The 121,896-nt window shown below is 38.6% G+C and overlaps 3 protein-coding genes across 4 annotated transcripts in view; 2 read left to right on the top strand and 1 right to left on the bottom strand.

Moving 5' to 3' along the window:
• Positions 1-4,946: 4,946 nt before the first annotated feature.
• On the bottom strand, positions 4,947-9,623 carry LOC127644322 (cysteine-rich protein 1-like). The gene is made up of 4 exons (XM_052127451.1): positions 9,508-9,623; positions 6,977-7,071; positions 6,737-6,791; positions 4,947-6,463 (listed from the first exon to the last, which is right to left on the bottom strand). Exons 1-4 carry the CDS (start codon positions 9,548-9,550, stop codon positions 6,417-6,419), a joined length of 240 nt encoding a protein of 79 aa, XP_051983411.1. The 5' UTR covers positions 9,551-9,623; the 3' UTR covers positions 4,947-6,416.
• A 20,116-nt stretch (positions 9,624-29,739) lies between these two features.
• On the top strand, positions 29,740-90,500 carry LOC127644024 (E3 ubiquitin-protein ligase RNF38-like). 2 transcript variants are annotated; one of them, XM_052127021.1, is made up of 13 exons: positions 29,740-29,858; positions 30,948-31,551; positions 57,944-58,005; positions 74,587-74,780; positions 75,190-75,445; positions 76,108-76,287; positions 76,783-76,950; positions 78,306-78,467; positions 78,568-78,671; positions 79,461-79,548; positions 85,775-85,896; positions 86,306-86,405; positions 87,950-90,500. In XM_052127021.1, exons 2-13 carry the CDS (start codon positions 31,029-31,031, stop codon positions 88,010-88,012), a joined length of 2,022 nt encoding a protein of 673 aa, XP_051982981.1. In that variant the 5' UTR covers positions 29,740-29,858; positions 30,948-31,028; the 3' UTR covers positions 88,013-90,500. The 2 variants fall into 2 exon arrangements, with proteins under 2 accessions (XP_051982981.1, XP_051982982.1); XM_052127022.1 differs by lacking the exons at positions 29,740-29,858; positions 30,948-31,551; positions 57,944-58,005 and adding an exon at positions 72,028-74,407.
• A 27,814-nt stretch (positions 90,501-118,314) lies between these two features.
• Positions 118,315-121,896, top strand: part of LOC127643544 (LIM and calponin homology domains-containing protein 1-like) — a 69,615-nt gene continuing 66,033 nt past the window's right edge. The window contains exon 1 of the mRNA XM_052126335.1: positions 118,315-118,853. Within this exon, the coding sequence (XP_051982295.1) occupies positions 118,746-118,853 (108 nt within the window). The 5' untranslated portion in view covers positions 118,315-118,745. The remainder of the gene's footprint in view (positions 118,854-121,896) is intronic.

The raw sequence follows: 121,896 nt of genomic DNA, 5'->3' as shown, positions 1-121,896 counted from the left end.
CCATCCCGGAGCGGAAAGTAGCAATGGTCCAAAACCCGATCCCCTCGTGTGTTGTAACTGATGTTTTGGAATTATTTCAGTGCTATTGACTTGTGTCCCCGGTCACAATGAACGCAGCCTCGGGGTGCACGATTTCCTGCTCACTTATACTCCCATACAGTTCCTTGAGTGCCCGGTCTGTGTCGGATTGTGGCGGGATGTACACAGCTGTGATAATGACCGCTGTGAATTCCCTCGGTAGCCAGAGTGGTCGACACAGAAGCATGGAAAGCTCATGGAGAGATTCTCAGGAGAGCAGAATGACTTGATAGAATGTCCGCAGACATCCAAGTTTCTGTAAGGCAGAAAATGCAGCAGTCCTTTGTCTCTCGTTGGAAAGAGATCTGCGCTCTCAGCTCACATAGCTTGTTGTCTAGAGACTGAACATTTGCCAGTAGAATGATGGGTAGCGGGCGTCGATTTGCAAAACGTCTTAGTCTGATGAGAACACTGGCTCTCCTTCACCTTTTCCGGCTACGTATCCATGGCCGGGCTGCCCGGACAAAGGGCTCTGCTGTCATATTGTTAAATGGTTAGTTCACCCTAAAATGTATATTCTCTCATCATTTAATCACCCTCATGACATCCCAGGTGTATTACTCTCTTTCATCTGCTGAACACAAACAAAGATTTTTAGAAAAATATCTCCGCTCTGTTCCAGATTCGAACTCGTGACTCCAGGGGTGGGCAGCTGGTTTTTATTAAAACTGAGGAAATAATCCACTTTTCTCATAAACTATGTGCCTTTATTGAGTAATGATGTTTATATAATTTGTTTGTGTTTCTGCTGCCAGAAAGGCATCAGCACACTTACAGGACAAGGAGAGAATTTTACATTTCCCATGTCCATTACTTAACTGGGCCACCATTTTTTCAACTTCTGTCTGATCTTTTTACCAGTTTTTCTTTTTACACATGAACAGCGATGTGTGTATTGTGGTTTGAGCCTTATTGCCATCTTAACTAATTCAAATTTAACCATCAGCATCTCTGTTTTATTGATAATGTTTTGTGTGTGATGTGAAGTGTTGTTTAAATGTGTAGTTGCCAATATGGTCTTTCTGTAAATACAATCAGATATTTATAATTAATATTACTTTGAATGGATTTGTGGATATTTTATTTAATAAAAATGTCTTGAATAAAATTAAAGGCGAAATTGTCTTAATAAAATACAGCTAAAACAACTTGCCTGCTGATTATTCAGATTTTACACTGATTTTACATTTTAAGATGATGTATGTGATGCATCTCCATGCACTCCCAACCGATAAAAAAGCCCTCAAGTTTATGCAACTTGTAGAGCATACATTGGTGATGATACAGTATGCTTATTTTGCAGTTATAGGCTTAAAGAAGACAATTTTATATCTGTGGTCTGATCGGAAATTGTGCAACTGAGTTTGCTAATCATATGGATTTTTGTATTTATTTATTTTACTTCTTTTGACGGAGAGTGCACTTAAGCATATTATCCAACAGGGGGCCATATTAGCACGTCTGAAACAGCCCATAGACAATAGCCTTAAAGGTAAGTTATTTCTCAAAACAATGCTATTTCTATTACACACCTAGCGTCTTTGTAACTCGACTAACTGCCATTACTGCTAATTATTGATTCTCAAATCTGTCAGGAGAATTAATAGTTGTAAATAATGTAAATCCCTGTAGTGGGGTCAATAGCCTAATACTGCATTGACAATTTATGCGTAAACAAGTAGGTTATATACAGGGTTGTGAGAGTTACTTTTGAAATGTATTCCACTACATATTACAGAATGCATGCTGTAAAATGTCCTTTGTAGCATTCTAAATACTAAACATACCCACAAGCCTTTGTGTTTGATGATCCCACAATGCATTTTTATTAGCGCACAGTTCTCTCATGTACTGTGGTCTGCAGAGCTGCTCTGTAAAGATGAATGAACAGCTTCATTACTCTTTAATAGCATTAGCTATTAGCCCAGGCTTTGATTAGTACAATGACATTAGCCTCCTTCATCCACATTGTCACAGATACGAGTGGGTGCATGTCAAACCTCCACCAGAGAAGCGCAAGCCAAATGGTATGCATGAATCTTATGAACTGCCTCGGGGTGCTTATTAATATACATATTTGAAAGTAATAAAGTAAAAATTTGTAAGACAGTAATTAAGCACAATGATCTAATATATTAATACCAAACAAAAGCAATGCAGTATAGCATGTTCACAAATGAATAGCCAAAATTATGAATGTATGCATATTGTGAATGCATTTGCATTATTCGACCCCCAAAATGCAAATACTTTAAATGCATATGAAAGACAGAGACTGTATCCTTTGCATGCAATAACATGGTCTGTGCTGTTAATGGGATAGGTTTGGAAAACCATCATGTTGTTCAAACCAATATGACTTTCTTTCAATCTGTGGAACACAAAAGGAGATAAATAGGCAGAATGTTCAGTCTTTATTGTATGGAACAAATATGCAATGAAAGTAAATGGTGACTGAGGCTGTCAGTTCCTAACATTCTGCCTAACATCATCTTTTGTGTTCTGCAAAAGAAAGAAAATCAAACCGGTCTGGAACATCATGAGGTTGAACTATCCATTTAACTGTGTGTGTGAGATGGGCGATTCCTCCTTCCTTAGCATGTACATATCCAATGAGCCTTCAGAGGTTGTGGTGGTGGGCATCTAAGAGAGTGAGGAAGGGCAGCAGCACAACAGCTCTGCAGGCCCATAGGAATGAAGGAGTTCTCTCTTTCTTCATCAATCAGTTCTTCTAGTGTGTCAGCAGCCCCTTTTTTATATCTCCACCCCTTTTTCTCTTTCTCATTTTCTTTCCCTATTGATGGATCTGCGGTGTAGTTAAAACACATGCAAATGAGACAGCTGGCATCACACAAACCATGTGACCTGTCAAGGTGGGGGTGGATTCAAAGACATGCTGCAGCAGGGAACCCTCCACACACACATGCATCTAGACACATGCACACACCCTCCCTCACTGGCTTCCAGCAATAATCCCTTCACTCGTTTCATGCCACTCGTTTTTCTTCTATTGCTTTTATTAGAAAGAAATAATTGAGGCAACGATAACAAAACCCTATCCCTTTTTTCCAATACGTATGCCTATGCATGAAGCTAATCAACCATGCACACATTCGATGGAACGTGAATGTTCACACATGTGTATATGAATGCACAAATAGGCTCGGCTATTCTGGTGTATGTGTGTGTGCGTGCATCTGTGAGTATTTCAGAGTTTGATAGGACCAACACTGTGTTTCCAGGTCGGGTAGAGAAAAGCTGCCAGCTTACACACACACACGCATGCACACAGATACATTCCAGCAGACTGCCCTGGCCTTGGAATGAGAGCCTTTTGCCAGGGTTCTCTCTCTGTCTCTCTCGCTCTCTCTCTTATTGGCTCACTCTCTCTATTGCTCCAGATGATGTTATTCTGTAAATCAGGCTAGCCAAATCATATTTTGTGTCTTCTTAAGTGTGAAATGGTGTGAGTGTGCAAAAACTGTTAATGCACACAATGGGGGGATAGTTCACCCAAAAATAAAAATTCTCTCATCATTTACTCACCCTCAGGCCATCCCAGATGTGTGACTTTCTTTCTTCTGCAGAACACAAATTAAGATTTTTAGAAGAATATGTCAGCTCTGTAGGTCCATACAATGCAAATGAATGGATGCCAAAATCACATGAAGGCAGCATAAAAGTAATCCATAAGACTCCAGAGGTTAAATCCAAATCTTTAGAAGTGATATGATAGGTGTGGGTGAGAAACAGATCAATATTTAAGTCAATTTTTGCTAGAAATTCTTCTATATTCCCAGTTGGGAGCGTGTGGGTTAGGGTTAGAGTGGAGATTGACTGATCAGGGAGGAGAATTTATAGTAAAAATGCATTAAAATATTGATCTGTTTCTCAGCCACACATATCAAATCATTTCTGAAGACATTGATTTAACCACTGGAGTCTTATGGATTACTTTTATGCTGACCTATGTGATTTTTTTGAGCTTCCAAAATTTGGCACCCATTCACTTGCATTATATTGACCAATAGAGCTGATTATTTCTTCTTAAAATCTTCATTTGTGTTCTGCTGAGGAAAGAGAATCACATACATCCGGGATGGCATAAGGGTGAGTAAATGACAACATCATTTTTGGTTGAACTATTCCTTTAAGAAGCTATTTCTACTTGATCTAACCCTTAAAGGAATATTTCGAGTTCAATACAAGTTAAGCTCAATCAACAGCACTGACACTATTGATTACCACAAAAAAAAAAATTCAACCTGTCCTCTTTTCAACCTCCTTTTCTTAAAAAAAAAAAAAAGGAAAAAAGTTACAGAGAGGCACTTAAAATGGAAGTGAATGGATTTAATTCATAAACATTAAAATAATCACTGTTTAAAAAAAGTATAGCCAAAAGACTTAAACAATATTAGTGTTATGATTTTAGTGTGATAAAATCACTTAATAAACTTTTCTGTGTAAAGATATAGCCAATTCTACAACTTCATTGCCATGACCATGTAATGTCAACAAAACCTAAACCCCTAAAATGACTATAAAAATGATACTTCAAAGAACTTTATAGCTCAAATAATACATGGATGAATTGAATGTAAGTGATTTTATAAAATTATAAGCTACACATTTCTGCATTTATACCTTCCAAAAATTGGCCCCATTGACTTCGATTGTAAGTGCCTCACTGTAACCTCGATTTGAGCCACAAATTCTGTTGATTAACCTTAACTTATTTTGAACACAGAATATTCCTTTCAATTTAAATGTAGGTTTATTTGTATTTTTTTACTGTACAGGTTGATTCACTGTACAGGGGGTCAATAAAAAGCACATTAATTATAAAGTGCATTTTAATTTTACTACTTTTTTATGGACTTAAGGATAAAAGACTGTTTTGATTCAGTGATTTGACAGTATGATAGCTGGCAGCTCTAAATTAAATGAGTGAAGCTTTTCAATGAACTAATGGAAAAATAAAACAAATAAAATCTTAAAATTAAATAAACATTATTCCTGAATGTACAAAAATAATACAGCCATCACTTATGCAGCGAGTGGTTTGGGAAGCAAGCCTCTGCTCCTAATTAAAAAGACACAATGATTCATTATTGTCATTTTTGCTTTGTAGATACGTTTGCTTCCTTGTGAAAATAACCCTTTGTTGTACAGTGTCTGATCCTCAAAATCCCAATGAACAATGATAGCGCACAAAATTACATTGTGTTTCAAGTAAATCAATTCATTTATGTATACATATTCTTGATGTTATTTTTCTAAATCAAAAATATATAATGGTATCTAAGAACCACCTGCCTACACATTCATACCAAAATTCATTTTATTCTATGGTCTGACATTTTCACATCCCCATTCTTAACACCTAGAAAAAGATACAACCGGGAAGATACAATTTGATTCAACAACAATAACATACATTAACTATTTAAGTGCTACAACTTTTTTGTTTGTTTGTTTGTTTTTTCCCCTCCCCTTTGCTCCCCAATTTGGAATGCCCAATTCCCAATGCGCTCTAAAGTCCTTGTGGTGGCGTAGTGACTCGCTTCACTCCAGCTGACGGAGGATGAATCTCAGTTGCCTCTGTGTCTGAGACTGCCAATCCGCACATCTTATCACATGACTTGTTGAACGCGTTATCGCGTAGACATAGCGCGTGAGGATGCTTCATGCTATTCTCCACGGCATCCACACACAACTCACCACACGCCTCAATGAGAGCGAGAACCACACATTATAGCGACCATGAGGAGGTTACCCCATGTGACTCTACCCTCCCTAGTGACTGGGACAATTTGGTTGCTTTGGAGTCCTGGCTGGAGTCACTCAGCACACCCTGTATTCAAACTTGCGACTCCAGGGGTGGTTGTCAACGTCTTTACTCGCTGAGCTACCCAGGCACCCAAATTTCTACAACTTTAAATTAATCACAAGAGAAGAATAGAGGAGACCAAAAGAGGGAGACCAAATGTAAAAAAATAAGTCAATCAAAAAACATATAAATCGACTATTATTCTGAATATTTGGAGGGATGTTTCCCTAATGTCTATGGTGGTTTCAGCTCTGGAATCATCTCATAAAATAAGCTCAGTTCCCTAAGAGATTGCCACTTCGGATGACTTTGGGAGTTTCTGAATATGTAAAAATTAGGGTGGCGAGTTCAAACTGTGGCTAGATTAAATAGGCAATATATAATTATTTTGCCTTGTGTGGCAATGAAAAATAGATGCTGCAGGTGTGTTGTTGGTAAATCTGGATGGTCTAGCCATGTTGTTGATTGTAGATGGTCTGGTGTGTTTTTCAAGATGGCAGAGCATCTCTTATTCAGCAGGTGTGTTAAACGTCCGAGCAACAGGTTTTCGGTTACCTGCACACAGAGAGAGAGATGGTTAGCACACCACTTGTTAGTACAAGTCAACATACATTTCAAAGACCTAGTGTAAATCAAATCACTCCAATCAAGTTTAATAGCGTTTGTTACAAAACTATGAACAAAATGTGCATTTTATATGCAAAAAATCACATACATATCAAAAATAAAAACATATATTTAAAATTAAATATAATGTGCATTAGTTTATATATAAATCTATATTTTTAAATATATTATTTAATAAAGTGTATTGGGATTTGCTTTCACCTCTGGGTCCAAAATCTCTCATGTAGCAGTTAGAGCAGTATGGCTTCTCATCATGCTGCTCAAAAATATTAGAGTCAATGAGAATAACAATCTATGTTTACTGCATTATGCATATTAGTAGAATAATGCTCCAATGCATTTAGGCCATTATCAGTTTATAGTGCAAATTATTTGTGTATAAAAAGAAAACCTTCATAGATACAATATGATGACATTGCATATGTGTATATATATTTGTACCTCTGCATGCTGGCCAGCTGTTAGCTGTCTTTTACATTTGTGGCATTTCAAACACAATGGATGATAATCCCGTCCCAATGACCTTTTCTTCTCGCCTGCATGGATCAAAGGTCAAAAGTTAATCATTAAGCCAGGCCTGTTGGCTGATGCTGGTCTTAGCTCAGTAACCATACAGTTCCACTGGCACATTGTGAGCGAACGTACGAGCGTTTTTAATTCATTCCAATGGAAGTCGAGCGCCATGCTCTCGAGGTGGATTGTGGGATTGACAGTGGTGCAGAGCAAGCTTTGAGGATGGTCAAGAGTGTCAAAAAAAATTAAATTCATCTTCTTTATGCAAATGAGGAATGAAAACTGCTGAAAGCAGTGACATCTCTCATATCCCTTTTTACTGCAGTTTCTGCAGGATTTGGTGCTTTAATCACAAGCAGACTTCAAATGATGATTGCACGCATTTATTGTGGCAATACTGTGAATGGGTAAGCAAAAATGAGACTCAAAACAGACTTCACAAATGAAGACTGAATGCATTTATTGTGAAAATACAGTGAACATAGTTTTTATCCTTTGTACTTTCAGAAATACATTTTTCCTCATTCTGACAATACTCACACATATTTATGATGATTATATTGACCGTGAACTGAAAACAATTTCACAACAATTTTTGTTGAAACACACCCCAAAGCAGCAGCTCTCTAGCATGGTGAGTAGCGTTTTTCCACTCCAGTGGAAATGTATGGTTAGGAATGAGACTAGTCAAATAAATCCCTTACAGAAATCGAGACTTCATGGTATATTTTCAGTTCACATGTAAATTTGGCTTGTGGCAAAATTGCAGCAAACTGTCCATTGTTCCCAAGGGTTTGCTGCAGGTTCACCACTACTGGTGAAGCGCTGCGAACTTCTGGCATACAATTGCAGTGAATCACAAGGTCATTTGCATGTGTAAATAATGAGTGGTAAATTTGCAGCAAATTTGTGGCACGTTGTGGCTAGTTTAGAATCACAGTTTAAAATATGTGTGCTAGTGTTTGTTTGATTTAGTATGCAAAAACAAAGCATTCTTCAGTTTTTAAGGATGGTTATGCTTTCAAAACAGTGTGAGGTTTAAACATTTATTTTCAGTGCTGTAGACTTTCCCCATAGACATCCATTGTCAATGCGTTACAATAAAAATATTTTTCCTTGTTTTCACAAAATTATTTTCTGTGGTAATCGACAACATGTCCCACAAACGTTCCTGTAGCTCATGGCCTAGCAATACCAAGATCAGGGGTTTGATTCCTTTTATCATACAAACTGATAAAACATGTATCTTGAATGCACTGTCAGTCACTTTGGATAAAAGCATCAACCAAATACATGATTGTTAATGGTAGATGCTTTAGACAGGGCTATTTTAACTGGAATGTTACTGTAATTTGACCCTAAATCTCTCTATTAATCAAGAGGAGGAGACTTAGAGAGTGAATTTGATCTTAAATTACAAAATGTTTCTCTTTGATTAAATCATCCATCTGGATCAGTTCTCAGTTCTATGTACATATTACCCTTTCATGTTAGCCTAGCACAAGCTCTCCCACACCTCTGGAGATGAAAACACAAGATCAAACTAGGATCAGAGTGAAACTGACCCTCCAACCAATGCCTTAAATTCTCCATCTTGGATCAAATTTTCCCTCCTTGGCTGAATCAACAGCTGCCTACAGTTCAGCTTAATATTGAGTTCAATAAGTGTTACACAGATTTTTTTGCTCTCCCTTCAAGCTAAAATCTGACTGGCAGCTAAAGAGCTTTTCTAGCAGGGTTTGGCTTCATGTACTGCTCTTTCTTCGAGTGCCCATAGTTTTTTGCATTGCCGTCTGCAGATTTAAACAGTCAAATGTCTCTCTCTCTCTCTCTCTCTCTCTCTGTCTGTATCTCTCTCTCTATATATCTTTCTCTTTCTGGCCTATTCCACTTCCTGCCACAGGCAGGCACTTCCTGTGCTCGTGTGACTCATGTTATAAGGTGCTGATGGTATTAGGAGTGTGCAGACTGACTAACTCTACACAAGCACATACATACACCTACCTCAGACAATGGCCTACACACACTTACATAATTACACAACCATTGCCTAAATGGCTCTGGGTTTCATACTTTGTTGAAATTGGCACACCAGCAGACCCTAATGTAGGCTTTATGTGCTTGCTCTGCAATATTCTTTCTATAATTCAGTTCTTAGTTCTTAACATATTAAAAATGATCACAATAATATGCAACATACTACAGGCTAATATGATCAATATAATGAATATATCACAAAAGCAAGCCTAAAAAGGAAGAAAAAAGAAGATTAACTTTAAGTAAAACAGACTGGTCTGAAAATTACACTCCTCTCAGCTGATAAACAGAGCATGCAGCAGCACAACGCTAGATAGAGAGCTTTTCACATGCTTCTCAATGTTGAGCTCTACATAAATCTAAATATCATCTTTAGCAGTATGTTTTAAAGATGGATCTATCGTACCCTAGATGTCACTCACCAAAATAAACAGGCTTCCCACAGATAGGACAGAAGCTCACCATGGCTGAAGCGGATCGCTTATAGTTTTTGATGTGTGAGATGTAGAGATGCAGGAAATGTGAGTGTCTCAAAAGTGACAACCTCTCAGTATAGCAAAGGATGTGGCAAGAGATGATCAGTGACAGGAAGCAAGAACTGATTTCAAACGTAAATACTCTCAACAATTCAAACGGTTGCAAGAAATATGGGAGGAAAATGTTTGGTCAAATGTCTGTGTGGGTGATGTGATATGATGAGCACATCATGGCCGGGTTGTAGTAGGGTTGGACTTAACTAAGTCTTGCTGTTTTGAAAGGATTTCACACTTCTACTGTGGTCAGTCATTGCGGTTAAAATCAAAAAATGGTGTTGAGGGATTTATGGAGTCATCAGATCTGTCTGTTATAATAAGAAAACTTGTGGGTTGTTTGCTGGAAGAGAGTCAAAGAAACAACAGAGAGAGACTTTGAGAGGGACAGAGAGAGAGAGAGAGAGAAACAGATGTCAGCTGCTCAGATGTCATGGGTTGTCATGGTGAGTGACTGTCCACTCACCCCTTTTCATCCTCTTTCTCTCTATGGAAGAAACTCTAGTGTGGGAGAGCAAGAGTTTAGGAGAAACCCAAAACTGCTGCCACACACACACAAGCAGAGCGATGATATCACTGAAAGCTGCTTGATTGGATGAGCAAAGAAAGCCGTGAGAAGAAGAATCTTTATGAAGCTGAGACTGAGAGTTGTTTGTATGTGTATTCAAATGTAAAAGACCAGTAAGAGTCTGTCTCTAGTAGCTATAATTGAGCAATATCACATGCAGGGATGGATTACCGACCGGGCCAATGGGGCCAGTGCCCAGGGGCCCTTGACTACCCAGTTTGGCAAACCCCTGAGGGCCCCAGGGCCTTTGCAAGTCATAATCCGTCCCTGATCACATGAACAAGCGTGCTGTAGATTTTTGGTCTGAATATCTCACAGCTGTGCTGATAATCAGAACAACAGTACTATTGCGAGTGTGATATTGCTTTTATACAACATATTTTGAAATACTTATAATTTACATAAAAATTGGCCACTTCACTAATTTCTTCTTCACCAGCAGACATACCTCTAAATAATATCTCTCGCCAAGCACAACTCCATTTTCTCCATTGCTCTGATATTCTACTTTTTAACTTGTGGTGTTTTGTTCATGAATAAATCAGTGGGTGCTTCTCATTTCTTTAATTTTCCATACAGGAGCCTGTGACCCGGAAACTGATCAAAGTCCACCATCATGATGGACGGATCAATTCTCTAAATGCACTCCGAGGAGGCAAGGACCGAAGATGGAGGAAGCTTTTTGACAAGGCTTGAGCGAGGAAGCACGGCAGCGTCCTATGTGGAAGACTACTTTGTCGAGACATCTGACGCACGCATAAAATCTCCTTCCCCTTCACATCTTGTTACGATGTGGACGAAGACAGAGGCAGACGAGGAGGTGGGATCCACGTGCGGTTCTTTATTTAAATCAAAGTGAAGACAAAATACACAGGAACAAAATAAAACATCCACGGGGGGACAAAACTGAAACTAAAACAAGAACACATCGAGGGTACACGGAACTTGATGAGCAAGGTGGGATAACAATGGCGAAACATGAAGAGCAACCATAACATAAACATTCAACAACATTCACAAACAACAACCGACAGAGACTGAACAAACAACCAGGGTTTAAATACAGAAAGGAACAAACAAGGGAATGAGGGACACCTGGGGAAACAATAGGGGAGGAGGAACAATCAGGGGAAAACCAATCATAAAAAGAAACTACAAAGGACTACAAAAACCAAACAGGAAACAGGAACTAAACTAAACTTCAACATAAAAGCACAAAAACAAAAAACAACAGTGAACATGACAGAATGCCCCCTAAAAGGATCGGATTCCAGACGATCCTAAAACAAAAATGACAAAAAAAAAAACACAAAAAAAACAAAATGAGTGCACCAGGGGCAAACAGACAGTCCAAGGGGGCACAAGGGGCAAGAGGGCAGTCCAAGGGGGCACAAGGGGCAAGAAGGCAGTCCAAGGGGGCACAGAGGGCAAGAAGGCAGTCCAAGGGGCAGGGACAGGTTCAGGAGGCCTGGGAGGCAGCAACAAGACAGGGATAGGTTTAGGAGGCCTAGGAGGTGGCCACAGGACAGGGACAGGTTCAGGAGGCGGAGGTGAGGGAGGCTCATGAGGCGGAGCCGAGGAAGACTCAGGAGGCGGAGCTGAGGGAGGCTCGGGAGGCTCAGGGGCCTCAGGAGGCAAAGCTGTGAGAGGCACAGGAGGCAGAGCAGAGGGAGGCTCAGGAGGCAGAGCCGAGGAAGGCTCGGAAGGCTCAGGAGGTGGAGCCGAGGGAGGCGGGACCATAGAAAGCTCAGGAGGCGGAGCCAAGAGAGGCAGAACCATGGAAAGCTCTGGAGGCTCAGGGGGCGGAGCCGTGGGAGGCTCAGGAGGTTGAGCAGAGGGAGGTGGCGCCGTAGGATGCTCTGGAGGCGGAGCCCTAGAAGGCTCGGGAGGCGGAGCCCTGGAAGGCTCGGGAGGCGGAGCCCTGGAACGCACTGGAGGTTCTGGAGGCAGAGCCATAGGAGGCTCGGGAGGCGGAGCCGTGGGAGGCTCAGGCGGCGGAGTCGAGGGAGGCCCAGGAGGCGGAGTCGAGGGAGACTCAGGAGGCGGAGCCAAGGGAGGCGGAACCATGGAAAACCCTGGGGCCTCAGGAGGCGGAGCCGTGGGAGGCTCAGGGGAGCCGTAGGAGGCTCTGGAGTCTCTGGGAGAAGACGCGTAGGAGGTTCAGGAGGCGGAGCATAGGAGGCTCGGGAGGCGGAGCCGTAGGAGGCTCGGGAGGCTCAGGATGCTCGGGAGGCGGAGCCCTAGGAGGCTCGGGAGGCGGAGCCCTCGGAGGCTCGGGAAGCTCAGGATGCTCGGGAGGCGGAGCCCTAGGAGGCTCGGGAGGCGGAGCCCTGGGAGGCTCAGGCGGCGGAGTCGAGGGAGGCCCAGGAGGCGGAGTCGAGGGAGACTCAGGAGGCGGAGCCAAGGGAGGCAGAACCATGGAAAACCCTGGGTCCTCAGGAGGCGGAGCCGTGGGAGGCTCAGGGGAGCCGTAGGAGGCTCTGGAGTCTCTGGGAGAAGAGGCGTAGGAGGTTCAGGAGGCGGAGCATAGGAGGCTCGGGAGGCGGAGCCGTAGGAGGCTCGGGAGGCTCAGGATGCTCGGGAGGCGGAGCCCTAGGAGGCTCGGGAGGCGGAGCCCTAGGAGGCTCAGGAAGCTCAGGATGCTCGGGAGGCGGAGCCCTAGGAGGCTCGGGAGGCGGAGCCCTAGGAGACTCGGGAGGCAGAGCAGAGGGAGGCTCGTGGGGCGGAGCCCTGGAAGGCTCGAGAGACTTGAGAGGCGGAGCCCTGGGAGGCTCGAGAGGAGGAGCCCTGGAAGACTCGAGAGGCGGCGCCCTGGAAGACTTGAGAGGCGGAGCCCTGGGAGGCTCGAGAGGCGCTGGCTCTGGGACGGTCATGGCTACTGGCGCTGGCTCTTGGACGGTCGAGGCTACAGGCGCTGGCTCAGGGACGGTCGAGGCTACAGGCGCTGGCTCAGGGACGGTCAAGGCTACAGGCGCTGGCTCAGGGACGGTCCAGGCTACAGGCGCTGGCTCAGGGACGGTCGAGGCTACAGGCTCTGGCTGGTTGACCGTGGGTGATGCGGGCTCTGGCTCGCTGACCGGGGCTGACGAGGGCTCAGGCTCGCTGACCGTGGCTGACGAGGGCTCAGGCTCGCTGACCGTGGCTGATGTGGCTTCCTTGCCTCAGGTTCAGGAGGCGGCAGCTTGCCTGAAGAACCCCTGGATCCATTGCGGTCGGTCGTTCTGTTACGATGTGGACGAAGACAGAGGCAGACGAGGAGGTGGGATCCACGTGCGGTTCTTTATTTAAATCAAAGTGAAGACAACATACACAGGAACAAAATAAAACATCCACGGGGGGACAAAACTGAAACTAAAACAAGAACACATCGAGGGTACACGGAACTTGATGAGCAAGGTGGGATAACAACGGCGAAACACGAAGAGCAACCATAACATAAACATTCAACAACATTCACAAACAACAACCGACAGAGACTGAACAAACAACCAGGGTTTAACTCTTTCCCCGCCAAACACAGAATTTTCCGTGTTTTATGAAAAAACGCTTCCCCGCCAAACACGGAATTTTCCGGGTTTCCGTGTTTTAGGTGTTATACGGTAAGGAAGACCCCTCCGCATGTTTTGAAAGAGTACACAACTCTTTGATCAAAGAAACAGACTGCGATCGTCTCAAACATGAAGAAGTGGAGTATTGAGAAGTTCAAAATATCAGACATAAACATGCCTTTTTATCAGCTTTTTGTCTGAAATGTTGTTTTTGACAAAACCGACCTCTGTTCAAGTCGCAATAAAAAAGAACAAATGAAGATAAAATAAAATCGTTTTTTTTGCCTAAAAGCAGAGGCTCGATCTTTATTGTGATATATAGCATCTTCATATATTCATGGAAGAAAATATTCTGCGGGTCATTAAAGTTTAGCGAAAATCGTCAAAAACCCTGGCGGTGGCTGGCAACTTTTTTTTAAAAACGCTGGCAGGGAAAGAGTTAAATACAGAAAGGAACAAACAAGGGAATGAGGGACACCTGGGGAAACAATCAGGGAAGGAGGAACAATCAGGGGAAAACCAATCATAAAAAGAAACTACAAAGGACTACAAAAACCAAACAGGAAACAGGAACTAAACTAAACTTCAACATAAAAGCACAAAAAACAAAAGACAACAGTGAACATGACACATCTAGCGCAAACGTTTTAATGCATGTTTCACCTTTGTACTTTAAATAAACAATAATTGTCACATACTTCAACAGTGCATCTTGAATTCTAAGTATTTATTATTAATTTTTGAAAAGTTTTAATAGCACAAAAGCAAGTGCTTTGAGATAATTCAGCTGCACAGGAATGGCACTCTGAAGTGACGCTTGAGTGAGGAAGGTGAGCTTCATTTTACAAAAAGTGAGCTTCATTTTACAAAAACTTTGATTCCTTCATCCTCGTTTATTTCCCTTGGATAATTTCCTCGTTTCCTAAGAGGGTAGAGCTAGGAAGAAAGGAAAGAAAATGTGGATACTCCCAGTGTTTTTAAATTAATGAGAAGCACCCAGTGTTTTTAAATTAATCTTTTAAGTATACGTATCATTCACGTTCATTTCGTCCAATGAGTCGGGGCAGATTCACTAAGAATGGCTAACTGTGCTCATTTAGTGCCTGATTCACTAAAGGAATTATGCAGATCAGGCAAAGGTGCAAACGTGCCCACAAAATCGCTGCTGATCGCATTTTGCACATGCAATTTTGATCTTGGACTTCTGGATCATCTCTTAAAGGGCACCTATTATTCCCCTTTCCACAAGATGCAAGTTAAAGCTTTGGTGTCCCCAGAATGTGTTTGTGAAGTTTCAGCTCAAAATATCCAACAGATAATTTATTATACCATGTTGAAAATGCCAATTTTTGGGTGGGAATAAAAACGAGCTAGTTTTGTGTGTGTGTTTTTAAATGCAAATACGCTGGTGCTCCCCGCCCATATGTAGAATAGGGCAGAGTTTTGACATCTCTGCTTCAGATATTCTAGACATCATAAGCAATATGACTAACAGCGAAAATAGTGGTGTTCAGCCCTGTATGTTTGAACCAGAGTCAGACGCTGATGAGGGAGAGACTCCATCAGAAGTAACAACTTTGAGAATGAACCAGGAAGTTTCCGAATGTTATTTGATAAATTTATTTATTTGTTGTAGAGATAAGGGCGGCACCATCCAAAAGACATGCAGGCTAGGTTAATTGGTGTCTCCAAAAAAAATTGCCCTAGGTGTGGATGTGGATGTGGATGTGGATGTGGATGTGGATGTGAGTGTGAGTGTATGTCTGTCTATGTGTGGCCCTGCGATGGACTGGCGACCTGTCCAGGGTGTCCCCCGCCTTTCGCCCAATGTTAGCTGGGATAGGCTCCAGCCCCCCGTGACCCTGTACACAGGATAAGCGGTTGACGATGGATGGATGGATGTTGTAGAGATTTTTCAGCAGTTTTGCAATGATGGATGAGCAACACACACAGAAATACTGTTACAATGTTCACTATGCGCTATAACGAAACAAAACACACAAACAAACATGTCCGTCCACAGTGTCCATCAACAGTCGTGGGCAGGGCCTGTAAAAAGTGACATCACTTTGTACAGAATCTGCAAACGGCTTGTTCTGAGACAGTGCTTATGATTAATGGGGATTAGAAAAAAAGGACTGGGTGCATTTTTATCATTATAGGGTGGTTGTGTACACACTGCCAACAAACATTTATGTTCAAACACACCATGTAAAAGTGAATTGTGCGCTTGACGAGACCATACATCTGGATATACTGTATGCCAGGTAATAACGCTCTTCAACATCATTTGATGAAATTTATTTAATTACTGCTGAAATGATCTGTTGAAAATGTTAACAAATATCTCTTTTTTTTTAAATAAAAGCAGTTTACAGCCTACTTTAATTAGCACGATGTAAATTGTGCATGGAGCTTTGTGAATGAAACACAATATTTAATGAGCCTAATTTACATAGATAGGAGGCATGTTTGCATGGAAAGAAATGACAATGACTTCATTTAAATACTGAGAACACTAAACGTGATTGCTGGTTGTTAGTGAATAAGACGCAGTTATATGTGCTGAAATACCACACGCAAAAGTGGCACAACTGTTTAGTGTATCTGCTCCTCTGTGTTTTGTATCAAATTAGTTGAGTCAATAAAATGACCCACTCATAACAAAAAGACACTCTTTAGTCACCACCTACTGGTGTAAAGATGTAATCTGCAGAAATGGTCAGTGAATAAATCCTTAAAATTTCACAATAACTTTTTATTTGTTAACATGAGAATTCTTTAGATATTAAAATCTAACAATGAAAAGTATATTTTTACAGCATTTATTGATCTTGTTAATGTTAATTGTGACATTACAATTGTTCATTTTTAGTTTATGCTTGTTCATAATGCATTAACTAACTTTAAGTTATAAAACTATTAGTATGTAAAATTAACATCAACCAAGCTTAATTATTGTTGTAAAATATTGTTCATTGTTAGTTCATGTTAACTCATTTTAATAATGAATGCAACCTTGTTTTAAAGTGTTATCAATGAATCTCTTTGGTGAACAGATTCAAAAATCTAAATCCCCACCTCTATTTGGAAAGCTGCGAACACAGGCAAGTGGAGTGATACAAATAGAGAAGAGTCCCAGTGATGTTATACTAAATATCACCACTCTTGGAATGCTGCTTGGCCAATCAAATTCAAGGACAGGAACTAACTGTTGCATTAGTAAGGAATAATTGATGATGGTCAATTGAATTATTGAAAAATAATGCACACTCTGTGGTGGTAATGTGGCCACAAAACTAAGTGGAGCAGCAATTGCACCTCGGGTGTGCATTATTTTTCAATAATTCAACTGGCAGGAGTCGATTATTTGCTTATATCACGATTACCACACCTCAAGAAATGTTTCTGTTTTTTTTTTTTTAAGACATTTTCAGGTTTTGTCCCCAAAAACTCTTATGAGTAGAACTACTTTCTTACGCCACAGATTCAGCATCTTATTGGAGTAGTGTGCATGATATGTGTGTCCGATTATGTGTGTGTTTGTGTGTGTGTAAGTGAGAGAAAGTGCACTTGTGCATGTGTGAGATTACCTGTGTCTGCTGTGGCTCTCTTCAGCTGTGTTCGTTCGCAAAGCTGTTAATTTAACTACACTTCTCAGTAACAGGGTGGCAAGTGTTGCCATTCTTTTGTGTGTGTGTGTGTGTGTGTGTGTGTGTGTGTGTGTGTGTGTGTGTGTGTGTGTGTGTGTGCGTGCATACGTGTGTGACAGGTGAGAGCGAATGAGAGCGAGAGGAAGAGAAGGAGAGAGAGAGAGAGAGAGAGAGAGAGAGAGAGAGAGGGAGTATAAGGGTACTTTCAACAGATGTTAAAATACGTTTCGGATGTTATAGAAATTGTTTGTCATTCTGTCTGGTTTACTTAGCAAGCCTCTATGTTTATTTGGTCATTTTGCCTTGCATATACTGAAAGATAATTGGACACCTTAGAACATCCATCGACCAATTAGAATTAAGCATTCAACAGCCCTATGGTATAATGCACTATATCCCCCAGTTCAACATGAATCCTTTGTACAGACTTACACTACAATTTGTGCATGTGATTTCTAAATAATAAATGATGAATATTTTTCTTGGTGTTCAGCTGTATTCACCGTTATTTGTAAAACTAGATTACATTTTCAGAAGAAAATGTGAGTAGCGCTTGCCCATGCAAAACTGGATGCCATGATGTTAGAGTGTTGCTATGCAGTTGCTAAGGTGTTCTGTGTAGTTGGTTGGTGATTGCATACTGGCCCGAGTCAAAAGAATCCACCCTCAAGTTTCTATCTTATTCTGGTCCCTATATGACTTAGGTCCCTCCTTCAATGTAAGTCTACTGGACATTTTCACCCAGACAGATGAAAGTCTGATCACTTAGAAAAGAAATAGCACACCTCTCCCCAACAAGCCACATAATTTGAGGTATCATTCATGTCTACAACATCAATGGTGTGAGACAGGTCATGTGCCCAAGCTTAATACTTAGGGCTAGGTGTTTGTGAGAAATAGTAAAAGTGGTGCTTGCATTAGCAAACACCTCTAAAAAATAATGTTCTGTATTTAATAATCACTGTCTGTGAATGGATTACTAAAGAGTGTTTCACGAGGTTGAAAAATCTAAATGATTACATTAGTGTGCTATATTTAATCTAGCATTTTAATTGATTCATACCCCCAAAATGTTTGGGCCTTTTCAACAGCTATTATACCTTTGTCGCTCACCCGACACAACAGTTGGGCAAGTAAGTGTTCCACACATGAGAGAGTTTGTAGGATTTTATCCAATATGTCAATGGACCAAATGAAACACCATCTTCATTCACACAGGAATAATACTAATAAAAAAAAATCCCATCAAGCTTTACTGGGAACCTCACCAAACAGCAGAGTCACAGCCCTGTCCACACAGACTGCACACAAACACACACACACACACATACACACACATACACACACACACACACACACACACACACACACACACACACACACACACACACAATCGTCTACTGCCAAATTACACAGAGAAGAGCAAAACAAGGTTAGAGGAAGGGAGGGCTTCTCTTTCTGTCCATTTTTAATGCTGGATTGGTTTGGCTCTTAAAAACAAGCCTAAATCCTCCTCTTCCTGGCTGAAGAGATGGTTGAGAGGAGAAAGAAGAAGAGTGAGTATTACTTATACATCTTTTTTTTCTTCAGTTTTTTTCTTTCTGATTGAAGCAATGTCTATGTCATAGAGTTCATGACAATACAGGATTGGATTTTGCAGAGATTCGGGTGATCAATAAAAACAGTGATGTACATTGGTAACATTCAAAGGCTTTAGCAACAGCATAGTTTATGTACAGTACTGTATGTGTCATGTTAAGTTGCAGTGTTGGAGGACTGGTACAGGATGGCACATATGCACTCTTAAAAAAAGGTTTCAATAGACCTTATTCACATCGCCATCTTTGATTTCTGATGGGATTGAAAACTAGGCTGTAAGGGATAGACTTACCATCTATTCAGTAATATGCACTGTATGTATAAAGCTCTAAAATAGTTGCCAGATCACATCTCATTTTCACAACTCATGTTGTGTGAAGTTTTTTGTCTACTGAAATTTCTTGGAAAGATATTTTTTCAAATTATCGTCAGCGTAACGATCCAAAGACACTTTAACAACTGAAGAGACTGTGGGCCCTATTTTAAGAGTGCTAGTGCTAAGTGCACCACTACGCCATTATTCATGCACACAAAGTCAATGGGCATGGCCATGAGGTTTTGGTACTTTTGTGCAAACATGCACTAAGTCTAAGTGGGTTTGGCAAAATTGTGCATGCAAACCGTCAAAGGGCACAATCATATCCTATTATATAGTCCATCCCCTGTCAAGCACCAGCGATTTAAACAAAGACAGCACGTTAAAAAAAAGTTGGTGGTGGTGTAGTGGGCTAAAGCACTAAACTGTTAAGCAGAAGGTTGACGGTTTGATCCCCACAGCCACCACCATTGTGTTCTTATGCAAGGTGCTTAACTCCAGGTTGCTCCAGGGAGATTGTCCCTGTAAGAAGGGCTCTGTAAGTTACTTTGGATAAAAGCGTCTGCCAAATGCATAAATGTGAATTAGAAGAATAGAAGAATATATTGACTTACGTTCTTTTATGCATTAACTGCGTCCTTGTTGAATGTGGTTCGCATCAGGATTTGTATTTAATCTACATGAAATTATAGAGAATGTAAGTATTATTAATAATTTTCATCTACTGACACAAAAATCGTGGCTATTAACAGAGATTTTATCAGAACGCACTTCATTTCTACCTGTCGATTTTGATTTTGAAAAATTTAATTTATTGAAACACTAAAAATGTCTAAATTCAAATTACACTTCAAACAAAACAATCTATAATCAAACTAACGAATTTGTCAAAAAAATCATACCAAATCCAAACATTTTACTCTGTCCAACTGGCTCCTTTTGCAGTGACATAAAAATCACTCAACGACAACAGGTGGAAAAATATGAATACAAATTAGATCATAAATACAGTTGTAAATATAAACATAATAATAATAATTTAAAAATAAACCATGACCTAAAGATAGTTTAACACAAATCTCATAAATATTTGTTTCATAAAACGGCTTTCAATTTATGTAAGGGACATAATTTGATGTTCCACTAGGGATGGGCGGATCGATACTAAAGTATCGATACTTCCGATACTGATGTGGTATCAAGAATATTGATCCTCACATAAAAATAAAAAAAAGGTTTTTTCATTATTATTTATATAACATGAATATTAATGCATCTCATCAGCTTCAAAGTGGAAAAGAATAATTATATAAGCGAATAGTTGCATGGCACTGGAACTATTTTTCTTCCGCTCATCTTGACGCACAGAAAAGCTCAAATACACCAGCAGACAGATAGTGCTCGTTCAAAGAGAGAGCAGAGCTTTTCTGAGTTAATCACAGAAAAACAGCATCTAGAGTTATTCACACAAAGTAATGACAAACCTAGATGTGACATGTATTATATTGGGCTTGTGTGACCATTTTTATAGGCTTATTTAAATTCAGAGGTGTTAAAACATTGATAATGATCTTTAATCCTCATTAATAAATCATACCCTTATGAAAACTTACCATGGCTTTACTGTAGAAATATTGTATTAACCATGACTGCAGTAACCATAAATGTAGTAACCATGTTTTGTTTTGGCAGTAACCAAGGTTTTGATACAATTAACCATGGTTTTACTACAGCGTTAATGTAGTATCCATACTGTAACTTGGTTTTAGTAATAGTAACTATCCATCCATCCATCCATCGTCAACCGCTTATCCTGTGTACAGGGTCGCGGGGGGCTGGAGCCTATCCCAGCTAACATTGGGCGAAAGGCGGGGGACACCCTGGACAGGTCGCCAGTCCATCGCAATAGTAACTATATAAATTATTATTAATTGATATTAATCTATGGTTAATTTTGAGGTTTTATTTGTGGCTTATACTAACTAATTTTTAAAAGCTAAACAAAGCAGCCAAATAATCTGCTTAGGCCTATAAATAAATAAAAAACATATTAATAATTTCAGTTACTCATTTTGTCCAAAGAATTCGTAAAAATTCAACTTATTAGAGGTATCGGGATGGATGGATCTGCTGGATGGCAGAGGCAGGCTAAATACATACAAATTGTGCCATTGTGATTTAATGTGCTGTGTAACATCATTTTTACCACCATGTACGATATTGAAATCAGTGCGACACACTATGCAAAAGATGTGGGAATTGTCATTATGGCTTCAAGATATGAAATCAAATTCTTCTGTCCAGCTGTTGTTTAATTTACATGCATATTTTATATTTTTTGCCAGAGCACCACCCGAGTCTTCTCCTCCCACCTACCAGTGATGCTTGTTTCAACTTCCCGCATCTACTACCTGCGCAGATATCAACAGCACAACTGGTTGTAGGTTGCCAGGTTGAGGTCACAAATGGGTTGAAATTTGTATGATGTGTTGATTGTGTGAGTAGGATATGTTTCATGTAAGATCTGGTAACTGGACAACCTTGGAATAATATAATGATGTGATTATTCATTCATTTTGGGCCATACAAATTACGTGAGTTTCCCGGGAGAAATAACAAAACGGGAGGGGCATTAGATGGGTGTGAAATACGGGAGACACCCGGGAAAAACGGGAGTGTTGACAGATGAGGTTAGACTTTGATTAACATGCAAAACACCCAGTTTGCGTGCCTACACCCACAGATAGCACAAACACTCCCACCCACACACACTTGCGCTTTGCACAAGCATGGAAATGTTGCTTAGAATTAGCACTCTAATGAAAATTGTATATGAAGAAGCGCACGAGAGTAGTGCATAGTGCTACAGTTTGTCTGTCCTGTATGTCTGTCCCTCACAGCCTTGTTGTCAGTCCCATCAAAAATCAAAGATGGCACTGCTGTGAATAAAGTCTGATGTCATGAGAACACTTTTAAGGCCCCGATATACTTCATACAAAATTGAAGAACAAATGAGTGCGACATCATTTAGAACAAAATCTGTCCAAAAAGAAGGTGTTTTTGCATTCGTTTCAGTGGTTCGTAACAGCTCGCTTGAGCAAATTTTTTGGAAAAATTCTTACCGGCTGCTGAACACCTTACTGCCATTGGTCCACATCATTGGTATGTGTGACCTGGAGCTCCACCAACCTTGAAGACAACAGCTAATTTTGTGTATATTGTTCAGTCAGTCAAGATCAGTCAGATCGTTCGCTTAGAGACATTTTCAAGACCATGTCATGCAACAGTTTTTGGTTGTTGTTGTTGTTTTATTAGTCTACAAAAATAATCAAATCTACTTAAATCCTCTCAATTGTCCATTCACTCATGTGCCATCTGCAGCTAAAGCCATTCACACATCTGCCCAAAGTAAGATATGCATATCGTCATTCTTTTGTCTTTATTCTGGACATTACCACTTTTATACACTCGTCTTTGCAAGAATCAGTGTCATCATAAATTACAATAACAAAGTGTAACCGCCGCATATTACGGCCGCATAGTGTATAGCAGCTTAACGCATTAGCGTCATGAATTCATTATCTAATCGAGACAAATGTAACATTTTCTACTGCATATATATTACTTAAATTGATCACTGAGTGGTTCAAACCACTTATTTTACTGACCTCATGTGAATTCTACTCTGAATGTTTAAAAACAGTATACTGTTGCTTAGCTATTTAGAGCTTCTTTTTACCCCTGAACAAAGACCAAAGAAGAATTTCTCCAGAAATATATTGGGGCCTTTATGCTCCTCAAATAACTTTTTACTCTGTAGTTTGTTAGAAAACATCCATGAACTGGTGCTTTAAAGAACCAAGAAGAACCCAGATCTAAAGAACCTACTGTATGTCCAAAGAACCCTCTATCCAACTCAAAAAACATACAATGAAAAAATGGTTTAGAAAAACTTCTAAAGTATCAGTCAAACGTTTGGGCTCAACTGGGTGAAATTGTTTCTCGTGATACATTTTGATCTAAAGTCAGATTATATGCTTAAAATGAGTTTTGTAGACAACATGCAGTATATTGTGCCTACATTTACATTATTAATTAAAAAAATAACACATTTTAAATGAATGTGTTGGACTGGATAGTAATGGAAAAGCAGAATAAAAAGTGCCCAACATACATGGAAACTCCTATACTGGATATTCATAAAGCATCCCTGGATGAACCTCATGAAGTTGCTTGAGAAAATGCCCAGAGTGTGCAGAGGCAAAGTGTGGATATTTTGAAAAAGCTCATATGTGATATTTTTGGTCTGTGTACAATTCTCATACTTCCATTACATTACTGTTATTCTAAAATGTGGAAAATTGTAATAATAAAGAATGAGTAGGTGTATCCAGAATTTTGTCTGGTTGAGTATGCATGACTGTGTATGTGTTATAATGTTTATAAGTCTCAGTACGCCTTGGCATGACATCCATGGGCCAAGAGATATGAAAACAGACAGCATATCCATGCCTGATGCATTAGAAACTTGGCAAACACTTTCAATCTCTGATGTTAACAGGGAAGGTGCTGCTGAACGGGATGCTCCGGCTGTTACTGCTTTGGTTTATAAGACATCACACAGATCCCAAATCTGAAAACTCATCTGTCCCAGCCAACTGGCAATGTCTAACTAGCCAAAGACATCACAGCTGCTTTACCAGTTTGAAGATTTTTGAAGAACAATAAAAACTTCCTTTATGGTTTAGTAGACATAACTTTACAGTCTATTACTATTTAGTGCTGACTAGCAACACCTACATCAGTCTTGTCCTAATAAAAAAACGTCTTTCAACTTACAGTGTGAAAGTGTGGTAATTTATATTGCGTTCAGAAGAGGGCAAAAGAGAAAGATAGAGAGAGAGACAGCCAACAGAATGAAAGACTCCAAATGTGTTGATTCTTGCCTTTGCATTCTTGCCATTTCTTTTCAATCTTTTTCTGTCTTATAGTTTTTTCCTCTTGGTTCTCAAGCTATGCGGTCAATTCCAATTCCTTTAGATTTGGTTTGGCTTAAACAGAAGGAGGCCGACTCTCTCCTCCCTTCTCCCTCTCTCATTTCCTGTGGGTTTTCTTTTTTTTTTACTTCTTTCTCTCGCTCATTCTCACCAGTCTTCTCTTGTTCTCTTTTTTAGACTAGTCACACTGGTTTAAGAGGATTCCAGTATTTCCTTTGTCCTTTAAATAAATAATGGAAAGCACAGCTTCCTCAAGCTTATTTCACTGCATTACAAACATCTATTGATGGATACAATCTGCCTGCACAAGGTTAAGGAAGAGAGATCTGGAAAAGGTTGCTGGATAAAACACCATCAGGTCCTGATGGAAAAAAAAACCTGTAACATATCAATAAACTATTAATAAAAGTCTTCTACACTTTAAATAGAAAAATCTATTTCAACCTTTTTGTGTTTAATATTGTCACAGAATAGGATCAGATCTCATGTTAATTTTTAATTTGAGCATATCAGCAGTTTAAATCATCTGCTCTGCCTGAATTTGAATTATCCCTGAATATTAGTGTGGATGAAACAAACGTTATATGCCCCTTCTTCTCCATCTCTCCCTTTGTTTCTCCTCTCTCTCTCTCTTCATACAGCTGGTGTGTGCTGGGTGCCCCTCCCCCACCATTTGAACAAACCAATAAGAATGCATATCAGCAGAGCCACCCCCCCACCCAAACTCTCACACACACCTCCCTACCCCCATCCTCGCTCTCCCCATCCCCCTATGCCTCTCTCTCTCTCACTCCCCCATATTTTCTTTCATAGCAGCCCCTCTTGCTGCCATCTCTCGCACAATCTTTAAACTATCACTACTAAAGACGCCTGCTATATAAGTTTATCTTTCTATTCATGTAACAAGGAAAGACCGTACTTTGGGATGCAAGCTTACAAATTAAGAGATAACAGAGAATGAGTAAACAGCATATCATAAACATATTCTGTGGAACATATGATGTGCATGTTTTGTGTATGCAATTTCAAAGAAAAATTAGATAAAAACAGTGTGTCAAGGTGGGATTATCAGATGGGACTCACACACCCACACACACTCAGCATCATCACAGCTCCTATGTGACTCATATGAAATGCAATAGAACCTCTGAAACCTCAGATCACTTTTGACTCATTACACATTTTACTATATATATATATATATATATATATATATATATATATATATATATATATATATATATATATATATATATATATATATATATATATAAAACAAAATAGCAAGCATCAACACAAAGTTATATAGCTATTTTCCCATATTCACAGTGTATCAGGTCAGAACAAAATGTAACTACAAAATAATCACTGATCCAGAAATTTGGCACAAACTAAAAAAAGAAAGAAAGCAAGATTAAGGGAATCAAAAGGAAACAAACAACATACACTTGACAATTCACTCTAAACTATTAAATCTAGTCCACACTATTGCTACTGGTCAGCTAGATGTGTGTTAATGTTTAAATGTACAACAAGCCATAGGGAATGGCCAATGCTAACAATCTGAATCATCAAAACAAATCAAATATCTGCATTTGCAAAACAGTAGTGCTGATATTTAAGTGAATGGAGGCCGTTTACACATATAGTTGGGATAAATTGGAGAAGCTTCTAACGTTTGTAAATTATTCACGCGTTTCCCCTTCAGCAGGGCAACTCGCTAGTTTGCATTCCCTTCACTGCTCCAACTAGACCAGAGCAATTGAAACAAGATCGATTCATCACGATATAAAACCATAAACTTGAAGTGAAGAGGATTATTTAATAATTGCAATAGTAACTTTATCTTACACAAAAACTTAAATTGTGGTTTCTTAAAGTGGTTTAATAGAAAAATACTTACACAAAATGAATATGAAGAAAACGACATGCAGGAGAATAGCTAAGTGAAAGCTCTTCTAAAGATAGATTATCAGTCTGAATTTGAATGTCCTTTAAAGTTGCACTCAGTAATTTTTTGTTTATGTTTATGTTATGCTGGTCAATATGGCAGCCATCTTGGGCTTATGCTGCCTTCATGTGCTATTGGATTTATCCTACTTCCCACATTTTAAATGGTAATTACGTGTATGTCGTGCTCAAGTGCTTTGTTGTCGGAAAGAACAGGAAGCATGGACGACGCCAGGCTTAGTCACACGTATTTCTTGGGAAACTTTTATTTTGACACCATAATACATATTACTCGGTCAGCTTGCTGACGATAATGGCATTTTGGTCAAATAAAAGCTATTGTCACGGTGTATAAATGTACAACATGCATCAAATGGTTAATACATAAATTAATGTGACTGAAAATGGCAAGCACTAACATTTAGCTTTATTTAGAAAAATGAATAAAACCTGTCATTCAATACAGAAACAATACTTTCCTCCACCATGTTGAAAGTTTACGACTCCCATCTCACAAACTCAGGCATTAAATTTATGTCAGAGTTTCCCAGTGGTAATTACGACATGGGAGGTCATTCATGTGCATCTTCAGAGTGAATAACTCGTATTTACGACTGGCCATGTGATCCTAAAATGGCAGCCCCCATGAGGGGACCCTCTCTATGTAGAATAAAAAAGCTTTTATAAGGTCACTGACAAGGTTATGCGCGGGAGGTGGCTACAAGTGCTGAGGTGCCCCTCAGGGTGAGATAAATACAGTGTTCAGTTTTAAAGAATGATGTAAAGTTATCTAGTAAAGAGCAGTGAATACTTTTCTTTTAAGTACCGTAATTTACGGACTATTGAGCGCACCCGAATATAAGCCTCTCCCACTGATTTTTAAATAAAATATTATTTTGAACATAAATAAGCCGCACCTGTCTATAAGCCGCAGGTGCCTACCGGTACATTGAAACAAATGAACTTTACTAAGGCTTTAACGAAACACGGCTTGTAACAAAAATAAATAGGCGTGGTCAAGCGCCCGTCCGGGAGAGAAAAGCGGTAAGGGCGCTTACACCTGAGCTAAATTATGTCTAACACCGGTGTCTAATTTCAGTAAGCATGGGGAGAGCGGCATAAAAAGGCAGCAGCCACAGAGCTGAGAGAGTGACACACGTCAGTCTAGTGTTGGCGCATAGAAGAATTGAGAAACTTTATAAAATTGATTGTAAACATTGCTGTGGCCATTAAAAGCCTTACCTGGAACGTCAAGTGCCCTGCTGAAAACTGTCACACTGGTGCCCGTGTGACAGTTTTCCCAAGAAGGACATGTGAAGCAGGGCACTTGAAATTAGACACCGGTGTTAGACATAATTTAGCGCAGGTGTAAGCGCCCTTACAGCTGGGCGCTTGACCACGCCCCCGCTGCCACACACGGCTTGTAATAAAACATTTGCAGTAAATAGTAGCCTACCAAGAAAGTCATTGGTCACTATCTTCTTCGTCCTGTGCACTGAAACCACTGAAGTCATCTCCTTCGGTGTCGGAGTTGAATAGCCTCAGATTTAGTTGTCTTTTTGCACTGAGTCAATTCCTCACGCTGCTGTTTCCAACGTCTTATCATCGACTCATTAAGACCAAGCTCCCGTGCAACAGCCAGATCAATCTCCTTCAACTTGAAAGCAGCATCATATGCGTTTCTCCATGTCTTTGCCATGGTGAGGGTGACAAAATTACTACCGTAATCAGAATGATGGGAAGTTTGAGTGCGCTCGATTTAATCTAAACAGTAAACAAAAAAAGTTGTTTTGACCTTAACCCGTTCGGCAATTTCATTGGTCTAATGAAAGCTTCACGCCGCCAAAAAACTGAGCACGTCACAGAATGTTTTTATATATATACATATATATATATATATATATATATATATATATATATATATATATAACATTTGAAAGCGGGAAAAATCCATATATTAGCCGCGTCATTGTATAAGCCGCGAGGTTCAAAGCGTGGGAAAAAAGTTGCGGCTTATAGTCCGGAAATTACGGTATTGTAATTCCCTACAATTCCATATGTAGTCCATGTATGCAATCTAAAGGACTTTGGTTAGTTATATAATATTTAGTATATTGGTAAATATACATCCTCTCTTTGTTTTACCCTGATATTATAAAAGCAGCATGAAGTGAATCTAAACTTTATATGTGCTGAAATATCACGTGTTGTGCATGTGCTCTGCATGAATACAGGGTTAATCCAATGGTCTTCATCTCATGTGATTTTATACATTGGCATATAGGCCTTGCGAGACCCTATTTAGGAGGGCTTTATCTGCCCTACAATTTATATCAGACACCTTAAAAATCTGTTGCTTAGCAAGCAAATTTTTAAACAGCTGCAGCACTGCACTAGTTTTAAGCTATAGACTGCTATAGCATGAAACAATAGCATTGCAGTGCAAGCTATGAAGGAACGTATCATTGGCTTGAACCACTGAACAAAAAAGCCCCATTTGCCCATTTGATTCGTGAAAATCGATGATTAGTGTCTGTTGACCGACTGAAGGAGAGGAGTATGTTGTTTTTTTATGAATATTAGCTTGCTATCTTGAATGCTGTAAACACAGTTTTAAAAAAAAACACCTCAATCTGTTCAACAGAGTGTTATACATTAAATGTGCATATCTTATGGTTTCATTGGGAGCTGAGCCCCAATACAATTAAAATCCTAGAATCGCCCCTGCATGGGCCTATGTTTCAAATTTACCATGGACCTTTTTCACAGACTGTGATGATGCTTTTCTGCCTGATCTAGCAGCATAAATCTAGCAAACATTTTTATATGATAATTATTTTTAATTATTTAAAAAATAAAAATAAAAAATGTATTACCACAGCTGTGAGGGGGTTTCTATTACAGCTGCTGAGAGAGTGACAGTACATTTGGCATCTTCTCCCATCTGACTGTCTTAATCCACTGCTCTCTAATTATTATTATTCATGAAAGTCATTCAAATGAAATAGTGGACTTTTTCTTTTACTCTTGGAGCAAATGGGTAAGTGAAAATAATATTTGCTTTGGTCTCCCATTCACCGCTATCGAAGTTTACACTGTAAACGTTTACTTCCGCATTCCAAAACACTGAGTGTGAAAAAGGTCTATTCATGTCATTGGGATTAAAACTTTTTTAATGAGAATAAAAATACCATGTGGACCTATAACTAAGAAAAGAACTGAGGCTGAATGTGATGGATGCTAATGAAGGTAAAATGTATGTAGGCCTATATATTAGATTACAGTTTGTCTCTGTGTATATTATTAATGTGAACATTGTGTCCTCCTGGAGTGTGAAGATATCCATAATTAATTAACAATTGGGTTATGAGTGCAACAAGATAGCTATTCTGTTTCCATTTCATTTTTGGGGCAGTAGAAGTACACAGACCCATTTTGATCGAAGCGAAGAGTCGCTCTGTGCTCGGCTGATCTGTTCTGCTGTGCTGGAGCTGTGAAATCGCGCTGATGGTCTGTCACATTATTTCTCACTGACACCGTCTGAGCGCAGGAGCACCACGCCAAAATATCAGCTCAAAACACTTAATAGCACACAGCTTCGCTCGGCTCTGGGTGAGTTCCGATTTTGTTTCATAGCTTATGTGTATTAATATTTGTTTGAGTTGTGGGAGTGGAAAAGGAAGCTTTATTTGGCCGTTTTTCCACTGATGTAAATATAATTAGGTACTTTAGAAAGCTTCAGCTCTTCCCTGCCAGCGCTCATCAATAACCAAAAAAGAAAAACACAGTTTATAAATATAAATATTGTAACATAGGCAGATTAATCAGCGATGAGCGGCCTATTCGGGGCATTTGGCCCTGAGGTTTTAAAGCACGACCAGGGCTTTATTTTTGGTAGTTTTGTAAGACCAAAGGCAGATGGTGGACTAAAGCCAGCGCGACATTCACTGCTAACACAAGCTAATTCGTCTACATTATTTCACTCTAAATGTGGTTTAAATCAGCAAAACACAGTGTGACTGAATAAAGTGAGTTGTGATAGGGTATGTATGTTTATTAGGTGTATTAGAGGAGCTTTAGAGGGATAATAATATTATTTGTGTTTTTGTGTAGCTCTGAGCTAACGCTAGCGCTTCACGGAAGTGTCTGATCACCAGCTGCTCCCTCTTCTTTATTTATTTACTTTATTTATTTACTTTGTATTCATCTTTTACATCACACACGTGCGTTCTGTGTTGTGTAGCGCGTCGCGACTAGCTTTCGTGTTGCTTTTATTTCGTATTTCATATTGCATTCATATTGTATTTCATCATGCATTGGGAAAATAAAGTTTTCGTTTGAGATGAAATATTTTAAAAGTTTTAAAATGTCACGTTTGTTGTTTATTTGTATGCAGTAACTGCGATCCGCGTAAAATGAACGAAGCTCCAAACACGAAACAAAAAGTATTTTCATCAGTAGATTATTATTATAAATATCAAGTTCTTCTATTTAATGACGCAAATCTGTGTTTTAAAGTTTTTTTTTTGTCAGTGTTTTAAATGGTGTAAAGTGTGTTTTAATATGTATTTGTTTTAATATGTGAGTGTTTTTAGTTGGTAAGTTGATCATTATCTGAGAAGAGTTTGTCGTCTTAAAGCCTTTTAATTACTTAATTTAATGAACTCATTTAATGAGCATTTTCTAATTGTTTTCTAACAGTGTCTTGATCTGCAAGTGTTTTCTGGCGTGGAATCGGAGAGAAGGACGTGAGAGTGGCGGAATAATATAAGCCGAAAGGAAATGCCAATCGCCGCTTCTGGGCATTCAGCGACTCGAGAGCCCCGTGTATGTTCCCAGGATCCCGTTCCCAAGCGCGCTGATTTATGCGAGGACGCAGGGGCCCGGGCAGCTGAATACGGGGGTCTGGAGGGGGGTCACAGCCTGGGCGGCGCTAGAATCTCCGGAGCGTTTGAGAGCTCTTCCGCGGCGTCTTATTCGCCTCCCGCGTCCCCTTTCCACCACTATCATCACCATCACCCCCATCCGGTGACTATGGAGCCCCCCAGGACTCGGTCGCGCTCACGGTCTGGATTTTACCACGGTGGATTATCTAATGCGAACGGTAGCGGTGGTGGTGCTCTGAGTCCAGCTGGAGGAATAAGCCACCAACAACACCACCACCAGCAGCAGCTGCAGCATCATCAACAGCATCAGCCAGGAGCTGCTCACGGACACACGGAAAACCTGCGGCCGCCCGGGAGCGTGCTCCCCCCGGGTAGCTACAGACACGCAGGGCCAGGAACGCACAGAAACTCCGGAGCAGGTAAGACGGTCCTCTATTAAAAGATCGGGTGTAGTTCAGGGGCGTATATGTCATTGCAGCCTAGGGGTGGACACTCATTTCTTACTATATTGATATAGTCATAATTTCATGTTGTCCCATATTTGGGTGGGACTTGTTTTCCCCATCCCCAACCGAGTGTAGTTATATTTGACCACATCTCACAGGATAGGGGGTGAAGTCAGCTATGAGCTCCCTCCACCCATGTGTTGTGGTTTTTACGAATTCTGTTGGGCTGTTTGAACACAATATTTAACAGCACATTTACAGATAAACCAAAAATATAGCTGCACATATCAGCTTTTTTGTCAAGCACCTACCCAGTGGCGACTCCAGGGGGTGGGGGTCTGGCTAAAGAAACACTGGCCACCCCACTGACCATAATAATAATTTATATTTAATGCAGAATAATATTCTATTTTATAATAAATATATACTGTATATATAATATTCTTTATATATTCAAAACACTTTATATGAATATTATCAGACATTCAATATTTAACAAATTCAACAGCACCATTAGGATTTGTGTATTTAGAATTTCCACCCCCACTGTCTCACGTATGCGCGTTATAGTGCGCATTGATTCATCAGCAGTGCTCGTAAGAGGAGTATTGATGGGTCGTTCATGAACGATTCATTAATTTTGAACAAATCTTTTATGTGACTCAGAAGAACGAGTAATCTCAGAGAGTGATTTGTCCATTTAGTGTACTGTCATAAGGGAACGTCTCTGTTACGTACGTAACCTTAGCTCCCGAGACGAAGGCAACGAGACATTGTGAACGCTAGCCACACTACAAGACTCAGAGTTCTTGAGGCACGAGCGATGTGTTCCTTGTTCTCAGTCAGAAGTTGAGGAAATTGTGTCTGGGCACATGTTTTTATAGCGGACCGTTTCGCGCCAATACAGGCGGGGCTCAAACACCATAGCCAATATTAGAATATTGCCGTTATTGTAGAGGTTTTAACTAGGTTGTGTGTGAAGGCACTCCCCATAAGTATAGCTACGCAATGTCAGCCTTATATGTTATGCATTGTTCACACAAGAAACAGAAATGACTAGTTCACTTCTCGAGTCTTCTGGGGCCGGTTGTACCAGCTATACGTACGTTACAACTTAGCCTAGATGTGGTGTAAATGGGCACTAAGTCACAATTTACGCACTAAATATTTGAACATTGCACCATTAAATTTTGGTAGAATGTAACCCTACGTACAAACGAAATATTTACTTGTTTTAATACGTGTCTTATTTTAATGGGGATATCATTTATTACAGCTGACTGTTGCCTTCGAATGCGACCTTCTTTCACAGGAATTCGGATGATGCATGAGGTGTATCCTTCGTGGGCACTCGCAACCCACAATTCTTCATCTGAAAAGTCTAAAAAGAATAATGCCAGTTTGCCCGTAAATATGATGTTCAAACGCAAGGAATGGGTGCAGAGTATATAATATGTATAATTATATTAATATATAATTAAAATAAAGTATTTGACTAAAAGTACACCTGTAAAATCTATTTTATTTTCTCTTTATATCATTATAACTCACTTAAAATGTACCTCATACATTCCCTTCTAGAGGGACTTTGTTCCCTTCTCTTTCAAAGCGCTCGCACATGTTAGAGTGACATGCTGTCAAAGCAACCATGTTACGTTCTGTTTCCGTTCATTCTGCGAAGGCCATCTCATTTAAACGAGACTTGTTTAAAGGAGGACGCTCCGTATACTGCAGCCTTCAAAGGACCCTTCTTACCTAGCACGCAGCCTTCGAAACGAGACACAGCCTATGCATTGCTCACACAGGAAACAGAAATGACTAGTTCACCTCGAGTCATCTGGTCTGAGTCATTCGTTCTTTTGTCACGCGACAGTCGTATACACTGCGTTGCTCACACAGGAAACAGAAATGATTAGTTCACCTCTCGAGTCGTCAGAGGTGGTCTAATCATTTCTATTTGTCATGATTTGTCTTTGGCTGCATTATACATTTTTCCATATTGGGACTATAATCAAAGTTTGCGTAAGTAGACGTGTTGGGGGGGATTTGGATATTGAAAATGTAACATTTTAATTTAATTCTGCTTAAATGAACGAAATGACTAGAATAAAGATGCGTTCATTTTGCTGAATGAGACTCAAATATTCAAGTCAGTAAAATTATCCGATCTTCCCATCACTAAAGAGGAGTGCTGTGAACTTGACAGTGAAAAAACCAGCACTTGGACAAAACAACAAAGGGTTTATACAACATTTAAATTTATATATTTTTTCCCAGGTAAACTGAAAGTCAATGTAACCGTAATAAGAAATTGGATGTGAAATATATTTGTCTTCCATAAACAGGCCTTGTTTCATTTCCCATTCACCCAAGACTGGGTCCATGTGACGTGGAAGGTGTATAGCTTTTTTTTTATCATAATTTTGTATAATAAAAAAACTGCATTTCTCGACGCAAAAAAAAACGTGCATCTGAAATTGAATATGGTTTACAATTAAAATGTGTGTTTAACAAACCATTTAATGCACAGATGTTGTATAAATTTATTTAATGGCAGGAAACAATGAATCAGTTCATTTGCGGCTTGTTGATTCTCCTGTACAGTGGATTGAAGATGCGCGTTGTTGTGCGCTCATGATAACGGCATCATGTGAAGATGCATTTACAGTCAGCTACTTTTGTTTTCCCAGTCACATATGTTACATACTTGTGTTCACATTGACTGGTTGCCGGACAATTATTGTTAACACATGTAAAAGGAGACTCTATGTCAATCTAATAGTATGCTATTGCCTCTGTATGAATAGAGTTTACATTAGGGTTAGGCGATTTGCAAAAATAATTTTATCGATAATCTCCTTAAAAAACATTGTGATATCTGATTACATTGTCAACCCCCCCTTCCGAGAGTTGGTGAATGTTGGTAAATGTAATTAATTTTTTGAAACATGAAAACATAAACATTTCTAAATTCAAATTGCACTTTAAACTAAATGAAAAAAGCAATAAAATAATGAAGTGATCAAAATGTTTTGTTAGGACCACAAATCCAAACATTTACTGTCTCCAATGGCTCCATTTGCCATCACGCAAGCATCCGTCAACGACACCAGGTGGAAAATTACTAATAGCCTACTGATTAAGAGCTAAAGACAATCAAAATGTAAATATAATAATAATAATAATAATAATAATAATAATAATAATAATAAAGCCTAATAAATTCCCTTGTGTTCCCAAAAATAATGGTGCCAAATGTGTGTTCTTATCAAATTTGTGTTTGTATTGCGTTTTGGTTATACAGTTAATGCTGCCTAAAGAAAAGAAAACTCAATTTTAGGTTTAAGGTAAACGTGTCTTGTATAATTTTATGATTTAATCACATTCGCCTTTTGTTTCTTTAATACAAAGACTTATATTATTGAACAAGCAGAGTAAACTCACAGCACCTCTCGAGATGATCGGAAATAATTTGCAAACAGTTTTCAGATGAACGAAACGGAGAAAAAAAAAAGAAGAGTGAAAACTCTTTACATGCACTTGTTCTAGAAGACAGGCACAAGCTGCAAGCCAACATGCTGTGTTCCATATGACAGGTTCGTGCTGCATGCCTCTGAACAAACAGCAAATCAGACACAAGCATTGACAGCTTTTCTTTTGTCTATTTTTTTAAATATAATAGTTTGTTTCTTCAAGTCAAAACCACTTGACTTGACTTGAAGCTAGTGTCTTTGTGACTAACAGCATTTCTTGTCATGTGTCACTCCGAGACATCTAGCCTGCCTGTTGCAGGTAGATGAGCAAAATTACCCACGCACGAATTGCATTTGGACGAGGAACTTGCGGACTGTATTCAGTCTTGTTGCATTTTACGGGTGGCGGGTGCTATTTTCACACCCTGGCCACTGTTTAATGAATTTAGCGACTTCCCAGATCCATGGTTTTGCCATTTCCCAATATTGTGGATCATCGTCTGTTCGCAATTGGCTTCAGGATCTTTGTAAGACATCATATACCCAATTACATCATCCTATCGCCTAGCCCTAGTTTACATCATCATTATGACCATTACCCTTTTATTATTATTCTAGGAAGTTTTCCTTGTCACATACTTCACCTTTGGCTTGCTCACTTGGGTTTTGTAAGACACCATTATTTTATTCTCTCTAAAGCTGCTCTGGAACAATTTGTTTGTGATAAGTACTAAACCAATTAATTATTGAAAAAAAAACTAAAATTGTTGAAGTATAAACATATCGACTGCTAACTCAAGTGGACTATAAGTTATGGTTTTGGACTGTACTGGGTAGAACATTTTGAAAACAATGTTAATTGACCTATTTTAACTTGTTTAATTTAACCCTAATGTTGTCTTTCGGTCATTTTGACCAGAGGAGGATTTTCTTTAGCATGAAAATGCTAGATAATGTAATTCTAGTAGACTTAAATAGTCTGACTTTGTTCACACAATGTATACATTTTTCACTTTATTACACTTTCGCTATTATTCAAAATTGCTTATAAATCTCTCATTATGGCATATCATTACCAAAAATTTAGATCTTTTTGTCAACTTCTATCACACTAGTGTACTTTATTGTTTAACCTGGAAGTTTGTTTTGAAATGTTTTTATTTAGTCAATAATTGCACAAATTTACACCTGTGGTGTTCCTGGTCACAAATGACCAGCCATTGATAATGAATGGGGGAGAACAAACATAAGAGAACAGTTTAGTGTTCAGGAGCATGTTCATCAAATGGATGAAGCACATATGTGCTTGTAAACATAGAGGCCTTGAACCTGTGCGCACACACATTCGTGTGCACGCACACACGAACACGCACGTTCAATACTCTAAAGTATTACATGTTTTCTTTTTCACAGAGGATTTTTATCCCACCCTGAACTTTATCCAACATCCATTTATTCATCCAACATTATCATAGAAAGACACACACACCAATAGAATCTTTCTTTCACAATCTTTCATCACACCTTTCAGACAAAATAATATGCCAGTGTGTTTAGGAATTTTAATTCTCTCACAAAGATGCAGATCAATAGGCTTTTTCCAGTATCGGGCCAGTGCAAGCCAGAGCTATCAACTGGCCAGCCGGGGCCAATAGCTGGTGCCAATGCCACACACCTTGCCCATTTCACTAGCAAAAGCGGAGGTCAAGCTGAGGTATCATGCTATGTAGTTATCTTGAATATCGGTTTATATTGAATGTAAACATTATCTAGCTAGTAAGATAAATTAGTGATAACTCATCAACTGTATCTGCCATGGTGTCCCGAGTGATCTCTCCACTAACAGCGGGACGATGTCCCAGCACAGCGTCTATGAAAGTTCACCGAACCATGGACCACATGGTTCACTAGACCATTTGCCCTGGTTCATTTCAAAATATAAGTCTTGTTTTTGTGATCTTCCCCATTCATTTTCAATAGCCAGTCATTTTTGATCAGGAACACCACAATTGTGACTTTCTGCCATTTTTATTTAAATTATTTGTTGTTATTATTATTATTATGATTCTTTTTTTTTTTTTTTAACAAAATAAGTTCTTCATAACAAACTTCCCTGTTAAAAAAAATAAAGCACACTGTTGTGATTTATATAGTACAGCATGTTTTAATATTTTAGTTAAAATTGCCAAATTATCCTCATAGGCCTATGATCAATAAGTTCCAAACAGAAATACAAAACCTGTCATTGAAAGAAAACAAGTTGACAAAAAGATCTAATCCAATATTTGGTGACAATATAGCACAATGAGAGATTTATAAGCAATTTTATTAGGCTGGTAATTTTTGACCCAGAAGACCAAATTAGGTAAAAAAATTAAAATTAAACAGCACAAGGGTTAATAAATCATGCCCTCTGGCCACCCCACAGAAAAAATCCTAGAGGCGCCACTGCACCTACCCACCCCTCTAACCAGGCCCACGTACTGTAGATACTAAAGACTTTGTCAGAAAATTACTATTATATTGTTTGACCATATAAGAGACAGAGAGGAATACATTATGCCACAAATACACAGCATTTGTGGCATAATGTTGTTTACCACAAACATTTATTTGGACTCATCCATGCATTTTCTTTAAAAGTAGCAAAAACCGAGGTTGCAGTGATGCACTTACATTGAAGGTGAATGGGGCCTGAACCTTGGAGATTTTAAAGGCAAAAATGTGAAGCTTATAATTTTATAAAAGCACAATAATTACAATAATGTTTCTGGTAAAACGCATGTATTATTTGAGCTGTAAAGTTGTTTAAATAGTCATTTATACAGTCGTTTTAGGGGTTGCTGATGTTACATCATAATGGCAACCAAGTTGTAAAATTGGCTTTAATTTTACACGGAAATGGTAAGCGATTTCATCAGACTAAAATAATGTTAACACTAGGGCTTCTACTAACAATTATTTTGACAATTGATTAACGAATTATAGAGTGATTATTCAACTATTCTGGCTATTATTGCAATGATTAATCATTAGCTCTTAACCGATTATTCAGCTTGTGCCCTGACTTAAAAGGTTGTATTAAACATGCTTACTAACAATAAAAATCTTTTAAAAATACTTTTAAATGACTTTCACAGAATTAAAGAGAATAAATATTCTTTATTAAGTTTAATTCCGTAAAGAAATAAACTGCAAAAAGTAAAATATTTTTCAAATTTTAAAATGGTCTAAATCCTTAAAACAAGATACATTTACTTGAGAAGCAAGAAAATGTACATTATTTTAAAGGAATTTTAGATATTTATATTGGAAAACAAGCAAAATTAAAAACAAATCAAAAATGTATTTTGTTGCAGTGTTAAATGGGGTGAAGACTACCCTCTCTCACATTTCTGTTCAGTTCAATCCATCTTTAACTGTCAAAACAACAAACTCTCTCTAATTAAGAAATGCACATTGACATGTATTATGATTCAATAAGTTGCGAGCCATCACGTTATAATCTAGCTGCTGCAAGCATGTGTGAGGGACGAGCATCCCCGCGACAGCGTGTGCCTCAGCCAGGTGTGGTTTCAATCTCTCCCCCTTAGATCGGGACATTCACACACCTCATAGAAGAGGTGCTGACCGCACAGAGAAATGCCAGTTTCTGAGTTTGTTATTATTTACATGATCTGCTTCCATATGATTTGAACTTTAATAAAGCTGTAACGCATTAAATATAACTGCATTTAAGATGCAACACTGGGGTGTTTCCATTAAGCATGTCAATGGCATGTTTAATGGAAACACCCAAGTTTTTCTTTAGCGGAGCTGCAGCTCCAGCTTCACTTATTCTACAACAAGAGTGCTTCTGTATTTATTTATTTTGTATTTTTATTTTATAATTCCCTCATACTTTGCGATCTACATCGCCTTAAGCTGTATAGAAAGTTTCGAGTGCATCTGGACTGTGAGCTGTAGTTCTTCCACTCCTCAGTCAGGTACGAGCTGCAGTGCTGCCCTCGCGTTTCATCTTTAGAGTTTAATGGGATCTCATGTTATGTTAAATGAGATCAAACGACCATTCGACAACGGAACTGTTTGTCGGAATTTTTTTTTATTGTCGATAACGATGATTATTCATTTCAGCCCTAGTTTTAACACACACATTGTTAATGTCTTGTGGCTATGCTTTTGAAACCATGAGTATTTTAACATTTATGGATTAGCGCCCCTTCACTTCCATTGTAAGTACCTCACTGTAATGATTTTTGCTAATTTTTAGGAAAAGGAGGGATGATTCAAAATAATATTTTGGTAATCAATATTATGCCTCAAATTTTGTCAATTGAGCTTAACTTATATTGTACCTTGAATATTCCTTAAAGGGATACTCCAGCTGTGGGAAGATGAATGTGTATTTAATAGTGGTCATTTATGTAGTAGAAATATGAAATTATTTTTGAATTTGAAGCATTCTAGACTGAGAAAAGGCAAAAAATTTATTTTTTACTCATGTGGCTGAAAGACAACAACTCCCAGAATGCACTTGCTTTGCCGCACTTACGAGGCCACTCCCAAACCACGATTATGCCGGGTGTCCAAACTCTGTACATTACGTCTTAGTAACAAAAAGAAATACAAAACAAATACTCACTTTACACTAAGCCGTCCATTTGTCCCTGCAGGCTTTGGCTGGCGTTTCCAATTTATCTTTGGTATCCTGAAATAAGTTTCCAGGACCCCCCCTGTCCATGTGTGGTACAAAACTTGGGTGCTCAGTTACACATGCAAGCGGTGCAGTTTCATCAGCGGATTCAGCGATCTCATGCAGAAGAAAATGGCATCGCTGAAATTCGCGACAGCAATAGGACTCTCTATCTGTTTGCATAGACGCATAGCGAGAGCACTGACACCACCAGTTCAGCCCCAGCTGGAGTCTGGCGGGCTCTTCCTCCTGACCGCCAAGCAGGTCTTGCTCCCCTGCTGCAGCAGCTGCTCCGGCCGCCTCTTGTTCCTCCATCTCCCGCAACTGTTTGTCGCTGTATTGCGGCTCAGTATAGGTAGCCGCGAGCATCCGATTCACACAAAAGATCTTGAAATCCCCATCTGTCATTACTTCAAAACTTTCTTCCGCCATCGTGATTAGACTATTATACAAAGTTTTACAGAGCAAGAGCCTGTTAGCTTAGCTTAAAGATGGCTGACACTATCTTTACATTCTATGAGTAAGATCCGCCTCATATGGGCGTGGTGAAAACATGCGGAACTAGCTACTAATACTGGCTGTAGTTTAAAGCCTCTGTCCCAAAAATCCTCAGATGACGCAAAATGACGATTTTTGCGTCATCGGAGGATTTTTTCCAGACTAAAAATGAAATTTTCTCTCATATCATGGGGATATGAGGGGGGGAAGCAGGGTAATTCGAAAATACTACTGGTTTTCTACTGATACAAAGATTAATGCTACATCCTGGAGTATCCCTTTAAGTTAAACTCCCCACTTTTGTGGAGACAATCAGTGCTTTCTCAAGTCCCATAACTTGTGTCCCCTTAAAATGTTTTGCATCTTCATAAATAGACAATGAACTCCCATTTTTGTTTATACAATTTATTGCATTATTTTAATGTTTGCACAAAGTCTGGTGAATTCCACAGTGATCTAAGCATTCTGATTGGCTCTTGGCACCTTGGTGTAGCTTAAGCAGTTGATTTGACATGATGCACTGTTGAACTACGGCCTAAGCTCATACGTGCTTGCAGACAAACTTGCATTCATTAAATTACACAAGCTGTGACTATTTTCCTCTGCTTTGGACACTTAATGTCATTAGCCACTGGACAAAAATAGCACAACATTTTTTCACCACGGTGTGGGACAGTGGTTTTCCTCCAACTTTGGGGTTTAAGTTAATAATTGACCTGCTATTACCCTGTGTGTCTAACAGCATCATGGTACTTTTTGGTTTCTTTAGCCAGTAATTTTAGACGAATGGAAATTCCCCAAAATAAATGTTCAAGCCGCTGGTGTCCAAATTTCCTTCCACATGATGGGCTTAATCAGCCACAACACTTCCTTTTTATAGCTCCACACAACAAAATGGAAGGACCAAATACAAATGCACTCATGTGATCACACACCTAAAGTTATTGTAGCCATGGCTTGTAAACTGTTAGGAGACAGGAGCTGTGCTTTGATGACATAACAGCTGGAAGAAACAATGAGCACAAGGTGTGTGTGAAGTCTGTGCATGCATGTGGGGAGGGGGTTAGATGTTGAGTGTAGTATCTCAGGTGTGTTTGCCTACTGGCAGTCACTCTTTGTGACCAAGCTGAACCACACGCACCCACACTTTATTAAAAGACTGGAAATACCCGTCTGATAGAGTAGGCATCAAGCAACCTGCCTTGCCTGCCTCTGCTGCCAATGCATCAACTAGAATTGTTTGTTTGTTTGTGTGTGTAAGAGCTTTCTTGGGGCATTTTGTCATTAAGCAAATCTTTGTATTACCTTCTCCTTTTCTGTTTCGTGATTTTCCCGATGTGTGAATGTATCTCAGTGTTATATTGAATGTATGGATAATCAGAGGTACTTTACCTGAGTGTATATGTGATATTGACTGGTGGGATATACAGTAGCGGGGTATGTGTGATATTGACTGAGATCAGATGGGCTGCTTTGATAATGAGAGAAGCTCGGCACACTGAAATCCCCAGAGTTCAACACCATCTGCTCTCAATACAGAACCTCTCTCTCTCTCTCTCTCTCTCTCTCTCTCTGTGCCTATCTCGCTCTCATTCCTCGTCCCATTATCTCTTTTGTCCAGCCTATCCTCCTTTAATTTTCTCACACTGACTTTCCCTGTCCATTTACCCTATTGCTTATTTCACCTTCTCATCAAACTGATATTTGCCTGTAAACGCAAATGTATGCATAAAGGGAGGGGCAGTGTTGGGCCTTCTGTGGCTTGGTCTGCTCTAGGTATACAGTCTTATTATCTTCAATGCTGTGCAGAGCCAGAAAGAGAGGGAGAACAAGGGCTCTCAGGTCCCATAAAATCAAAAAAGAAACTGATTTCTGGTGGGCTTGGGCACATGCACTCCCCCTCCGCATGTGTGTGTGAACATGCATGTGTACATGTGGACAGTTCAAGATCATTTGAAGGGTGTAGAATCCCCTCTGCTGACTCTTAACAGAAACGAAGGGAATGTGTTAGAGGTGACCAAATGGATTAAGGAGCTGTAGCCATGCTTTCTACTAGGGATGACCTTATACAATTTTTTGGAAAAATGAGTACGAGTACTGATCCTTTTTTTTTTTCTTTGGGTTCACTGACCTTTTTTGCATATCGTGGTGCCATTTTGTGGTCCGTTCTGCATAACGCGGTAGCTCATTTTGGCTTATCACGGCCTGTTTCGCGGCCGACCCACCGGCCCGCTCTGTTCTCCTGATGGCCAGTCCACCCCTGATCAGTCCCAAAGTGTGTTGGCCCACCGGGAAAATGCCTGATATGCCAGATTACCAGTTCAGCCCTGCTTAAGCCTAAAGTATGCTTTCGGCATAAAGCATACAGTGACCGCTCGAATCGCTGCCTGTCTGGCAGACATCTCAGCCTGGATGAAGGAACATCACCTGCAACTCAACCCAGCCAAAACCGAACTCCTTGTCTTTCCAGCCAACCCTGCTGTTGAACCCAACATCACCGTGCAGCTGGGTCCAACTACAGTTTCGCCTTCCAAAACGGTCAGAAATCTAGGGGTAACCATTGATGATGAGTTAAATTTCACAGACCACATCTCAAAGACTGCAAGATCATGTAGATTTACAATATCAGGAAGATAAGACCCTTCCTGTCTGTACATGCCACACAACTGCTCGTTCAGTCACTTGTCATAACTAGACTGGACTACTGTAACGCTCTCATTGCAGGCCTTCCTGCATGTGCTATTAGATCTCTCCAAATGATCCAGAATGCAGCAGCACGTCTGGTCTTTAATGAACCTAAGAGAGCACGTTACACCACTCTTTGTCTCTCTCCACTGGCTGCCGGTTCATGCACGTACTAATTTCAAGGCCCTGATGCTGGCATACAAAACAGTCACTGGGTCTGCTCCAGCATACCTAAAAACATTTATGCAGAGCTACGTTCCCACTAGAAGCCTGCGGTCGGCTAAGGAACGTTGCCTTGTCATACCAAAACAAAGAGTCACCAAAGCACTTTCCTGGACTTTCAGTTTCATCATACCACGGTGGTGGAATGACCTTCCCAACTCAATCTGGGAAGCTAACTCACTCTCTATCTTCAAAAAACGGCTAAAAACACATCTTTTCCAAAAGCACTTATCCGGTCACTAAAAAAAAAACAATTTACATTTCTTGTTGCACTTAAATCTGTTTTGTATACTATTCTGATGATAGTGAAACTTTGTAGTATGGCACTTTTCGTACCACTGTCTCCTTAAGATGATTCGCTTATGTTTTCCGCTTTTGTAAGTCGCTTTGGATAAAAGCGTCTGCCAGATGAATAAATGTAAATGTTTTGATACAAACCTTTAGCATCTGTGTGCGTACAGTCGAATGCTAACCTTTAAAATTATACTGAATATTATTTCAAATTATTTGACTGCGCGCACATACACAGGCAGTCGGTGCATGCATGCTACGACTGCTATGAGAGACTATTTATCATTAAGAAATTAGACCCATTAAGTTTTTTTATTTTTTTTATTTTTATTATTATTCCTTTAGACTTAAGTTATACAAATTCAGGTATCTCCAAATCAATCCCGCTCTTGACGTGCATGTCCGCTGTTGTTTTTTCTACATTTGTCTCCTGTTGTTTAGCGGTGATTACATCTTCTAGTGCTTGTTTGTGATGTTTAGTGCTTCTTTGTGATAGCAAAGACTCAACTGTGAGTGTTGCCACCTTAAGGACCCACTAATTAGTGCAAATAATTGTAGGCACATGTGCATGCTGAGTGTCCAGAATACACACAGTGATAAAAATCAGGTAGCAAGCATTCAGTGCTCAAGCACTCAGACGAAATGTCTGTAATGTGTTCTGTACACAGACGCCTAGCGATTTGTGTCTGACCAAAGTATTCTTTGGGCGAGGCGTTGTGCAAAAGTGCACGCTAGGCGATAGTCTTATGTTCCGCGACTGCTATCGGGTGTTTGAATAACGTATAACATGCGAGAAAGGGCAGCCGGTGGACTTTCTGGTGCCTCCTGGGAATTGGTGCCCTACACAGACTGCATAATGTGCATTTAGGGAGCGACGGTTAATAATCGTACCATGCTCAAGTGGAAATGCTACTGGAAACGCTCCGAACCATTCAGCCCGATGGTGGAACATTTTTAAATGTTTTGGAGCTAGAGATTATCTCGTCTCAAACCCTGTTTTCAAAGCAGACACTTGAGATAGTCATGCCATGTTTATCCGGCTCCATGACTCTTGTGTAAGGATGGTGAAGCTTGCATTATGAGGGCCCAGTTGGTCCCCAGAGCTGGTGTTGTTTTTTTGTGAGTTCACTCCCAGTCTTCGTGAACAACAACAACTATTTTAGCACACTTAGCTCTTTGAGACACTTGGGCACAAATCAGAACGTTTCTGAACTCCACTTAGCATGAAGACAACTGTTGCTCCATTCTCAAAATCAAGCCGTTGTCCCTGAAGGGCTCTTCAGTTTTCACTTTGAGTAGGTCTGCATCTCTATAACACGCACATAGAGGGCTGTTCAGCAGGCAAGGTGCAGCGTGGGAGATGAGCGCTGGGCTTTGTAGTGTCAGTAAGCTGTTTTAATTGGACTATGCTCCTGATCATTGCTTAAACCAGTAAAGACGAGGGCTGTTTGAGCATTAGCACAAACCCTCATCCCTACCTCCATTCAGAAAGCATGGACGTTTCCTTTCAGCCCAGGAACATGGGAACAGGGACGAGTTTTAAAAGGAGACCTGGAGGTTTTCTCTGCTCCTGCACTGACCTGGCACCATCTTCAGAGAGAAGTAATAGAGAAGACAGAAAAGCATAACAGACGTTTAGAAGTTCTTACAGGTGCGAGGTGTGTTTTAAGAGAAAAGCATGATGATGGAGAAAGAGAGGAAGGATTGTGGTTGAAATAAATTTCATGATTGTGTAAAACCCCTTTAAGACTATAATTTAGGGTATTGGCCTTTTTATATGAAGTTGTTTAAGAATCTACACATAGACACACATATACTTTTCTCATCACAGCACTTGTTTCATCACTACTATGAAATATGGGTGTGAATTCAACTGGAATTTGGCTGTATTTTTGCTGTTCCAACAGCCAGCTGTCAGAAAGCCATGCAATTCTTATGTGGGTAAGTGTGAGAGAATTCTCTTATTTTTCTTCAGAAATCTGAAGACTTATACACACTAAATTGGTTAATTCCTGTCCTACTCAATTCCATTCATGCTAAATTACACAATATATTAACAGCTATGATGCATAACGTCTAATGATTGGGCTATAGAATTAATCGAAAAAGTAATTGAGAATACAAATACATCTGCTGCAATTAACACATTTTGAAAAGTTTAAATTCAATTAAGATCTATTCCTGTAGTATCAAGATTTTGTTACAAAAAGTTTTGGTCCGTTGTTTGCATGAATGCAATAGACGATCAGAAAATCTGTTTAAATTAGTCTATTAACATATCAGAAACGACAACCTAGAATTGTAGTATTGTTGAGTTGCACACTTCCTGTGTATAATTTATTCAAAATGTAAACAAAATTTGAAAACACAGCACAGGGATGCTTCACTGTTCTGATATTCAGAACAGCAGCACTTTTTGCACATGTGATATTGCTAAATTGTCAGGCGCTATATCTTCTCGCAGAAGTATAGCTCTTAATGAATTTCCCTAAAAACCTTTATCTTAAACGTCTGTCCTAAATACATTTACTATGTTGTAACCTTTTTATAAAAGCATTGAGGCACTTAATTCTGTGCTAATGTGAACTGGACAGGTTGCAGGCCTCTTGTACCTTATTGTTTAAATTAATACAATCATTGTCAATTTATGCAATCAATGGTTTCACAGCCAAGGGACTTCAAGTTGCTTTTTCCTGATGAAACTGTGTATAGAGAATGTACATGAGGGGAAACCATGGGCTACAGAAAGATGAATGACAGAACCATATTCATGTATTTGCTGGTCAGGGTCAGCTCTCATACACACTCTCACTCAAAAACTTAGTCTCACACTTCATTTTCATAACAAAAGAGTCTGTTTGTTTTGGCTGCATTTGTCTGTCTCCTGGCAACCACTCCAACAGTTCCGTTTGAGGACTCGTCACTTTGTATCTGGACGTCAGTGCAGGCCTGTGTTAACTGACCAGTCAACAAACCGTTATCAATTTTATACTAGACATGGAAATTGCCTGGAATTTAATGATTCTAATTCCCTTAACGATTCTGATTTCATAACAATTGCATTGTTAATTTTAATAATTGTGAGAAACTTTTGAATATCAATGCTGGAAAGCTGTACAGCTATTTTTACAAGACATTCCACTAAAAAAGAACCAGTTCCAGGGTTTTAATTTAAATCGACTTTAATTTAAAATCTAGTCGACATTGGCATTCATATGTGGTTTCGTCAGATATCATCTTGTGATTTATTGAATACACCTATGGAGCGCACACCAGTGTGTCTTGCGCCGCTTTTCACCCATTCTGTTTCTGACGAGCTCGCTGCACATACACAACAACAACAAATCCAATGCGACAGAGTGGTGACCAAGTGACTCTTTTGAACTGGATCTTAATGAATCAGGTTTGAACTCCATTGCTCAGGTTAGCAGTTTGAATCAGATTCACTTTCTCAGCGAATCCGCCGTTAATGAACTCAACTGGGAGTGCAAACATTTCAAAATAAGAGTCCAATGCATATTTCAGGCTTCTTTATAATTAAAAGTCCTGTATTGTGTACCACTTTTTCTTAATTGATTGGGATTGGAGTAGCACAATAAACTGCATCTGGGATTTCATTCAATTTGCACTCTTGTAGTCTCTGTCTGGGCCATTTGGTAACAGTAAAAGACTAAGGCAATATTGTAAAAGAGTTTATATAATGTGTGTGTGTGTGTGTGTATATATGTATGATATGTATATACACACGAGATCAAGCTTTTGACACAATTGAAGGACTTGAACAACTACTACACAAGGTGCAAACATTCATTGATACTCAAGAAGACAGCAAACTACTGTATGCATACTATATGTGATCATCTGTAATGTAGATTGTGTAGAGCAATATTAAATAAAAAATATTTTATCTCTTATATTTGTATAAATTATGAAAGGGGTGTGAACATTTGAGACAAAAGGGAATGCAAACTTTTATTCACAACTATATACTGTATACTGTTTATTAAACCTCTGAAGAATGGGTTATCAGCTGTCTGCTTTCTATGTTGTTTCTGAACAGCAATATAAATCAAACAATTCGGTGATTTGGTGACTTAAAAAAAGCCATTTGGCTCCTTAATGTATCAATTTAGGAGCCAATGGCTCCATAGTAAAAAACATTTTTGTCTGTAGCCCTGAGTTCTCTATTCCCAACCCTTTAAAGACTTGTTTGGTACTTTGGAAAACTGTATTTTCCTTGCTCTTTTCAAATGGAAGTTTGATGTACTATGTAGAGATGTTCATAGTAACATTCACAACAAAGCTCCCTCACTAGTCCACCTAGACCATTTATGGAAACTAAGCTGCAGAAACGGGTCATTCAGAAATCATCATGGTATTGACCTGACAACCGAGTGCATTAACATATGAAGGCATTTGAAGGCCTATTCAGTCTTTGAGTGAGTTGAGTATGAACTGCACTGGTATGTAGGCAGAGATGGCCAATCATGACAGACGTAATTTACGTGTAGAGGTCTTAAAGGGACAGTAGCAAAAATGAGCTGTTTAATTCTAAATGTCTGAGAAAGAGTTTAAATGTTTGTGTGTGACTACAGGGAAAAATGTGGGGCCTTAAAAAAAACAAGAAGCCTGACCATCTTGACCTAGACTTTTATGAACTCTGCCAAAATCTGCCAATGATAAACACATTTTTCCTCTTATGCATCAAATTCTCATAAGAAAGAAGGTCATTAAATGCATTACATTTTTTTGTATGTCTTCGGTTGTGACAGAGGATTTGGTGTGGCTCTTTAATTCATTTAGAAAGGAAAACACTATCAAATTCTTGTTCCATGCAGTTTCTGTGTCAATGCTCTGTAAATGAGGTCAAATCCGACTCTGGGTCTCTATGTCTACAGCCGTGGCCAAAAGTAATGGGAGTGACGACATAAATTTTGTGTTTTGCTAAATTTGCTGTGTCAGTATTTGTAGATAATTTTTTCAGCATGTTTCTATGGTATACTGGTCAACAATAAGCATTTCATAAGTTTTAAAGGATTTTATTGGCAAAAACATTCAATATATTGAATGGGAGTGTTTTTTGGCAGAACTGTGAGAGCCCACTCCCTTGGATGAAAAGCAACCCCACATATGGATGGTCTCAGGATGCTTCACTGTTGGCACGACACAGGACTCATGGTAGTGTTCGTCTTTTCTTCTCCGGACTATCGATTTTCCATATGTCCCAAACAGTCGGAAGGGGGCTTCATCAGAGAAAATAACTTTGCACCAGTCTTCTGCTGTCCAATCCTTGTACTTCCTGCAGAATTTCAGTTTGTCCTTGATGTTTTTCTTTGAGAGAAGTGGCTGCTTTGCTGCCCTTCTTGACACCAGGCCATTCTCCAAAAGTCTTCGCCTCACTGTGCATGCAGATGCACTCACACCAACCTGCTACCAATATTGATCAAACTCTGCATTGGTGTTGACACGATTCCGTATCTGACTCCTCAGGAGGAGACGGTCCTGGTGCTTTCTGGACACTCTGGGACGTCCTGAAGCCTTCACTACAGTTGAACCTCTCTCCTTGAAGTTCTTGATGATCCGGTAAATGGTTCTTTCAGGTGCAATATTCTTTGCAGCAATTTCCTTGCATGTGAGGCCATTTTGATGCAAAGCGATTAATGGCTGCACGTTTTTCTTTAGAGGTAACCATTGCTAACAAGAACACAATGATTGGAAGCAATTCTTCCCTTCTTTTAATCAGTTTGCTCTTATAATCCTGTGATTTCACCTGACTAGTACTCGTTCACACTTTCCCAGGTGCTGCCGATATGATTAGTGAAATGATGTTAACTGGTCATTTGTGCTAGTGCCAAAAAACTGTGAAATTTGGGTTTTTAAAGTTAATTTTTTTTGGCCAATGAAGATTTTGCAATTATTTAAAATGCATTTGATCACTCTGCACAATAATCAATTTGAAACAATGTGAATCAACACCTCAACAACTGAAGCAGAATACTTTGCGAAACACAACACAAAATTGATGTCACTGCCAATATTTTTGGCCATGGCTGTATACTGAATGTGTTCAAGAATTTTCAGTATCATCAAACTACATACTTTACTATATTTACCCAGTATGCATCAAAGCATAATCCACTCTGGAACCGTTTGGAATTGTGGTATACTCCATTCAATTTGTGCGTCTTCATGAGAACACCATTTTTGCTTTAGTCTTTGTGTTTGTTGGCGACCAAAGCATTAGTGTGGCTTTCCTCAATCCACATTGACCTCTTGTCTCCACATAGATCTCACATTTAACGTCAGTCTTTACTAAAACCAATCTCAATTTTAGTCCCAGCCCAGAGTCACTTTTTAGAGCCTTTTACTGTAAATGGGATTTGATCCTGTGGGACAAGCTGGCCATAGAGTTTCAATTGCTAGACAGTATCATTTCCCAGGCTAACTGAGAGGCTCAATGCAGGGGAACAGACTGGCCTGTTTATCATTATAATACAGATTTTGTCAGCGACAGACAAGTTTTAAACGGCACTCTGCATGCGTGTCTGAGAAAGTGAAAGACTTGGAAGAGACCGACCAAAGCATGTGTGAGGGGCCAGTGGAAGATTTGGTGAGGGGATCAGTGAGACTACATATTGAGAGAGAGAGAAAGAGTGGGAGTGTATGCGTCTTTCTGGCGTCCCTGTCTTTGTGTGTTGGAGAGCTGAGAGGGGTGAGAGGGAAAGCTAAACCATGCTGAGAAACATTAGCCAAATCTCTCTCTCTCTCTCTTTCTTTCTTGCTCATGTTTTGTCACACTCATGAACTCACCCATTTAAACTCCTCTTACTTCCTCTCTTGCTCTCCCTCTTTTGCTCTCTTGGCTCAACTTTTCCAACTCTGACCTTCCTTCCTCTAGTTGTTTTTTGTTGCTGTTATGTTTTAAAAGGGAGAAGTGTAGCTCTCCATTTGTCTTTTTCCTCTCTTCTGTAAATCACTTTGTAAACACAGGTTTAAAAAGTGCTATATAAGTGTTGTTTTTTTGTTTATCAGTTTAGGCCAACAGTCTTATTGGCATGACCACACAGATGCCGATCAGCCACAGCATTAAAACCACCTGCCTTATATTGTGTAGGTCTACCTCGTGCCGCCAAACCAGTTCCAACCCGCATCTCAGAATAGCATTCTGAGATGCTATTCTTCTCACCACAATAGTACAGAGCAGTTGTCTGAGTTACCTTAGACTTTGACAGTTTGAACCAGTCTGGCCATTCTCTATTGACCTCTCATCAACAAGGCATATCTGTCCTCAGAATTGCCACTCACTGGATGTTTTTTGGCACCATTCTGAGTAAATTCTATAGACTGTTGTGTATGAAAATCCCAGGAGATCAGCAGTTACAAAATACTCAAACCAGCCTGTTTGGCACCAACATTCATGCCAGGGTCCAAATCACTGATTTCACATTTTTTCTCAACTCTGATGGTTGATGTGACCATTAAGCTCCTGGCCCATATCGCCATGATTTTATGCACTGCACTGCTGCCACATGATTGGCTGATTAGATAATCACATGGATGATTGTTGGTGCCAGATGGACTGGTTTGAGTGTTTCTGTAACTGCTGATCTCCTGAGATTTTAACACACAACAGTCTCTAGAATTTACTCCGTATGTTGCCAGAAATAAAAAACATCCAGTGAGCAGCAGTTCTGTGAAATGCCTTGATGAGGGAGGTCAACAGAGAATGGCCAGACTGGTTCATACTGACAGAGTCTACGATATCTCCGATTACCACTCTGTACAATTGTGTTGAGAAGATAATCTCAGAATGCTATTCTGAGATGCGGGTTGGCGCTATTTTGGCGGCACGAGGGGGACCCACACAATATTAGGCAGATTTTTTTAATGTTGTGGCTGATCGGCGTATATAAACAATATAGTAGAGAGTTTTTGGCACAGTGGTGGAAATTAGTGGGTCTGGTAGGTCATCATGACCAAAAAATAGACTGCAGACAGCTAAAAACAATACTAAATGCGAATAATAAAATGCAACTATCGATATAATTAGCTGAATTTCCACGTTCGGGCCAAATGAGGGCGTACTAGTGCATGCCATGGCCAGTTGCGTTCCCACTGTCTTCCACTTCTGGGGCTTCATCGTGCCACCTCTGGGCTTTCTCAGAGCAATGGCCTTTGGCCTGCCATTTACCCTTGGGGCCAAACAAGACCTACTAGGGAGTGAGGCGGGGTCAATGTCAAAGATGAGTTTTGCCGAACTTGCCAGGTTGTGTATACAGGTTGTGGAACATTTTTTAAATTGCAGGTAAATCCATTGAAAGGCACAATGGACAGCAATGCTTGAAGGATTCATTTTCCATGGTTCGATGTCATGGACTGTGTGCTGTGCAGGTCCCGCTGATAGTAGAGAGACCACTCGGGACACCATGGCAGTTACAGTCTGTGGTTATAAACTTATCCTGCAAGCTAGCTAATGTTTACAAATGATATTAACTTGATATTCTAGATTACTAGATAACATGATACCTCAGCCTGAGCTTCCCTCTTGCTTGTGAAATTGGTGGGCTGTGTGTGACGTTGGCACCAGGTTGGCATGTTAAAGGCGGGTTTTAGGGCAACACTGCTGGGCTTTTTGCCTGATGGTAGGAATGGAGATTGATTTTGGATTGCGGCTCGAGGTCCGATGTTATTGATCCACGGCTGGCCAGTTGATTGTCCTGGCCCTGTTTTGTTAAAATATCAAAATAAACCAGCTTATCAATTTTAAAATAGGGAAATTGTTTCCCATGTCTTTAGTTGTTGATGCCAATAGCTGAATGTCCAAATAAACTGTACAGTATTTTTGCTCACATTCACATATATATGGCAAATGCTACAATATTTTCCAAGCTGAAATATTTGTCCCAGTTTGACTTCCAAGTGTAAATCACAATTGAATAGGTAAAGTAACAATTTTGCATTTGTATATACAACAGCATATGCTATAATAAATGTGTTGCATATTGTTGGGCCTATGCTGTTGATGAAATTTATTCAAATTACCAATGTTTGAATTCGAGGACACTTTATACGTTAAACAAATTTGGTGTTGTGTTGAATTGCCACTTGATGTCCTCTTGATGTTTAGATCTAAAATCTGGGTTTAGAAGCAAACCAGTTGAGAACCACTGGTGTAAAAAAAAAAAAAACATGAGGACTTTTCAGGAACAATGTAGCTTAATTATTTTGTTTTTTCATTATTTAGAAATAGATGGATGCGAAATATTAAATGCAATATGCAACATTAGTGCTGACTCTCTTTCCCTTACTGTTTATTGTTTTCCTCTGTATAAGAAACTTAAAAAGGGGGACAAACAGACAAACTATTTGAGTTGACCTAGTCTTTTTGTCTCTGGGGTTTTCCAAGAACATTCAGGATTCTGTTCAGGCAATTTTCTTTTTCTTTAGAACATGGATGTGAAAGAGAGTGAACAAATGAAAATGATTGTGAAGATGAAACGATAAAATGAATGAAAGAACAGAAGAGGTTACTTAAAAATGTTATACCCATTTTGATTGCAGTAGAAACTGCTAGGTAATAATTTGTGAATCATACATACTAATACACACTGGCTGTGTGCCTCCCTGGCCAGTCAGTCAATGACTAACACCGATAGCATTTTTTATGAAGGTGCCTCATATGGAAAATGGTTTCAGACAGGGTTCAGAAGTACTATAATGATCTAGATTCTATAATAAATTTCAAATGAGCTTTCAAAAACCAACTGAAAATTGAATGACAACGCAACTCAAGATTCCCATTGAGAATTTCACCATGCAAAGGTGACCGAGATTTTACCAGTCAACGAAGAAAGTAATTTAATGCCTGAAACTGTATTCTTTAATCGGGTAAGGTCATAAACAGTGTAAGGCTTAGTGGTTTATGTGCTTGTCTCTTAGGTGTGTATTTGTACCTTGGAACGGGACACTTAAATGTGTTCTAATTGTGTGCTGTTCTATGGCTAATTCAGTTTGTCGTGGTCACTTGACATTGATATTATTAGTGACTTGTGAGAAGGCACATTCTTGAAACATTTATCGAAAAAGAGGATGGAAATGCATGTGAAGAAAAGAGAGCGGCTTGTTTTCTAGTGTGGTAGAATTGATGGCGAGAGAAAGAGTAGAAGCCAACGATGGATGGATGGATGGATGGGCTCAGGCAGAGTGAAAAGATGGAGCAGGAATGGATAGATAAAACTGATGCTATCTGAAGCTCAGAAAAATCAATAGTAGTCTATTGGATGCCTCAGTCCCCTGTTTCTTGCTCTCTCTCTCTCGCCCTTGCCCTCTCTCACTCTCTTCATTATTCGTGGACATCTACCTTTTCCATAACATTACTCAGGACACCTCTTGTATCCCCCCCAACCCCCACAGAGTGACCAGGCCTCTCCTCTCCTCAAGATAGTTGTGCAGATAAAGGCAGGGTAAAGATGATTTGGCAAGTTACTTACCAGACTGGTAACTTAACAAGGAACTGCAATATTCCTCACAATAAACTACTCAGACTAATATGGAACAATGTTACTATGTCGTTTTCAAATTTTTGTGACTGCAATGTGACACAATGACCCATTGTATTTGTCTCAAATATTACAGGAAAAAAATATTGTCATAAGAAAAAAATAAAGATAAAAAGTTTAACATACAGTATTATGGCTGTAAATAAATGTATATATGTATTTCTATAAATACACATTTTACATAAAAATATAAAGAATATATATGCAACATAATATATGCTATTTCAAGACATTAATGTAATAGACTGAATTTGAAAAATTTTCAAAAAGCTAAAATGTGACCAATTTGTTGAAAAACTAATGATAAAATATAATTTTAGAATTGTACCTAAAAGCGTTCTTCTAAATGTATTCTTTATATATAAGAACATTAGCTGAGAGACAATTTATTTTATATGTAAACAAAATGGACATTGTAACTGATGTACCAGTGTGAATTGAGATCAGAATCAATTCGAGAGCTTTTGAATCGGAATCGAATCGGGAAATCTGTATCAATACCCAGCCTAACGCCCGTTTCACACATACGCCGTGTGCAGTGCGTATGCGGTGCGTATACGGTACAGGAGCAGCACGTGCTATAGTGCTTTCACATATGCTGCGTTTGCAGTGCGCTACTGATCCGCAGATTCTGTGTGCCACAAAATCAAAAATGTGTAATGAATTTTGATTTTAAATCCAAACGTTAACTTTGACATGGTTTAAGACATTGAAACACTATGAAAATTAATTTTAATCATTTTGATTCTTTGTTTTACATGTAGTTCGAGTTGTGGACAGAAGAAAAGCTATCGCGCTATATCTGTTGCTAAGAAGAAGAATGAGACTCATTTGGGTTCACTGTCTTTTTTAGGGTAAAAAAAATCATATATTTTCTTGACCCTGTAATTTAGTAACTGTAGAACAACGCAAACGGAGTATGTGTGAAACGGGCGTTAGTTCTTTGTTGTCCAGTGTATTTCTAATCTCATTAACTTTTAAAGCTGATTTTTGGGAGTTATCAGCGTATTGGTGTGCATGTAAACTGGCTAATTGCCTTTCTTTTTCAAAATCTTTAGTTGCCTGTGGGAATTACCAGCATTACTACAGTGGGTATTAATTGTTGAATAACTTGACAGATTGGTGGTAATATAAGAAATTTGTTTCAGATTTTATAATGATTCTGTCATGTGAATTTCTGTCAGCATGAAATGTTGCCTTTAATGCAAATACATGCTCTATTGAGACTCAATAGTTGATGAGACTTGTCTGTCTGTATGACTCAGGATGTTTTAATTGGTAACAGCAAACCACACACATACAGGCCACGTATACACTTCAGCTGATACCGATCGCGAACGTATAGCAGTGTTGCCGTTTTCTTAATCAGTTTAGAATATCTATACCTCACTGTGGAACTGAATGAGAGTACTCTTTATGTGTAAAGAAACACAAACCTCTTACTACACATTATTTAATATTAAAATGGAGTGGATTGATGGAAAACAATTAAACATCAAAATGTGTAGCCTTTTAAGAAAACCTTTGTTGTTAACTTTTGTACTTCATAATGCAGCAGCAAAATTAACTAATTCTCGTTAAAATCTTGAGTGGACAGCTCTACACATTTATTTTTTTTCTTCACATTTGTATTTGGACATCGATTCAGGTCTCTCTTGTTCACTATATTTTTGATAGGATATCAGTCCACAGATTTTTTTTTTTAACTCGGTCAACTTAAATATTATTTTATAATAATAATAATAATAATAATAATAATAATAACAACAATAAATAGTATTAATAATAAATAACAATACATATTATAGTTATTGTACCATTGTCTCAATTTCTTAACTTTATGGGCTCAGGACACCTTTTTATTTTGGCATAACATTCCAAGAGGACCTTGAGTTTCTATGTAGTTCACAGTATTTTAATGTCCTTCTCATTCAAAATCTAATGGAATTCTCCTTGGGTGCCATTCTCAGTTCATGTTATAAGCAAACCGAACTATCGAGCATCTACATCTGAGATTGTGTGGAGAACCATATCTTGAGTCCTGCGGATGTTATTGCGGCCTGTTTTAAGGCCGTTTGACCAGGAACAGTCCCGGTTCTCCGGATAGCCAGTCTGCCTCTGCTCTTTACTCCTGTATACATGCAGCTCGTTCAGTAAGCGGCTTTCTACACAGCAACTTAATTTCCCCACAATGCTTGTGTAAATCACAAACATTGCATCCGAGGAAGACTTCACTATTTTATTCCCCATTGCTTCGCTTTATTTCCAGATATTCCAGAGTTGTTCCTGTTTTTGTTTCTTAACTTTCTATCGCAACCTGCAGTGGAGTTGCTCTGCAATAGTGAGGTTTCCCTCCTGCGTAAAACTCTGCGATTTCCCCCAGTGTAAGAGTGCATACGCGAACGTGAGGGACAGTCGATATTTTACATTTGGTGTGTACACATTTTTTTCCCTTTTAACTCCCAGAAATGTTGAATTCTTTCCACTTTGTTGACTTCTTGTAGGGCTCAATCTTATGAAGTTTGTTATCAAGTCTGTTCGCGTCCATGTGCAAAAACCTGTTTAAACACTGCTTATGTGTTCACATGGCCACATTAAGCTACGTTCTCCAGGAGAAACCTGGGTGTATTAAACCGCCTTCTCTTTATCCCTTAAATGGTTTGAGGAAATCGCTGTTTTATTTACATGACTTTTCAGAGCACCTCTTTATGAAAAAACACTGAAAAAAACAATTTTCTTGAGTGCATGTAAATGTGGTTGGTATCAGATTTAGATTGGTGTTGTCAGACCGATACCCGATTTGGTTAAAAACGTCAGTATCTGAGCTGAAACCACCCCTAAAATACGGTTGTCACTCCTAAATCTTGTTTTGTACACAGACGGTCAATTTATCTTTTTTGGAGTGGCAACTGCATTCTACAACTGAATTCACTCCAGAAATATTCAGGTTTTGACAACCCAATGTATTCATAAAAAAAATCAAAAACGGTCTAAAAAGTTTGCAGGGTGAATGTAGCCACAATGAATTTGTGTTCACTCCTGCCCTGAATATCCTTCTTGTACCCATTCTATGTTCATCATCTCTCTCTTGCTCCCTTTGCTTTGTTATCTCTGAGTCGTCAGTCACTCCTTACTTCACTCACTCGCTCTGTCACTAAAAAGTTCTTTTTAGTCTCTTTCTCTCAATGACAGAGGAAAATAGAAGCATGAGTTCAAATAAAAAGCTTTTTTGTGGGCACTTCACACATTCCCTGCTCTCTCACACACATACACACTAGCGTCCTTGTCCTTGGTGAGGATTTTGGGAGCGTTCAAGGGTAATCCTGTGCTTGTCTGATGAAATGTTCATAGAGACGCTGGAATCATGCAAACAAACTCACAGACAGGCAAAAAACAAACCAAAAAAATAAAGGCAGATTTATTGTAATGAAAGCGCCCAACTATAATCTAGGATTAATATATTTACACTGTCACTCTATCATGTATCTTTCCATCACAGCAATAACATGTTGTCATCATTAATGGATGAGCATTAACTATAGAAACATCTAGAGCACCCTTATCATTAATTAGTAGGATTGACCAAGTAAACTCGGTTTATGCTTTGCAAAGAACAATTCTAATACAGTATTACTGGAGCTTATACTACAGAATTACATGGTATACAGATCAGAGAAGGTACATAATGATGATTAGAATGGTGATTCTTATTACATTAATGTAATAATGTGGTAGGCAAGAATAAAAATGTGCCCAGATGTCTCAACATGCTGCTGAATCCTATAAAGCTGCTGGATTAAGCATCTGTTTTTGAAACTCTTGAAACCGTTTATTGCCAAAACACAGCAATCAAGCAATAAAAATTACATAGTTGTAGTATTTTAGCTATTGCAATACATCTGTTGTTTAATATGTGATTTTAACTGTTCTTATGCTGTCTCCAGGTGCAATGGGAGGAGTATACCACTATCACTCAGAGCACGGATATGCAGATGCCACTGACAAGGTAAGACTTCGGTTCTTCTAGCTTGTTTATCTGCTGAATTTGTTAATAATGTAAACCAACAGCCAAATTCTTCATACCAAATATTGACTTTTGCGGAGGATTTCATAATACTATTCAGGGCTTCAGACTATGACTGGAATGTCCACAAATGTGATGTCTAATTTAAAATGAAATCTAGTTACTATTTAGTGACAGACACAAAATCGTATCCTATTTTACCTTTATCACATACTGTATATAATAGTGGTCTTAAGAAGTATTTGTACACTTAAACCACATTTTAACGTTAATGAACTTCATTACATTAGTAGATGCAGAGGCTATTGCTGTTATTGATTTGTTGGTTATAAATCAAACACTAATTTTATGCTTAACTGAGAGTCAGGAATCTGTCTGGCACATTCAGACAAAGAGCTGTGACATGTTTGGGGGCTTTTGGGAGACGGTCCTCACTGCGGCTGTAACGTAATGAAGTAGTGGATTTACGTGTCTTACTGGATACTTTAATTGCTCACAACTGTATTGTTACATTAGATTCATTTTAAAACTTGTTACACAAATTATATTATAGCGTTATCAGTATGACATGTAGCTTATTTTCAACAGGCTAAATAAATGGCTTAATAAATGTTTAACTACTGCCACTAGACATATTTTTCCATATTAGATTTAATGTTTAAATTCGTCCATGTAACAAATGTAATTTTCCATCTGGCAGCTTCAAAGTTTGGTCCTAATTTGAAATACTGGATATATGCATTGTTTTGCCACCTGCCCAGGATGTTTACCTGCCTTTGGCCCGAGACAGCTGGGATAGGAACCAGCACACCCTACATCCGATAAGCAGTTATAGAAAATGGATGGGTGGATGCATGTTTTGTATTTTATTTCCACAAGACTGCTTGCATTACTTGTGCCATATTGTATTCCATTATTGCAGGAGACAGGTAAACGTTAACATCTTTTCATTCTTGTCATCCCAAGTAAACAAATCTAATTGAAGAATATATGTACTGTCAATCAACATAGTTTAGTATAAAGCGTCTCAACCCTATTATGGATAACACAGAAAGAGAAATATAATGTATAATATAATATGATTCATACATTTATAATTTTTTTAGAGCTGTCAGATTTAACGCGTTAACACACGTGATTATTTTAAAAAGTATAACATGTAAATATTTCTTAATCACGATTAACACGTTTACCGTTAATACGGCATTAACACTTGTGTAAAGGGCGGAACCTTTGTAATGTGTCCGCCCGGAGTCATTACACTGCACACACCACAAACATAGACATAGCACCAGAGCCCTTCTACCAATGGAGCCTACAAGCTTAGCATAACACAGTGGTCCCATTGACATTCTAAGGGCGTTACTGTCATAAACTCTACTATGATACAGCAGCGGATGTTGAGACGTTTTGTCTGAAGCTCTTTTCATGGTGAGTTCAAAACTTGACGCTGGCATTGGCGCTCTGACGGTAATCATGGATGCAGCTTCACAATTGCTGTAACTAAACGGATATTAATAATGTGGAGGATGAGAGTTTAAGAGATTTAATGCCCAATGCAATGAATATGCAACCTATGGGGAAACTAGTTCTTTCAATTAGTCAACCTCCCACATAGACTTGTTTATGAATGCTTAATATTTCTCAAATTGGTGCTATTTTAGTGCATTTCCTTGTTTGGAAAATGTTAATAAAGCATTATATTGTTACATATTGTTTTCTTTTCTAAGATGGAAATAAATGCATTTTGACAAGAAAATAACATATACAGTTTCAAATTTCAGCACTTTCAAAATTGGTGATTAATACTGATTAAAAAAAAAATGTATGTAATTAATCGCAGTTACAAATTTTAATGGACTGACAGCACTATTATTATTACAAGTCACCTATGACTACTTTTACAGATCTATGAAACAACGTCTTTATAAAACAAGGAAATGTAGATATTTTCAGTCTCTAAACCCTACATTTTGGGCAAATAAAAATTTGTGTAGTAGTCAATAAATAATTATGTAGATTATAAGGAAATGTAGATATTTTGATTTGATTCTGTTTTGAGAAAATATACACCCCTACACAAAGTATAGGGGTGTATATTTTCTCAAAACAGAATCAAGTGGATATAATGGTAATGCTCCATAACAAATGTATTTAAAATAGCAAATTTTAGAAGTATAAAATGAACGAAACTCAAAAGTTGTATGCTATACTAATATGTCAAAATAATGTAATTTGTCTAAGAGAATGCATTCATTATTGCACTCTCACTCTTTATTCACACAACGCTAAATGAAGTACACACAGAATACATTTTGTACATTTAAAAACATCCTGTATACCACAGCTCTGAACATTTCGTGCTTGTGCGTTAAAATTTCCACTACGTCACAAATATCCATTTCATAGTGGATTAAAATCCACTGTCATCACGCTACTAGTTTGCAGTGAGGACTACATGGATCTTGGTTGATTGTGGTGTTTGGTGTCATTGCTAGCCTATTAAACTTAAGAGATGGTGGGAGGGGAAGAAAGGACAAAAACAAATGGCAGTTACTGCCCAGTTTTACTCTACTTTGTTTACAGTCAGGAGGAGGAGGAGTAGGGCTCGCAGAGTGCTAAAGCTGGTTTATGGGGGTGGACCTATGCCTATGAGAGCGGGAAAGGGGGAGGGGAAGTATGCAAACGGGCGGGGAGAGAGAGGAAGAAGGGATGATTGGGGTTGGAATCATGTAAAGGGGGAGAGGGGGCACTAGTGATTTCATTTTCAGCTGTGGGACACAGTGACTGGAACAGTGGCAGAGAAATGGTTGAAATAAAGGGAGTGGAAAAAAAAACGGGTGGGGCTGTTGGTTTGAGTTATGGTGTACTGAAACGTATGGGAATTTAGGCCTTATTTCTGATGGGTGGAAAACGAAAGCCTGAGAGGCTTTTGTTCCCCCACGAAGTCAAATACTTTTGCCGCTGTAGCTTTTAGGTTTTGTTCTGACAGACAGCAAAAGTCAGCTGTTTATAGTCTGAACCGCAACAAAACACACAATTTAGATTTTTAAAGCATCCAATCCAAACCACATATGTACGGTTTTTGTAAGGGGAATTTGTTGTAGGAAGGGGAATTTGTTGTAGGAATTTGTTTTTATTTATTTTTTTACATTATCCTTGTGCAACCCTGCGTACACATGCACTTACTTGCAGCAATGAAAAGGTTCTGCATATACTGTTCCTTAAAGATGCTAGTTTAGGACCTGTGAGGAGTCCGTTTCTCAAATCAGAGTCTGTGATGTACTTGTCCTCTTATTGTTGTGCATGTGGGTTGTCCACTTCTCTCTCTGTCCTGGTTGGATCAAGTTTGTTTTATTCCTTCAATATAGAAGTGTGAAAGATTACAAAAAATGCAAATGTGCTCAACACCTCAGATGAAAAAAGACACTATATTGTGATTTCCACAGTTCATTGAGTAGCACAACAATTTAAAAAATTCATACAAAAAGAGAATTGCTTCTATATTCCGCAGAATGTTAGAATGTGTTACTTAAGTACTAAGTTAACACATTATTTCTTGTGGATTGTGACATTTTCTTAGACTGGAGTAATGAGAGCTGAAAATGGGGTTTTGCCATTATTGGTGAAAATTGTATTTTATTATAAATAATAATAAATTGCAACATTTCTAAAATTTTTGCTAGAATTTTTGATCATTTTAATGCATCCGAGGTTAAGAGAAGCATCTTTTGTTTTTAAAAAAAAAAATAAAATAAAAAATAAAAAAAAATGTCTGTGTTCTAAAACCTTTGAATTGTGCTGTGTAATATACAGGTATAATGTAGATTATACCTCTGTAATATTGGTCAAAACTGAACATTGTGAACAAATTTTTCTTAATTTTAATGAATGGGCATTTGCTGTCAGCCACGCTAAACCACTTCCCCAGCGTTGCACGTGTGTCAATACTGCAGAACAGACATTCTCGTAGAACAATACCAATACAAACGGCTCAGCGTTTATTTGTTAAATTACACATACTACATGACTTATGTAATTGTGGATCGTATTGTGAGCAAAGAAACCGTATATTTGTGCAGTCATCTGGCACGTGGATTTGTGACTTGAGCATGTGTCGATATGCTGCGTGCATGTGTGTAGATTGGTTGCCAGTGGATTCCCATGTGTATTTGTCGATCTGTTGCGTGCAAGTGTTCTGGCCACCCACGATAGTCAACCTTGCGCAACCACAGACGCAGAAGATCCCACACATTTGTTTTTTGGAACCCGCATAGCTTTCTTAGGCTATTGAGTGGGGAGAACTTTTCATTCCCCTAACAAATGTATCCATTTAAAATGGGAACGCAATTCCGCAACTAAATTCACTCCGGGAACTCGTTCTCCCGCATTTCCACCCCCTCACCCCCCCAAAACCATCTCCTTTTGGCACTAAGGCACCACTCCTTTGCTGAGCACTTCAGCGGATTAATGGACTTCTTACTGTATCCCATGTGTCTTGCCACTCCATGTTAATGAGTCATTTGATGGCTTTGAAATCCAGGTCAACACTTTCAAGTGAGATTCAATCCTTCCAGTGTTGGGTCTTACTCCTCAAATCACATTCGTTTTCACAACACATGTACAAAAGGCAAATTCTCTTTCTACAAACTCAGACACAAGTCCTGCTTTCCACTCTGATCACTCACAAAGGACTGGCATGCCTGCTCCTTCCACCAACATGTGCTCCAAAACAAGCAGCCATTTTATTTGCTTTCTCTATAATTGAGGGGCGGACCCTTAAAGTGGCAGGCAGAGCTCGACATTAATTCTTGTCCGGGACAAGTGGAATTTTGAACAGGCAAGTTAAAGAGAATTTTACTTGCCCGACCAGACAAGTAGCCTGATTAAAATCTCAATAATGAATGTTAGTTGAATTGCGGGGATTGAGTCCATTTTAATCAATACCACATGATTTACTTTCTAAATGCGGGGAATTCCTTCTATTGCGTCGCCCTCTTGCCTACACTTGTGGTGCAGCGGTCAGCAGTTTTTGAGTGGGAGCAGTGGGAAGCGCATATTTACTGAACTTTAGATTTTACGTATATAAATGGTTATAAACTTGTTAATTGGACATGCGAATGTTGTTGTACCACGTCTCCTATAAGCAAGCGATGCGATTAAACCTATTGCTCCTGTTTATAATCAACAAAGCTGTCTTAATTGCAACTGCGCAGCGTGTCTCGTCACATCATGGCGCTCCCTCATAATACAGCAAGAAAGGCAGAAATTGCAGAAACACTTTGTGTAATAAAGCCATCTGTAGAGTGAAGAGAAAATCTTAAAACAGACTTATGCACCCATTACATCTCTCATCTTTCTAGAGCTCCATCTAATGTAGAGTACTGCGCAAAAAGTCTTAGGCACATAAGATGTTTCACAAAAGCATTTGTCTTAAGATGGTTATTTATATCTTCTACTTTAGTGTTTCAATAGGAAATATAAATGTTGGACTCTCAAACATTTATTTTGCAAATAGAAAAGATTAGAAAAGAAGAACAGGTAGCCCTGCAACAGATGTCATTGTCCCCACAAAGTCCCACACTGAATATCGAGTCAGTCTGGGTTTACATGAAGAGACTGAAACAATTGAGACTTAATTTATAAAAGAACTGTGGAAGTTGAAAGATGCTTGGAACATCCTATCTGTCAACAACCATGAAAAACCAGGTGTCCCTAGGAAAATTGGTGCTGTTTTAAAGGCAAAGATGGTCACACTGAATATTGATTTAGCTTTTTTTATGTTTACTGGACTTTGTATGACATTAAGTGATAAATTAATGAAAAATATTTGTGTCATTTATTTTTGAGGACATCCTCTCTATGCAACATTTTTCACAAGTGCCTAAAACCTTTGCACAATACTGTCTGAGGTTTTTTCTCTGCCATGTGAATCAGTCCATTTTAATATGTATATAACAATATACATTTTAATAATAGTAATACTGTAACATTAATAAATTATACAAAATGAAAACACTATCTTTAATATGCATATCTGTTTTGAAAACACAACATAAATGATTTAGCAGCAAGGTTCTCTAAGGATTTTATCTGTTAACATTTTCAATGCGTTTTGTCAATATTAAACAGACGTTATAATGTAACTGGTGAGAACTTACTTGTACTCTCAAAGAGATGATTTACCCAAAAATTAAAAATTGGTAACACTCTACAAAAAGGTTCCATTTTGTTAACGTTAGTTTACTACACCAGTTAACATGAACTAACAAAACAACACCACTTTATATAATGTATTAATCTTGGTTAATGTTAATTCCAACATAAATATATTTATTTTTTAACATGTTTATAAGGTGCTAATAGTTACAAGTCAAAAGGGAAATGAGAAATGCACACAACAATATCAGTAGGATATAGTATGTACTATGAAGATGCACCAGATATTCACAATTCCAGGGGTGTCCAATCTTTTTCGGTCTGGGTCCAAATGCAGAAAAATGTAAGGTGCCTTGGGCCGCATTGCTGTAATAATACAAAATAAAATGTCTAGAAGCTACTAGATTGCTACTATGCATAATCTTTATATTGTATGCAAGTTTTACTTATAATTTGTGCTCTGTGGAATGCTTGTGTAAGCCCTACATGTAAATAGAGGAACTCTTATAACGGAACTGTGATGCATTTTATACAAAATATTACACTCACATTTATATCTTTTTGATATCCATTCAGTGGCACTGCAAAGAACGTATAGATCTGCTACTGAGTGTTTGGTGTGACCCATCACAATAATCAGAATCAGATTACATTTGATCAAAATTTTTGCGCTTCATTTTACAGACATGCATGTGCAAGTGTTTTAAGAACTCAAATGGTGCTGGGAAACCTGTAAATCATTTGTCTTGTTTCAACTAAATATCAGAACAAACCAATTGCAGTATACTTCCCAGTATTACGGAGGATGTTCTGGAAGACTATGCTCGTTTGCACATCTCTGCACTCTCAAACTTTTGTACAGCCGATCACACAAGAGCAGCTCTTCTCATTGTATGATGTGAGGTATCGGGACATTTTAACAAGAACAAGTACATGTGTAAAGTATCTAATCTGATGTCAATCCTTTAATAAAAGCATTATTCTTTCTGTGGGGTGCTTCATCTTTGGAAATAAGGAGTATTCCAAATACTTGTTGAACTCTGCCAGTGGGTGAAGCTGGTGGCGACAAAACAGGACGCACTAGTGGAGACGATGCGCTTTGAATAGCGTCTGCTCGTGACCACGACATCCGAAAACATGTCATCTGAACAGATAAGTGCCGTATCTAATGCTGTTGTTTTGACTTATTGGAAACATCGATATTTTGAAATAAATTACATTACAAAACTTAGGCAGCATTCGTTAACATTAGACATAATGATTGCTAGTCTGATAAAGGTTTTATAACTGCAGGATATTCAGATAGACCGAGGTAGTAAATCATTTATTGATTGTCATTGTTACCAACCAGTGGTCAACATAATGTCAAGACTCATGTCTTTGGCAAGCCTAGGACTAAAGGATTTATTGATATAATATTGCTGTTATAAAGAACAATACACACATGTGCTAGCAAGTGAAACGTTCTGCACTGATTACAGTATAATTAATGTATTTCACTACACACACATTAAACAACTGTACATAAAACATATCAATAAAATATTTTATTAATATATTAATAAAAATGTGTCGCTTTTAAATCCTTTCAGATCTCAGAGTTGTCGCCACCTCTGAGAAGCCAAGCCAGTGTTTATTCAGGTTTTATTACAGACTCTGTCGCTTTCCCTTTTTGCTTGTAGACTGTGCTTTGTTCGGGGTTTCTTTGTTTTTACAACCACTGATTCCCCGGAGATTTGCCGTTTTGATTGATCCATGGTAAATTTTTCTCGTTCATTGTGACAACAAACTTCCAGCTTCAGCTACTCCCACACACACACTACAGTAGCCGGATCGTATTTTCTCTGCATTTGTATATGACGTCTACACGCATGGGCGAATGATGTGTGTATGCAATGCCCCGACAGCTCTAAAATATAAATAATTATTATAGATTTATCAAAGGGTATTTGGGTAAAGACATGGTTTGGAAGATTGATTTTTGTTGCACTCATTAATAACATTTACATGTTTTTTTGACAAAAAAATAAGTTACATAGTGTAGCTTTAAGATCAAATTTTAGAAACAAATCAGAATTATGTACAGTGTGAACAAAGCCTTAGAGTCAGAATAGAAACCAGGCCAACAACCTTAACCGTTTCCTGTGTTTGAGAGTGAGATACTGCACATACAAAACAGAAGAGTGTTCAAGCCCGTGGGGTAACTGTGTCTCATCCTGTGTGTGCTGACTGTTCAGAGCTAAACAAAGCATATTTGGGGGGTATGTAGCAGTTTGAAAGCTTTGTGCCTGGTGCTGGCTATATGAACGGAGCAGAACAGGACGTGTTGGCTCTTGGGAGGTCCTGAATATAGAGTGCTGAAACTGAGACGTGTGTGTGTATGTCGATCCATTACTAGGCCTCCACACAGGCAGAAACAAGCTCTCTCTATGGTGTAGAATGTAGAGGCGGCCTCAAATGGGTTTGGCTGTCAGAGATCGAGAGGGAGAGGGATATGTGGGGACAGCGAGGGAGGGAAAGAGGGAGGAGAAATAAAAAGTGTGGAAAATAATGAGAGACATGAGGAGATGAGGAGACCTGCTTTTTCTGAGCATTTCCTCAAACTTCGCATTTGAAGAGCAGTCACCCCCCAGCGCAAGGACTCTACAGTCTCAGCTTTTTAAATATTAAAGCATTACTCTGAAACAGAACCGCATTGTGGATTCTCGAATCAAAGGAGCACTTCGGTTAAGCATTTGAGGATGTGGAATCTCCTGTTGATCATTGGTTTGGAATTATCAGCACCTCATGATGTCAGTTGCGTCAACTTGCTATTTTATATTTTCCCCCAGAAAAATGCATCTGTTTTGTTAGAGCATGTTTGCACTTAGTAAATTATAGTCTAGGATTGCACTGATACAATATTGGTTTCAGTATCAAGTCTAATACTGTGCTCATGTACTTGATCCAAAACCATTTAGCATGCGTGTAAGCAGGTAAAAAAACATTTGCCAAGTACAAAATGCAAGTAAAAATTGGCATAGAGTAAATAAAATGGAATCACTCACCAATTGGCTGGTAATTTTATAATAAACCGCAATGATGATAATAATAATAATAATTATTATTATTATTCAGAGAAAGATTCAGATGAAGGTAATGTAGTGGTTAAAAATCTAGGCTGGTAAAACAAGTTGTAGGTAAAATCACACTAGGGCAATCCCTGAACAGCTACCATTGTGCCCCTCTGCTAGGCACTTAACCCCAGATTGCGTGTGCTGTTAGTCACTTTTGATAAAAGCTCTAGGTATGCATCAAAACTATTAAGACAGAGTAAAAGTACCAACTCTTGCTTTTTTTTGGTACTCCAATACTTTTGGCATGCTGCATTTTTTAGGCACAGTACTGAAACTTGTAGTATTAATGTTCATCATCTGTTAAGAACACTAAATATAGTACACTTATAGCTGAGTACTGGTAAAGCATCATGTCTTAAAATACATTAACTACATTTGTATATTTATGTTATGCACTTGGTTGTTGTCTATTTGCTCAACAGGAGCTCTACATTTGCAAATTAATCTTGACATCCCCAATTCAGACAGGAGTTTTTTATTTTTTATTATTTTAATAGATTCTCAACAAAACATTAGAAAATACATTCAAATTGCTCTCAAAGTGTTGGTTTCGTTCTATGCGTCATCAGTCAGTCTACAGCACACGGGAAATGTCTTGGATTTGCTCCATAGCTTGAATTTTGCAGAACATTTTCACAAGACAGAATCCAAGTATGCTAATTTATTAAAAATCCTATTTTGTTGTAAAAGCTTAACTAATTGATATTATTTAGGTCACACTGATGTTTCGTGGTAGCCCTCCTTAAAGCTGACCTAATTTCTGCAACACTAGCATCACCAAACAAGTAGTTTGTTTTCTAACAAATTTCCCAAGCATTCCCGCTATCTGCCATTGATGTATAAACATATAGTCCCACCCCAAATTGGTTGAGCCATTGTTGCTTTGTTGGGATGATTAGACAAACTTTTGATAGAGTAAATTTGTGATAGCACCACAGTTTTTCTTTTTTTTTTCTTTTGGCAGAAATCAACCTAAATACAGTTGGCTCATAGCACATTAAGTTGGAATATGATGAAATATTTTAAAATGAAAATATGAAAATTACACCAGCACATTCACACTAATTAATAATCCTGATTCAAACTTTCACTGTGGTAAGATTCAAAATGTTGCATCTATTGTGCTTGGCTTTCAGAAAAATGCACCAGCTTGAAGTATGTGTACGTTGTATAAGGCTTGGTTTAGTTTGTTAGCTAGGCATATGCAAGGTTTATTTATTGGTACAGGCTACTGGGCAGGTATATATATATATATATATATATATATATATATATATATATATATATATATATATATATATGTATATATATATATGTAGTATATATATATATATATATGTATGTATATATATATATATCTATACTATATATATATATATGTATATATATATATATATATCTCTATATATATATATATATATATATATATATATATATATATATATATATATATATATATATATATATATATATCTCCCTTTGAATCCCAGCCCTGAGTGTCGTTATGTTTCAACAACACAGCCCCCCTGGTGGGCCTCTACTAACCACAGCAGCCCTGACTGCTCTCCGATCGCACTGATGTGGCGGCTCAATGTTCAGCAGTTTGCGAAGCTCCTTCACAATAGCACTGGTTATTCCCTGTGGATGGAGTGGCCCCCCAGGCAAAGAGCAATCTGTATTTGTTGAGCATGTGATGCCGATTCCTGGAGCTGTAGTTTTTAAACAGGATGTTGAGCTCTCACACACGCTCGAATGGCTCTCGGGACTGTTTATACTCCGTTACCATGAACGCAGACAATGTCAGACCTATACCGACCAGTGTTTCCTACAGAATTCAGTGGAGATTCAGTAGTGGCAGAGCACCACTGCTGTAAAATACTAAAGTAACACTTTTACAGATTATCTTAACATGTTTAGGATTAATTGAGCAACAACTTTTGTAAAGTCCACATGCGCAGACGTACTTATGTTTTGTCCTCTGTACCCCTCACCCACACGTCTCCCCCAAACACAGATGTACAGCCCCATTAATATTTCATACTAATGGACCTGTCTGACTGGGTTTGGGCAAATGTATGTGTATGCATGTGTGTCGTGCAACTCTGTTTCAGTTTGGATTTGTGCTGAAAGACTTGTGTGAACCTGTGCCTGTGTGTGCATGTTGCATTTCTGTGTGTTTTGTTTTGCTTTTCATGTGTGAACACCGCAGTATGTGTTGTGTGTGATTACCATAACTTAAATAACAAGTTCCCAGCTATGTGCATTATAATAATGTGTGTGTGTGTGTGTGTGTGTGTGTGTGTGTGTGTGTGTGTGTGCGTGCGTATATGGTTTCAGGTTGGTTCTGTGTAAATGTCCTTGGGCTGTGTTTCAGGCAATGGTCATAGTTCATCATTTTCAATACTCAATTCTGCTCTTCCCCCAACAGATGACTTTCCATTGTAAATATTCAGAATGTTCATTATAAAGTTGTGATACAAATGGCCATCAGAACAGGAATCGTTTTAATTAGGGGTGCACCGATCGATCGGTCACTGATCTAAATGTCTAGCCGATCTTTGTCTTAAGTCTGTGATTGGCCAATTGTGCCTAGAATTGGAGCCGATCTTTTTTGCAGCGCGCAGGGAATCACACATACACTGCTACTCTAATGAATGAGTGTGCGCTTAGTGGCCTCTGGGGCGTGAAATGTTGGCAGTTGTTAATATTCATGAATTTAAACTTTCAGACAGGCTGTTATTCAGATAAATATGCAGATTTGTTTTTAAAAATGTGTAAGAATTTCACATCTATGAATATTATGTTGCCTGTTTTCAAGAGTCATTACGGGAGTAATTCTGACCCTCTGCACAGTGAGCATGGAAAGGATAAAGAGACTGCAAACGAGTTTAAAAACGAATTATACGACTAATAAACATGTGTATACAAATCTGATACGTGATATAACGCGAGTCGTGACAATCAGACGTTTTGTTGAGCGATAGAGACAGTTTGAGCGATCATGAGCACTTTCAGCTTCACTCCCTTAATATGCTCGCTCGCGGTGTCAATCCAGGTACTCATCAGTCACTCATCTCAGCGCTTTTCTGTGAGGAGCCCAGTTTAAATCGGATTAATGCTGGTCACAATACCACTAATCACAGCAATTGCATTTTAACCATACATTTGCTTAATAATTAGTGATTTGTGTTATAGCAAAATGCCAAAGACGGTAAGCAAATCATAGATATTAATTATTTCACACTGGAGCAATTTTCGAGTTGTAACAGATATATTTTTCTTATTTTTGAACATATCTCTGCTGTGTGTGATGCTCTCATGGTTTTTGCTGCTTAACAGTATGCCACAATGACCTTTATGCTATTGACAACAGAAATATTCACAACTGTTTCAAAACATTGTTAGCATTCACAATGAATGTAAATTTGGTAACTTTATAAAAAGTTTCCATTCGTTAACATTAGTTAATGCATTGGGTATCATGAACAAACAATGAACAATATCTATTTTACAGCCTTTATTAATTGTAATGTTAGTTAAATTACAATTGTGCATTGTTTGTTCATAGTGCAATAACAAATGTTAACTAATACAACTTTTGATTTAAAAATATGTATTAGTATATGTTGTAACTAACATTAAGTTAATTAGTTTGTTAACTACATTAATGTTGTTAAATAATGTTAACAAATGGAAACTTTTTGTAGAGTTTTACTGTAATTTTACTGTGTGTGGTGCATAAACATATAACTGTACAATATAACATGTAAAAGTGTGGCAAAGGGCACTTAAAAAAATCTGTATTGGCCAATGTGTTAAAGTCGGAGATCGATTTAGGCCTCAACTTTCCTGAACCACTCATTTTAACACGATTCCGGTTTAAATTTTCTGCATTGAAAATTACATGATCAACTTTACGAGGCCCTGTAGCTATACGAAAAATTTATTTCCTTTGAATAATTCAGAACAGTGGATTAGTTGTCTTGTATTTTGCTCAGTAAAAGTTATTAATATTGCCAGCCTGGTTGTGTTGTAGTGCCATTTATTCACCAGAGCACCCATTAAAGATTTTGGAAGGCAGAGGTGATTATTTTAGTTGTATGTAAAATTTTTACATTTTGCTTTCCATTTTTAAAGGTTATTTAGATTTAAAAGAATTAGGGCTGACAAAGTTAAATTCATAACATTTTCAGATTAATGAAATATGATTTGCACTGTTAAATCCCAAATGTTTTTATTACATTTACATTTACATTTATGCATTTGGCAGACGCTTTTATCCAAAGCGACTTACAGTGCAATTATTACAGGGACAATCCCCCCGGAGCAACCTGGAGTTAAGTGCCTTGCTCAAGGACACAATGGTGGTGGCCGTGGGGTTAGAACCTGCGACCTTCTGATTAACAGCCCTGTGCTTTAGCCACTATGCCACCACCACTCCATTTTATCAAATTTATTTTTAAATAAAATCCAGAAAGGGCTTTTAACAAGTAATTTGGCAGTTTTTGTAAAGCATAATTCAATTATCGCATCTGAATGTGTGTAAGAAATTACCTATGAGTCAAAAATGCACTGATAATGAGAAGGCAACCAGTGGACTGCTAAAGGCTAGTGGGAAAATCTTTATTTTCTTAAGAGGTACTGAATGCATCAATTATTACTATACTATATTTTAACTGAAAAAATATAGGTTTACATTTGGAGGTACATTTCAAGTTCAAATATTACATTGAATCGCATTAACATTAAATAATCATGAGATTGATTGTGAGGTTAATTATTTTAATCTATGAATACCGGTAGTCCTAATATAATTTTTTACATTTTGTTTGTAACTTTCTTATAATATTTGTGGAGACATTGCTCTTAGCTCATGGCACAAAAATGGCAAAATGCCACCCAAAAAAACCAAACAAACATAAGTATTAAACTTTATGTACACTGCACAGAGGCTGAAGTCATTGAGCGTGTTCCCATGCACGTTTATACACCGATTGTGCTTAATAACTTAAAACATGTAAGATTGTGTAAATAAAGTTTTTCTTTTATCACCAATTGGGGCATGTAAATGTTTTGCCCATTACCCCGATTTGCATGTAAAAACCTTTACGGCATTCTTATCAGCTTATCAAATGTAAGCAAGTGTTGTGCACATGCCAGAGAAAAATAAAATGATTTCAAATCTCATGTAAATGGTGGTTTCTTATGATTTAATAATTTTTTTTAATCTGAGTTTTGGTAGTTAACAGCATGTTGCTCTGCATGTAAAATGCTCATTATGATTGGGATCAGGCAGCTGACTCAGAAGTTACTTTGCAAGGTCTCACCTCTCACAGAAGAGGCCAAGAAAAGGGATGCAAAGAACTGTCTACTTTAAGACAATGGAGACAATCGGCATTTTACCAAATGGAAAATGAGAGGAGGGGAAATTGACTATCTGTTTCAAGGGACATTTAAATAAACCTGACTCAAGTCAGTATGCAGATACGTCTAGCCTGCTCCCCAGCTGTTTCCTGTTACTGATTTGACAAACGCACGCGCCTACCCCCAGTGTTGACGGCTGCTCTCTGTATCTCCATACTTGGCTTAACCCTGGTTTGTGTGAGCTCTCTTTGCCACCCACATAGAGTCTGTGTGTGTGCGTGAGTATGGGTGTTTTCGCTTGTTTGTGTGTCCCATGTGTTTCTTGCTGAATTGCATATGTGCTCCTTTAAGACATGCTTCTAGTTTGCATCTTGAAAGTATCTGAGTAACTTATTAGTCACCAAGAGTGCTTTGAAAAGTTTGCTTGTATGATCCCTCCCCCTGTAAACTATGACTCTTCCAAACTCTCAGGCTCAATACTGTGAATGTGTGAGCATTCAGTCTTGTTGAGAAAGCACGTGTTATTCAGTGACTTCCAGTAAAAGGATTGTGTTACAGGCCTGTTAAAGTTTTTATTACTCATACTGATTCATGTGCTCCTGCAACACCATTTGAGTGTATGTATGTGTGTTGAGCAACAAGCCATGGGTTTCCTCAAATTTTGGGAAGTGACCTCACTCAGCCTTTGGCAACACATAGGCTGTGATATCACAGACAGGAAATGCCACTAATACCGGCAGACACAATAGCTTTTTATGCTTAATGAACAAAGCAATAATGCTCAGCTAGCCTATACAAAACATACAGAAGCTAAGTCCATTTTAAGTGTTCTAGACATTTCACATTTCATACTAGTGGAATGACACTCATGTAAAGAATAGTTCACCCTTAAAAATGTATTTAGTCATTTACTCACCCAACCACTTGTTGTTTCAAACACAAATAACTAGGGCTATATTTATCGGGGGGAAAAATCGATATCAATGGAACTTTTGAGTAATCTTCAATATTTAGCCTATGTTCCACATCTAGACGATGGGATCAGATACGTCTTGATAAAATGCAGTCAATTCGGCAAAGTTATACACACGACTAGCTAACTGAATAACTGTCATGAAATCAGCCTGTTAGGAAGGATCAGCTGACTAGCGGCTATATAGCCCTGCTGTCATGGAATCCGGTAATAAGGCTTGGTAGCCGCTAGCTAGTTATTCAGCTAATATGGTATTGTTGTGTACCGAACATGACAACACTGAGAATTCAATACGGCTATTGATACTATACAATTTTTTTCATGATCTATTGCACTGTAACATCTGCTAATTTAAAGGCAATAAAGTGTTTCTTCCTGTGATGTGTATTGGCGGTTGGCAATCCAGCTTATGGTGCATTACCACCACCTACTAAGCTGGAGTGTGGAGCATCAGAAGAAAGTCTTTCGGTGGAGTCAAGTATCAGCAGAAGATGTTGAAATTGGTGAAATTTCATCAAAAAGAGGTCACACGTACTTTATGTAGAATTAAATACTGTAAAAGTAGCGGACCCTCTGGGGATTACTTGTAAACAAATAAGTTGTTTAAATTTATTCTTGAGGTCTAACAAACAAGTGGAATGCATTTCACCCTCATTAATTGTAGGAAATGTATGTAGTGATTAATAACAATCTGAATTTTTTTTTTTGATGAATCGCTCAGCTCTACATATGAATGTCCAAGCTGCTTTCTCTACAACAAATCGGCAAAAAGGTAGCTAAAAGTAGTTTACCTGAGGAATTTAAACCGATATTTAAATGATTCAGTAAAAAACATTGCCCTCCAACATAGGTCTCAATTCCTCATACATACCAAGAAGTTTGCTCACTGCTTTGAATTTGTGTACTTTGTAATTGTTGATTAATAAATGATTACTGTGCTTTCTTTCTTAGACGGACGACTCTCCCAGTCCAAAGAGACAGCGGCTTTCCCAGCAGTCTGTACTGGAGTTTCCCTCAGCCCCGCCTTCCACACCCTCGCCACCTATACGACCATGGGAGCTTCCACCCAGTCGCAGACCACTCCCTTATCCCCACACACACTACCACCCAGAACGCTGCCACACACCTGCACGACACAGACGCAGGTAAAGTTGTGTTTGTGAATTTATTGTAATGATGACTGCAGGGATGTTTGGTTATTAGAATTTAAGTTGGTATTGATTTGTAAATAGAAGTAGATTTACCTTGATTGTGAAAACTTAAGGAATAATATACAGTCAGCTGTTTATTAATGCAAAATAAATACATTTGAATATTTTTGTATTGTCTGTATATTTTCTTGCCTAATACTATGCTTCTTGACAAATAAATAAATGGACATGAAATACTGATTTAAGTATAAATGTTGTGCTACAACAGATATTAAACTTTTGACTGACCAATCAGAATCAAGCATTCCAGAATGCCGTGTAATTGTAATGGCAAAAAAATAGAATTGAGGTTCAGTGCCGCAAATGATGTACATTTTTTTTCTCCAAACGTGACCATGTGCAGTCCTCCAGTGCGGCGACAGCGTGGCCGGCGGGAGCGTATATCTCGACACCAGCCCCATCATGGTTCCCCTGGTGGTGGGCAGGACGAAAACTATCGTCACCCTCCTCACCCACATTCTCTTCATCCTTATGGCCAGCCACCATCTCACCCTCCACCAGGCCTCGATGAGCCCCGGGCCTTTCACCCCCCTACACTCTCACCACGGATGTTGCATCCTCCGCAGCAGGGAACCATGGTGATGGACCTCCATGAACAGGTTAGAGATTTGGGGCAGGAGCTCAGTGTCTCTGTGGCGTTCTAGTGTGGTTTCCAACTGCGAAGCTATCAAGCAGACTCTAATGTCTTATATAGTGTTAAAAATTATTTAAGCGTTCATCTTTTTATATAAATGAATATTCAATGATAAAATGTATTAAAGTAGCACAGTATTTTTCTGGCACAAAAACAAAGATATCTGTTAGCCAAAACGGCATTCAAAACGGCATTCATCTTGAACGGATTAATTTACACTAAATACTTTAACAAATAAAACTAGAAAACTCCTATTCGTAGTTGAAAACTGACAAATGGCAGAATAGTGTTTTGCTACAAAAAAGACTAAATATAAAACATAAATACAAATAACATAAATATAAATACAAAATATAAAAATAAATGCTGACCTGTGTAAGGACTTTTTCTTAAACTGCCTGATTTACAGATTTACCGATGTACTGATCCACTAAAAGGAATCAAACTTCCCAACAACTGAGCTACTGTCACGTTGCTAAAAATTTATATTTTAATTTTACTAAACCGTGCCTATATTATATATGAATGCTAATGTGATGTTTATTTCATAGACTCTATTTATATTTTATTTATTTATGGTTTTTATTTGTGTGTGTGTGTGTGTGTGTGTGTGTGTATGCGTGGTAGCTCCCTCAGGGTACGGTGCCAGTATCATACACAGTATCTCCAGTACAGCCCCACGGTCTGCCTGCTCCCTTATGTACGGGACAACATATCCCAGCATGCTCCTCTCAGCAGCAGGTGCCTGCCTGTTCTGTGGTTTTCAGTGGACAGCAACACTACCCAATCTGTAGCGTACCGGCTCCAGTAAGTATCGTGTGTGTGTGTGTGTGTGTGTGTGTGTGTGTGTGTGTGTGTGTGTGTGTGTGTGTGTGTGTGTGTGTGTGTGTGTGTGTGTGTGTGTGTGTGTGTGTGTGTGTGTGTGTGTGTGCACACAGAAGGATATACCAGGGTGTGAAAGAATGCAACATCTGACATGGCTGTTTGAAAATAATTGAATTTGTTTGAATCTGCTGCCTCCCAGTGGTGGGAAGTGGTCAGAATCCTATTGCAATCTCGTCCTATGTATGATCACAACAAAAGTATTTATTCTCCACTTTTGCTGTCTTTACCAAGCATCAAATACTTGTACATTATCTTGCTTGATGGCAGTAAATATAATATTGCCCTGCCCTAACATAATGGATACAGAAAAAGTTAAAATGCCCTAGCTGGATGAAAATAAATTTACTATAAGTTGTAACAATTTCACTAATGGCTCATATTAAAGATGGTCTAAAAACAACTTTGTCTTTTCTTCAGATGTTGCCAGCGTGTTCGGTGCAGCATTTGCCGGTGCCATATGCGTTTCCCTCTCTTATTTCCAGTGATCCACCCTTCCTCCTTCATCCTCCTCATCTCTCACACCATCCGCCCCACCTCCCCCCACCTGGACAGTTCTTACCCTTCCAGACACAACAATCTCGATCTGTGAGTATACACTCACACATACATGTTACATAGTTATTATAATAGAATTTAGGATAAATTATAATACATGTACAATTTCATCTTAGTCTCACTTGGCATGTATATGGAACATTTGAAACTTAAGCCCAAAGTGTACTTCGGTCAAGATGCGTGACGCAGAGTGCTCAGCACGGAAATGCTTTTTCTAACCGCATCTCTTCGAATGCCCATGCACCTTGAATTATTTGCACAAATTAATTGGTCCACAAGGTATCAAGTCAACACACTTGAGTTGTTGCTGTCACGAATAAGCACTAGAAAAACATGTAATCGCCGCTAAACAACAGGAGACGAATTTGAAAACTACAGCAATGGATGTGCACGTCAAGACCGCATGTGTGAGGAGGTCAGGAGATATCTGCATTTGTATAACTCGAGACTGAAGAATATTAAGACCATTTTATGTGTCTAAACTCCTGAGGAGAAAAAGTCCAGTATCTCATAGCTGTCGTAGCACGCATGTGCCAACCACCTGTGTATGTGTGCAGTTATATGCAGTATACTTTGACGGGCTCGCGTACGATGCCAAGCGTTCGTGTCAAAACCGAAGTATTGTTTTGGGGTTTATTGTACACAGTTGGTGAAATATATTTCGGCAGTTCATTCTGATTGGCTGTCTGCTACGCTACTTCTAGGAACAATGGTCATGGGTAGTTTATCTGTTCACCGAGAAGCAAAGTTTTGTTTACAAGTTACCATGCTGCTACAATGAGTGCAATTACAATATGTGCAAAAGGAATTATTTCAGGTTTATCTGCACCAATACTTCAAATCAGGGGTCAATGTATCAGCCAGGTAACTTTTTGAACAAAGCCCCCCCAATTAACTGAATAAAAACATGTGCACCCCTAACATGGAGAAGTTTGGAACTGGAGGATTTCACAAGCTCTAGCCATCATGCCTACCAATAAACTGGGATTCCATTTATATATATTTTTTCAAATGCAGCATTAAAGGGATACTTCACCCTAAAATGTTTTCTATAATAATTTTCTCAGTCATGTTGTTCTAAACCCCTGACTGACTTCCATCAAACACAAAAGTGGATGATTGGGAGAATGACAGCCTCAACCACTGTTAACTTTTATTGTATGGAAAAAAGATGCAAGCAATGTGAATGATGACCTAAGGCTGACATTCAACTTAACATCTATTTTCTTGTTTTATGGAAGAAAGTTATATGGGTTTGGAATAACAGATGGGTGATTGAATAATGACAGAAATTTCAAGGACTTTAGTAGTAATAATTAGAACAGATTTGCTGACAGCCAGAAAACAACTCTGTGTGTGTGTGTGTGTGTGTTTGTCATAAATAGCCACTGCAAAGGATAGAGAATGAGGTAGAGTTGTTGGGGGATCACCTGTCTGTAGGTGGAGGATTTAACTACCCTCACTCAGGGCATCCCAGCCCTCTGCCCCCTTCCACCCCACTGCAGTTCCTCTCCCATGAACCCCTGCCCCAGGAGCTCTTTGGAGTGGTGAGTGACTTTCACACTTTATCACCTCTGTTTAATGCTTTATTTCACAAATTTGTTAAGGTTTTATTATTCCTAATGTGTTCTCAACCTTTTTCCCTAGCCGTATCCCCACTTCATGCCACGACGAATCACAGGCCGTCGCTACCGCTCTCAGCAGGCAGTACCTGCACCTCCTTACCACGCAAGTCTGCTGCCCTACTTCCTGTGAGTTACACATGCACACTGAAGAACCAGTGATGTATTTGGAATGTATTTACTCTGACTTTGATTATAATTCCCTACCTAACAATTATGATGCATTGTGAAATTTGGACATAAGTACATTATTTTGGAACGATTCAAAAAGTATGCTGAAAAAAGATTCAAAGTTTTTCTAAACATTCTTAATATAGACAGCACGGACATGCACTAGAGTCACAGATGCAATTAGGGCCAATGAGGTTTGGCTTATATGTGTGGCTGCATAACAAATGTTACATGTATTATATATAGGGCTGTCAATCGTTAAATGTTTTTAATCAAATTAATTACATGGTGTCCCAATTAATTAATCGCATATACAAATATTTGCTGATTAAGCCCCTCATATAACAATAATTCAATATATAATGATGAAATAATTATACATGGTTATCTTTAAATATATATATATAATAGAAAATGATCATCAAACGGGTGCAAACAGGTATGAATAATGACAAAGAAAGCCAAACTCAGCAGCATCCATCCATCAATCAATTTATCTGCTTATCCTATGAATAGGGGATAAACTCAACAGCGTGAACTTTCTTACTTAAGTGCACTTTTTCCATTCTATCTCACGTGCCCCACTCCTGTGTCGGGAAGGAATTACACTCCTCGAGTAATCTGAGACTGAATCTGAATCACATTGGGTATTAATATAGTACATATAATCGATTCTTCAATTCCAAATCAAAGCATCTTTGTCAGATTTACACCCCTAATAACAGTCACTATTTTTCTTTTGTGCAGATCTGTTCTTCCAGTCCAGCCAACAGCAGTGGGTCCAGCCATTAGCTTGGAGCTGGATGTAGATGATGGAGAGGTTGAGAATTACGAGGTTAGAATCCATGTGTTATACACCCATTTACAGAAAGACAACCATAAATATTTGCATTGATAAACACAGTCCAAGAAATGAGAGGGAGGGGAAAGGGATGGAATTATTTAGAGAAGGACTGGAACTTTGGTCTCCCATGAGCATGAAAGCTCAATATGCACTTGCACTGTACACAAGGCCACCGCTCCCAACAAGAAAGTCAAGTCTTCATATTTATTTGTATAGCACTTTTCACAACACACATTGTTTCAAAGCAGCTTTATAGAAATTTCTACATTATAGATATTACAGTTTTCATTTTCTGTTAAAGTCTTGGTCATCATTGTGTAGATGATTGTACAATGATTGTAAATTGTGTATAAAAATAAATAATTAAACCATAATTGTATTTAGAACCCCAGAGAGCAAGCCGAAGGCTACTGTCAAGGAACACAAAACTTCATAAGATGTTGGTTAATGGAGAAAAATAAGCTTGGGAGAAACCAGGCTCACTGTGGGGGCCATTTCCCCTCTGGCTAACCAGCATGAATGTAATGCCAATATTAGTTATCTATGTGTAGTGCAGGTCATGACTTAAAATTAGTAAACAAAGTAAGTGTTCAGGGCCAGTGTTTAAACAAAGATTTTGTATGAACTGTAAGATTAATTACAAATTTCTAGGGCTGCGTATCATTCAAAACATTTCAATATCGATACCATTTAGGTTCCTAAACAATACTCTTTTCGATACCAATTTTATGAAATACGGTTTAACAAGATTACAAACATTACCACAAAAAACTTTGGTTTAATTTTTTCAGTTTGTTGACTTCTTTTTACAGATTCAAAGACTCATCTCTTGAGCCTTCTGGTCTCCTCATGCCAGGGTCGGCAGGGGCAGAGGCTATAACATTAATGTGAAGAGAAAAAAAAAAAAAAAAACAAGAAAGCTAAACTATTAATGTAGCAAACCCTAAGGTTAAGTACAGTTTAACAAGATAACTAGTTTAATGTGAGTTAAACTTGATCAGTTACTGTCAATCTTAAAGCATTGTTAGCATCGATTTAGCTAGCTTTCTATAGCCATACATCCAAACAATATCTAATTTTACGTAGGTCCAAGTTTATAGGATTATGTCACCATGCACAGCAACGTTAATTTAACAAGTACACAAGCATGTACTACTACAAGTTAGCCGATTTTGTTTTTGTTGGTTTGTTTGCTAAATGTTAACCTTACCTGTCGGAGTCCCTGTCATAGCGCCGCTGCATTCATCAGTCGTTTTGGAGGAGGACTCGTGTGGTATGAATGTTCAAGGAAGCTCTGTGGCAGGAGGATGCTGAGAGAATGACTGCACCGTCTCGGTCTTACAGTTGAAGACTGAGCAACTTTCTGCTCTTATGTTTATTCCGTGTACTGTCAAGTACTTCATCAGATTTGCCCTGTTGCCGGTCTTGGAAGCAATTATCTTGTCGCAAATATTGCATTGCACGCTTTTGGCATTGAGCCTGGTGAAATGTAGCCACACTTTTGATCTTTTCCACCTATGGGGTTTGGGATGCATACACACTACAGCCTCACCTGTGAATCATATCTCTTGGCATAACCGGCGTAAACTAGTGTTTTTCCTTGATGCCTAAACACAGCCAATCACTGGCACTTTTAGATTTGGGCACATCTAGCATGCTACATGCTTATAACTGACGTTGGCGAGATTATCCCCATAGGTATCGAAATTTGGTACCGAATGACAAGATATTTTTTGATACTCAATTGTTTAGAGGCAATTCGGTCAGTGCCTAAAATGTATCGGACTCGATACCCAGCCCTACTAATTTCTTTGAAGTTCAGCCTGGATTAACTGCATAAATTCACATTGATGCATTGTCATTTGTTAATTGGCTGATAAAGGCTTTTGTTGGCAAATAATTGAAAGTCTATGTATTCCATTTTAAGAGTGTAGTCCATCATTAGACCAAGATGATGCAGGCAGAGATCAGTAAGGTGCATTGAGTTCAACCAGCAGGTCATTTCGGTGAGGTCTATCCTATGTCCAAGGTTCAAGCAGTGGCATATGAAGTCTTTAATGTCTTATGGTTGGAGTTGGCATCAGTTCATCCTCTGAAGTCCATCACAAAAGATTGAAGTGATCTCTGGCTGGCTGGCACCGGCTGCGTTTAGTCATCACTCCGAGACACACAGCAGTTGAGTCTGACACCAAGCAGGAACGGAGGTGGATCTGGCCAGCCCTGGTAACCTTGGGATATGAATCCTGAGGTTGAGATGGAAACAAATAGAATAATGTTAGCATAGATGCCATACATATTTGGCAGAGTTATAGAGCATGATAAATGTTTCTGGTTCTGGCAGACTTAACTAAAACAGCCTAACTGTGAGTTGATTGATAAATTAAGTGTATGCCTGACTAAATAGAGGAGTCTTTACTCGAGACTTAAACTGAGTTAGTACGTCTGTATCCCGAACAGTGTTAGGGAGACTGTTCCATAGTTTAGGAGCCAAATAGGAAAATTAATGACAACTAATTTAAGTTTATTTATTGAACTTGCAGGTCATCCTCCCAAGTGAAAATCTATTCTTCATGTCATGAACGCATTAATTCTTTTTTTCGGCATCAGCAACAGAGAGCATGTGCTGTAACTTAGCAATATTTCTGAGGTGGAAGAATGCTCTTCTACAAACTTTGGAAATTAGATTTTCTTCGCTGTAGGAGACGATGTAACAGTACATCCATCGAGTGCCAAATTATATTTTAGCATCTTATATTTAGAGGTTTTTGGTCCAATTATTACTACCTCTGTTTTGTCAGAATTGAGTAGAAGGACATTTCTGGCCCTCTAATATTTGATTTGATCGAACTCTGCTAATTTGGAGAATTGTGAAATTTAGTTGGGTTTCAAAGAAATATAAAGTTGGATATAATCTGCATAACAGTGGAAACCTATTCCACGATTCTTGAAAATATCTCCCAGGGGATGCATATATAAGGTGAAAAGCAGAGGCCCTAAAAACTGATCCCTGTGGTACTCCATACTTTTATTTGAATTTACAGTCCTCATTTACAAAGACAAAGTGGAAGCGGTCTGCTAAATAGGACCTAAACTGTTCTAATGCAAGTCCACATATGCCAGCATAATTCTCAAGCCTTTTCAAGAGAATGACGTGATCTATGGTGTCGAAGACAGCATTAAGATCTAAAAGTGCAATGCAGCTGCTATCAGATTATAAGAGCAAGTCATTTGTAACTCTGAATAGTGCAGTCTCTGTACTGTGATGGTGCATAAATCCTGACTGAAATTGTTCATATATACGATTTCTCTGTAGAAATGAACATAGTTGGGAGGACACAAAATTTTCTAGTATTTTCGACATAAATGGGAGATTTCTGTCTATAATTATGTTCTAAGGATAGCGAGGAGTTAATATTAAGAAGAGGTTCTGAGATTACATGGAATATCTTTTTTAAGAGCTTAGTTGGTATTGGATTGAACATACATGTTGTGGCTTTTGATGTTTCGCCAAGTAATGGCGTACATGCAATGTAAAACGCCTAGGATTGTTGTGGTTATTTTTTATGAGTTTTCTAAAATATGCTGACCTGGCAGCTTTTAGTGCCTGTCTGTAGCTACAGACATGATCCTTTCATGCACCGTGAAATACCTCTAATTTTGTATTCTTCCACTTTCAGAGCTGGTCTATTGAGAGCATGAGTGTGATCATTGTATCATGGTGGAGGGTTTTTTCTTTAATCGAAGGGGGGGGGGACAGTCTTCTAGACTTTTTGGCTTACTGAGTATATGAGATAAATCTGGAAGATTATTAGTGAATCTGTCTTTAGTGGTCGAAAGAATAGTTCTACCTGAATGATAGCATGGTGTAGATTGAGTAACATTAGCTGATCGCATACAAGAGACGAGGAAATGGTCAGAGATGTCATCGCTCTTCGGCAGAATTTCTATAGTATAAACATCAACCCTATATGACAGAATTAAATCTTGTATATGATTATGGCAATGAGTTGGTCCTGTCACATTTTGTCTGACTCCCGAGAGTTTAGAATACCGATACATTTTAATCCCAATGTGTCATTTTCATTATCAATGTGAATGTTGAAATCACCAACAATTAAAGCTCCATCCACCGTAACTACTAGATCTGATAGAAAATTAGCAAATTCACCAAGGAAATCAGAATATGGCCCTGGATATTGACCTCAGTGCTGCATTTGACACTGTCGATCACAACATACTACTTGACAGACTGGGTGGGGCTTTCTGGGATGGTCCTAAAATGGTTCAGGTCATACTTAGAAGGGAGAGGTTATTATGTGAGTATAGGAAGACCATAAGTCTGAGTGGACGTGCGGAGTCCCTCAAGGCTCAATTCTTGCGCCACTCCTGTTCAACCTGTATATGCTCCCAATGAGCCAAATAATGAGAGAACCAAATTGCTTACCACAGCTATGCAGACGATACACAGATCTACTTAGCCCTTTCACCTAACGATTACAGCCCCATTGACTCCCTGTGCCAATGCATTGATCAAGTAAACAGTTGGATGTGCCAAAACTTTCTTCAGTTAAACAAAGACAAAACTGAAGTCATTGCATTTGGAAACAAAGATGAAGTTCTCAAGGTGAATGCATACCTTGACGCTAGGGGTCAAACAACTAAAAATCAAGTCAGGAATCTTGGTGTGTCTCTAGAGTCAAACCTTAGTTTCAGTATTCATGTCAAAGCAATAACTAAATCAGCATACTATCATCTGAAAAATATTGCAAGAATTGGATGCTTTGTTTCCAGTCAAGACCTAGAGAAACTTGTGCATGCTTTCATCACCAGCAGGGTGGATTATTGTAATGGACTCTCACTGGCCTCCCCAAAAAACCATAAGACAGTTGCAGCTCATACAGAACGCTGCTGCCAGGGTTCTGAGCAGAACCAGAAAATATGAACATATCACACCAGTCCTCAGGTCTTTACACTGGCTCCCAGTTACATTTAGGATTTATTTTAAAGTATTATTACTGGTATATAAATCACTCAATGGGCTAGGACCTCAATATATTGCAGATATGCTCACTGAACATAAACCCAACAGATCACTCAGATCATTAGGATCACATCAGCTAGAAACACCAAGGGTTTGCTCTAAGCAAGGAGAGTCTGCTTTTAGCTATTATGCCAGCCGCAGCTGGAACCAGCTTCCAGAAGAGATCAGATGTGCTCCTACAGTAGTCACATTCAAATCCAGACTCAAAACACATCTGTTTAGCTGTGCATTTACTGAATGAGCACTGTGCCACTGTGTGTTGGACTGTTTGTACTGTATTTTATTTTATTTTTTATTCTAAATGGTTTCAATTATTCTTATTTTTTTTTTATTCTTATTTTAATCTCTTCTATGTAAAGCACTTTGAATTACCATTGTGTATGAAATGTGCTATATAAATAAACTTGCCTTGCCTATATACTGTAGCAAGTGCAAAAGACGACAGAGATTTTTTCATTGTTTCTGATGGTGTCACATTAAGTATCCTGTCCTCTGAGTAACACCAAATCTCTGTTGCTGCAACACCTTCTCCTCGACCCTTGGCGAAGCCTCTTGTGTTGTTTATGTGACCTGTGTGACGTCTCAAGGCATCTTGCAGACATTCGGATTAGCCAGTTTGCGTGCTTCCTGAACTGGGCACCAATTAGTCAAATACAATCAATATTAAGTCTCTCAGCCAAATTACTAGGGAGGAGAGTGGCACCTTCACTGGAGGGATGGAGCCTGTCTCTCTTTAGCAGGTCAGGTCTACCTCAAAAACGCTTCCAATTGTCTATAAATCCTATGCTATTCTCTGGAAACAACTCAGACATCCAGCCATTCAATGACTCTAATCTAGTATAAACCTCGTCACCACGATGAACAGGGAGGGGGCAAAAGCATATTACAGTGTCTGGCATCGTTTTTGCAAGTTCACACACTTCTTTAACATTACCTTTAGTGATCTCCGACTGGTGAAGCTGGACTTCGTTAGTGCCGACATTAATACAATTAGTAGAAAATCTACATTTAGCAGTAGCCAGCAGTTGTAATTTGATCTGATGTCAGATGCTCTGGCACTGGAAATGCATTTAACAATAGAGGCTGGAGTCTCTATATCTCTAGGAAACATTTGATTGATCTCAGGATGCATTTAATGTTTGTAAATGGTGTATTTATCTTTTCCTGTTTTAATAGGCTCTGTTAAACCTTGCCGAGCGTCTTGGAGAAGCAAAGCCTAGAGGTTTGACAAAAGCCGATATCGAACAGCTGCCTTCCTACAGATTCAACCCCAGCAACCATCAGTCTGAGCAGACTTTGTGAGTACACCATGCAAACTAACACTCACATACACACACAGGTATGGGTGGTTTGCAGCTTTTATGGCCCCCATATCAATTGAGCAACTACATGGAATATTTGTATTAAAAAAAAAAAATCCCACTACAGCACTATTTTTAGGATTGATTCACCAAAACAAATGTAAATGTCATAATTTACTCACATTCATTTTGTTACAAACTACTTACTTTTATATGGAACATGAAAGGAGATGTTGGGCAGAATGTCTGGCACAGTCACCATTCACTTTCCTCTATAGAAAAAAGATGCAATGAAATTGAATGGTGACTGAGGCTAAATGGTGAAAGGTAATGTTGGGGAAAAATGTGTGGATATGTTATTTGTGATTTTATACCTTTTGTAACGTTCCTCCCACTTCCCCTACAGGTGTGTGGTGTGCATGTGTGATTTTGAGTCTCGTCAGCTGTTGAGAGTCCTGCCCTGTAATCATGAATTCCATGCCAAGTGTGTCGACAAATGGCTCAAGGTGAGTATGACTTTTTGTTTGTTTTTACACCACCATTCAAAAGTTCGGAATCGCTATAGCCCTATTAAGTGTGTTTCACAGATGTACTTTGTGATTTTAATCCTGTCCGAATCTGACATGTCTGTTTTTCTCACACAACTGCTGTAAAATTGGTCCGAGCAAATTACATACTGTTTTTCGGCTAACTCAAGCAACCTCTGAGAAATCTAATCCTGTCAGAATGCGAATGTCTGTGATTTTGTTGATTTTCACAATGCTTTTCTTCATATCTCCTTGTAAGATCGTTATTATCTGCACCAATATTCTTTCAATATACTGTAGATATTTTTGTTTTTGAGAGAAATTGCTGCTGCTTTTCACCAAGGATGCATTACATTGGTCTAAAATACTGTCAAAAACATTACCAATGTTGAAAATTATTATTATTACTGTTTGTAATGGCTATTTCATGTTTACTTATTTTAAAATACAGTTTTCACCTATGATACAAGTGCCCCATTCTCAGCATTTATTACTCCAGTCTACTAAGAAAAATGTGTTTTACCTAATTCTAGGAAATAATTCTAATTTGTTAATTAGGTACTAAAGAAACATTTCTTATTATAAATTATTAGATGCTATTTAATGAGGTTTGATAATAGCAATAGTCTTTTTATTTCAGTTGCTGAAGTATTGAGTATACTTGCTTTTTTTGGAAGTCTTGAGTATACTTGCAAATTTTGGTTTGAAAAAATGGCCAGAAAGAAACTCATTTCTCTTAAAAACTCATCAGTTTATTGTTGTTCTTTGCAAACAAGAGATGAGGGATTTTCAATGCACTATTGAAGAATCAAACTGGATCTAACCAGCATAGAGAGGGAAGTGGACAAACCAGATGCACTAAAAAATGAAGACAAGTACACCAGAGTCTCTAGTTTGAAAAACAGACTACTCACAAGTTCTAAACTGGCAGCTTCAATGAGCAGTACATACCAAACAGTTTCATCTACAACAATGAAGAGAAGACTCTGGGATGCTGGCCTCACTGGCAAATAAGAATAAAGGGTAGTATGTGCATAAGAACTTAATGGCAAATGATTAGAAATTAGTATTATGGATGAATGAATCTTTGAGGTCTTGAGCTGTTGTTAGTAACGTCTGATCATTAGGTATAAAAAAAGGGTCCTTCAAACCAATTATATCCTTGGAAGTGTGACAGAAAACCAGAGAATATCGTAATAAACTTACTGCTGCAAGTGGAGGATTAATGGTTTAACCGGAAGTTTGAAGAACACAGCATTTATTTAAATTTAAGTTTTAAAATGAAATATATTTTTGTTGTCATTTTTGATCAGTTTTAAGCATCCTTGGTGAATAAAATTAGAATTTTCTTTAAAAAATATTCAAATATCATGATGATTCCAAATTGTTTTTAAAGTAATGAAATATGAAGTGTGTATATCAGGTCTACCGATTAAATGACACAAAAACAGCACTCATCAACAAAACGATTATCCATTCATTTCTTAGACCTACTTGACAATCAATCTTCTTCTGTCTTCTAGGCAAACAGAACCTGTCCCATTTGTCGAGCAGATGCCTCGGAAGTCCAACGGGATTCAGAGTGACACCCTTCACGGATCACACACACACATACATGCACACCACTATACACTTATCTTATTCTTTTACTCTGTTACATTTAAATTAACTTCCACATGCATAATTACTACTCGCACACAGACACTGCTGCAAACAATTCATAAAAACTGTATGCATCAAAATCATTTATTTGATATTCATCTATGGAAAAAAATACATACGTGTCCTTTTGGTTGTTTGATCACTAAATCTTTGAGTGGAAGTCCAAAGATTCATATTATCTTTCTGATTATGTTCTGGTTCTGATATTTTATATATATATATATTAGTATATAGTTTAGTTCTCCCATTTGGGTGTGGGTATGTTGCAGTCATGTGCGCGTGTTTGCGTGTGCGCGTGTTTGCGTGTTCGCGTGTGTGCGTGCGTGTGTGTGTGTACTAACATTCCCAGCTATGTGAGCACACTTTGGTGTGGTGGTCTTTACGAAGGTTAATGTTGTGAGCATGGGCTTTTATATTTTACCAACAAATATAGCTATATATAAATATGTATGTATGTATCAATATAGAGAGGAAAATGACGAAATTCCTAATTTTTTTTTAAAGAAAAAAACAATATGGAAGTCTGTTTCTGTTTTTCCACAAATGAAAAAGATAGCAAAAGATTCAAATTCTAGCTATACATGAAGGGGGGCTATCTATACATTTTGTGTAGGTCTTGTTTAATTATTATTTAGCAGTCTTTAGAGAAATGTGTGTGCGTGCACGCTTTTTTTGTGTGCTTTTGTGTGAAAGGGATTGAATTTGTGTGTATTCGAGAATCAATTGTGTGTTATTTATCTCATGTGTGTGGTACAGAACACTGGCTTGTCACTCTCACTTCTCGTCTGTGATTGCCTGAGGATGCGCACTGACATGACTTGTGATTGGTTCGGAGGGGCAGTGGAATGTTAGAAGTTCTTATTAGATGTACTATCTTATAAGATTGTTTCCCCTCCATCCATTCACTCAGTTTATCCTGCTGCAACCTTTATTCTTCAGTTTTCTTATGCCGCCTGTCACATTTTCCAAATATTTATGCCATCTGCAAAAATCAAACATACAAATTTTGTTCAATAGGAATTCCAAATGTATAGCCTTGTCTTGCAGATTTTGTAAACGCAGCACAACTCGATAGAGATGTGGGATAAAACTATGACCACTTTTCTCATTAAACACTTAGGGCACAATAGCACCATTTTTAGTATCAGGTAGTTTTCTAGACACCGATTAAAGCCCGGTCTTAGCCTTAAGTCATGCTTTTTTTAAATGGCCTACCTGAGGTTTCAAATTTGCCTGGAAAATGTAACTTTGTAGCCATGTTATCCACAGCACCCTACAGTTAAGAAAAAGTAACTTTTATTTTTATATTTTGAACATCATTTGGTTTCTTATACCTTAAGATTCATCATTTGGGGACTATATATGTGTGCGTACATACGCTGAAGACTGAGGTTACATTGTAGCATTTCTGTTTCTTTATAAAGGGAAGCACACACATTTTGGAGGACAAAAGGGAGGGCACCACACACACACACACCGCTAATACAGATAGGTTAAAATGCTTGTAGAATTGTGATATTGTAAGTACCTTCCCTCTACATTTTTGTCTTGCATGTCCATGCATCTCTGAAAGGCTGTTGGTTTTTTAGCAAACAATTTACATCTCTACTTTATCTTTGGTTTTGCTCGCTCACTGCCTGCTCTATACAGTTGACTATTCTTTACAAAACAGCCCTCTAGCACACCTACTCGTACAACCTCCATATGGGTGTTATAACCATTCATAGCTATGTGTGTTACTTTATATTGAATGACTGAGATCCATGTTATGACCTAGGGGTGTGTGTTGGAGTGCGTGCATGCCATGCATTGTTGTCATGAATGGGTATAACTGCCTCTGTGTCACATTATGTAGGCTCTAAGACTGGTGTAGAAAGTGTAGTCTCAGAGCCTGCATTGTCTTAATGAGAGATGCCTTTAAACCATTCTCCAGTGTTGTCTGCTTTAGTGTCATAAGTCGATGACGACCTCAGAATTTTGAAATCTTTATACTTTGCAAACAAATGTGCATTACCTTACTTAACAGTTGTCATTGTATTATAGAAGTTTTATTTTTCCCTGCTTGGTACAATAGCAGTTACCTCAGTTTTACTATTTATGTTTTTCCCCTATTCTTTTGCAAAACCAATAAGAGAGCTTATGAATTCTCTTGCTTTTGTTTATTGGTCGTTTTAATTCTTACCATTAAAAATACAATTGTATCATTTAACATGTTGTAGTTTCATATGTATAATATCTGTAACCAAAATCATTTGAAGGCTTGATATAAAAAATTTTAACAAACATTTGTACATTTTAAATTTTTTTTTTTAAATGAGAGATATAACTAGTAATGCTTTACTAAGTAGTGCAAATGATATTCCCAGTCTTTTGGATTTCAAAGGGTGGCTCGGTAATAAATGTATAATGTTCTCTTCCACATCTTGACCTTTTCTGCTCTTTCTCCATTGCAATCTCATATCTTTATCTCGGTTTTGTACTCATTCTCATTTTTTACATTATTATTTGGGGGATAAAGAGAAACCATCACTCAGATGGTTAACTGATAAAAGGAAATGTACCGCAGCAGCAGGTAAACGCATGCTAGTATTCCTGACTGTCCAAAATGCAAACTGAGAAAAATAATATAAATCTAGTATCATCTAGACTCCAAGGGTTTTTGTTTGACAAACACGATGGGACCAAGTTAAGCTAATCTTTCACTTTTTGGACACTGACATGCTTATGCACCAAGTAAGAAAGAAAGTTCAGCACTTGTTTTGCAAAGTATCTAAATCAATGAAGATGGATGAGAAACAAGTTAATAGCAATGTTATTTTATTGCCAAGACCCTGCTAATTTCCCACCCCTAATATATAAACATTGTTCTGATAAAGGAATAGTCCACCACAAAAATGTAAATTCTCTCATTATTTACTCACCCTCAGGCCATCTCAGATGTGTATGACTTTCTTCTGCTGAACCCAAACAAGGATTTTTTTTTTAATTGAAGAATATTCTTCAAAAGGGAAAGATGAATGCAGCAATGTACAGAGACATCCGTGATGAAAACCTGCTGCAGAGCGCTCTGGACCTCAGATTGGGGTGAAGGTTGTTCTTCCAACAGGACAACGACCCTATGCACACAGCCAAGATAACAAAGGAGTGGCTACGGGACAACTCCGTAAATGTCCTTGAGTGGCCCAGCCAGATCATCATACTCAAAAAGACTTGAGGCTGTAATTGGTGCCAAAGGTGCTTCCACAAAGTATTGAGCAAAGGCTGTGAATAATTATGTACATGGGATTTTTTTCATTTGCTAGCTAAGATTTCAAACAAACTTCTTTCTTGTTGTCATTATGGGGTATTGTTTGTAGAATTTGTAATTGATCGAATTTGGAACAAGGCTGTAAGATAACAAAATGTGGAAAAAGTGAAGCGCTGTGAATACTTTCCGGATGCACTGTAAATGCTGCACAAAAGTAATCCATACAAACAAATCCAGTGGTTAAATCCATATCTATCTGATAGGTGTTTGTGACAAGCAGATCAATGTCCATTTTTACTATTAATTCTCCTCCCTGCCCAGTAGGTGGCACCCAAGACAAAAGAAGAATAATTAGACGTACAAAAGGACTTGAATATGTATATGTTTGTCACCTACACCTAGCATAATGCTTCTGAAGATATAGATTTATCCACTGGAGTTGTATGGATTACATTTGTGCTGCGTTTATGTGCTTTTGGACCTTCAAAGTTCTGGCCACCATTCATTTGGATTGTGAGGACCTAAAGAGCGGAGATATTTTAAAAAATATATATATTTGTTTGTGCGTCCGTATGTCCGAAAAAAGAAAGTTATACTCATCTGGGATGGCATGAGGGTGAGTTAATGATGAGAGAATTTTCATTTTGGGGTGAACTATACCTTTTTAATGGTGGAAGAAATCCAGACAAAATCTGATCATTGCAGTGGCAGCCAGACAGGCTGGATACATATACCAACATGTGGGTTGTTTGCAGGCTTCTCAACAGACAGGGCTTGAAATTAACACTTGTCTGAGTGTGTCCACAAAAAATAAATAAATCAGACAACTCGTATGTTAAATGAAGTTTTCTGATTTGTCGCATGTAATTGCACTGTAGGTTTGATTAGAGAAGAAGTGCACAAACGACTTTAGTGAGTTGGGTTGACAAGGGTACAATTATGACCCCTCAATTTATAAAGCAAACTCAATCATTTCTTTTTTTTTTTTGAGTTTGTCCATTCCTTAATGAAAAAATTTAATCACATTAAGTGACTGAGTTTAACAGTTTCTCTTTTCTCAATCTCTTTTAATCTCACTTTAAAGTTTCTATCAACAAATGATGAGGTCCACTTTTTTGAGTTTAATTGTCTAATTAATTGAGTGTCAAAACAATATTCATAACAAACAGTAAAGAAAGGCCTATAGTTTCCAAATGTCATGGAAATTATTTGGTACCTCAAGTAGCCTTTCATTTTTATAGTGCACATTTGTACAGAGAATATTTGAAAATGTTTATTTGTCACACATTAGACACCCATTCTGTTCATGGACTTAAGTATGTGCATATGGGGAGTCTTTCACATGGTTGTCAAGCCCATGCTTTGGAGTACTGGAGTAACCGACACCCCTGAACTGGAGAGATGGACCAGAAAAGCTTTTTACAAAAAGTTTTGTAGTTCATGTGTATGCGATAAGGATTCTTTTTTTAATCCTGCTTACCCTCGATCACACTGGTGACATTGTGGAAGGAACGTCACGGAGAAGAGCGACCTGGAAATAAAGGCATTCACTGAAGACTTTTCTTATATTATCTATATGGGTTAATTTATACTTTTTAATTAATTGCAGGGACAAACGTAAAGTTTGAGGTACCAAGCCTCTTCAACAAGAACAAGTAATGTGTTTTTTATCTAGAGAGACCTAACATGTTTTTCAAAGGTTTATAACCTTTACAGACTTTACAACCTTTACAGGGAGAACCAGGGCCGGAGTGGGATTCATATTCAGCCCGGGATGTCATGTCCAAGTCAGCCCACACCCAAAAGGTGGGTTGGAGGTGAAGATGATATCAATAGATCACAGCAAATATATGCTATTACTTGAAAATTATTTAAGCTCTTCATGTCATTATACCATATATGGCATTCACTAAGATTTTCACTTTGTCATAAGACTTCATTGTATGTGTTGTAAAAGTGAGTGAATTTTAAAGGGATATTTGAGAATTTCCTTACCCTCATGCATCCCAGATGTGTATGACTTTCTTCTGCAGAACACGAATGAAGATGTTTAGAAGAATATCTCTGCTCTGTTGGTCCATTCAATGCAAGTAAAAGTAATTTACTATAAATGTACACTTTAAAGCGCTCTTCCCTCTTTAGAGTTCTTCTTCTGTTTTGGTGATTTACATATGCATATCGCCCACTATTGGGCAGAGAGGAGAATTTTTGTAAAAAAAATAACTTAAATATTGATCTGTTTCTAACCCACGCCTATCATATCTCTTCTGAAGACATAGATTAAACTACTGGTGTTGTATGAATTACTTTTAAGCTGCATTTATGTGATCTGATTACCATTCACTTGCATTGAAAGGACCAACAGAACTGAGAAATTCTTCTAAAAGCTTTATTTGTGTTCAGCAGAAGAAAGAAAGGCATACACATCTGGGGTGGCATGAGGGCGAGTAAATGATGAGAGAAATTTCATTTTGGGGTAAACTGAGTAGCTATCTAGGCACATAATAAGACAGTAGAACTGTAACTGTTTATAGCTATTTCAAGATGTACAGGCTCACACTTTAAATGGTCAGTGCTTTATATTTTTGATCATTATAATAGCAACAGATCCAGTGAAACAATGAAGGTTGAGTGATTGTTTTTCCATTTTTATACGCCATTCAAAAATGTGCCATTTTACAACGATACGAGTGAAGTAAAATTGTAAAAATAACACATTTGTACTTTTCTTTTACTTGGAATGTAATGTTCAGGACAAAGGCAAAAAGATTGTTGTCTCTTTAAGAGGGTTTTATCGCATGATACATTTAAGACTCTCTGTGCAGTTCGTTTCATTGAGTTTAATCTTTTTGTACCGTGTCGTGCTGTGGCATTTTTATTCGTTTAGGCTACTTTAAGTGTTCTGTTATTTTGTGACAAACATTTTTTTTTTTTTTTTTTTTGCTATTATAATACTGCACTGCTAAGGAAGAGGATTTCAGAGATTAATTGATTTAGATTGTGAAACTGCAGTCAGTATTAAACTTGTGATTATCTTTTACCTGAAGCATATTCATCCATTCAGCTATTAGTTGATCTGTTCTCGATGGATCTTCCGTGATCCTTCCCGCGCTGTCAAGTGAAGCGTCACAACTTCAGCAACAACTTTCTCAATTGTTTGGGTGTGAGAGATGATAAAATACAGACTGTGTCCGCTATAATACGGAACGCAATTCTGATCCTTTAAATACCGGATGTTACGGACTGCTTGCAATTGTTATGCGACTTATAATAACAGTTTGTCAATCAAAATGCGGAACTAACCGGCCCAATTTTTGACCGGCCCAGTGGGAATTCTCCCGATCTTCCTGATTGCCACTCCAGTTCTGGGGAGGACTATATCTCAGACACAAAGTTTTTGAGTCAAAAATGCAATAGCACATACTGTAGGCCTATGTGTGCTTTCTCTAGCAGTGGTGTTATTGATTGATTTCAAAAGTCAAAACTGTCATAATTAAGGTAGATTTATAAGGTTGATATGTTTTCTCATGACTGGCACATTTATAGTGGGGCATAGGCTTATAAAAGACTTCTGACAAGTTACATTTAAATGCCTTACTCAGAAGAGCATACATGTATTGATTTGTTTTTCTAAACCCTTTTGAGTCGCTTTTATAATCTTTGAATACAGGGAGTGATGTAGCACAATCGATTCCCACGGTCCTGAGAAATTTAGCACACGTTTTAAAGTATTTATCATGGAAAAATACTTATTTATAAAAAAGTAAAATTTTTATCCAACAATTTGATTAATTTTGAATGGCTTTATGCACTCACTGGATCTATAATTTAAGCTGTAGGTTACTTCATCTCCCCATTCTCTGTGCCATAACTCTATGTAAAATAATTCTTAAAAAAAAAAAACAAGAATGTAGCCTGCACGAATTTAAAAGATAGTTTCATGATAATAATATTAATTAGATTAAATAATAAAGCATTAAGATGAAACAGTAGCAGATAATGGATTCTCAAATCAACTAAGCACATAAGAATGTGAGAAATTGGAATCTTTTGCTGATTGACGATCAGGGGTTATGGTTTGGAACACATTTTGTCACAACTTTGGAGGTATGCTTGGAGTCATTGTCCATTTGGAAGACCCATTTACGATCAAACTTTAACTTTCTGGCTGATGTCTTGAGATGTTGCTTCAATAGATCCTCATAATTTTCCTTCCTCATGATGCCATCTATTTTGTGAAGTGCACCAGTCCCTCTGGCAGCAAAGCACCCCCTCAACATGATGCTGCCACCCCCATGCTTCACGGTTGGGATGGTGTTCTTCAGCTTTTTCCTCCAAACATAACGATGTATAGTCAGGACATTAATAACGTAAAAAAAAAAAAAAAACTTAAACTACTTCAAGGAGTTCTCATCAAAAACTCCAACACATGCAGCAATGACAGTTTTGCAGATCCTTGACATTCTAGCTGTCAGTTCGTCCAGATACACAGGTGACATTTCACCCCAAGCTTCCTGTAGCACTTGCCACAGATGTGGCTATCTTGTCGGGCACTTCTCACGCACCTTACAGTCTAGCTGATCCCACAAAAGCTCAATGGGGTTAAGATCCATAATATATCTCTTTTCCAATTTTCTGTTTCCCATGTCTGTGTTTCTTTGCCCACTCTAACCAATTCTTTTTGATTTTCTGTTTCAAAAGTGGATTTTTCTTTGCACTTCTTTCCATAAGGCCTGCACCCCTGAGTCTTCTCTTTACTGTTGTACATGAAACTGGTTTTCAGCAGGTAGAATTCAATGAAGCTGTCAGCTGAGGACATGTGAGGCGACTATTTCTCAAACTAGAGACTCTGATGTGCATATTGTCTTGTTTAGTTGTATCTGGGATTTCCACATCGCTTTCTGTCCTTATTAGAGCCAATTATCCTTTGTCTTTGAAGACTGTAGTGTACACCTCTGTATGAAATCTTCAGTTTTTCTGCAATTTCAAGGATCGTATAGACTTCATTCCTCAAAACAATGATTTACTGACAAGTATCAATGCAAAGCCATTTTTTGTTTTTGTTGTTGTTGCCATTTTTGAACTAATACTGACCTTAAGACATGGCAGTCTATTGCATACTGTGGCAACTAAAAAAAAAACACAAAGATGATGTTAAGCTTCATTTAACAAACCAAATAGCTTTCAGCGGTGTTTGATGTAATGTCAAGGGATTTTCTAGTACCAAATTAGCAATTTTGCATGTTTACTCAAGGATAAGGTGTTGGAGTGATGGCAGCTGTAAATGGGGTCTGTCTAGATTTGATCAAATATAACTTTTTTCAAATAGTGATGGTGCTGTTTTATACATCAGTAATGTCCTGACTATACTTTGTGATCAGTTGAATGCCACTTTGGTGAATTAAAGGATCCTCAGGAAGAGAGTGCTCCAGTGTGGCCCCTCATGGAACAACATTCTTGCTCCCCATTGTCTCTGATATAGGCCCAGTTCAGATTGCATTTTAATTGTAAAAAGATCCTGCTTATGACACCTATTGCTGCCAACCCTTTTTTACCTCCCTCACTAATTGATACAACATTCCAAATATAGTCTGGGAAGGGGCAGAGTTGCGTATCAGATTTTTTAAAGTATAATAGTTTTGTCTCTTTAGCCAGCTACAGGAAGATTATGACATCCCACAGACTGAATCCTTCAGGTATTTGCAGATCAGGAGCTATATTAAAACACATGTCTCTTCATCGTACATTCGACCCCAAATTAGTTGGATCGAGGTGTGTTTGAAGCCAGACCCCCTGTACGGGTGCTTGATGTCCAGATTATATGACATCATCCAAAGGGTAGCCTCCACCTCCCTCCAGCACCTAAACGTGCAATGGGAACAGGATTTGGGGTATGAGATCCTAGATACTGAGTAGCAAGAAGCAGTAAATAGAATTAATTCCTTATCTGTATGCATTAGACACAACTTATTGCAATTCAAAGTGTTGCACCAGTTAAATTTTTCTAGAGAAAAACTTGCAAGGATATTTCCAAATATAGATCCAAGCTGTCCTAGATGCCATCAATATGTTTTGAATGTGTCAAGCTAACCCTGTTTTGTCCTGAAATATTTACCACATTATCTTTCACCTGTACAAAACAATTCAAAATAGCCAACTGACTGCCATATTTGGAGTGCCTCCACTGGAGAATGGGGTTCATTCAATTCATGCAGAGGCTTTAGTCTTCTCTACAGTTCTAGCGAGAAGACTTATTCTCAGAAACTGGAAAAATGCACTGCCCCCAATGCATAAAAGATGGATGGAGGAAGTGCTGGCACATCTTAAACTTTAAAAGCTAAAGCACTCAATTCGAGGCTCATGTCAAACTTTTTTTTTAGATGTGTCAGCCCTTTCTGCAGTACCTTGAGGCACATAGCAAAACTGAAGTATAGTACTTCATAACCATAAACCAGCATTTGTTTTCTTTCTTCTTCGACCTGGTCATTTGTTATTGTGTACATGAGCATTATGCATGTATGTGTATGTTATTGGTTGTAAAACATTTGAAAAGCAATACAAATAATTGAATAATAAATATGTAGAGTAAATACATTTTCAATTGAGAAACAGCAGACAAAAACGTCACACTTGCAGTTGAAGTCAGAAGTTTACATACACCTTAGCCAAATACATTTAAACTCAGCTTTTCACAATTCCTGGCATTTAATCGTAGAAAATATTCCCTGTCTTAGGTCAGTTAGGATCACTACTTTATTTTAAGACTGTGAAATGTCAGAATAATAGTAGAGAGAATGATTTATTGGAGCTTTTATTTCTTTCATCAAATTCCCAGTGGGTCAGAAGTTAGAACAAATAATAATTTGTTAGTATTTGTTAGTATTGCCTTTAAATTGTTTAACTTAGGTCAAACGCTTTGGGTAGCCTTCCACAAGCTTCTCACAATAAGTTGCTGGAATTGTGGCCCATTCCTCCCGACAGAACTGGAGGTATAATGGAGTCAGATTTGTAGACCTCCTTGCTCGCTCATGCTTTTTCAGTTCTGTCCACAAATGTTCAGATTGAGATCAGGGCTTTGTGATGGCCACTTCAATACCTTGACTTTGTTGTCCTGAAGCCATTTTGCCACAAATTTGGAGGTATTTGGAAGACCCATTTGCGACGAGCATTAACTTCATGGCTTATGTCTTGAGATGTTGCTTCAATATATCCACATCATTTTCTTTCCTCATGATGCCATCTATTTTGTGAAGTGTACCAGTTCCTCCTGTAGCAAAGCACCCCCACAACGTGATGCTGCCACCATCATGTTTCACGGTTGGGATGGTGTTCTTCTTCTTGCAAGCCTCGTCTTTTTTCCTACAAACATAACAATGGTCCTTATGGCCAAAAAAGTTACATTCTTGTTTCATCAAACCAGAGGAAATTTCTCCAAAAAGTAAGATCTATGTCCTATGTGCACTTGGAAACTGTAGTCTGGCTTTTTTATGGTGCGTTTGGAGCAGTGGCTTCTTCCTTGCTGAGCAGCCTTTTTAGGTTATGTCAATATAGGACTTGTTTTACTGTGGATATAGATACCTGTCTACCTGTTTCCTTCAGCATCTTCACAAGGTCCTTTGCTGTTGTTCTGATATTGATTTGCATTTTTCACACCAAACTACGTTCATCTCTAGGAGACAGAATGCATCTCCTTCCTGAGCAGTATGATGGCTGCATGGTCCTATGGTGTTTATACTTGCATACTAGTTTGTACAGATGAATTATGGTACATTCAGGCATTTGAAAATTGCTCCCAAGGATGAACCAGACTTGTGGAGGTCCACAATTTTTTTTTTCTGAGGTCTTGGCTTATTTCTTTAGATTTTCACAAGGGCAGAGAATGTCAACATTAGTTATTTTTAATTTCAAGAGAAAAAGGGTTAATGCGGTGAGGTCGACTATCTCTGACCAGGACTAATTTGAGACGCAGTTTACATTGATTGTCCCATCCATCTATCCATCCATCCATCCATCCATCCATCCATCCATCCATCCTTAATGTAAGTGTCTAAACCAATCTAAGCACTTATATTTGTTTATCAATGTCTTGAAAAGAGTCTCAAAAGTTATTAAATTATCAAAAACAATTAGCATATTTTCAATACAGAGTACTTGGCTTGGCATTTATTTGTGCATTAAATTACAGATATAAATTGACCAGTGTGATTCTGTATGTTGTGTTGTGAGCTTACAAAACAGTGTATAATTTATTTGTGCATTCTGTTACGAGCAATTGTGAGAATCTTTGAGAATGTTACCTGTATCACTGAAAAAACAATGAGTGTTCAGTTCAACATTAACAGCTATACAAATCTTACAATTCATCATACTTTATCCTGATATTTATTGAGAGCCAGCATGGGCAACTGACAGATGACAGATGCTCGCCCCCCTCTTTCTCCCCTACCCCACCCACTAGAGCCCTTGTACTCACAGTTGTCCACGCCCATTTTAGTTGCATTTTTCAAAATGGTTGAGAGGCAGACGTAAGCTGAAAGTGGACTGTTTCATGACACTTTAAATGTGCTTTAGCGTGTAACCACAGTTTCCCTGACCAGTAATGGGGTTGCGACATTATGATTCTCATTGCTGTTGGACTGTTTTCTGTTCTGGTCTCCAATGTAAAAATAATGTAACTAAACGAGTGATCCAAATGGAGAACACCAACCATTTGAATTAAGTAAAAGTGATTTCATGCTCAACTTACAAATTAGTTAGTGACATCAGTGTAACTAACCTCGGGCCATTGCTTCATGTCATCTACCCACTCGGGTGAGGCACTATCAAAAGACGGTCATTGCGACTGTAAAATATAGGCTCTATGGAGCCACGTGTTTTATTATTTGACCATTTTTACAAATGTAATGCAATCAATCAATCAAAGTTTATTTCTATAGCACACATAAAAACATCAAATGTTGACCAAAGTGCTGTACAAAACTGACCAACATGTAATAAATATTATAAATAAATTAAATAACACCACAAGATGATACTGCACAATATGTTACAATGACTCATAAGCAAGGGAGAACAGGTGGGTCTTTAGATTAGACTTAAAAAGATCTAAGGTTGGACAAGACCTAATCAATAGTGGCAAAGCATTCCACAAGCGAGGGCCCGTGACAGAAAAAGAACGATCACCCAGAGTTCTTGGGACACACAACAGTATTAAACACACATTTAATACACTAAACCACATTTTAGTGGATAATTCACATTATCCACTAAAACAATTAATTCATCTTCAGCATCAAAATGGTGTATAATTAAATTAATTCATAAAATGTTACTAAAATGAAGAGAGAACAATTGCTTTTCAAAATACAATTTTTTTAATTTTTTATCAAATGAATTACTCCTGTAAAGATCCTCACAGCCTAATCTAAAACACAACAATAGTTATCAAATTATAAATTAAACCACTTTTATTCAGTAAAACCGCTCTCTTGCTTGTGAGATATTACTTAAACATTATTATAATTATTATTATTGTCAATATACATATTTGTGAATATTACATTTTACTATACAGTATTAACATATTTCTGTCACAAGTTGAAGCAAGCTTTATTTTGAAATGAAGGTTTATCAGTTTGTGTGTTTTTCTTACGGTAGTTTCACACAGTTGTTTAAACGATCCAGTGGGATTATTAAAGTGCAAAATATTGCAATTTTATTACACAAACACTTTACTCTGCAGGCATTACATGCTTCACAGTGAAAAAGTGCTCTGTCCAATGTAAAAATAATTATATGATTAGTAATTGTTATTTTTTATTTTATTTTATTGTATTTTATAATTTTTTGTACAGCACTTTAGTCAGTGTAAGCTGAATTTAAATGTGCTTTTTTTTGTTTGTTTTTTTGTGCTCAGTTGCCTCCGCATCTGAGACCGTCAATCCGCGCACCTTATCACATGGCTTATTGATTGCGTTACTACACATATAAAAGGTATATTAATTTAACTGCATCCTTCTTCAGTTTAATAGACATACTGTCCTAGGACGATTTCAATAAGAATAATTATGCATACATTTCCCCCCCAAATATGTCCAATTTGTGTGTGAACATTTGAAAGCAGTCTTGTCTCAGTAAGACAGCTCACCGTTATTCAGTTAAGTCGGTGCTCGCTATTACTGGTACAGCATAAATATTTACCTTTAGTCATTTAGCATATGTTCATATCCAAAGCGATTTACAAATAAGGAACATAGCAAGCAATTTTTCATACAGTTCAACAACATCTGCAGTGTTGTACTGCCAAGTTTTCAAGGTAGCTGGAGCAGTATAGGCACTAGTGCAGAAGAAAGAGACAGAGAAAGAGTTATTTTTTTTTGTACAGTATGTGCAAGTTCAATAGTAAGTGCAATTATTGTGGATTGGTTAAGTGCTCGTGGAACAGATGTGTTTTCAGCTGATTTGAGAATGTTGAGATGGTATCAGCAGATTGTGTGAAGGCTGGAAGCTCATTCCACCATAGAGGAACAGATAAAGTGACCGATCGTGAAATAGACTTTGAGCCTATTTGTGATTGGGCCACTAGGTGCAGCTCATTCATAGACCGCAGAGAGCAAGTTGGAGCATAGACCTGGAGAAGTGAACTGAAGTAAGTGGGCACAGTTCCATTACCTTTCCTAAATGCCAGAGTCAAAGCTTTGAATTTGATGCAGGCAGCTACAGGTAGCCAGTGGAATGACATCAAGAGTGGGGTGACACAAGCCCTTTTTGGCTTATTGAAGACCATATGTGCTGCTGCATTCTGGACTATCTGCAGTTGCTTAATTTTGTTAGCTGGGAGGCTAGCAAAAAAAACATTACAGTAGTCCAGTCTTGAAATGACCAGAGCTTGGACCAAGAGCTGTGCAGCATATTGAGACAGAAAAGGTCTAATTTTCCTGATGTTATAAAGTCACTGGTATCGTGACATCTTTTTATTTTAGTATGGACATGGCACTAAAGCACTGGTACTTTTGAAATCCCTAATAGAAAGGAAAAGACAACTCAATAACTTTGTCTGGTTTGAGAATATGTGAGGTAGTGAAACATTGTACAGAGATTCTCATCCACACTGTAGCAGGGAATGAGAACATGAAAAACATTACTCTTCAAACTTCAGAAGAGTAAAGGAATGGCATGAAAGCTGATAGGGCCTGAAGATAGCCCAATAAATTTGGGTCAACTCCGGTGCAACCAACAGCACAGTTGCCACATGTGATGAGGGACTCCTGAGTTGAGAGGCCCTCATCATATGTGAGAGGCCTTGGAGAGGTCTCATATGTAATTAGTCTAGAGGGGTTATGGCAACCGCAACAGCCTTCAAACCCAAAACCTGCTGGAACGGTCGCAGTGGTAGGGCAACCCTCAGATTGAATTCGTCAAGGACCTGAGTATAGATTGATTGTGGTCTTCGGTCTGACACACCGACACAGCCACCAAGTTGAGTTTCATTCAGGAAACTTGCCGACCGGGAACCAATATGCTTTTCTCCCAATTGAATTTGAAACCCAAATGATCCAGATGTGCAAGCAGCAGATCCTTGTGGTTACACACTCGTTCCTCGGATTATGCTAAATGCAACCAATAGTCCAGGTAGTTTAATACATGGACACCACTCAGCATCTGCGGAGCGAGCGCAGCATCGACACGTTTCACAAATGTGTATGGGGTAGCCGAAGGACAGGAATTTGAAATGGTATGCAGTCCCCTCAAAGGTGAATGTCATCATCTCTGATTATTATATATAATATACAATTATTAGTTAGCCTGGCTAGCAGAGTTTTCTGCTTCTGATAAGAACATTTCCATTATTTCATATTTAGCCCATTTATACTTAACTTAAGCAAACAGTATTTTTAGATGTAAATTGTTAGTTTATTGTTATTAGATTCTCACTTTAGGAAAATATAAAAATTGTCCATTCAGTCTTTTGTATTTTCAAAATTTTCTCTGAGGGATTACCCCTGAAAACAAATGTCGATTTTATCTTGTAATATTAATATCCAAGTGCCCTGAACTAATGAACTCTGTGAAATGTATTAGCCTAATCTTTTAGTAGAAAAGACCCCTCACACCTTACTGCTTTGGCTTTGTCTCTGGGTCAGTGTCATTGTCTCTGCTTTGAAGTGACTATTTTGACTGTTGAAAAAAAAATCTTTTAAAATTACTATTGCTGCCAATGTGGAAAGTTATAATAACTATTCCAAAAAAAAAGAGCAAAAAAGAAAGAGAGAATAAGAATGAGCTTTATTGCCAAGTAGGCTATGCTTACACATACAAGGAAATATCACCTGAGTATCTGGACAAACTGACAGCTAGAATGCCAAGGATCTGCAAAGCTGTCATTGCTGCACAAGAAGTAGTTTAAGAAGTTCTGAACATAATTTTTTTTAACTGTAATTGTAATTTTTCGAGTTATTAATGTCTTGACTATACATTGTGATCAGTTGAATGCCACTTTGGTAAATAAAAGTAAAAAATGTATTTCCATAAGAGCGAAAACAAATCTGTTATATACAAGGGAATGTATGGCAAAAAGTACGGAAGAGGATTAGGGCCAAGCAATAATAAAAAAATAAAACCATCTTGAGATTAAAGTCATTATAATGCAAGATTAAACTCGTTAAATTTCGAGAAAAAAGTCGAAATACAATCTTGAGAATAAACTCATTAAATATCGAGATTAAAGTCATTATAATGTGAGATTAAACTCGTTAAATTTTGAGAAAAAAAGTCGAAATACAATCTTGAGAATAAACTCATTAAATATCGAGAATAAAGTCATTATAATGCGAGATTAAACTCGTTAAATTTCGAGAGAAAAAGTCGAAATACAATCTTGAGAATAAACTCATTACATTTCGAGAATGAACGCGTTAAATTTTGAGACCGATTTGAGGCCACATTCATCCTAACATCGAGCCTACTGCGTGCGTTTCGGCCATCGACATGCGAGCGAGTGAGTGATTTTTGACTTAATGCATTTATCTTGATTATTAGTGACTTTGTATACCATGTGCGCTGCAATAGTGCTAGCTGTATCAATAGTTCCTAAAAATGGTCCAAGAACAAACCCGTTACAGACCTGGTTATAGCTCCACTTTCTTCGTATAGCATACACAAATACAGGTGAAACTCAAAAAATTAGAATATCGTGCAAAAGTTCATTAATTTCAGTAATTCAACTTAAAAGGTGAAACTATTATATTATATAGACTCATTACAAGCAAAGTAAGATATTTCAAGCCTTTATTTGATATAATTTTGATGATTATGGCTTACAGTTTATGAGAACCCCAAATTCAGAATCTCAGAAAATTAGAATATTGTGAAAAGGTTCAGTATTGTAGGCTCAAAGTGTCACACTCTAATCAGCTATACACCTGCAAAGGGTTCCTGAGCCTTTAAATGGTCTCTCAGTCTGGTTCAGTTGAATTCACAATCATGGGGAAGACTGCTGACCTGACAGTTGTGCAGAAAACCATCATTGACACCCTCCACAAGGAGGGAAAGCCTCAAAAGGTAATTGCAAAAGAAGTTGGATGTTCTCAAAGTGCTGTATCAAAGCACATTAATAGAAAGTTAAGTGGAAGGGAAAAGTGTGGGAGAAAAAGGTGCACAAGCAGCAGGGATGACCGTAGCCTGGAGAGGATTGTCAGGAAAAGGCCATTCAAATGTGTGGGGAGCTTCACAAGGAGTGGACTGAGGCTGGAGTTACTGCATCAAGAGCCACCACACACAGACGGGTCCTGGACATGGGCTTCAAATGTCAAACGTCTTACCTGGGCTAAAGAAAAAAAGAACTGGTCTGTTGCTCAGTGGTCCAAAGTCCTCTTTTCTGATGAGAGCAAATTTTGCATCTTATTTGGAAACCAAGGTCCCAGAGTCTGGAGGAAGAATGGAGAGGCACACAATCCAAGATGCTTGAAGTCCAGTGTGAAGTTTCCACAGTCTGTGTTGGTTTGGGGAGCCATGTCATCGGCTGGTGTTGGTCCACATGGTTGGTTCATGCTTCCTTCAGCAGACAAGCTTTATGGAGATGCTGACTTCATTTTACAGCAGGACTTGGCACCTGCCCACACTGCCAAAAGTACCAAAACCTGGTTCAATGACCATGGTATTGCTGTGCTTGATTGGCCAGAAAACTCGCCTGACCTGAACCCCATAGAGAATCTATGGGGCATTGCCAAGAGAAAGATGAGAGACATGAGACCAAACAATGCAGAAGAGCTGAAGGCCGCTATTGAAGCATCTTGGTCTTCCATAACACCTCAGCAGTGCCACAGGCTGATAGCATCCATGCCACGCCGCATTGAGGCAGTAATTAATGCAAAAGGGGCCCAAACCAAGTACTGAGTACATATGCATGATTATACTTTTCAGAGGGCCGACATTTCTGTATTTAAAATCCTTTTTTTATTGATTTCATGTAATATTCTAATTTTCTGAGATTCTGAATTTGGGGTTTTCATAAGCTGTAAGCCATAATCATCAAAATTATATCAAATAAAGGCTTGAAATATCTTACTTTGCTTGTAATGAGTCTATATAATATATTAGTTTCACCTTTTAAGTTGAATTACTGAAATTAATGAACTTTTGCACGATATTCTAATTTTTCGAGTTTCACCTGTATATTAGCCTATAATGATGTTGTAGCTTTAACGCTGTGGTGTGATCTATAATATTGTTACACTGCCAGGGCACTAGGGGGACAGTAAAGGGCTATCGGGGGGAGAGTTTGTGAGCCAGTGTATAATAAAGAGGCTATGTGAATCGATCCAGCTACGTCTTGATTATTATGATAAGAACCCAACACAACATGGTGTCAGAAGTGGATCTACAGTGAGAGAAAGGATAGCGGACATTATATGAGAAGAGGAGGAAGGAAACAGAGAAGTGGAGAAGCTAAAGTTAAGGAAGGCTAGCAAGCATGTCGCACTCACAACGAGGACAGCAAGCGGCCGGGCATGAACAGGACGATCCTCCACAGCCTCCTGCTAAAACATGTGCAACGTTCTCAATAAACCCGCCGGAATCCTTCGACTTTTCAAAGCCACAAGACTGGGAATAATGGATTAGACGGTTTGAGCGCTTCAGAGTGGCTAGCGATCTGGATAAGTCAACAGATGCTAACCAGGTAAATACGCTAATATATTGCATGGGAGATGAGGCAGATGACGTATTAAAAGGGCTGACTTTAACCGCAGATCAAAAAGAGGTGTACAGCTCTGTCAGAGACGGCTTCACAGATTTTTCGTGCCGAAGAAAAATGTGATTTACCAAAGAGCGAAATTTAACCAGCGAGCACAGGGGCCGTCTGAATCTGCGGACTCGTTTATAACTGCTTTATATGCACTGGCAGAAGATTGTGAGTACGGGGCACTGCGTGATGAACTGTTGAGGGACAGGATCGTAGTAGGCATCAGAGACATTGTGCTTTCACAGAAAATGCAGATGGAGAGCAGGTTGGATCTGGCAAAAGCCATTAATATGGTTAGACAAGCAGAGGACATTAAACGGCAACAAACAGATCTGAGAGGAGACGTTACGCATGCTGTTAAAATTACAGTGGATGCTGTCCACACAAGGAAAGCAAAGCAGCAAGCATGGAAAAATAAAAGACAGCCAGCTAAACAGTACAAAGACAAGCACGTAGCACAATCAGGAGCAGAGCATAAGTCATGCCCCAAATGTGGAAATCTGCATGCTAAATTCCAGTGCCCAGCAAAGAATGCAGACTGCCACAACTGTGGTAGGAGAGGGCATTATGGCAAAGTGTGCAAGTCTACTAAAAGTGTGAGTGCTGTCACGGAAGATGGCGACATATTCCTGGGAACCATTGATGCAGGAGAAGATGCATGGACTGTAGACTTACAAGTAAGGCATACTAATGTGAGGTTCAAGATTGATACAGGAGCCGGCGTTACATACAACCTCACCCCAGGTAATAAAACACTGTTTGGGCCAGGCCGTGTACCTCTCTCGGTAGTGGGTGTAGCCAGAGAAATACTGAAAAGTGGTGATAAATGCACCACAGAGGACATTTATGTGGTGAAGCACTTGAACACAGCTCTGGTGAGTAGACCCGCCTCAGTTAACCTCAGATTGGTTGCCAGAGTAGATGGTATCGACTTGGACTCTGTAAAACAACAATACCCAAAACTGTGCAGCGGGTTGGGTTTAGTACAGCAGCAGCAGTACACAATTAAGCTCAGACCAGATGCCAAGCCTGTGTCTTTGAAAGTGCCTCGTCGTGTCCCACTGCCCTTGATGGGGAAAGTAAAGCAGGTAATCCAGCGCATGGAACAGCTAGGAGTCATCAGCCGGATAGAGCAGCCGACAGAGTGGTGCTCAGGCATGGTGGTCGCACCAAAGAAATCTAAGGATGAAATCAGGATCTGTGTTGACCTTTCTCCCCTCAATGAAGCGGTGTGCAGGGAAAAGTTTATCCTCCCGTCTGTGGACCAGACGCTAGGTATGCTGTCTGGAGCAATGATATTCACTAAATTGGACGCCAACATGGGGTTTTGGCCCATTACACCACTTTCATCACCCCGCTTACCATTTGGTATTGCCTCCGCTCCAGAACATTTTCAAAACCGAATGGTAACGGAAGTGACAGAAGGCTTGGAAGGGGTCGTCTGTCACATGGACGATGTCCTTATATGGGGTTCCACACAAGCAGAGCATGACACACGGGTGCATGCGGTCCTGCAGAGGGCACAGGCGGCGGGCATCACACTGAATACAGCCAAGTGTGAGTTCAGCAAAACCAAGGTGAAGTTTCTCGGATGCATCATCTCAGCTTATGGGATAAGCCCTGACCCAGAAACGTGAGATGGATCCACCACACAACATTAGCAAGCTCAGGAGCTTTCTGGGCATGGTGAATCAACTAGGCAAGTTTGTGCCCAACCTGGCCGGAAAGGACAAAGCTCTCAGAGACCTGCTATCAAAAAGAACCTGTGGTATTGGGGGCCCGAACAGCAGAAGGCATTCACCAGCCTCAAGCAAGAGTTAGCGTCCACTCCGGTCCTGCAGTTATATGACCCAAACAAAGAACTGAAAATATCAGCCGATGCCTCGTCATATGGGCTAGGCAGTGTACTTCTGCAGAAATGCAAGGGGACCTGGGCGCCTGTGGCATATGCGTCCAGGGCGCTCACAAGCACGGAGCAGCGCTATGCTCAAGTGGAGAAGGAAGCACTGGCCCTGACTTGGGCATGTGAAAGATTCAGCGACTTCATCATCGGTCTCAATTTTGAGCTGGAGACAGACCACAAGCCCCTCGTGAGCCTGCTGGGAGGACAAGCGCTGGATTCTCTCCCACCTAGAATACAAAGATTCAGGATGAGACTCATGAGGTACAGGTACACAATCATGCACGTCCCAGGGAAAAGCCTTACTACTGCAGACACATTGTCACGGGTGCCACTGAAGGATGGCGTGACTGATGTAGATGGCTTAATGGAGGAAACTAACATATATGTGGACTCTGTGATGGAACACTTACCAGCAAGCAAGGCTTACCTGTCCGAGCTGCGGAAACAGCTGAGTGCTGACAGCGTGTGCGCGGAAGTGATGAAGTACTGCATTGAGGGCTGGCCAGATCGCAGCAGACTGGATGTGCTTGTAAGACCCTACTGGACAGATAGGGCTGTTCTCAGCACTCACAATGGACTGTTATTGCGGGGTACTAGGCTAATTATCCCTTCAGTAATGAGAAATAGTGTGCTAGAGAAAATTCATGAAGGACACCAGGGTATAGTCAAATGCTGTGAACGAGCCAAGCAATCCGTGTGGTGGCCGGGGCTTAGTAGCCAAAACCAGGAGAGCTGGTGTTGAAATGCACGGCGTGCGTTAAAGAACGTGCCAATGCGACGGAGCCTCTTATGCCTTCCAAACTACCCGATAGGCCATGGCAGAAGCTAGGGGCTGATTTGTTTACATTGAAAAACAAAGACTACTTGCTTGTTGTGGACTATTTTCCAGGTACGTGGAGGTGGCCCAGCTGAGCCCGACAAGGAGTGTGGATGTGGTGATACACCTCAAGTCAATTTTCGCCAGTGTAAAGAAAGGGAGAGGAGATGGATGGATGCAAGCAACTACGACCGCAGACACAGAGTGAGAAATCTCTCTGACTTGTCACCAGGAGATCAAGTGTGGATCACAGATACAAGATCTACAGGTACTGTGACAGCCGCACATGAAACACCTAGATCTTACCTGGTCAGTGGACCACAGGGCACTTTGAGGAGGAATCGCCGCCACCTCATGCCCATGTCGGCAGACAACAGCAGTAACATACAAGAGCATGCTGCAGGGGTTGACCTGCAGGACACTTCGACAGACACTGGACAGGTGTCTCCGGAGGGGTCTAGGGACACTCCCCATACTGTGAGAACCAGATCTGGCAGGGTTATCACAAAGCCAGATAGACTGAATCTGTGAAAACAAAAAGAGAAGAAATGAAAGATGCTAAATGTACTAAACAGGGAGGTTTAGTAATTTAAGAGTTATAAGTGTTTAATAGGGAGTTGAATCCTGTTTTGTGTTAACTGTTTAGGGTGACTACTGTGTGTTCATGTGTAGCTTAAAGCGGCCTCAAAGAGTTCACATTTTTAGTGTAATTCGGTCTCACTAAGAGTTTACAGGAAAGATGAGTGTTAAATAAGTACTGTAAAGAAATAGTTATAGTTGAGCTATGTTTCACAAAGATATAAAAGTGAGTGTAAGAGTTTTATGCAATCTGCTGATAATTATGCCACAGTCTATTGTTTTTCAGAAAGGGAGATGTGGTGTGATCTATAATATTGTTACACTGCCAGGGCACTAGGGGGGCAGTAAAGGGCTATCGGGGGGAGAGTTTGTGAGCCAGTGTATAATAAAGAGGCTATGTGAATCGATCCAGCTACGTCTTGATTATTATGATAAGAACCCAACACAACAAACGCTAGACCCATTTATTATGTATATAGCCTATGTTTAAACGAGTCATTTTCTAAAGTAATATCAATTTGAAAGGCCCAGGGAGCAGACTGCACAATTATGTCCATCATCACTGTGACAGAATTTCTACGAGGCCGTGGTATTTCAGAGGACATACTTTCACTTCTGGAGGAAGAAAGGGTATGTAGCTATTCAACACGATTGGAACATCTGATTAAAAATAACACATATTTAGGGCTTTATTGAAAAGTCAGTGTTGTTTTCCTTTCAGTGAACCCACTGTATTATAGGCCCAGATTTACTAGTAAGCAGGGCAAATAGCGTGAGAGCGCAACTCCACAAAGCGGCCATGGGAGTCAGTTCTGTGCGTGATCTACTGATGACGCACATGTATATTAAACAACACAGACGCAGTTGGATAATTTCCAATTAGTAATGCCTTACACTACTGCGTTACAGCAAAAAGTAATGTGTTACTGTAATGCATTACTTTTGTAACGCGTACTCCCAACACTGCATACCCTGGGGTGAGATGTAACATTATGAGATCCACCGGGGTGATATGTAACATAATGAAATAAGGATTTTGACAAACAAAATATTTTGAAAGGTTTTTACTCAACACTGACTTTTCTATATAACTTATCATAGTAATTGACCATTATAAATTGAACTTGAACACAAACATTGTTTGTTTGTAAGCATGTTTATTACTGCCAGTGTTAGTATTGGCCATAATAAAATTGAACACTTGAACATTGTGTGTGTGTGTGTGTGTGTGTGTGTGTGACTCAGTTGTTACTGTAGGTTGTAATGTTTCATTGTTGTTACAACTAACCCAGAGTCATGTAGCCATGAACTATCTCACCTTACAGCTAACAGGCAAAACATTAGCAATAACAACTTGCATGGAAAATATCTACACAGACACACAATAAACATAATAAAAGTTTGATGAGTTAAACTACAAAGCAGAAATTCCCATAACAAAAACAAAAAAGTAAAAAAAGTTACTTTTTTACTTCAAAATTGTTTTTTCCACTCTAACACGTGTCTGCCACAGGGCTCTAATTTATCACATGTGGAATAAGAACTAAACTGAGCATGTGCGAAGTGAATCAGGGAATTTGTAACTAGTTCCTGATTGGACAGATTGGAATTGTTACAACTGACCCGTGTTACAACCATCCCCGTGGTCCCCTACCTTTAAACTGACCTTGATTGTACTTTCGAAAGGCAAATGGAATTTTTTTTTAATCCACAGATTGACAGAGATGTTATCTTGCTAATGGAGGATTCAGCTCTGGCCAACTATATTCCCTCATATGGAGATAAGACTTGCTCTTTTCAATTTTTGCCGCAACCAAAACCCTGCTTCCAAAAGGAAGTTGGGTCTGTTTGAAAGACTGAGAGAAAAGATGAAACTGAGAAAGCAATCTACAACTGAACCCCAGTCTGAAGAGACACCTGAGACTTCTAAACCCAAATCCAGAGCCAAAGCATGTAAGCGACAGATTGAAATTGGCTGGATTCATACAGAAAACAAAGAAACAAAACAGGTCAGAACAAAACAAGGAGGAGGTACTAGAAAGGTTGCAATGGACATTAATGCAGGATACAATGAGATCCTTAAAGAAGGTAAAGAACTTTTCTTCCCAGATGGAAATTCTTGTAAGGGTGATGAATGTGACTTCACATTTGAAGTTTGGGACTTCAGACTTCAGACTCAAAGTTCCTTTAGAAAATGTTTCTGTTAAAATCCAAGGAGTTTTGTGCCAATTTAACAGATTTTGAAATTTCAAAATGTTTTCATGTTTCAATAAGCAGTGCTGTTCATTGTTCACATTTTGTACTAAATAAACAATTTTCTTAAAGATGAAATGTACAAAAACATGTGCATAAATCAAACATAATGTTGGTAATTCAGTATCATAAAAAACATCAAATACTCTTATTTTAACATGGCACACAGCAACATGCAGTTTAGCTAAATAGAGGCTGTGCAATCCATAATGAACTATATAGAGATACGTTGAATACATAGTTACCTACAAAGGGTTAAGTAAGCATTGTGTATTAAACTTTTGCTGTTGATATTGCAAAGTCACACTCATTTTAACACACCAGCTGTAATTGTCATTGATATGCAGTATGAACTACAGATAAGACAAATAAATATGAGTTATGACAGATAGGTGCCCAGCTAACAAACTTTTCTGTGGATTAAGGACAATCAGATATTTTGCTGTATTTCTGCTCTCAACAATATGTAGAGATTAGCTGCACTGAATGGATCTGTAGGAGCATCCCATCCATTTTCCTCCAGTAACAGACAGCACAGATCAAAAACTGTTTCGTCACAAGGGAACTGACCCTTGGGGGTGCACTCTTCCTGACACAAAGCCGCTTTGTCCATGTCAATTAATTTGAGTCTATCTTCGGCATTGTGCAATCCTGGAAGAAAGAACATCACTATTGGACGTCCTGATGCTGCATCATTTCCAGATCGTGCTCTGATTTTGTGGGAATTCCATGTATTTACAACCTCATCCAGTTCGTCCTGTAAAGAAGAAAGAAAGAAAGACATTTTTTTTTTACAGAGAAATAAAGTAGGCCTATATTTTAGGTATACTACACAATAGTGTGTTGTATGCGTAATTATATTGCTATTTACAAGATTAGCAAATGCTACCAATACTCGTTCTAAAATCCGTTGGCGTTGTTACTCGCTAGTTCATTGTTTATCCTGGCTGTTAGCGGCTAGGTCTGGAACTGTTTTTTTTTTATGGTAACCCACATGAAAAAAATACTATAGTAATTTATAGTAAAAATACTATAGTGGTTTTGAACCACACTATAGTAAAGTAGGCTACCTGAATTAATTTGTACTACGCAGTTGTCAGTTCACTATAGTTAACACTACAGTAGCATTAATTAACAAATTGTTAATACTTTAGTATACAGTCGGCTATACAATTGAATTTACTATAGTAAACTATAGTATTTTTTTTCATGTTAGAAATGTCATAGGTTAGCTATAAAACTATAATAGGTCTATAAAATGGCATTTTAAAACAAGACATAACTGAATAAGGTTAAGGAAGCAGAACTGGATCAGACTTTTATCCAAAAAGTCTCCGCTAAAGTGTCCATCACTGATTAATGTCTGGAAAAGGTTCATCCAAAACTGTGCGCTCTGCTTACGGAGGATACCCCACCATCCCTCGATTCGTTGGTTTGCTGTGCTTCTTCCGTAAAGGAAACTCCTTTCCCTGGCAAAACTGTCTCCGGTTACTTCGTAAAAACCTTTGCATTGCTGCCACACTACCATTTTCGGTCCCCATGTCAGCGCGGATCCTCTCGGGACACCCTCCTATGCCAGTAACTGTTTTTATTAAGTAACTGGCAATTACTTTAGGATTGCTGTTGGTTGTGTACGCCTCCATCCACAGAATGTAACGACTGTAACCATCTATACACCCATTAATGGCAATGCCGTACGGTTTTAACTTATCATAGCCGTCCATATGCCAGAGTGCATTTGGGCCAGCGCAACTGTAGGCCTACTGGCGTCTTCTCAAGCGTCTCCTTCGTCGAAATTCCACACCTTGAGGATCAACAAGTTTAATTATGCGTCTTACTGTATCCTGGGAAACCACGAAATCTCGATGAATCGCGCGTAGGTGAAGCCAGCGATAACCTTGCATTTGTCCACTGGTTGTCATTTCATGTTGGACAAAAGCGAGTACATCGCGCAAATTGGACTGATTTTTCCTTCTAAAAAGATCTAGCCGCTTGCAAATTCTCTTTAAAGTTCGTATGCTAATTATTATTCTGTCATAGTTAGCTAAAGTTGATAGTATTTATTTGTTACTGAAAGAAAGTCTAAAATATAGCTTGACTAAGCGATCCAACTCTGCCATGTCCGCTATCATATGGCTATGTGTGAACACAAATTTCATTTCGACTTTTTTTTTTCTCAAAACACGACTTTATTCTCGAAATGTAATGAGTTTATTCTCAAGATTGTATTTCGACTTTTTTCTCGAAATTTAACGAGTTTAATCTCACATTATAATGACTTTATTCTCGATATTTAATGCGTTTATTCTCAAGATTGTATTTCGACTTTTTTCTCGAAATTTAACGAGTTTAATCTCGCATTATAATGACTTTATTCTCGATATTTAATGAGTTTATTCTCAAGATTGTATTTCGAATTTTCTCGAAATTTAACGAGTTTAATCTCGCATTATAATGACTTTAATCTCGAGATGGCTTTATTTTTTTTTATTATTGCTTGGCCCTAATCCTCTTCCGTACTAAAGAGGTAGGACATGTTAGATAAATATAAATAGACTAAGCTGTGTATTGCACATAGTTATTGTTCAATGGGGTGGTTTAAATAGTTAATGAGATGGATAGCCTGAGGGGAAAAAAACTGTTCTTGTGCCTGAAGTTCTAAAAAATTAAAAAAATTAAAAAATATTTTCAAAGCCATACTGACTGCTGACACCATTATTTTATGGACATTTGCCATGATGATTTTTATACTGGACCTCTTGAAACTCATTGAGTACCCCTTGTTTATACAAATACAGCTGGTAATTTGTCCAGAGCTCCTCTCTGGATGTGGATTTTTGGGATTTGTTTTCACCTGTGCCTCTCATGTTTAATATAATAGCCATACAAGGCCCTGGGGTCCTCCAAATCATAATGAAACTAAGCTAAGAATGAACCAGGAGGTTGGGGTTCTCCATACTTCCATCATCCAGTTTATTGCTGCTGCAACCCATTCAAATTGCTTCCCAAAAAAGGGTTAATTTGACTAATGAAGTGGGTGTTATTTTCAGTATGTCCAGTAGGATCTATCCTTGCACAGCTCAATTGCTCAATAATTTAATCTGCTGCTGTGTTGGTGCTCTTAGAATGCATTGTGTGAACAGTTTGACAGATAATATTCAGCAATGGAGTCTTGCATTTTCAATATTTGCTCTACCATTGCCACAAGTTCTGACTGTTTTATTCTACCTTTGATCTACTCCATTCACAAGGTTACATTATGGTTGACTGAACATACCTTTTCTCTTGTTGTCTGCACCTTCCACAACATTAGTGGTTGGCTGAATGTACCTTTATAAATTTGAAAACAATTGTGCCTTGTGTTTCATGTCAAATGAAGATTTTGGGGTGCATCAAATGAATGGAATGGAGGCTGGTGCTGGTAATGAGTTAATAAGTTTTAACATCTTGTGTGTGTGAGCTAAGCTAACAAATGTTTACACAGTAAGTGAGCTAAATTGGACAAAATCACCCTTTAGCCAAATTTTGGGATGTCCTCTGATCAAGCATCTGAGAGATTTTCATGAGTACACAGAGCACAAGCAGAGAGATTTATAAGAGAGCAGTGTACATTTGAGAGCTTGCGTCCAGTTTTGTGCTTTTGCATTACATGCATGCGGTTTCAACATTTGACAGTAATATATCTCCAAACTATTTTATGGGTTTCAAAACTGAGTGGATCAAAAATCACACCCAGGTTGTGTACTATTGGTGAACGCCTCACCAGAATAACATCAATGTCTAAGCAGGACTGAGAGAGAACAAACACGATTTTAGATTTGTCATTGTTGAGTTTGAGAAAATTAGATTGTTGCAGACATTTGCAGAAGTGGGTGCTGTGTGTCATCAGCATATTAGTGAAAGTTGAGGCCATGTCATTAATTAATTTGGCCAAGGGGGAACAAAATAAATTAAAATGAGAAGAGGACTAAAAATAGAGCCATATACACCTAGTGAGAGAGACAGCACTTGACTTGCTAGGGTGAAGGTAGACCAGCGTTGTTTGAAACCTTTGATCTTGAAAATTCGTATTTTTTCCTGCTATCTCATACTAGGTTAATTGAAAAGCACCACCATTAATTTAAAATTAAATCTATTCAAAACCATTGAACTGGTCATAAATCGTGGTTTTGGAATAATTGTTAGATATGCTTATTTGGCTGCTCAGGCTGCAGCCGATGTGCTTGGCCCCGAAATTGTTGCTTGCACTAAAATGTCCTTTTGTACTTATTACATTGTTTTATTTTTATAAATTCCTTTACTAACATTAAAAAGTACCAGAAGTACCATAATAAGGTATTAAAGGGATAGTACACCCAAAAATCATTTACTCACCCTCATGCCATCCCGGATGTGTATGACTTTCTTTCTTCAGCAGAACACAAATTAAGATTTTTAGAAGAATTGCAAGTGAGTCCATACAATGCAAGTGAATGGGTGTCAATATTTTGAAGCTCCAAAAATCACATAGGTCAGCATAAAAGTAATCCATATGATTCCAGTGGTTACATCAATTTCTTCAGAAGCGATATAAGTGTGGATGAGAAACAGATAAATAGTCCTTTTTTACGATATATTCTTCTCCCTGCTCATTCAATCTCCACTTTAACTTTCATTTTCACATGATTCTTCTTGTGTTTTGGTGATTCACATTATTTATGCATACACCCCCTACTGGGCAAGGATAAGAATTTCTAGCAAAACTTTACTTAAATATTGATCTGTTTCTCACCCACATCTATCATATCACTTCTGAAGATTTAGATTTAACCACTGGAGTCTTATGGATAAATTTTATGCTGCCTTTATGTGCATTTTGGAGCATCAAAATATTGGCACCCATTCACTTGCATTGTATGGACCTACAGAGCTGAGATATTCTTCTAAAAATCTTAATTTGTGTTCTGCAGACAAAAGAATGTCATGCACATCTGGGATGACATGAAAGTGAGTTAATTATGAGAATTTTCATTTTTGGTGAACTATCCCTTTAACTTTATAACATTTAATGGATTATCTACCTTGGATTTCAATGTAAATACCATGGTAGGCCAACATGAGTAAAATCATTCAGTTCTATGTATTACCATCTCCTTAAAAATCACTGTCCAATTTATTTATTTGTTGTATGCACAGAGGTTATTACAGAGCTTGAAAGGTAAAGGTTTGGTATACCTCATACATTCTGGTTAGAGGATTGTTCTAAACAGCGAAGCGGAAGGGTACATTATAGATGCCTCGAGATGAGAACTATTTAACTATTTTTAACTTGAAATGGCATCCTAAAATGCTGAAAAAGCAGCGAGACATGTCACAAGTCAAAGATGTCCGTGACCGTCTGCCATGTTTACCATGAAAAAAAACTATTAAAACTGTGTCGATGGATGCAAGAACATGTCATGTGTGCTTTCTATTTTGGATTTGTAAGCGAAAACTTTCAGATGTGTAAGTGAATCTAAACAAGCACCACATGTGACTTTCAGATGTGAAAGTGGAGATTTATAGTAAAAAAGGACTTAAATATTGTTTCTCATTCACACTTATCATACAACTTCTAAAGACATGGATTTAACCACTGGAGTCTTATGAATTACTCTCATGCTGCTTTTTGGACTTTCAGATTTCTGGCCACCGTTCACTTGCGTTGAAAGCTCCAAAAGAGCTGAGATTTTCTTCTAAAAAATGCCAATTGTGTTCAGCAGAAGATTTCATTTTTGGGTGAACTTTCCCTTTAAGATATTTAAGGTAAATGTTATAAATAATAATGCTCAGCATTCAAAATCTAGTTTAAAACAGTTAACATTATTTTGTCATTTTAGTCTAATATTTGCATACTGTATTGAAAGAAAACAGTCTTCTTTCTTAACTCTATTTGTATCCTGAACTATGATTGGTGTTTTCATGAAGTTTTTCCACGTATATAATTTCGAACTTTTCAAACTATAATTTTACCCAAACTCCTTTCTGCCTGGCAAGCATGGTATTTTCTTCAGGAAATGCAAATCTGATTTTGCATTATATATTTGCCCAATTCACGTTGTATGCAGTAAAGTGCACTATATTGAGATACAGGGGGGAGAGAGAGAGAGAGAGAGAGAGAGAGAGAGAGAGAGAGAGAGAGAGAGAGAGAGAGATATGTCTGGCCGTAACTGGAGCGCTAACGGAGCTATTGTTCTCGGTAAATTCCTTTCCCCCGTGCTCTCGCGCATGCCAGTCTCTCGTGCTTTATGAGAAGAGGCATGCGCTCGTCCCGCTGCCCCTTTCGCATTGGCTGAACGGAGACCGCTTGTGTTTTAGCTTATATTTTTAGCAACAGAGGTCGGACTAATATTGCATGGTAGAAACTGCTGGTCATCTGCAGTGCTGCTGAGCGCCTGAGAACTGCAGTATATTGCGCTGTGAGCGTGAAAAGTCGAGATCCGCATATTGAACGTGCCCTCGATTACGGCGAATGGTCCTCATTAACGAGTTAAAGAGGAAGACAGTTGAAGTTTAATAGGCTACAAGGGTCTGTCTGTGGAGCGCTGGATATCTGATCTAGGATATTAGTGGCCCTCTTGCTGAGAAGCTTTTCGGAAATGGCCAGTCCTGGAGACGATTCGGCATCAAATGCCCAGCTGGAACAGCCCGAATCGGTGGAACCAACCCCTGAACCAGCTTTTCAAGAAGCACAGAAATGGATCGAGGTGAGTCCACTACACACATCCTGGCAGCAGTGGATGTAAACACGTCTTGCGAATCACTTTAATGTTTCTCTGCATTGCCATCTCTACTTAGACACTCGGTTGGATCTGAAGGGTTTAGGTGACGCATTCCTGTTTGCCCTGCACAGCTTATAAATATTGCAGATGCACCGTCACCTGTTGTATTAAGTGCGACGGTGTGTGAGCGTGTTTGGTTACAGCAGCGCAGCGTTACCCCAACAGTGCTGGGATCATGCGGGATTCGGGCGCTGTAATCGGACTTGAGCGGCTTTTATATATATTTCGAATATTTCACTCACATGACTGCCATCAGCGACGTCGCTGCCTATTTCAATAGGGACAGAGGAGTTAGACTAAACAACGGACACTTTTTAGTTTAGGGGCAGTCGCTCTTTCGGACAACAAATTATGATGAATTTTTAACTTTTTTGATGATGTGCACAAACAGTGATAAACTTACGTTCTGAGTGCGGACACGCCCCCGTTTGCTGATTGATTCCAGTTGTTATGGAAGACAGGAACACGCCCCCTTGTCCTCTAACTGACACGCCCTCTTCCCTGAGCATTTCATGTTGGCATGGCAAAGACCAGGTTCGGTTAAACAGTTTGTTTTCTGCAGAGTTCAGTCATTTTCTGTCTTTTTTTTGTGCTTTGTTAGACCTCCTTCCATCCCCAGAGATGTTAAATGTTTTAGATGTAGGCCTTGGAAATAATATTGTGACCTACTTAAGTGGGCGTGGATTGGATTGGGAGCATCCTCACGTCACTGATCTATATTTGAGGTTGAGCTGTGTGCATTATTGGTAATAGCTTTTTATTTTAGCAGAAATAGTGTGTTAGTAAGTCTTTGGGGTGTTTTTGTATGTGAAATCTAAAAGGAGGTAAATGTGGCATAAAGTGTCCCACAGTAGCCTATTTCTTTATTGTTTTGATTAGTTAAAAGAAGAACCTGCCTGTGATTTTAGGTATTTGTGTGGTTTGTGTTGTGTAATTACATTTTACAAATGTGGTCTGTATGACGCTGCCATGTCATAATCTGTGGAAAATAGAACATAACAATATCCATTCCCCCAGTCTCTCAAACTGTCTTTATATCTAGCTATACACCCATCTGGCTGGCTGGAGCACACATTTTTGTAGATCAGTATAAATAGACAGGCTGAAATAGCCTAGCACCCTGCTGTTCACAAATAGTTTTAATGGAATTAACACACGACGAGAGAGAGAGAGAGAGAGAGAGAGAGAGAGAGAGAGAGAGAGAGAGAGAGAGAGATGCTGCTCCTGTTTCCTACTAAAAATGCCTTTCTCTCAGTGAGTCATTGAAAAACATAGAGAGCATAATGGTTCAAAGCAAATGTTCATGCTACTATATGAAGATAGGCTTGCCCTGTGTACTGTCACGGTATGTACTGTATTTGAAGGACACACTTCTCAGCCAGTAAAACAATAAGTTATTTTAGTCATATTAGTTCTTTTAAATCTAGCGTTTTGTACGTGACATCACCTCAGCTCCCGTGGGATTATGGGATCTTAAAGTGTCCCGTCGATCCGCACATCAGATTCTCGCCAGAAATAGTAGTTCATTCGGGTATTTCTCGCTTGCTGTTTTATGAATACTGAGGATTCGGATATACTAATCCATTGGCATACTGTTTTTGGCATACTAAATACTAGGAAAGTACAGACAAAGCGAAGGAACTCTTGAGACACATTCCTAGAGTGTGCCTTTGTGTAGTCAGATTTCTTATCGGCCAATTTAAGTGTCATCTTGATAGTCTTTTAGACATGAGATACAAATAAACAATGCAAAGGTTTAAAAGCGAACTGCTCTTTTAAAGAATTATATTATTTTTGTTATATATTTCATTGTTTGAATGTCCATTTAAAGTTATTTTAGAGTATTCACTTAAAACAAAACCCATAATGTGTAGCCTATCTTAAACTACGGTCAAATGAACAACCAGTCACTATCGGAGTGTCGTTAAACTTAAAAAAAAAACGTGTACCCAAAAATGAAAATTCTCTAATCAATTATTCACCCTCATGCCATCCCAGATGTGTATGACTTTGTTTCTTCAGCCGAACACAAACAAAGGTTTTTAGAAGAATATCTCCGCTCTTTTGGTCCATACAATGCAAGTGAATGGTGACTAAAATGTTGATGCTCCGAAAAACATATAAAAGCTATAAAAGGGTAAACCATAAGACTCCAGTGGTTTAATACATCTTCTGAATCGATCCAAATGGTTTGTGTGAGAACAGACCAAAATGTAACTCCTTTTTCACATTACATCTTGCCATTGTAGTCTCTGGGCAAGATCATGATTTCAAGCTTGATTGTGTTTGATACATGCGCAGAGCGCTAGATGGTGCTTGGAAATGTAATAGAGCTTAAAAAGAATGATCACCAAGGACTCTGGTGATGTCAAGATTTATAGTAAAAAAGGAGATACATTTTGGCCTGTTCTCACCCAAAACTGATTGGATAGCTTCAGAAGACATGGATTAAACCACTGGAGTAATATTGTTTACTTGCTTCAAACTTTTTTTATGTGCATTATTTGGATCTACAGAGCTGAAATATTCTTCTAAAAATCTTCGTTTGTGTTCTGCAGAAGAAAGAAAGTCATACACATCTGGGATGGCATGAAGGTGAGTAAAAGATGTGAGAATTTACATTTTTGGCTGAACAATTCCCTTAAGTACACAACACAGTACATTTTCGTGGTTTATTTCAAACGAGTCCGTTATTTCAATCAGATTAATTCAATCACTGCTTTGACCGATTGATGAGTCTTTTTGATTCATTAAATGAGCTGGCTCATAAGAGTCAATCGTTCTGGAATTGGACAAAAAGTCAGTTCTCTTATGTAGTCGATTAGCTAAAAAGAACCTGCCTCCCAAATCTCTCTCATTGTGTAAGCTGTATCGTTTAAACCCTTATGTATCATGTTATTTGTTGCAGAATTTGACCACTATACTGGTAGTGCTTTGTTTTGTGCTGTAGATTAAGTAGGGGAGTTGA

This window comes from Xyrauchen texanus, chromosome 5 (assembly GCF_025860055.1).
Source record: "Xyrauchen texanus isolate HMW12.3.18 chromosome 5, RBS_HiC_50CHRs, whole genome shotgun sequence".
NCBI lineage: Eukaryota > Metazoa > Chordata > Actinopteri > Cypriniformes > Catostomidae > Xyrauchen > Xyrauchen texanus.
The sequence above is the reverse complement of the archived record's forward strand: the minus strand, read 5'-3'. Positions and strand labels throughout refer to the sequence as shown.

Excerpts from the sequence above, each read along its gene's own strand:
- LOC127644024 (XM_052127021.1), top strand. The coding sequence starts at position 31,029 with ATGCCAATCGCCGCTTCTGGGCATTCAGCGACTCGAGAGCCCCGTGTA. Across the intron at positions 76,288-76,782 it reads TCTGTAGCGTACCGGCTCCA|ATGTTGCCAGCGTGTTCGGT; the intron begins GTAAGTATCGTG and ends TCTTTTCTTCAG. Across the intron at positions 85,897-86,305 it reads CATCAGTCTGAGCAGACTTT|GTGTGTGGTGTGCATGTGTG; the intron begins GTGAGTACACCA and ends CTTCCCCTACAG.
- LOC127644322 (XM_052127451.1), bottom strand. The coding sequence starts at position 9,550 with ATGGTGAGCTTCTGTCCTATCTGTGGGAAGCCTGTTTATTTTG. Across the intron at positions 6,792-6,976 it reads CAGCTGGCCAGCATGCAGAG|CATGATGAGAAGCCATACTG; the intron begins GTACAAATATAT and ends ATTTTTGAGCAG. Across the intron at positions 6,464-6,736 it reads GAGAGATTTTGGACCCAGAG|GTAACCGAAAACCTGTTGCT; the intron begins GTGAAAGCAAAT and ends CTCTGTGTGCAG.